Source organism: Mauremys mutica, chromosome 11 (genome assembly GCF_020497125.1).
Source record: "Mauremys mutica isolate MM-2020 ecotype Southern chromosome 11, ASM2049712v1, whole genome shotgun sequence".
NCBI lineage: Eukaryota > Metazoa > Chordata > Testudines > Geoemydidae > Mauremys > Mauremys mutica.
Genome location: NC_059082.1, coordinates 14,623,558 through 14,766,407, shown reverse-complemented (window position 1 = coordinate 14,766,407; position 142,850 = coordinate 14,623,558). Strand labels below are relative to the sequence as shown.

The following is a 142,850-nucleotide window of genomic DNA, read 5'->3' as shown; positions in this document are numbered from 1 at the left end:
TTGGTCTACTGCAGGATAACATCGTACTACTGCTACCTGGCAATGGAGTGGTAGAGATCTCTGTTATGGAGCTGAAGGTCCCAGTTTCAAACACTGATGACAACCAGTGCAGGCTTGTACCAGATTCACACACACTGCAGGAGCACTAACCAAGAGCCAAATGCAGTTATGTCCGATCCATGCAGGACTTGGGGTTGTTAGGCTTATAAGATGCAAACGGAATCTTTTAAAAGGGGATAAGGCAATACGCTGCGTTTATTGAGAGTACAGTTTGAGCATTGAAATCAGCATGTGCTTCCATTCATTCACTTACTCTCACACCCACCCTCCAAAAAAGTTCTGCAGCTGGATCTTATAGTTACCAGTCCTTAGTGTTGCTCGGTCAGTTCCAGTGGCCAGCTGAAACTGCACATGAGGGAGGGGGAGTTGGGCTCTGTCGAACACGTTCGAAGCTCCGATGCTGATTCAGAACGAACCCAAAGTCCCATGGCAATACACCCTTCTTTCATGGTGATAAGTTCCCATACAAGTCTGTGGACCTTCCTGTGTCACACTGGAGCTGTCAATCATGAGGTATTCAAGGTTGCTGTTCAGCATTATTTTGATTTGTTCCCGGGAGGATCCGCAGCTGTTTCTTATCTGTCCCTTTGGCTCAGCTCCTTATCTTGTCCTTGGGGTGTATGCCTTTGCTTTAGGGTTGTCAATCTGCTATCCCCTAATAAAGTTGGTGCCTCTTGACTCCTCCACTCCCTTCTTGACCATCCGGCCCAGCTGTCCTGTCTCAGTCAATCACCAGACATTCTTCATTCACACCAAACCGTAAATAAGGCAATTACAGCCATAAAACTTCTATCCTTCTAAGAGCGAATGTTAACACAATCAACAAAGAATAAACTCAGAACAATTTATGAATTCAAGGCTACAATTTCTTCTTACTAATTCAAAACCAGCAAAATGGAGTATAAGGCAAAATAAGCAAAATGGAGAACAGTTTTACTTGAGAGGAGTGCAATTTTACTTCAGACAATTTCTTCCCATTAGGCTTTTAGCCTACAGGGTCACCAAGTCACAGTAACAGACATGCTTGTGCCAGAGCCCTGCAGCCCTGGAACCGTGTGGATTCTTCCTTTCCCTGGTCCCATTTGACAACTGTTTGCTTCCTCTGTTTCTTTCCCCAGGCCCCTGCCACCCTAATCCCTGCCATAACAATGGCGAGTGCCAGCTAGTGCCCAACCGGGGCGATGTCTTTTTGGAATATGTCTGCAAGTGCCCTGCGGGGTATGCAGGCACCCACTGCCAAAAGAGTGAGTAAGGGCTGCTTCTGCGAGGGTGGCACCAAGCACTGGCTCTGGGGGAGATGGGGACATGACAAAAGACCTCCCTGCAGGAGGAGCTGCCAAGGTGGGAGGGGAGCATGGAGACCAGGTGTCCATGGGGTGGATTGTGTTTGTGTATGTAACCCAGTTACCTTTCACATATTGTTGGACTGTGTGTAAGTGACTAATCCAGCAAAATACCCCACTGGGTTTGTTTCCACCAACTCAGATGTTTCTCACCCTGAGCTGCTGGGAATGCACTGGGCAGCCTCGCATGATGACTCTCCCCTCACGTGCCTCTGAAACGACATGCTGGCTCTGGTGCCCGCTGGCAGGGGTTATGTGATTCCATCCGTTCTGCAGCAGCCCAGCTGTCAAGATCTGCTCTGGATCGCTGGTCCTGAAGCAGCCCCTGGAAATCTAGGAGCTGGAGTGGAAGGGGAGCCCTAGGGACCAGCATGAGGTGGGGTGTGGGAGCTGGTGCCACTTGGGATAAGCAGGCCAGCACCAAGTGAGATGCAGGGACTGGTCTTGGGTGGGATGTGGGGAGGTGCCAGAAGAGATGGAGGTACTAGGTAGGATGCGATTGCCAACTCTTGGTAGGATGTGGGGCCAGGTGATGAGTACAATGTCGGACCAGAGCCAGGTGGCATGCAGGGGCTGGCACCAGGTGGGATGCAGGGTTCAGCACTGAGTGCACTGAGAGAACTATAGAAATGAGAAAGATACTGAGGGAGAAGGCTGTGCAATGGGTGTGTCTGGCCTCTGCATCTTAACCATAGCCTGGTCAATGGCAGTTCTGCTTTTAGGACACCTGGGGCTCTGCCTGCTCCAGAGGGGAATTTGTGCATCATCTGCAGTGTAGAGTGGGACCCTCCCCAGAGCTTCACACAGATTCATAGAAGAACCAGTGCCCCTAAGCCCAGTCCACTCCGGTAGGAGAGGCTCCCTCCCACAGTGGCATAGCTGGGCATCTCAGCTGAACTCCACTTCTACAAGCCTCCTGGCATGCACCTGAGGGCTGGTATGAATGCAGTTTGGATTAAAATGCTCACTTAGCTTGCCAGAGCAGCTGCCTGCTGATAACTCTCTGCATGGGTGACAGGACTCCCTGTCCCACCATGTGGTGCTGGGTTTGAGACTCGGGGGCAGAGTCTCTCTCTCATCTTCTTCACTCCTGTCTCCCCTAGACGTGAATGAGTGCTCCTCACAGCCATGCAAAAATGGAGGCACCTGCCTAGACCTGAATGGTGACTATGCCTGCAAATGCCCCTCTCCATTCTTGGGGAAGACCTGCCATGTCCGTAAGTCCCTGACCGTGACAAGCAGCTACAGATCCTGCCCCCGCCCCCCCGAAAACGTCCCATTGCCCCGCTCTGCTCTCAGCAGTACCCGCAAGCACAAAGGAGGCCTTGTTGGTTGGCATTAGGAAAAACGGAGGTTGATGGCTTTTGAAGTCAGCTCCGTTGTTGTCCATGAGCCCTATGACACTGGAGAGCCCAGTGCTAATGAAATTAGTGCTGGAGGAGGCAACCCGGAGAGAGCATTGAATCTCCTATGGAGGATCTCCTGCTCTTCTCACATCTCATGACTCTGGGATAGTCCCAGAGACTGGATCATAACCCATCACAGAGGGGGCTTTCCCTTTTCAGATCTCTTTACATCTTGTTGCTGTGATGGGACAGCTGTGGTGCCTGGATTGTGGAGAAGGGAGGTTCATACAAGGAGCGTTCCCTCTTCAGGCTGTCCAGGCCTGTGATGGTGGTGAAAATCTGCATGGAGAGCTCTGCACACACCTGGACATCTTCTCTGAGAGTGTTCAAGACAGTTGCTGACCAACTGGGCCTGAACAATCTTGGTCCGGGAAGTGCTGAGGGCATGGCTGTGTTGAGGGGTTAGGGTAAAGCCAGATGTGGCTGGGGAGCAGGAAATACCAGCCACCTTCTCATTTTAATGAGACACCAAACCAGTGCCCCAAGTGGGCAGTGAAGGTCCCTGCTCTGGTCTAGTTTCCATTTCATGCCCATGAGACAAGAGGTCTCTCCAGAGAACCAGGAATGTGATGGTCAGAGTGTCACCTTCTCTTTCTCTCTTGTTCTCCTCTTACTCTCTGTTCTTGTCCTTCCTTTACCGGTGACCTGCCCCTCTTCCTTTTCATTCCCAATCTCCCTCCCCTTTCTTTCCCCGTTTCCCCTTCTCCCCTCCAGGCTGTGCTGTTTTGCTGGGCATGGAGGGAAGGGCCATTGCAGATGCCCAACTCTCGGCTTCATCTGTGTACTATGGGTTCCTAGGCCTGCAGCGCTGGGGTCCTGAGCTGGCCCGACTCAACAACAAAGGAATTGTCAATGCCTGGACCTCCAGCAACTATGACAAGAACCCCTGGATTCAGGTACCAGCTGGCTGGAACACACAAACTTTCCCTTGGGTGGGTCATGAGCTCATTGCAGAACAGGCTTCCTCTGAAGCACCAAGCACTGGCCAGTGTTGGACACAGTATGCTGGGCTTGTTAGAACACTGGTTTGTTCTCATGTGGCAGTTCCTACCAGCACTTCCCCATGCTCCAGGGCTGGGACTGGAGGACTGCTCTGAATTCTGTTGGCCAATGGGAATGTGAACCCATTGTCCTATTCCTTGCTGAAATCTCCACCTTGGAGAAGTAGCGGTTTCAGATGGGAAGCCTCCTAATGTTAACATGACTATAAGAAGGGGGTGTCCCAGGGCACCATCTCTTTGGGGGCAGCTGGCACTTCTTGATGCAGGATGCTCAATCTCCTGGGAGGAGGCAGTCAGGAAACACCTTGCGTTGCTCTGGAGCAATGCTCTCTCTGGTGGTACAGATGGGCATCCTTTCCTTCTTGATCAGAGGGCTGGGATCATGGTGTGAGGCTGTGGGGATGGGGAGTTCTAGCACAGGAACAATGGGGCAACCTGCAGATGGACAGAGCACCCACCACAGGACAGCCCCTTTCAAGGGTGCTGAGGCTGAGTTGATTCCCAGGAGTCCCTGTGAGCTGGACTAATACTCTATGGGAGATCTGGGAGGCCAGGGGCATAGCGCAGACCATACTCTGTGTTAGGCTCGGTAGCATGTTCCCCGTCCCATCCAAGTAATGCCAAGTAATACCCTATGTCATGCCACAGGTAAACCTGCTGAGGAAGATGCGGCTGATAGGGATCATCACGCAGGGTGCCAGCCGTGCGGGCTGGGCCGAGTATGTTCACACCTTCAAAGTAGCGCACAGCCTGGATGGACGCGTGTTTGTGTTCTACAGGGACGAGAACCAGGATCGAGACAAGGTGGGTTCTGCAGTAATGGACCTGCTGCCTCCAAACGCGGGAGGGAAACAGGTGTGGGGGGGGGGCGTGTCAGTGTGGGGCAAGGAGATCGATGCACTGGGGGTGTTGGCACATGGGCATGTTACCACTGTGAAATTATGGCCCTGGCGGGGCCTTGTGTCACTTCGTGGGGGTGGCGTCTGCTCAGAGGAGATGCTGTGTCATTGCAGAGGCTGCAAACAGGATCGGGGGGTTCTCAGAAAGGTATTGAGAGCAATAAATACCAGCGGTTTCATAATAATATAAATGACACACACTATACCTGCCTACACAGAGCACAGCAACTAGTCAACAACATTCAGAGAATCCCTGATTTGTGACTAACACCCCAAGTTTGCTTTGCTCTGATTCTCAAGCTTCTGGGCAGCCTCCGGGTAGTATGTCTCCTGTTCAAAATGTTTGTCAACCTATCAGGGAGCAGGCCCAGGCCCCGTTTCTTGGGTGACCAGCCACACAAGAAGAAGAGCAGACAGTGACCAGGCAAAGCGAAGAGTACATCAACTCCCTAAAGCCGTCGATGATTTGTTCAGCCCCAACAGACCTAGTCTTGACAGCAGATACGTTTGTGGGAAACAGGACTGGTCTTCAAACAATTTGCTAGAGAGGCTGAACTGGTAACAAATAAATCAAGCGTCTCTACTATATACTACAGTGTACAATACTGAATATGGGTATATTTACAGAACCAATAGCACATCTATACTGTATCTACTTCTCTATCAGTCACCTGATGTATAAGGTGACCTACTAATTGACAGCAGTTACTAACTCTCAGGATTTTATCACACATCTTGTGATAATTGGAGTACTTCTTAAAACCCCAGCTGCTGTGATCCTGTGACTATATGAGAATCTCAGCCTTCATAAAAAAAAAAAAAATTATAACCCTCATGGTTGCAGAGAAAAGCATGTAAATGTGACCCCAGTGTACTCTAAGGGTAAAAACAAAACAAAAAACAACAACAACAAAACAAACACAAGACAAGTGGATAAAAAAAATCCAACATTTCTTGTTTTAAAACAATCTCATGATTTTTAAGCCAATCTCATGTTTTTTGGGGCTTGACTCATGATCTTGTAACATTTTGGTTTGGCAACACTGAGTCCAAAGCATTCTTCAGTGTTGGTGGTGAGTTGTTCTGTCGCATGGCTTTTGTTATTGAGTCTACAAGGTAAAAAATGGACTGGTGGGTCAGGGATTACTATGGACAATAGTATGGGGTAGAGGATTTGATACTGGCCCCCATTCCTGGCCACTAAACACACTCATCTTGGCCTGTGCCTTTGCAGGTTTTCCCGGGAAACACGAATAATGACGGCATGAAGTCCAACATGTTCAATCCGCCGATCACAGCCCAGTACATCCGCATCTACCCTGTGATGTGTCACAGGGCCTGCACGCTGCGCTTTGAGCTGGTTGGCTGCGAATTGAATGGTAAATGTCTACTGGGCCAAGGATATAGCCTTCTGCTCTGGGGCACTCACGCCTGTCTGTTGGATCTCTTGAGGCGGGTGGATGTGCATGTCCACAGCACGGACTGGGATCTCATCAGATCACAGATGCTGGGCTGGGTCAGTGCTTGGATGGGTGACCTCTAAAGATATCCCAGATGTAGGAACTGGCTATTGAGACTCAGGAGGGGGTGTTCTCTCTGTCAGTGCTAACCTTAGTGTCCCAATGTGGCACTAGAAGGCGCTGTGCTGCAGGGAGTGATGCAGGCGACTTGGTAGGGGATGTGCTGTCACCTCGGAGTCATTACTATGGGATTGTGCTATGGGATTTTGTGCTACTGGAGGTGTTGCCTTTCTGACGACACCTGACGACCCCGAGTTGTGAAAGATCCGTTGGCTCTTTTTGTGAGAACAGGGGTATTAACTCCAGGGTCTCAGCCAAATCACATCCTAGATAACGACCTTCTACTCCCTAAATCCTTCCCAGGCAGTCTCAGTTAGGATCTTTCTGCACTCAGTCCCAAATCCCTGAGTAGCGCTGCTGTGCGGCTGTTGAACAGCTGCTGAGATCATTTCCCTGCTGGCTGAAACAGCTTCTGTAGAGTTTTCAAAATTCTTTAGGATCAAATGTAACTTAGCGGTAGGCTCAGCCAATCAGATTTCTCTCTCGCTAGCTCAGCATTCCTAACAAGACACATGTGCTAGGCAGTGCTTGGCATAATGGGCCCAGTTCCGAGTCTCTGCATTGCTCCAGGATTGCTATTCTGGGTGAAATGTTGTACGTTGTGTGTTTGTCCAGTCAGTGCTGTTGGGGAGGCTGGGAACAAGCCTCTGTTGCCTGGCGGCCCCGGTGTATTGCTGCGTCCGTGTCACAGCTAGGGACTTCAGCAGAGGGCAAGGATCAAATGGGGCATGGACACCAGCCTCCTCTTAGGGGCGAAGGGCCAAGAGCAGGGTGGAGGGGGTGTTAAGTTTGTCCTGCCATGGCCCATGCTGGAACTGGTCCCGGGGATAGAGGCCTCCGTCTCTAGCGCTATGAATTTTCTAAATTCACCTTATGTTTCACGCTCTCGGAGCCCTGCCATGACCCTGGTAGTGCCTGGACTCTGCTAGGGCCCTGTCCCTCACAGGGAGGGGTGAGGAACCTGGGAGAGAGAGCCCCCCACAGGAATACCGGAACAGGGGTCCAATCCCTGGGAACACCAAGGGCAAGCAATTGGAATTAGCCTATATGGACACAGGGTCTGGAGTGCAGCTGGAGCCTTTCAGGGAAAGTGGCCAATGCTCGTGGTGGGGGTTGGACGTGGCCCTGGCTGGCAAGTCTGGGCCCAGCTACTTTGGCATTGGGAGCTCAAGTCTAATTCCAGTAGTGTCTGTGCTTTGATTTTCCATCCCCTCTGCACCAATCTTCTCTTTGTCTGCATCAGTGACCACAGTGACACCCACTGGTAACGATGAGAATTGCAGGGCTGGTCACACCTTCCTGGCTGCAAGGTTACAGTGTGAACTGGCCCGTGGAACAATCCAGCTAGGTGCTGCTGCTCCACCTTCCCTGCTTGGGGGGCTCGCAAGAATCATAGAAGATTAGAGTTGGAAGGGACCTCAGGAGGTCATCTAGTCCAACCCCCTGCTCAAAGCAGGACCAATCCCCAGACAGATTTTTACCCCAGTTTCCTAAATGGCCCCCTCAAGGATTGAACTCACAATGCTGGGTTTAGCAGGCCAATGCTCAAAACCTCTGAGCTATCCCTCCCCTGCCTCAGGTAGCCTCCACACTCCAGCCTGGGGCTTGCTTCCCTAGGGCAGTGGTTTTCAAGAGGCTTCTCTAGGCTGGGGATTTCTACTGGGCCCAGAAGGAAAAGGGGCCTTGCCCCTGGAGTGGACTCTGCACATATAGCCTGGGAGCTGTGCTTAGAGAGGAGTGGCCCTCGGAAAGGACTGGACATGGGGGCTCAGGCTTCAACCACATTTCTGGAGGGGCAGTACTGACAATGTTGTCCCTATAGCCCTCCTGCAGCAGAGGGCGCTGCCACACAGTGAATGGTCTTCTCAGGGGAAATTAGGCAGAGGATAAAATGCAGAACTGGGAAAAACGTAAACCCACCCAATCCAACGACCTCTATTGCCTTCTCGAGAGGGCCAGGGAGTTTTGAGGTCCCAGCTCTGTGTATATTTGGGGTTCCTGCTCTGTGCTCATGGCTCAGTGCTTTTTATGCCTCTACCTTTGTGGTCTCTGCTCTTTGTGTCTTTGGTGTCCCTGCTCTGTGTTTATCTGGGATTCCTGGGACCCTGCTCAGTGTCTGTCTGGGAATCCTGGGTCCTGCTCTTTGTTTGTTTGGGATGACTGTGCCGCTGGACTCCTCCCTTTCACTGTTTCTATAAACCATTGTGTTACAGTGTATTTCAACATGGCAGGTTGTTCGGAGCCGCTGGGCATGAAATCCCGCTTGATCTCTGACCAGCAGATCACAGCCTCCAGCGTTTACAAGACATGGGGCATCAATGGCTTCACCTGGTACCCACATTACGCCCGCCTGGATAAGACAGGCAAGACCAATGCCTGGACTGCACTCAGCAACGACCAGTCTGAGTGGCTGCAGGTGTGTCTCCATCACGCCACAGTGGCTCTCCCAGCAGGGAGGTAGGGAAGTCTGGTGATGTGAGCATAGGCCCTTGGGCCAGGAGTACATGAGCTCCAATAGCAAAACTCATTCTGATTCACTCTGTGGCCTTGGGCAAGGCACCTGAGTTCTCAGCCTCAGTTTCTCCATCTGTAAAATGGGGCTAATAGTCCATTACAGTTGCCTGAGTGGCCACATATTCCTATTGTGAAGGGCTGGATGCTTTTGGGGTTACCAGGTTCCAGGGAGGGGAGCTTGGATACTGGGCAGAATACAAGCAGTGGCTGGAGCCTTATTGTTTAAAAAAAGCCATGTGTTTGCTGTGTTCTGTGCATCTGGGATGGCAAAGGAATCTCAGCCAGGGATTCATAGACCCTTTGGACTCCCCTCCCCCCAACTTTCCCTCTTCCCATTCTCACCCTCTTTCTTTCCCTCCCTGTTTTCCAGGGGTCCCTGCTGCACCCCTAGATCTAACCATTTGTATGAGTGGCTGGAAGCTGCTTGGAGTGGGCAGCAGAAACCCTTGTCAGCCCCACCACCTATCTCCTGTGGCATCCCCCCACAGCACCCTTCCTCCCTCAAGATCGGCATCCCCATTCTGCGTGGATCAGCCTATGGGAGCTTGGCTTAGCTCCTCTGCCACATGCCTGACCCTCCAGCTCAGAATTGGCTGCCACTTGGCCTGTTTCCTGCTCTGTGCTGGTTTTCCAGCCAGCAGAGTGAACCACAGGGGAAGCTCTCTCATCCCCTCCTGAAGCCAGTGTGGTTACTCCAAAGCCTGCCTACAGTTTGGTTGCTGGCCCAGGGGTGGGCTACAGGAGGGGCCAGAGACTCCTGCAGAGCAGGAATCTGTCAGGTTTCCTGTCATTAGCCCAGCCCCCAGCTCCTTCCTCAGGTGATTTCAGAATCCTCTGTGGGTGCAGCTCGGGCAGGGACAGCGAGGTGCCATCCCTCCATGCCAGAGAGTCTAGGGAGCTCAGCAGTCAGTCCTGCCCTTGGGACCCAGGCTGGGCCCTCCAGAACAAACCTTTCCCCAGCATTTGCCTTTATCTGATCTTCCTTGTAATGCTGTAGCATCCCAGACAGGTCCCTTTACCAGCTCCTCCCTTTGCTGGGGTGTCTCTGGCCCTATATGAGATCTTTTGGCTCAGACTCTTATGTAACCTGGCTCCTGCCTGGCTCCAGGCCAGCCTTGTTCTCTCCCTCCTTGTTCCCTGCCCACCTATGAGGAGGCTCAGCACCAGCCATGGCACCCAGGCTGGGGGAAGGCAAAGGAAGCTTTGCATGCCGAATTGGGGGCTGCTTTGGGGCCTGGTGCACATTGCATGACTTGTGTGACTGCTCTGCAGCCCAGAATAGCTGGAGCACAAAGAGGCCTAGCCACTCCCTCTCCTAACCCTGAGCTGCCCACTCCTGCCTCTGGCCACGCCCCAGCACACCTGTATACCAGGCAGGAGTGTAGGGTTGCCTCTGTCGGTTCTATGCCATCCCTGCATGGGGTATTCCTCAGGGGACTTTTCCACCCCCTCAAGGCACTGGGCTGGAGTGGGGGCAGAATCTGCCCATGTTCCCAGTCTGCCAGGTCGGCTATGTGATGCGTGCAGTGGGCTGTCCTCGGCAGTGGTGGAGCTTCACTTAGCAAAGATGCACAGAGCTGGAGTGGATACATGCAGAGCCCAGAACTGGAATAGCACAGGAGCTGCTGTCAGGCTTGAGGGCCATCAGCAGAGCTGCATGGGCGAGGCTTGCATAGCTCCTGACTCTCAGCTTGCTTGGGACCCGCCTTGCTTTTGGGGCAAAGCGAGCGGACGTCCTTTGAAAAAGCCCATATCTCTGGCAGATCGACTTGCGGACTCAGAAGAAGGTGACCGGCGTCGTCACCCAAGGGGCTCGGGATTTTGGGCACATTCAGTATGTGGCGGCCTACAAAGTGGCTTACAGTGATGATGGGACGTCCTGGACCGTTTACAAGGACAACAGGACAAACAGCAGCAAGGTGGGTGCAGGATAGGGGCTTCGGTAGCACAGGGGGAAACTACAAATCCCAGCATTCCCAAGGGGCTGGAATGAGAAGGCGCCCAGACAGTGATGACAAAGGGTCAGAAGAGTGGTTTAACTAACCAGGGAGCTGCTGGTGATACCACAGTACTTGGAAGGGCAGGAGAGAAGAGCAGCTGTACCTGGGGTTTAATGAGGTAGATGTGGCAGGACCCTGATACTGACCATCCTTGCTGTGTATGGGGGCGGGGGGGAACTGCTCAGCAGGGCACTTGGGCAGCTCCCCATCAGCCTGTGATCCTGTAGTGTGTCCTCTCCCGCAGTGCCTGCAACCCGGCATTGCTCCCTCTCCCCTGGCAGGGCCAGTTCCTCGTTCTAATGGCTCCTCCCCTCCCTCTGCAGATCTTCCAAGGAAACTATGACAACACCTCTCACAAGAAGAACGTGTTCGACGTGCCCTTCTACGCCCGCTTTGTGCGCATCCTGCCCGTGGCGTGGCACAACCGCATCACGCTGCGCATGGAGCTGCTGGGCTGTGATGAGTAGTCTGCTGGGGACGGCGGCGTGGAAGGCAAGGACTGGGCTGCCGCCCCCACACCCCCAGCCTCCCACTCCTGGCCTTTCCCCTGCACGCCTGCTGCTGTAACATCCCCCTCTCTGTGTCTCACCCACGCTGTCCCACTACGACGTCTGTGTCTGGTTCCTGGTCTGGCAGTGGGGAGGGTTGGAGAGGGGCAGTGAGTGCATGACTGTAGCTGAAGCTGATAGAAATCTCATGGGAGGGCTCTGGGTCCCCCTTGCCTTTGCTTTAGAAGAGCATGTGATGGCCCCGCATTGGTGGGGCTACCATACTTGCACTAACACGCAGAGGCCCCTGGAGCTCTGTGGGCCCACAGCTCTGCACTTTAGGGGGCTGTCCCAGATGAGGGGCTCTTCCCCTCTGAGCCCCTCATGTTGGTCCAGGTGTTTCCCATCCAGGCCCTTACGGGGCTCCCTGCAGACAGAGGCCCTAGCAACCTCCATCAGATCCTGAAAACTACTCCCCCTTTTAGCGCCGCTTCCACTGAAGGGCCCTTAGCAATCGAGAGCTCTTCTGTCTCCATCACTTTCAGCGTTCAGGGGAGCCTTTGAGTGAGATGCCCTGGAGACGGGGCAGGCCCCTCCACTCATGGCCTCTGTCTCTCAAGCATAGGCAGGTAGCTGGCTTCCCCGTGACGTGCGTGTCGAGGGGAGAGGGAGCTTCCAGTTCTTTGGCTCCTAAAGTAATTCAGAAGGGCCCTCGGAAAGAATCTGTTGCCCCTGAGTGCACTGATCACCGCCTCCTTGCAGGCCGCTGCTCGCAGCAATGTTGCTGTGGGTCCTCTCAGTTCAGCATAGTGCCAAGGGAGTGATGAGAAGAGGCGGGGGCAAAGATCAAGTCAGAAGTCACAGGGCTCCAGGCGGGGAGAAGCTGGCAGCTGGGAATCTGTACCCACAGGGCCTCTGGCTTTGCACTGCAGAAACTGCCCTTCTCCTGCAGGGCGCATGGGCACAAAGGGGGGAACATGTGTAATTTCTGTTGTAAAATCTTGGTGGGGCTGGGAATGTGGCCAACAGTGACTGACCCAATGTCCAGCACCTGCCAATAATGCTCCAGGGCGGACACCGGTACACATGCCGCTCACAAACACTGCGTGCACGAGGACAGGGCAAGTGCTATCTGCCTTCCCACTTACTTGTAGTCCCATGAGCATCACTTCTGATCAGGCAACCTGCCAGTCACCACAAGGTTCTCATCCCCCACTGCCACCCAGAAGTGAAGCCTCGTGCCCCTGCCCAGGCAGCCATTGTTCCTGGGCTCCAGCCATTGTAGTGCATTATGGTGAAGTCCACAGCCCAAACCCTCCTGTAGGCCAAAAGGCCAGCCCCAACAAACACAGTTTGTCCATGGTGTTTCGCAGTACTGAGTCCCATCATGGTGCCCAGCTAAAGGAGAACCTAGAGATTCTCCAGCCATGTTTTCTGATGTTTCCTCAATTCCATCATCTAAGGACAGGGCAGAGCAGTGCAAGGCAGGAGTGGCACACAGAGCAAACTGGGTTTCTGGTATGGAGCTTTGAAACCCTCCTCCAACCTTGCTCAGGTGCAGGGAACTCCCTAGCAGACAGCAAACCCCATAGTACGATCCTTGGCACAGAGGCAACTGGCAAGTTGCATGACACATGAAAGAGCCTGGGATGGGGATTCAGGGTGTTCTGTGCTGGTTCTGAACCAAGCTTCTGCTGGAGCGCTCCAGGGTCCTTGGAGCATCTGGTCTGTCCTGAGTGTGTGTGTGGGAGGACACTTAGTTTACTCTACCCTGCTGATCTGACAAGGCCCCTAGCCACCTCCCATTGAGGCTGCTCAGCTTGCATAGTAACTCCCCTTGCTTTCCCAGGGACAGTCCCGGGATGTTAATTCTGGGAAAGAGGGCCCAAGCTCAGCGGGGTCTTTATAACTCTTCCCCCATCATTGGGCAGAGGTTGCCCTCAACGGGATTGGTGCCCATTGCAGCCTGTCAACACGCAGTCCTGGGTGCCTGCCCCTGACCTTCTGGTTCAGTTACCAGTTCCCCTGATTTTATTGTGAGTCTCATGCTATTTGGTGTTTTCTCAAAGCCCCAGCTCCTGGGGTCAGGTGATTTACAGGAGAATCTCATCTCTCATTTAAAGAAAAACAAAAAGTAGATTCTGGTCCTATTGGCTGCAGAGAAAAGCTTGAAAACATGACCATTAAATGCTCCAAACCCAGAAGAACCCAACATTGATTCTTTTTTACATCTCAAAAATTTTAAGCCAAAATTTGAGTCTTTTTTAAATCTCAGGATTTTTAAGCCAATCTTGTATTTTAGGGGGCCTGTCTCATGATACTTGAGTGCTTCGGGATGGCAACGTGGGCCCATCCATGCACGCTACCCACAAGAGAGAGTGGGGACAGATGGGCACAGCAACTTCCTCGGAGGGCGGGCCCCTCACTGACCTCACAGCATGGCAACGGCTTGGCACCTGGCTGAGCAGAGGCTCTAGATTTGGGATAAGTCCCGTTGGCAGGGACTTGAAGCGCAATACAGAGCTGGACCTTCTTCACGTGTGTTTTGGAGGGAGATGGGTCCTTTGGTGTAAGTGATGGCATGAGTGAGTCTTGGATGGGAAGGCAGCGCACCCTGTAGGAGTGTCTGACAGTATTAAAACCAGCTGAAACTCATGAGTGTCCACCTGCTTATTTGGGTCTGTGACTCGGGTCTCACCTGGTGCAGTGCTGAACATGGAACAGGATTCTGCCCTGCTCCTCTGCCTGCGGCTGCAGCCCACATCACTCCCTTTGGCACTTCCCAAGCCTGTGTCTCCTTGGAAAGAGCCAAGGGAAGTTCATGGAGGATAGGGGATGCCCTGGGATTCATGTCCCCACTGCTTCAAACCCACTGCCCCCACACAGCCTGCCAGTGTAGCACGGCCTCAGCCGCTTCCCTCCATGGCGCATCTCCTGGGCTCTGCTTACGCAGCCAGCAGCAGCGCTGAGCTGGAGGCCGGGTTGCTGTCTGGAGCTGGGTACTGGCCTGGAACTCTGTCAGTTCCCTGAGTGCCCCCTTCAATCTATCACCATAATCACCCAATTCACTCAGCTCAGAGCCCTTGTGCTCCGAGAGCACTCGCTGCAGCCTGGGAACTCCCTCTGCTTGCCCAGCTCCCTTTTATCTCTGTGAATGCTCTGGGGCCTGGGATTAGAGTCGGATTCACTCCAGCTGCAGCCTCCTTGCCCAGAGAGGAGCAGCGGTGACGGCTGCTCCTGGGACGAAAGGTCTGCGGCAAAGCAGCCGCTTAAGAGGAAAATTCCTCTGCTCTGGGGCGGCATCAGGAGCCAGGAAAAGCCATAAACTCAGAGGCCCAGGAGGAGGGTCTGGTTCTGCCTGCAGAGCTGGGAGCTGGCAGGAGGGTAACAGGACCTGGCAGGACTGGGATAGGGCAGCATGGGGTGGGTGAGGGGAGTAACATGGCAAGAGCTGATGGAGCAGCAGGAGCCTAAATAAAACCTGGGCTAAGAGCCCCACCCCCCCAAGCTTTCCAGTCACAGTGTGCTGCAAATCCTCTGGAGGGGGATGAGAAGGGGCCATTTCTTGGTGGGGGTGGGGTGGGATCATGCCCTGCCCCAAATCTAGTGATGGGAGAATTCTGACCAGTCCGGCTCAGGGATGCACTTGAAACGTTTCCCTGGCTCAGGCTCTAGGGCTGCTGACTCTGCCCACAAGAGCATGGCTCCCAAGACTCGGGGTGGGGGGAGAACCTAGCCTCCCGAGCCGCCTCAGCGGTGGTTCAGGAAAGGGGATTTGATTCCGGATAAAGGTTCAGGCCCGTGTCTCATCTATCCAAGCCCATCTGCCCCTCCCTCCCTACACATGACCAGATTTCTAGGGTGCTGCGGGACAGGAAATGGGTTTCTCCATCTTGGTAACTAATTCCAGGGCTGGCAGAGCTTTGGCAGCCTGGACGGGGTCACTCACTGACCCAAGGCAGCTTCCCGCCAGCCCCAAAGCATTTTTCCCCCTCCCTGAAGATACCGTAGCCACCCCATCTCAGCTCAGGACCTACACAGCACGGGCTGGGCCACATGGCTGGGAGATTCCATAGGGACCGACACTCCCCCTGCTGAGTCAGTGCTGACCCTGGTACTCCCAGTACATTGCTAGTGGATGCCAATCTGCAGGAGGTGGTGGGATGTCTCAGCTGGGGTTGCTCCCCCCTCCAAATCAGTGCTGACACTCAGCATAGTGCCCAGGGGTGCTTTGGGAGGTGTCATTTCCCAGCGCCGATATTAAAAGCCTGGCTGCTTTGGGCTGTTAAGGTTCCGTTGCACATTTGAGGAAGCTGCTCCCCAAGAGGCAGGCTGTTTATAACATGGGTGTGACACACAGGGGCACTGTCTGGAGACTGAATTTTCCTGGCTCTGGTCCCATACCAAGGGTCAGGCTCTCACAGGGTTATCCCCACCAGTAGCTACTGTTATAGCATGAAGCCTGGTGTCTTGCTACAGCCCTGTTGGGTAGTTACCTTGGCCCAGATCCACACAGATATTTAGGTGCCTACCTTCCACCGAGACCAATGCGAGCTTGGAATATCTTTGAGGACCAGGGTCCTCCTGCCTCCATTCGTGCCCCCCCCCCCAGTTCTTCACTGCCTCTCCCTTAAAAAAGAAAAGGTGGGTGATATAGCTGGTGTCTCCCCAGAAGTGGCTGCATTTCAGAGGTGGGCAGGCAAGTGATCTCTGCCCTTCTGGCCTTCACAGCACTTGGGGATGGAAAGGACTCCAGCAATGGAGAGCTATGATTAGTAATCAAGCAGCCCATGTGGACCATTGGGTAATTTAGCCCTGGACATCCTCATTTGGCTTCGGCTCATCTTTGAGCTGGGAGGCAGCAGCTCCCACCCCACTGTGTGCTCTTGGTGTGGGTGAGAGTTGCTAAGCTGACCCCCAGGGGCCTTGCTTGACCACTCGTCGCAGCTGATACTCATCAAACCCTCTCCTGTCCCAGCCAGGCAGTGCGGATGCTGTTGGGCACCCCCTGGTGCACTGCAGGTGAAACCTTCCTGGGCAATGCAGATGAGTGGCTAACCCTGTAGGGAAGCAGGAGGATGAAGCCAGGAATCTGGCACCAGCTGCTTTCAGGAACATGATGCAGATCCCTGGGCAGAACAAAGAATGTGAGAGGCATGAAAGCCCTGCAGAGGGACCCGTTCCTCATCTCCTCGGGTTCCTGCAGGAGGCAGAGTGTCCAAGAGGAGGCCAGGGAAACCCATCTTCAGTGAATCACAATGTGGAGCAGAAACTATCCCTGCCCCTCCACCCAGCTGCTGAGCCCTGGAGAACCAACCCTGGTCCGCAGCCCTAAGCTCTCCCATGAGCCCCCTACAAAGCACTCCATCTCCAGGGACAATTGCCTCCCACCCCCCTGACTCCTGGGGAGGTGCACTCCTAGCCAAACTGGCTAAGAACATCATAAGAACAGCCGTACTGGGTCAGACCAAAGGTCCATCCAGCCCAGTATCCTGTCTACTGACAGTGGCCAATGCCAGGTGCCCCAGAGGGAGTGAACCTAACAGGTAATGATCAAGTGATCTCTCTCCTGCCATCCATCTCCATCCTCTGACGAACAGAGGCTAGGGACACCATTCTTACCCATCCTGGCTAATAGCCATTGATGGACTTAACCTCCATGAATGTATCTAACCGACTAACCCTCCAAATGGTTTCCAGCCAAGTGGACCTGAACCAGCAGCAGTGGGGAAGGAGGCTGCTTGGGGAGCTCAAGGCTGGGGGTGTGGGGGTTTCCAGCAGCAGGGGGGTTGTGTAGGGCGCACAGAAGAGGGATCAGGGAAGGCAGGAGGTAGCAGGGAAATGGGTTGTATGGTAAGCACAGGGAGAGTTTCTAGCAGAGGGGAGTGCAGTGGGTGGGGAGGCACTCAGGGTTCCCGGTGGCCTGGCTTTATCTGAAGCATTCCCATAGGCTAGAGAGCAAGGCTTTTCCTGCCTGGGGGGAAGTCCCAGCTGCAGAGGCCCCGGCAGTGATGGCTTCGGGCTCTCAAAGCCTTACCAAGCAGTTAGTTTGGAAGCGGTTTCTTTTTTCCTTTCCAGCCCCAGTACAGTCAGCCTGGAGCAGCCCACGCCCTGGAGGTCAGGACTAAGCCCCGCAGTAGAATGGCTGAGAGTGCTGCAAGGCAGGGCAGGGCTTAGTTGCATCTGCAGTGCTGTGCGCACAGGTGGGAGACTTGCCCAACTACTGTTCATTTTGCCTGGCTCAGTAGGCACCAGCCTACTCCCACCTTCATGCCTGTCCACACCCCAAATTAATACACACACTGGACACCTCAATCCCCCTGGCAGGGCTACGGGACAGCAGCTGAGGCCACCTTCCTCAGGCTCAGCCCCTGCTGCAAGCGTCCCCAGGGCAGCCCTTTGATGCGGCCCCTCTTTGATCCCAAGGGCAGCGACAGGGCTCGGGCTCTCCCTTCACGGCCCAGGCCCCCTCTCTTGTTTTGGCAGCATCCTTCGGAAGTTGTTCCTGGAGGAGGCCAGAGAGCAGTTTGCAGGGTTCGGGCTGCAGAGGCAGGAAGCTGGTTGCAGGCTCCTCGGGCTGCAGGTCATGCAGCAGAGTGGAGACAGGCCCTTACTGCCTCATGCTTCAGCCCCATCAGTCTGTCAGCTCTGCCAAGGGCCCAGGAGACTGCTGCTCCGGAAACATGGGGCGGGGGGGGGAAAGGATCCTCTTTCCCCCACCAACCCAAAGAAATGCCAGGCCAAGATTACAGCCCCCCTCTGGGCTCTCCCCTCCCCAGGGCACCCATTGCAGCTTCACACACAGGCTCATTCACTGGAAAACCTAAGTTTCAACAGGACTCACCCTGCAGGGCCTGCCCTAGCCTGCAGCTGCAGCACAAATCAATCAGGATCTGCCACAAGAGACCCCTCCTCTGATCAATTAACCCCCACCCCACAGGCCCAGAGAAACAGGAATTCTTAGAGGGCCCTTGTCAGTCTGGGCCCCAAGGTATGTTATCCATGTAAACCTTGCAGAGACAAAGCCCCATCCTGCCTAATGCCTCTTATCTGATCAGGAACCTGCATCAACACACAGGTGCTGGTCACCGTGACCCTGCCTGGTGCTCAGGCACAGGGCTTCTCTGAAGCTGCAGCTGGGCCAGGGGCTCAGGCACTGCAGAGAGCAGCCAGCCCCACTGCAGAGGTTCCCACCTTCTTTACAAGGCTTTAGTTTAACCAAAGGGTCTAAAGCAGCAAGTGTCTGGACACGTTTCCTTCCTGCAGCTGAGCTCCTCCCCCACCACCCTTCGCTTCCCCCGCAGAGAAACCCCATGACGGCAGCCTGCCCCCTTTTCTGAACCTAACCAGGCTCAGCTGCACCTTGTTGTCCCAGCTCAGGGACATTCCCAGCTGAACCTTGCCCTAGGTTTAACCCCCAAGGCTCCACGATGCAGTTGGGCCCAGCCTCCCCCTAGCAGTGCCTCTGGGAGGGGCGTGGCAGAGCTGGGCACTGAATGGCGTGGGCCCTGCGTCTCTTGGACTCCTCCAGGTGGCCCAGCCGGCTGGTACAAAAGGGAGGGTGGCCCAGAGGGGAATGCCCCAGCATCCTTCTGTCTGCGCAGCACAGAATGGTGCATACCCTGCCTCTGCTTCCCGCACCCTCCGCTCAGGTCCTGCCCCCTTTTTTCATTGATGCTGCTCAGCCCATTCAGGGAAGGACTCACAGGCACTGGGCAGCCAAGTCAGTAGGGGAAGGAGCTGCCACCAAAAACAGACGCATGAAAAGTCACCTCCTCCCCTCACCCTGGCGGGTTTCCTGCTCGGCACAGGCCAGCCTGGCTCGGTGGCTGGCACCGCACGTGGCCTCCTGTGGCCAAGCATCCAGGAAAGGAGCGAGAACTCATCTCCCCCCAGCACATTCCAGGGCCTCGGCGGAGCCAGGGCTGCCGGCGCACAGGGCACTGTGCAGCTTTTTCCTCCCCACTGAAACAATGGAGCGGGGGACTCAGCGTCTGGCCAAAGAGCATTGTGCCCTGCTTGAAGGGTTGCCAGGGACGGCGCTTCCTAGAGACACGGAGCCGGGGGGGAGACAAAGCGATAAGAAAACAACTCATGGAAACAAAAGGTGGCCAAGAAAACTGCCACAGGTGGGGCAGAGAGCTTGAGCCGATGGGCAGGGAGCACCCGGGTGGCAGCTTCTGCTCTGCCTGGCACTGCTGGGAGGACTGTGGATCCTTTCTCACCCGCTCCATGGAGCCTCATCCCCAGACTTAGTTGAGGAGTCAGTGTCTTATGCAGAGAGGGAGGGAGGAAGCAGCTTCCTGCGCTGCTTGAATCAAGATGGGCAGTATACAGGGACCAGCGCAGCATGGAAGGCGAGGGCAGGTCCTGAGCGGCACTGGGCCACCTACAGCGTTTCAGGAGAAGGTGTCAGACTCCAAAACCCCTTGCAGGGTAGGTCCTCAGGAACCAGCTACGGTAGCAACCTCCTGCCGGGCGCCAGGGAGATCTAATCAGGCCCTCATTGTTGGCTCGCTAGCAAACTATTCGGCAGATAAAACCAAGCAGATTGTTGGAGGATTAACAAGCAGCGACCAGGCATCTCTCCAGAGCCCTTCACACAGGGCCCACTAACAAGGAATAGATTCGGTGACGTAGAAATGAGGGTTTCCCCAAACCCATGCAGGCACCAGCCACGTTAAAAGGCTGCCAGGTAGATGCTGCCAGGGCAGGACGAAGCAGCAGCCATCCTGCTCCCTGTGAGCACTCGGCAGCTGCATCAAACATGGGTGCCAGGCACCTGGTCCAGCCAAGCCCGGTGCTCAGGCTAAGTCTGCTCTGAAGCTGTGGCAGGGCCCTGTATTACAGCACTAACGTTAGAGGCTTTAGCTCTGACAGCACAGGTCCTCCCAAAGCCTTCTGGGACCCTTAACTTCCAGCCGGGCCTCGGAGCAGATAGGTAGAAGTGACTCCGGTCTAACATCCCCTAGAAAGGCAGCCCCTGTTTTAATGCTCTGGGCTATCAGAGTTGAGCCTGCCTCTGGCTGTTGGAATTAAACCTGCAAGCCTAGAAGTTGGAGTGAGCACTGCCCAGCCACCCCCACAGACATTGCTACTAGCCTTACGCACCCCATCTTCGTAGGCTGTCTCCCCTGAACTGTCCTTCCCCCTTCCCTGTGGGCTTTCCTTCTGCCCCCTGGTTAGATGCCATTTCACCAAAGTCAGCACAGCTAGATAGCAGCTCCAATCTCCGTTTCCCACTGCCATCCGGTATCCAGCTTGCCCAGGGAATGTTTTCCCTATTTCTGTCTTGTCAAGTCATCTTCCCCACACCTCATTGGAGGGACCAGGAACTGGTGTGCATGCGAAAGGCATGTGCATGCATGGAGTGTCTGCCTGACCGGCCGTGCACCCACCTGCTCGTTTATAGCGTTCCGGCAGGAAACATAAACTCATCAAGAAATCAGATAAATTCTGCCACTGCGTGAATAACCCCAGCAGCTAGCGGTGGAGCAGCAAGGTCCCCATGCCGTGCACTACAGCTGGCTCCACCCTGAGCTGGTCTAAGCAGACAGTGGGAAGAACAGGCAGCAAAGGGACTTGCCATTTCGTTCAGCCGTGTACGTATCCAGGGGGAGGTTATCCCTGACTAGTGACAAACCAAACCAGAGCACTCTGCTTCCCATCATGGACTGTCCCTCTCATGCCTTTCTTACCAGGCCCGGATCCCCCATGTCTCTTGAGCCACTGGAAAGGAGTAGCTGGGCTGAGAGGTCACAGCACCTATTCAGTGCTTTCTATCAGAGACAGGAGCGGTTGGGCTCATAGAATCCTAGGGCTGGAAGGGACCTCAAGAGATCATCTAGTCCAACCCCCTGCTCAAAGCAGGACCAATCCCCAAATCCCTAAATAGCCCCCTCAAGGATTGAACTCACAACTCTGGGTTTAGCAGGCCAATGCTCAAACCACCGAGCTATCCCTCCCCCTGGGCTAGTGAGGGGGCTGGCCCATAAAACCACTTCCAGGCACTGGGGAGCAGTTGGCCTCTCACAGATGATGTCTCCACCACAGAGATCAAAGGAGATGTTGCAACTTTCAGGGAAACGGGATCACACTGAACACACTCATTGTGGTTGCAAAGGGTGAGTAGTGTAGCCAGCAACCCGTTCCTCCCTGCCCATAGACACACCTTGTCTGGTACCATGGTGAAACGCAGGCTGTACTTCTGCGTCCCAGAGCCAGGCAGTGTCTGTGTGAGCACTGAGGGTTGTGTATTCAGTTCCTAAGGGCCTTGATTCTTTTGCACGTATGGAACCACCCCGTCCAGCTCTGAGTTCCAGTTCAGCCGAGGAGAGGCTGCCCCCAGCTCCGAGGCCTGACCTGTCATGGGAAAGGCTGCCTGGCTGGGAAGAGCTGGTGGTTTATTTTTGAAAGAGTTGTTTTCTTTCCGGTTTGAACGATTCCTGGTTGGAGGGCTGAGCTGGATCCGGGCCCCAGCGCCTCGCTCAGGGGCAGCTCATTTCCTCATCATAAAATAACAAACCTGAGCTGTGTGGCTGGAGAGCTCTGGCCCAGAGAGGGTCAAGGGTCAGAGGGGTCACTGCGCACACAGCTCTCCAATTCCTCTTCTCATTCACACCCTGCAGATCTGTCAGCAGCACAGAGCTAGGAACAGGGCCTGTGGAATCCCTGGCCTAGGGGAGTCTGAGTGGGGAAACAGTCCATCCATTCTCTGTCCCCCCAGGGCCGGAGCCCGAGGACTTTCACCACTGATGCTAATGGGTATGTGGATGCTGACTTGTAAACCCAAAGAATGGCAGCAATCTAATACCCCAAAGGGCCAAATTGTTGCCATTAGCAGTGAGCCAATGGATCCCCCCTGCATAGAGCTGGAAGGGACCCTGAAAGGTCATTGAGTCCAGCCCCTGCCTTCACTAGCAGGACCAAGTACTGATTTTGCCCCAGATCCCTAAGTGGCCCCCTTAAAGATTGAACTCATAACTTTGGGTTTAGTGGGCCAATGCTCAAACCACTGAGCTATTCCTCCCACCACCTTTGCCCCTGCATTGCACTGAGAAGAATGACCAACCCCCTCCTCCCTGTCAGACCTTCTCTGGTGCCTTTTCCCAGGCCACCAAGTATGGGCAGCAACCTAGTGACTAGGCCAGGGCCCCGTGTGAAACCCAAGAATGGGCTTGTGTGGGCTGTTTATTTACCGATGCTAACGACCACGTGGTGCCCATCATCACGCTGCCCTGGCACCTTGCAGCTCATTGACATCAAGCAAAGAAATATTCATTCGTGCTGCCTGACCCCCCCAGCGAAACTCATAGCTCTGATCAGAGCATCCTCTGCTGGGGAGAGCAGAGTGCACACTGGGGGAGCTCTCCCACCCAGCTGCTGCTCTGGTCCCTGCCAAGTTCTCCTCTCATGGCCACTTGTTTCTTCTTTGGCTCCACGGCGCCTCCTCTGCCCACGAAGCTAAACCACAAAAACTTTTGTCTGAGCTGGGCACATGCCGTCAACTAGCAGAATTCAAAGTCTCCATCCAGACTGTGATCTCAGGAGATGCTCAAGGGGGAGGCTGCCAACAGGCCCCGCTAACCCATGCCCGGCAGTGCCAGGCTCTGTGATGGTTTCCTTGGCATGGTGCCTTCTCGCAGTGCATGGGCCATTCCCTCCTGGAGTCTCAAAGAGCCTCACCCACAGGCTGCTGCCCACTTGACTTGACGACAAGCTATATATGCTATGGCTGAAGTTTAGAAGACAGCACAGGTCAGACTGACAGGAGGTGATGTGCCCCACCAAATACCTGCCTGGGGCAGGACATCGTCACGGGCTTGGATCCCCAGTTCAGCCCTTTAGCCCCCTTCTGATGTGGGGCAGGTTGTCACAGATGTGCCCTTCCTCCTTTGGGCAATGGCTTCCATCTGACGCCTTCTGGGGGCCACTCTAGAGAGACGAGATCCTCACCTGGGCCAGTTCCCTCCCCAGGCCCCAGTGCAGGGGCGGCAGTGTGCAGAAGGGCTCTGTGGGGCGCCGGTCAGAGTCTGAGATCCACTGGCCTAGGGCGATGCCGAGATGTTAATGGAAATTCTTCGACCGCTTGCGGAAGCACTGTCCTAACTCCCCCTTCGATTCTGGACAAAGGGCTGAAAACTCAGTGGCCTTCATTCTCCATCCCTCCTCTGCCCCCACTCTCCGCTCTCTGAGGCATAGATGGGAAATGGAGTGTGTTTCCCTTTAAGAGGCTGGCTCTGGAGCAGTGAGGATTGTCCTGCTGCTGTTTCCTTTTAGCCCATGCAAGAGCCCTAAACACATTTCACTCCAGCCCTCCAGCTTGACTCAGGCTGGGAAACCCAGGAGCCTCCTCAACTTTCCCAAGGACACTGACTGGCTCCCACGCGTAAGTAGGGGATGATTGAAGACCCCAAAGCTTTTCTGCACAGGGTCTAGTGTGGGAGAGCAGGAATCCTGCTTTCTGTGCCCTTTCCAGTGGGACTGAGTGTGGATCTGCTGGTGGGGACAAGGAGCATTGGAAAGAGTAGGGAGCTGCCAAGGAATAGTCCCCTGGAAGTTAGTGGGGGGCTGCAGGGACCCTGTTAACTGCCTGCTAACCATGCCCAGAGTTGGCAGACCCCTTGGGAGTGAGGCTGGTGCTGGAGGTTCTGCTGGGACAGGACAGATAGCACAGGCGTGATCGCCTGGGGCTTAAAACCAATCTGTGATCTGTCTCGAAGGGTGACTCTCGGGGTAAGGTGAATCCCTGGATATAGGGCAAGGGGCTAGCGAAGGCTTTGCTGCCCCACTGGTGAGGCTCTGATAGTACCAGCCCTTGGCACTCTGAACAGTGTCCTTCAGGGTAACTGGATCCCAGGCACATTACACAGCAAAGTAATGGTTACAAATGGAAAGACAAATAACTGGGGGCGAGAGGAAGGAAGTGGCAGAGGGGGGCGAGGGCTGGTGTGAGTCGAGATGAAGCACAAGAGCTGGATAAAGGGAGCCCAAGCTTCAAGGGAGGCGCAGATCGGCACGTGGGAGCGTATGCACCTGGGTGTAGCTGGCAGCAGCGGCGCGTTGTGCTGGGACATCCCAGGCTGGAAGGATTGTTCTGGTGGATCGCTGGTTGACCTGGTTTCAGAGGCGTGTAAATGACAATAGGAGCTAGTGGACTATAGAGCAGTGGGGCTCTGCCTGTGGCCTGCTCCCTCCTTTGAAGATCTCAGGCCAGTAGCTCCCTCCAGATAGGGAAACTGAGGCAGAGTGGGGGAAAGTGTCACCCAGGGACACAGTGTCAGAGGTGCAAATAGAACCCAGGAGTCCTCACTCACTGCCCTGAACTTTGGCCACAAGCCGCCTCACTCCCAGAAATGCGGCTGGGTGTGCGGCTCCTACACTAGGACTAGAACCCCCCTCCCTGTACCCTGGGGCAGCGGCTGAGCAGTTGCCTGGGCTGCTGCAGTGGGGAGCTGGCTGTGTGGCTCTGGCATGCATCACTCTGAAGGGAAAGGGCCGCATGCCTTCGGGCTGCCCTGTCTCTGCACGCCCCCTGCTCTCACCTCCCACATCCCCCGGATGGATGGTGGCGGTTTCAAAGGAGCTTGTAAACCCTGTCTAAACAGGGGGCACCGATGTCAAATTCCTTCCAGGGACCCAGTCTAGTGGCAGACTGGAGAGCTGATGAGTACAGGGCGCCCTCTGCTGGCTCTAAAGGAGCTTGCAGCCAGCTAAACATTTCTGGAAGATACGCTCCAGTTCAAACCAGGAATTATTTGGGGAAAGTGCTATGGCCTGTGGTATGCGGGCAGGCAGACTACATGATTGCAGTGGTCCCTGCTGGTCTGAGAATCTATACATCTCTGGGAGCTGCACCTGGCTCCACTTGATTTGGTTCTCTATGGCCTATGAAACCCTAAGAAGTGTCTGCCGATAATGCTGGAGGGTCTGAGGAGCTTCCCCTAAAGAGATCTGGGATTTGCAAAACAATTGTTCTCTTCCCTAGTTCAGCCCTAACGTCTCCCACGACTGCCGTATGTTAAAGAGCCACCTGCTAATCATGACAAACCCAGTCAGCTCTTGTCCTAGCGATAACATGGCTTAGTCCCAGATGTCAGAGCGGGAGAGTCCCCTGCCAAGCGCAGCTCCGGGGCAGGTTTGCTCCTGAGAGGTTGCTCTGCAGGGTTCTGTCCAGCGGCGTTAAAGGACCGAGAGAGCGAAGGAAGCTCCCAGGAGAGGAGGGCAAGGAATGGATTTTGGGAGGGTCCTTGGCAATTCCAAAAACCAGAATGAAAACAATGGTTCCGGGACAGCCGACATGGGAGGTCCAGTTCCGACCATATTAAAGGGGCCGTGACTGGGTTTAAACGACACCGAAGGAAGTTTCAAAACAAAAAATCATTTTGATCTGAAAAATCGAAACGTTTCCGCTTTTTCAGAACGTTTGCGTGTTTCTGACACAGGTTTGACACAAATTTGCTAAATGTTTCAGTGTCGCTGAATCTGCTGTTTTCAATGGAAAATCCTTTCAGCCAAAGAGATTTGCCCAGCACTAACTCCAGGTTCTTCCCTCAGATTTTCAACTCGGGGGTCGCAGACACCAGGGCTCTTTGGATTCCTCCATTCCCCCCACAAGTCCCCTATTTGCCACCCTTTCTATTCCCCTTCTATTCCAGAGACTCCGGGCGACCCTCCTCACCCTCATGCTAGGAATGCTGTTTGCCCCTTTTCACCATCCCAGCATCCTCCTTCTCCCCACTATGCCAGGGCTCTGTGAGCCCCCCCATTATTGTGTGTATTACTATAGCATTTAGGATTCCCCGTCGTGGACCCATTGTGCAAGGTGCTGTACAAACACAGACCAAGAAGAAGACAGTCCCGGCCCCTTCCCTCTGCGCCCCTTCCCTCCTACATGCCAGGGATTCCGTGTGCTCCCAATCCTCCCCTCCCCCATGCCAGGGTTCTCAATTCTCCCCCCATGTTCCCCCTCCCCCATACCAGTGTCTCCTATCCCTCCCACCCCATGCCAGGGGCTTTGTGTGCCCCCCATATTAGGGTCCCCCATTCTCTCCCACAAGCCCTGGGGTCCGTATGCAGCACTCAAAAGTTATCACATTCTGCACAGAGAAATGCCACCAAGAGTAGCTTAAGGCCTTGCAAACTTGGTCACTGACAAGAGAAGCTGTCCAGAGGGCGAGAACGTCCATGGACTCTCGGAAACACCTGTTGTCTCATCCCGCCCTCACGTGCTTTCCCTGGAAAGCTCAGTGAGTGGTGAGCAGGGGACTGTTGGCATCGAGACAGGAGAGGAAATAAGGGGCTTGCAATGCTGCTTCAGTGGCTATTCTCAGACAGGTCCTAGAGTCCTCCTCCTGCACCCTGAACCCATCATTTGTGGCCCCACCCGCCCACACCCCAACCCCCTGCCCCAGCCCTGTGAAAGTGAGTGAGGGTGGGGAAGAGTGAGCCACTGAGGGAGTGGGAATGTAGTGAGCGGGGGCGGGGCCTCGGGGAAGGGGCAGACCTAGGGCGTTTGGTTTTGTGCAGGCACTGTGGGAGATGGCACTCGGAGCTCTGGCTGTGAAATAGCTCCCTGCTATTCGAGGCCTACCCTCTCTCAGCAGGATATACTTTAAATGGTAAAGGAGTATTTTCTAACAGTGCATGCGCAGGCAGCTGCCTGTACGGTGTGTGTGTACTAGCGACAAAACATACATGTGCCAGGCCCAGCGGTGAGTGCAAACTGGCTTGTGCACATGTCAATTCTAACCCGTGCGTATGCACAGGCGATCACACGAGAACTGCACCCAGAGCAACTCGCTTATGCAAAACCACAGTGCAGGAGCTGGGCTGGTGGGGAGACACCCCCTGTGCATTGACACAGCCTCCTCGTTCTCTTGGACAGGCAGGTGTTCGTCCACCTCCCGGGAGCAATGCTGCTGCTATCCCTGGTCGTGATGCTGCTGCAGCTGGGCAGAGGCTGCTGTGGGCTCCCCTTCTACAACGGCTTCTACTACGACCATGTCATGAATGACAAGGGCAACGGCAACGGCGAAGGTGTGTGCGGGGGAGGGGCTGGCCCTTAGTACCAGCCGCTAGGAGTGCATGATGCAGGGAGGCTACTGCTCGTGTTTATGGGTGGGGAATCCTGTGGCAGGCTGGGCAGGTATCGCGCACCTACTGCCCTTCCCCAGTTCCTGAGGCAGCAGGCACATGGGAATGTTGCCAGTAGGCGTAGATCGGGGTGAGGTGGGGGTGGGAGCTGTTGAGAAGGAGGCCGGGGCAGTTGCGGGGCAGAGGATGTGGGTGCAAGTGGGGGGGTCTTTGCCTCCTAACTTCGGGTGGGTAACTCAGAGGGAGAGGATGACTGTTGCCAGGCTCACACCAGGCATGTTGGGGCTGTTGCTCCCCACAGCCAGCTGGTATCATCCCCCTCCCATAAAGCTCCCCTTCTCCGGGTAGAATGTAGGGGAGTTTCCCCCGCCACCTTACCTGGAAATCTCCTCTTGCCCTCCTCTGCCCTGCCAGGATGCCAGGACTGCATCCCCTTGGCTCTCGCTCCAGTTGGAAGATCCCTGCGGGAGTAGAATGGAACTGATTTGAACCTGGTCTGATGGGGACCTCTGCCCCATTCCTCCGTCTCACTCCCGCCGGGTCCCCTCGTCTTGTGCAGTCACAGAATTAGAGACAGCGGAGGTGGAGCAGCTGAGGAGCTCCCATCCAGTCGGGTCCACCCTCTTGCCCATAGGGCTGGGGCCGGATTGGGCCCTGTAGCCTATTCCCTGGAGATTCGTCTCCTCCAGTTGCGAGCGGCCCCAGCGACTTGCACCCCTTCCCTGGTGAGATGACAGCTCAGCCTAACGGGGGTTTGATGTCTGAAAGGGCTTCCTGAGATGCAGGCCAAATATCCCATTCAGGGCTCTCAGTTCTACCCCCTTGTTCCACCCTGAACAACTCTTCTCCCTCCCAGGGGATCCTGGCTGGCAGTTCTCAGGTTCGCATGCTTGTGCAGCTGGTGGGTACTGGGCTCAGATAGCTGCTGCTCCACAGGGAAGTTGCCCTCTGCTGGGCACTGGATTCCCTCTAACCCCAGTAGCATCTGATGCCACCTGCCTCCCTTTCTCTCCACCCCTCTCCTACACGCGCTGGGAGGGTGCGCGCCGAGGGAGGAAGTGATGATGAATGGGGTGGTGGTGGTGAGCGAGTGCAGGAGGAGGGGGTAGATAGTGTGAGGGAAGGGGCAGAGTACAAGGGGGGTGGGAACAAGGGTGCAGGAGGTGGGGCTGACGGGGCCAGATTGGTGTCAATCAATGGTGTGGTCAGTTGCAGGAATTACTGTGCTCAGAGCAGGGCAGATTGCTCCCTCCTCCTCTCCCTATACACGTCTAGCTCTTCCCAGGTGCCCTGCAGCCGCTGGTGGGTGCTTGGTTGCCCTGCTGGACTGTAACTGCCTTAGAACCCCTTAGTGGGGATGCTTGTGGGGTAGGCTGCCCCCTCCTTGTAGCATACGTGGGGAATCCACTCCCCCGTGGGCTGCAGAAGAGTCCTGAGCTGGAGGGATGGGGTCCCCTGGCAGTGCTCATTCCCCCTTTCATCCCTCTCCCCCACCAGTTCACTTCAACGGTGTGAAGCTGGTGGTGGAGACCCCAGAAGACGCCATCTTCACCTACCGCGGCGCCAACATCACGCTGCCCTGCCGCTACCACTACGAGCCCAAGCTGGAGACGCCACGCAAGATCCGCATCAAGTGGTCCAAGCTGCGGGAGGACAACACCAAGGAGCGGGACGTGCTGGTGGCCATCGGGCTCAAGCACCGCAGCTTCGGCGAGTTCCGGGGCCGCGTGCACCTGTGCCAGCAGGGTGAGCAGGAGGCGTCCCTGGTGATCAGCGACCTGCGCCTGCAGGACTACGGCAAGTACCGCTGCGAGGTGATCGACGGGCTGGAGGACGAGAGTGGCATTGTGGAGCTGGAGCTGCGAGGTGAGTGGGCCGATGTCCAGTGGGGGAGAGGGGGCAGGGGAACAGATGGGGCAACGCCCCCTCACACAGAGGTTACACATGGGGTTACAGCCCCTGGGGACAATAACAGGCACCCAAGAAGCTGTCCCCTTTGAGGCTCCTGAGTGGGATCAGCATAGGTTCTGGGTCCTTCTGCGGCTGCCCCTTGCTGGGGCACTCCCATGCCCAGCTGACACTGGGGTTATGCATGTGCCATGGCACAGCAGTTCAGGAAGAAGCTCCCCCACAGATGCTCTCCCACTAGATGAGAGAGTGAAGGAAGGAACCCCTCCCTCATAAAAATTGCCACTAAATCCTATGGCCCTGCCCACCCAGATCGGCATCCCTGCAGTGTTATTGCCATGTGCCATCACCTTGCACTTGTGTTCTGGCAGGTTAAACTCGCAGGAGCTCTTGGGGCAGGGAGAAAGAAGGGATGTCTTCTTATTCCTCGTTTGTACAGCACCGAGCACAGTGGGGCTCTGAGCTTTGACAGGGGCCCTTAGGTACAGTACTACTGCAGCATGCAAATAACACTGCACTAGACATCTGTGGCTCATCCGCCATCCAGTGCAGCCGACACTGAAGTGCACCTGTAACCTACAGCCACTCAGTGTGGCTCCCCCTAGTGGAGGCTGAGTATCGGAATCTGCTGCTGGCTTTGTGCTAGCAGAGCTGGGTGTTTGACCCCAAGTAGAAGAGACGGCTGTTTAAAGACCCAAAGGCTCCACGGTCAAGTCCTGCTAACAGTGACCTCCAACCCTGGGGGCGCGGCATGACATCCAGTTGTGTTGCTGCAGGACTGGGGGCCTGTCGCTATGCCATACTGTAGTACAGTGTTTCTCAAACTGGGGTTGCCGCTAGTGTAAGGAAAGCCCCTGGCGGGCCGGGCTGTTTACCTGCCCCATCCACAGGTCCGGCCAATCGCAGCTCCCACTGGCCGCGGTTCGCTGTTCTCGGCCAATGGGAGCTGCTGGAAGTGGCGCAGGCCAAGGGACGTACTGGCCACCGCTTCCAGCAGCCCCCATTGGCCCTGAGCAGCGAACTGTGGCCAGTGGGAGCCACCATCGGCCGAACCTGCGGACGGGGTGGTAAACTAACCGGCCCGGCCCTCTAGCGGCTTTCCCTACACAAGCGGCGACCCCAGTTTGAGAAACACTGCTGTAGTGGTTTTATTTAAGGTGGTAGCTCTCACAGGAGGGAGGAGGGGGCATCAGACCACAGAACATGTGTGTATCTCTCCTCCCCTCCCTGGCCTAATTTCTCACTGCTCAATCTGTGCAGCGCAGGGCACAATGCACAGGGAATTGGTGCTGGAGAAAGAGACTAAGAAGGGGGTGAAACGTCCCACCTGTGGCTCTGTGATCCATACGGAGAGTCACCCCCTATGATGTTCTCCTTCTCCATAGGCTCAGACCCCAGCTCCGCATCATGGTCCCAGACTCACACCCACCCAGAACGGTGGGAAATGTCACATTTCCTGCCACCTTGTTGTGTTCCTGATCAGGACCAGCTCCAGGGTTTTTGCCGCCCCAAGCAGCAGAAAAAAAAAAGCCACAATTGCAATCTGCGGCACTACCACCGCCGCTTCAGTCTTCGGCAGCAATTCGGCATCTGGTCCTTCGCTCCGAGACGGACTGAGGGACCTGCCGCCGAATTGCCGCCGAAGAGCCAGACGTGCCACCCCTCTCCATTGGCTGCCCCAAGCAGCTGCTTGCTGGGCTGGTGCCTGGAGCCAGCCCTGTTCCTGATTCAGGGCCACCCACTCACTCTGCAGCAGAGGGACTTGTACCAAGCTGCCTTCCAGCCATTTGGAGGACGGAGGCTTTGAGCGAGGGGCAAGTTCGCTGGCTACTCACAGCAGCCTTCAAAGCTCTCCCAATTAACTCTGAGCACGCAGTGATCATGCCTCATTCTGGCCACCAGGTGTCACCATTGACATGTGTCATTGTCCCTTTGGTCTTTGGCCTGGCCCCCTGATTCCAATAAGACAGGGGCTGCGCTGGACTCAGATGAGATCCTGGGCCTGAAGTTTGAGGCACTCCGGGGCCTTTCTTTCCTGGACAAGCCCATGAGTGAAACCCCAGAGAGAGGCTGTTCTCACAAGGGGCTTTGGAGACCCCAGCACAGTTTGGGGTTCGTCTGTGCCTAGGCCTGGCTCCAGTGAGTTTGGAGGCATAAGCCTGGGAGAGGGCAGGGTGCTGCTGTGACACCCTCTGCTTGCTGGGAGCCTCATCCTGGGTATGTCGGTGGAGATCTGTACCGTCCACCTCAGGGGCGTGGGTCAGGTTGCGGGCATAGCCCGAGGGGGCCACCCTTCACAGTGGCTCTGTGACTCAGCCAATCCCGCTCTCTTTCCCTCCAGGGGTGGTTTTCCCATACCAGCCTCACCACGGCCGCTATCGACTCAACTTCCATGAAGCCAAGAAAGCTTGTGAGGAGCAGGACGCTGTGATCGCGTCCTTCGAGCAGCTCTTCAAGTCCTGGGAGGAGGGGCTGGACTGGTGCAACGCCGGCTGGCTGCTGGATGGGACAGTGCAGTACCCCATCTCCCTGCCCCGGGAGCCCTGTGGCGGCAAGAGGCTGGCCCCTGGCATTCGGAGCTACGGCGAGCGCCACAAGAACCTGCACTACTTTGACGTTTTCTGCTTCTCCTCTGCTCTGAAAGGTGAGTCTGGCATCTGCAGGGCTCATAGTCAGGCAGAAGCCTGGCTTGATGCTGCAGAGAAGGGGGGTGACCAGTAAAGAGGCGCTCTGTTCTCAGGGCACAGTGTGGTGGTGGGGGGTGCTGCCTGTTGGAAGAGACACCTCTCCGCTGAAATGTAAAACTGAGGGCCTGCAAAGACCCAGTAGAACTTCTCTAAGAGTTGAGATGTTTGACCCAGCCAAATTCTAACCTGGGTAATTCCATCCACCTCCCTAAATTCTCAGAGCACCTTCAGTTAGATCTGGGATTCTCCTCCATTGCCCAGACTGAAATGGTAGGTAGCATTGCTGCACACTGCATATGTGCCCCACGGTAGAGGTCGCTGGGTCAAGCGATTGCTCCATTTAGGTTACAAATCGGTTTGGGATGCAAGGCGAGAGAGACTGGCAAAACTGTGTCATTCAAATGGATAACATGGCACCCTCCACATGGGGGGATCGGGGCTGGGGCAGGGGGTTGGGGCACAGGAGGGGGTCAGGGGTGTAGGCTCCGGGTGGCGCTTACCTCAAGCAGCTCCCAGAAGCAGTGGCATGTCCCCCCTCTGTCTCCTACATGGAGGGACAGCCAGGCGGCTCTGCGTGCTGCCCCGTCCACAGGTGCCACCCCTGTAGCTCCCATTGGCTGTGGTTCCTGGCCAATGGGAACTATAGGGGCGGTGCTTGGGGCAGGGGCAGCATGCAGAGCCCCCTGGTTACCCCTACGCATAGGAGCCAGAGTGGGGCCATGATGCTGCTTCCGGGAGCCGCACGGAGCCCAAGCTCCCAACCCCACTCCCTGGCTGGAGCACCAGAGTGGGGCAAGCCCCAGACCCTGCTCCCTGGCAGAAGCTAGAGGGCCAGATTAAAATGTCTGAAGGGCCGGATGCAGCCCCCAGGCCGTAGTTTGCCCACCCCTGGTTTAGATGGTACAAAATCCCTTTGGCCTCTTCCTCAGTCTTATGGCAGGGGAGGCAGGGAGATCGTGGCCTGTTGTTTCTGAACTCCCTAACCTACGTTGAATCCAGGCAGAGATGGGGTGAACCCCCATTCCTAGCACCTCCTGCAAGTGAGGGGTTTTTGTGCAGGGCTGGCCATGCTCAGTGTCCCTCTGCCTCCCAGTGACCATCCCCTCTGCCTCTCCCCTCCAGGGAAAGTTTACTACCTGGCTCACCCGGAGAAGCTGACGTTGGAAGAGGCCAAGCAGGCCTGCCAGGATGACGGGGCTGAAATTGCCAAGGTGGGGCAGCTGTATGCGGCGTGGAAGTTCTTCAGCCTGGATCGCTGCGATGCTGGCTGGCTGGCAGATGGTAGCATCCGCTACCCCATTGCCTTCCCCCGGCCGAACTGCGGCCCACCGGAGCCAGGGGTCCGGAGTTTCGGCTTTCCCGACAAGGGCAAGTTTGGGGTTTATTGCTACAAGCTGAACTAAGGAAGGGGGAGGGGCTCCCTCTTTGCCAGTGGACACTTCCCAGCCTGGTGCTGCCTGGATTTAAAGGATCAGGTTTCCAGGGTGTTGGGATATTTTTTAATTTCAATTTTTTTTTAAATTTTACATTTTTTTCACTGAAGGGAAACTTCTGCAGGTGGCTGGGCCCTGGCGTCTCACTAATCAGCTGATTGCCACCTCTGCATCTCTCTCCTGGCTGGGAATGGGGCACCAGATCTCCTTCCACCCAGAGAGTGGAGAGAGACTGAGATGGTATCTCGGGTTGGGGAGCTTGGTGTCTGATACCAGGTGGCTCCATCCCTTGGTCACAGGGTCATCTAGATAAGAAGTGACAGGCTCACGCTCGTCCACTTGGGCTAGACAGTCATTTCCTAGCAGTGATGCATCCAGGCATCGGAGAAGCACAGAGTGCGCGACTGGTTGATGGCAAAGGCAGATGCCCCCTGGACGTGCTCCAGTTTCACCGGCTCCAAAGGGGAACAGCTGTTTCTAACGCACAGACTGCTCTGCCATCCCATCCCAGCCAGTCCCATCCCAGCCAGCACGGAAGGCATCAAATCAACTGCAAGCCGGAATTTAGAGTAAGGCGGGTCACTCTCCCCCATCCCCCAGTTAATGTGAGCGAATGATCAACCACACACAAGTGACTCACAGCTCATCAAAGTCCTTCCCCTGCCCCTCCCAATGAAGCACAGATGAAGTCAGAGATATTAGGCATCATTCTAAGCATAGAGGCCCAGAGCTCGTGTGTCCCGGGAGACTCCCTCTCTCCCCCGCGCACCCCTCTCCAGTCCCTTCTTTCTCTCCCTTCCCCTCCTTGCTGGATCTGCAGGACCGGCTCTAGGCACCAGCAAGCCAAGCATGTGCTTGGGGTGGCACAATTCCGGGTGGGTTTTTTTTGCTTTGGCAGTTGCGCTCTCGGAGGGATTTTTTTTTTTTTTGCTTGGGGCGGCAAAAAACCTGGAGCCGTCCCTGAGGATCTGGATGTGTTTCGACTCTCTGAGACTCCAGTCTGAGGTTGGCAGTTTCCAAGGGCACTGAAAGGTGCTACTATGCATGTACTGGGTGGAACTCTCCGGTTTGCCTGCCTTGTTCTCCATGGGCCCCTCTCCCAGGCACCACTTGAATCCCAGGGGCTCGGTCTTTGTGCGTTTTGTTGTGAAAAGATGTATTCTCCTGGACCTCTTCAAATAAAGCACTGGAGAAAGCCCCAGAGGTGTGCAACTGTGTCCTGGGTGGTAGGACAAATTCTGCTGTGTTCTTCCCGGCAGCAGCTCTGGGGGCAGCACTCTGTGAAGGATTTTAGAAAGGGAATGTACTCGGGGTACTAGGCTCAAAGTGGGGCACCCAGGACTTGGAAGAGCAGGAGGTGTTGGAGATAAGAACCGAAGGGCATCAGCAGAGCTATGTATGAACAAAGCCATATGGCATAGCAGGCCTGGGAGGTAGGCTGGGGGTTAGGGCAGAACCGAGGAGCCTCAGCAGAACTGTGGCAGGACTGGAGCTAGGGGAAGGCAGAATTAAGGTGCCTTGGCAGGTTGTGGGGAAGGGAAGGCAGGAAGAGAAGAGCAGGGTGGAAGGCTGCAGGTCCAGGTGGAGGCACATTGGCAGTTGTATGTGGGGGATGGGGGGAGCCCTGGACTGAAGTAGCTGTGAGGGCAGGACTGAAGGGTGTTCCCAGGGGATGAAGTGGGGCGAAGTTGGAAGCCTGCTCATCTCCTAACTGCAGTGGCCCATAACTCTCCTGGCAGCAGATCAGTGTCCCCTTTCCCCTGATGGTTTGGAATTTTTAAACAACCAGGAGATTTTCCAAACAAATTACCCAACACGGTGCTGGTGCCTCCCTTTATTGGTAAATTAGGTGCTTTCCCATGCCCTTAAAATACCATTTCTATTATGGGAAGCAGCTCCCTGGACTTACCCAAGCAATCCTCTCAGTCTCCTCTGTCTCCTGCTGAAATGTGTCAGAGTTTGTCTCAGCTGTGAGCTCCCAAAGGTCCTGGCACTCTGGATATGAGATCAGCAGCACAGGCCTAGGAACTGGGCTTCTCAGTAGCTGCAGTCTCGTCAGTTGTTTCTCTAATTAGGGCTAATGAATTGGCCAGACCAGGTAGGAAATGCTGAATGTTGTTGAGCTGGACAGGCTGCTGAATCTTCTTTAAAGGTTAATGGGAGAACTTCTTCATGTCAGGACAGTGTTTCTCAAACTGGGGTTGCTGCTTGTGTAGGGAAAACCCCGGGCTGCAGTTCGCTGCTCCAGGCCAATGGGAGCTGCTGGAAGCAGCGCGGGCCGAGGGACTTACTGGCCGCCGCTTCCAGCAGCCCCCATTGGCCTGCAGTGGTGAACCGCGATCTGCTGGACCTGTGGACGGGGCAGGTAAACAAACTGGTCTGGCCCGCCAGGGGTTTTCACTACACAAGCGGCGACCCCAGTTTGAGAAACACCGTGATAGGAAATTGGTCTGGCTGGGCAGGTGTCAGACACTGCAGTCAGGGGGCTCCCAAACAATGGCCTACTGATGATGTGCTGGTGGCTGGCAGAGAGCTGGCTGGGCATGTGTCTCCTCCTTGTAGTAAAAGAAGCTAAAAGTTCATTGAATACTCTGCTGCTGTTAATTTTCTATGGTAGCAGGGGTATTAGGTATGTACCCCAGGGGTAACCCGAGGGGAGGGGCCTGCAGGATCATGAATGGGAGGAGAGGGAAGGAGAGAGGCCGGCTGATTGTATATGGGAGGAAAAGTGGGGTCTATGCAATGGCACATGAGAAGGGGTGGCCTCCACTAGAGACAGGCTGTGTTGTGTTGGGGAGAGGGAAGCGATAGCTGTGACTGGCTGTGCCATGGAGCTGGGGTGGTGCCTCTTTAACTCATCTGCTGCAGCTGCTGTGCTCTGAGGATGTAGGTTTTTCCCCCCAGATTCCTACCTGCTGTGGTGATTCTGGATGAAGACAGGGGATACCGAGACCTCTGCTGCTGCCCCTAACAAGAAAGCTGATCCCCACACAGTTCTCTAATAGAGAGAGGAGTTAGTATCTCCAAGAGCTCCCCCAGTGCAAGGAGCAGCACGTGTGTGGAGGATTAGTGTGATTTGCCATTGCCTGTTGGCTGGATAACAAGAGGCCTCACTCTCCACACCTGTCCATGGAGCACCTTTCCCCAGCACTGAACTCCCTTTCCAAGCAAGAGACCCCACGGCTATAATGAGCTACAGCAGCAGCTGCGACTCCAAAGCTGGGATGGGACATTCAGGGGAGGGCTTCTGAAAGGGAGAAACCCTCTTCCTGCTGTGCTGCATCCTAGACCTCGCTGTCCTAAGCATTATAAACTCTCCTGCCCCATGGGAGACCACAGACTTCCAGAGAGGTTTGGAGAAGCAGCAACAGCAGGAAACCACGTCACAGTCAGTTTGGGCTCAAAGGCTTATGGGAGGCCCATTTGCATTCCCCCTAAGAAGCACACTGCCTGGCCTGTTCAGGAAGGCACCTTTCGCTCGGGTTTTTAAGGCATATTTGTTGCTTCCACTCGTATACACATTCACCTGGGGAGGAGACCCCCACCCACCCACCCAACTGTGTGTGCACACTGCTCCCCACGGATAACACGCATCCACATGCACACAGAGTGTTCACACAGACAGACACCCGGGTGCCCGTGTGATGGATGCCATCGTGGTCAACATCAGGGTACTGAACCGGGGGGACTTTAGAGCTAAAAGCACCAGCCTCTACAGCGTGAGGTAAAGAGCCAGGCTCTGAAGCTTGGGGCTGCAGCTGACTCCCAGCCTGTGTGGGTAGGGCACAGAGGGGCTGCTCGACTCACACCACAGACATTTCACAAGCACACGCACAAACATGCAGTGGCACACAGCTGCCTACATGCAGTCCACCAGGTAACAGGAAGAATAAAATACAACCAGTTTTATTGTCCAGGTTTCACAATAGCGCTGACAGCAGCAGGCACTGCCGTGTGTCAGGTTCTCATTTTAGGCACAAGACTTATAATAAAAAGGTTTTTTTTTTGGTTTTTTTTTTTTTTTGCTTTTTACAAGAACAAAACCCCAAAGCTCCCCTCCCAGACTGGGTCTCCCTGCCCCTCGTCATGAGCAAAAGCGCAATTCAGGACATGCACACACAGGCTCCTACCAGCATCCTGGAGACTTTGGCTAAGCCATTTAAATTACCCCTCCCACCCCAAAAAAAGACTATTCCAATTTTTCTCTCTTTATTATCATTTCTCATCATTAGCATCATCATCATCATGTTTCAAAAATATAAATAGGTGCAGGGAACCCTGGTGCCCTGCACGGTCCCCTGGAAAGAGCGCGCCATCACAGGATGGGAGCTGCTTCGCCATGCGGCCTGGGGATGGGGAGACTCGGCGTCCAGGAACCAGCGGTGGGAGAGAGGGGAGGGGCCGAAATCCAAGAGGCATCTGGGCCCAGATTTTTAGCTTCCATCTCTCCCTCCCCGCTCGTCCCGCCATCTCACTCTCTCCCTTCCATTCCCCCATCTTACATGCCCCTCTCATACATTCAGCGACACTTCCCATCTATTGACTGTCCCCCCACCCCCGCCGTACTGCAGCAGCGGAAGGATTCTTTAAAATAAAACAAGGGTGGCGTCCGCCCCAGCCATTAAATAACAAATAATTACATTGTTCGTGGATAAAATCAGGAAAAAATAATCTTCTTTATTATTTAACTTAACCCCCCCTGCCCTCTGCGACCCTCCCACCCCTTCCCCAAAGGCACAAAGGTTTTTGGAACCGGACGGCTTGTCAAAATGCTGGAATCTAATTCCCTTTGCTTTGGTGCGCTGAGGTTGGTTTGTTTTTTTATATATATACACAAAGGTGGGGTTTTTTTCTTTAATATATTTTTTTTCCTTATATGACAAAAAGCAACAACAACATCAAGAAGAAGAAACTGCCTCTGCTAATATAATTTCCGTAAAATCTCTCGCTCCCCTCTCTAATGGGTGTGTGTCTGTGCGGCTCTGCCATTGGTTCTCGACCGATTCCTTGGGCTCCTCTTGTGTAGTCTGCGTTTGTAGATGGAGGCTGCGGGAGGAGGAGGAGAAGAAAAGGCACCTTGTTACTGGGAGAAAGTTACAGAGCCTCTGCTTGTCCTTAGCTGGCTCACCCCAGGCCTGGCGTTCCCTGGAAAAACACGGCAGGGGCTGCTGTGCAAGCTCTGCCTCTGGCCATCCGGGCAGCGCGGGCCACGGCGCCAGCCCGCTCGCCACCAGACAATCAGGCCTTCTCTCGCCTCTGGCGCTCTGGGACCTGGTGAATCAGTGGGGCGTTTTCAGTGCACTTTGTGACGGCCCCTGTCCCCCCGCAAACACTGAATTTAAAGAGAGTCAGGTGCCTCCTGGGAGCCTGTTCAAACGCATCCTGTTCAGAGACAACGCCGCTGCTGTCCGTCCGATACGTTCTGTATTTCTTCCCTCTCCTTGTGGGCAGACACGCATAGAGGCAGCCAGAGCAGCTCAGACCAATGGCCCAGCAAGGAAGGAGCCCGCCCCTCCCAAGCACCCATAATGCACCCAAACATTTTGCTTAGGGAGGCAGGAGCCCTGGGGTCTGTGCACAGCTATAGCACTGCTGCACTGTGTGGCATTGGGCAACTCCCTTCCCCTGTCTGTGCCTCAGTCTTCCCATCTGTAAAAGGGGGATAATTCCAATTTAACCCATGGTTGCGTGGCTCTTGGGCTAACCCTTCCTTGATATTTTATGTGTCCTGCTTCTGTTCAGAGCCTCACTGGAGGAGAGGGATGCACAGAACAAGAGCTGGGTAGACAGGCCTAAGCTTAGTCTCAGGGAGCTCTCAGGGTGCCCTTTAAGGGGAGCCCCCATCATGCACCCATTCCTCACTCCTTCCCTCAGTGCCTCTAGCTCAGTTGCACATATTGCTGAAATAAACCATTTAAGCTTCTTCCCCTGCAGGCCGGAAGTGCAAATTTCTCCCTCCCTGGGAGCCCAGGTAGATCCATTTTAGCTGCTTCTCCTGCCCTCCCCGTGAGCTGTCCCCCATTTTCCTCAACAACCATGAGGCGCTCTGGGCTCAGAGGAGCCAGCGCATCAGGGATTGGGGTATTTTGACTGGGCAGAAGCTTTCCAGCTATTGGCAGCTGCACTGACTCAGAAGAGTCAAGGTTGTGTCTCCAGCTGGTCCCCGTGGTCCAGACCCACTTGGGAGTTGTCAGATCCAATAATCCTGGTAACCTGAGACAAAGAACAACCTGACTCTCTGGCACAGGAGGGAAAGCGTCCCTTCCTACTGGCCTGAATGGCAGCAAACCAGTTTCTTCTGTGGATGAGGTAGTGGATGGAGGACACCCCTGTCTGGGAGCCATAAGTATCTCCCTTCCTCCTGCACTTTGGCTCTCACCCATCTCACCCACCTGCTCCATGTCCCTCAAGTTGCTCCAGATAAAAAGAAATGGTGGCAGCTCCCTCCAGAAGCCATCAGTCCTACACCTGGAACAGCCAGGGAGGCTGGGGGGTGTGTTAGGCAAAGTCACTGCTCTCCCTGGTTGGGTTACCTCTACCACTCGCTAGTCCCGTCTGGGGGCTGAACTCTTGAATTCAAGTCCCGTTCCCCCCCACACTGAATCATGTGGATTGTTTCCAGGAATCAGCCCATGGACTCCTAGAGCTTGGCCCTGAGCTGAGTGCCAGGCTGGAGTCTCAGAGGCCTGCAGGGGCCATGGTGCATAGAGTAGGAATGAGGAACAATACGTACGATCTATGCAGGCTATCCGTGGTTCCTCCCAGTGGCCATTGGGCTGGCACCGAATTGTGGGCACATGGCGTTGTATGTAGCCCTGGTTGCACTGGTACCGCACCATGGAGTTTATTTCATATCGGTCCTTCTTCCTTCCAAAGGTCCTGGCGTTCTCTACCACAGGAGGGTCCCCGCAGGCAACTGACAAAGACAAGCCAGACAATGAGGAACTGGCAGCTCAATGTGTGCCACTAACCAAGCAGCTTGGGTCTAACCGTGCTGCTCAAGGGGAGCTGGCCACATTCACATACATTCCCTAGAATAATAACCAATAGACTATGTTTCCCTTGTGCCGTTTGTCCCAAAGGATCCCAAAGTGCTTTACAGGCTGTACAGCCAAGGACTGCGTCACCTACCGCTGAAATGCAGCTGCTTCTGGGGTGGAAAGGGGCAGCTGCATATACAGGGATCATTTCCCACCCCACCAGGAATTGGCTGAATGGCTAGTGTGCTGCTCACTGCTCCTGCGCTGCGCGGGGTGAAGTATGAGCTGCTCTGTGCTGAGCCTGAGTGGCTGGGACCCTGAATGTACGTTACCTCTGAAACACAGATAAAGCATCAGCCTGTCTGAGTCACTGTAGTGAGGGCCGAGCACACTTGTCTACAGTGCAGACAGCATGGCCATCTCCCTGCGGACGCCTTGGATCCAGACAGGGAAGGGGATTCTGCACTGGAGCTTTGTTTGGCATCTATGACATGCCAGCACTTGATGCCAGTGTTGCTAAGTGCCTGCCCTCACCCGGGCCTGACTTGCTGTAGTGCCACGTCCGTCAGCCGGACTTGGGGGCTACGGAAGCAGCTAACAAAGGAGGGATCGTTTCCTTTATTTGGGGGGCTATAGATGGAGGCACTAAATAAAAGGCAGTTAATTACAACCCAAACTGCTTTTGAGATTCTGCTGCGGTTACCACTGGCTTGGAAATTTAGTCACGGGGGATATTGAAATTCTGTGGCTGGCTGGGAAACTTAGCAACAACGTTCCAAAGGGTTCCGTCCCTCCCCTCTAGAGAGGCAGGACCACAATGAGTGTCAGGCACAAGAAAGCTGCTGTCAGGAAGGCTTTTGTTGTTTCTGTGCCATTAGGGGTCCTGGTGGATGGGAGCGGATGGCTTGGGGGAAATTGGACTTGACTGGCTGGCTTGGAAGAGGGGCACAAATTGGGTCCAAATGGGGGATGTGGGGGCTGATAGGGGAAATGGGAGTGGTACATCCCCCTGGAGCCTGGAAGGGGGAATATTTGAGGGTTATTTCATAGGAAGATTGTGAGTTATGGAAGGGCACTTCCCATTCTCCATAAGCTTCCTGTTAATCCACTCCCTCTGCAGTCACACCGCGTCTTCAACTTGATCCAGGGCTGGATGGGATCAATGCTTGGATAGGAGACCTCCAAGGAGGACCCAGGTGTGGCAAAGAGCAGTGAGAGTGACCCAGCGGTGGGTGCTCTGAGTCAGCACTGACCCCCCGCCCCCGCCAATGCAGCGCTAGGGAGTACTATGCTGCAGGCAGTTCTAGACAGCGCTGTGCTGAAGAGATGGGTGGGTGTCTCAGTAGGAGGGATGGTCTCTAGGGCCCAGCGCAAAGCCAGGGGGTGTGGTGCTGCTGGAAGTACCATCCTTGGGATGACGCATAAAGCCAAGGTCCTGAGCATGAGTCTTTATTAAAGATTTTAGGGCACTTTTTCCCAAGATTCGAGGTGTGTTCGTACTGGGGTCCTGGCCAAATTCTAATTCTGCCTCCATAAATCCCCTTTGCCGTTTCAAATCCACATAGGATTTGTCTTCATTTCCTGTACTAATCTCTTACACAGGGTCACCGTGCAAAAGTTAAGGTTCACAAGGAATGAGTGAAGTTTCCCGGGTTTACAGCCAGTGTTTATTCCTGTTATAGAGTCAAGGAGTGATTAAAATGTGGACCACTGAGTCCTGCAGTTGCCTTGGTGAACTCCGTGGAGGGTACGTATCTCAGCCTGCAACGCTCCATCTTTATCGAAGCAGAAGCCACATTGCCTTCTGGGACTAGTCATCCTGTAGGCTGCCATTGCATATTAAGGAGGAAGGGATCTGCAAAATGCCCTATTTGACCCACATAATGTACAACCCTTAGCACCCTAGCATGTTGCCAGTGGGACCCTTGGTAGGGCAAAGTTTGGCTTCTCTTGTGCTATAGGTTTAAGAGCCGTAGCCTAACCTTGGACATACACCCCAAGCCAGAAACGAGTAGCACCAGGACTCACCTGTTCCTTTCTTGCACGTGAAAGGGAGGTGATAGTTGCATGGGACATCATTCCACTCGCCTTGCTCATGCCAGATCATCACCACACAATCCTCTCCTGCGGCAAAGAAGCTGTCGGGCTGGTTGGGCCGCCAGTTCTCGTATTGCTGTGAAGAGACAAGAAGCCCTTCCTCTAAGTTACGGAGACACTTCCCTTGTTCTCTTCAGCTTTCCCTTTCCCTTTGCTTCTTCTCTCTCCCTTTTGGCTCTTTTCCTTCTGCTTTTTGTTCATTCACTCTCCCTTGCTTCTGTTTTTCTGACTGGTTCTCTCTCTTCCTCCTGGGTCTGTCTCACTCATCAATGGAAATCATGTATTGTTATTATTTGTATTGTGGTAGCGCCTAGGAGCCCATTGTATTAGACACTATACAAACACAGAACAAAAGGATGGCTCCCTCCTGACCCCAAAATAGCTTATGGCTGACTCCATTCAGCACTTGTCCCAGCTGCTCACTCCAATGGCTCTAAGGTTCTGTCCCCAGACAGCAGCTTCATGTCCTGACACAACACAAAAAGTCAAAGCTTGCATGGAAGCGAGTGTTTCTTTCCTGAAATGACTCTCAATGAAGAAATATCATCCCCACCCCTCCACACAACTCACGAGGGAGTTTCCATCGGACCAGCGGAAGTCGTGTTCGATAGCCCTGTCACTGAGTCCGATCCACTGGTAATCCTGGGCGTAGTCTGAAAAAGAAAGACAGGGAGAGAAGGGTAAGAAATGGGAAAGGGAGTCCCTCCACCACTCACCTGTCCCACGCTAGTCCTAGGCAACACAAAAGGGCTCTGCCAAGGATCTGAACACCACGGCTACATGGTCTATATCTGGATCACATCAAGGGTTGCTTGACAAGGGGCAGTTCTGATTGATGAAGCCAGACTGGTTAAAGGTGAGGTGGATAAATCTTCAGTTAGGAACTGAGAGCGTCTGAGCTGGCAATGCTCTGGAGTGTCACTGTAAAGGTGGCTCCAGTTTGCCATATTTGTCCCATGATGGTCTGCTGTTCCTGTGCCAGGGGCAGCCATGCGGCTACTATTGTTGGAGGTGTTAGTCCTAGTGTGGGCAGAGGGCCATTCTTACTTTGCGGTCCATCACCCCTTCAGAGCGAGGCCACAGAGAGGGAGGCCACAACATGAAGGGAACTGTTTAATCTTGATGCCCCAAAGCAAGACCCCAGTTGGGCCCAAATTGGGCCACTTTTTCCACATGCCTGCAGGCCCCCAGGTCTCCTGACTCACTAATGGGGGGTGAGGGAATTGCACACTAGCATTCAGATTCATTTAAAGGGACAAATGGGTGGTGTCGGCAGAAGGCGTGTTCCCAGGAGTCCCAGACAAGGCTGTGCACCACAGCACAAGCTTCATCAGTGCTAATTCCGTTAGACCCTTGGTCGAACAGGGTCCTGCTCCCCACCCCAGCTGCCTGAGGATCCCACTCTAACCAGATCCATGGTGTGTGCTCTCGTCTCTGTGCGCAGGGGACAGGGAACACAGCTCCCCCTCCCCTGGAAAAACGCGAGAGGTACTCCCTCCTCTCCTGAAGTGACCAGACCAGACTCCTCCAGCGTCTTCTCCTCCTAGCTGCTGCGGTGAGACCAGCTCCTGCTCTGGGTTGGAGCTATTTGGAGCTGCTGCCCAACCTGGGAGGCGTCTCACTGGCTCCAGTGTAAGGAAGATGCTGCTCCCACCCCAGCTCACTCCCAGGCCTTGCTATTTCTACCTGGACTGGAGAGGTGTGGGGCAGAGCAGTTAGGGCTGCTGCGCATCCTGCTCTGGGCAGCCCCATGGACCAGCCCTGCAGAGTCTCCCACAGCCAGCAGGGCTTTTCCCTGCCTTTCCTCCTCTTGGCCACCAGGGGCACAGTGCTGAGGGCAGGGCGAGACTGGCTCCCTTTGGCTCCTTCTGCTGGCTGGTGTGGGCTGCTCCCCACACATCTCCCCCACCTCAGACCCCCACACACCCTACCCCCACCAAGTCCCCCTCCCCTTTCCTCCACTCTCCCCCACCTCAGACCCCCACACTCCCCACCCCCACCAAGCCCCCTCCCCTTTCTCCCACTCTCCCCCATCCCACATCAGGCTCCCACACTCTCCACCCGCACCAAGTCCTCCTCCCCTGCCTTCCACTCTCCCCCGCCTCACCTCAGGCCGCCCCCACTCCACCTCAGGCCCCCAAACGGCCCCCTCCACTGCCTCAGGCCCCCAACCCCCAAACGCACCATCAAGCCCCACTCAGGCTCCCACTTCCCACATGCCTTGTTCCTGCCATGAATCCCCTCCCCTGCCTCAGGCCCCCCACTTCTGCTGCCTCGCCCTCCTGCCAGCTGCCCTCTCCCACCTCAGACTCCTACTCCTCAACAACCTCCCTTTCCTCTCTCACCTACTTCACGCCTTCCCACTCCCCAAACAGCTCCCTCCCAGCTAGGTCCTGCTCTCTCATCCTATCCCCTCCTCCTACACAAGCCACCAGGCACCCGCCCCACAGCAACACCCACATCCTCCAATATCCTGCTCCCCACAAACCTCTGTGTTGGCACGAACCAACAAGCCAACATGTGCACACGTCTTGGGAAGCACCTAATGTGGCAGTGGGATAGCAAGGCAAATCTGTATGAGCCACGGATCTATGGAATGAGCTGGGTTTGCGTTTCCCTATATGAAAATGAAAATTCCTCCGCCTCTGCAGGACAAGAGGGTCTTGATTGACAGGATCTGTGAGAGTCAGTGGAATTCACCCTGCAGGGAAGGTGGATTTTTTTAAGGCCAAAATGGACAGCTTGATCTGTGCCCAACCACCCTCAGATCCTGGCCATTACCCTCCGCACTCACTGTTCACAAACTCTTGTTCTTCTGGAGTGATGACACTGCTCAGGTGGGACTGATGTTCCCGGCATCGGGTCTCAGCTTCCACCCACGTCTCTCTCTGTTCAAAGTGTTTGTAACAATGGCCCTGGAACTTGGTCCAGCCCTCGTCACAGTCCTCCAGGTCTGAAACACACAAGAAAGGAATGAAAGGGAACTGCATGCCTCAGGGCAGAGTGCCATTCAACTCACCTCTCGGCTGCCCAAGCTTTCACGGAACAAAAATACAACACATTGTCACACCCACTAAAGAATAAACCCTGATATTTTTGTATGTCACATCCACAGGAAAATGAGCAGAAGCTAAACAAGGAATAGTTTATGGAGGGGGAGTAGGTTAAAGGCCCTGCAACTGACGTTGTGATAGGCACTTTTGAAAAATCTAACAGACAGATTCCTGAACATTTCAAACTCCCAGTCAGGTTCTGGGACTCTTGCTTTGAGTAATAGCCCCAAACAACACCACTTTCCCCCCAGAGCTGTCCTGCTGATTTTTCTCACCTTGGAGAGGTGCTTTCACCTTTGAAACCTGCATTTTATCCCCCCAAATCAGTACTCATGCATCAGAGATGGGAGAGAAGGGCAGGAGAGGTCAGAGTTTAGATTCATTTGGCTACATCACTATTCTGAGCCTCCACAAATGGAAGAAGCAACCCGGCGAGATCACACAAAAGGGAGGCAGGGCAGGACTTACCATATGGGAGCATTGGGAGACAGAAAAAAAAACCCTAAAGAAAATATTTTTAAAAAGAAGTTAAAAAAAAAGCAAAAATCTGTCACCTCCTTTAAGTGGTTATTGCTGGTGATTATTAAGAAATGCCATCAAAGCAAATTAAAGGCACAAACTATTTGACTGTCTCTATATTATGGTTGGGGCCAGGGCTTGAAAGGTAAAGGCTTTAAAAGGGAAGTTAGCGCCTATCCTCTTCCCTGCAGAGAAATTAACCAGCTTAATTTATTTGAACAAGGGGGATTGTTTCTTTTGAATTGAAGCTCTAGTTCCAGTGTGGCGAGGATGCATGTGGGAGATTCTCTTTGGGTCATACATGGAATAGACACTCAGGGAAGAGCATCTGCTGGTATATGAGTCCTGCATCAGGAAGTGTGGGCACTGGAAATGAATACTTGGGGCCAAAGAAACTGTGGCAACTGACTCACAGGCCACAGGGACTATGAGACTAGCTGTGCGGGGACATAGGAGAAAAGGTAGGTGAGGGATGTAAGACAGGAAATACAGAGACATAGAACCCAGTCTTTTTAAAAAATGAAAAAGGGTAGAGCAGATGCAAAGGAATAAACAAAAGATGGAACTTTGGGGAATCCTTTGTTCTCTGCCATCAACAAAGTCATACAAATACCTTCTGTAAACCAAGAAGAAACAGGAACAGATGCGGAAATGACAACAGCTGGGGCAGATGCTATTATGATGATAAAACCATCTCCTCCAAATAGTCACTTGGATTGCAAGCAGTTGCACTCAAACCATGGAATTGCTATGTCTTTTGGGCCTTGAATTTACTATGTCCCATCATCTCTTATCACCTCCTCCACTGACTAGCACCCAGAATCAGAACAGCCAATAGATGAGGAAGAGGAGCACTGGTGTGGAAGGAAGATCTAGTGGTGACAAGATGGAGATTTATTTAGTAACAGCCTTTCAGTGGCAGAGAGAGTTCATCCATCGATCATCCTTTCTCAGCTCCTTGTTGCCCTAGGGTGGTGGGATTTCATTATTCCTTTTGGCCACTAAGCAAATGTCCCTCTAACTTCATGCAGGACAGATGTTCTATATTCCACTTTCATGAAAAAAACTCTCACCTTGGCTAATGTCCACCTTTGCATTCCAGAGTACCCCATTTCCCTTCAACTCATCAATTCCTCTTACTCCATTCCTGTGAAGCTCTTCAACACAGACCCCATGCAGACTTCAATGGCTGACCCTCCAAAGACTGTCTGGTTGGTGGGGCCTTTGAATTCTCTTTTTCTACCTTCTTCCTCTACAGACCAAGCAGACTATCTCCGCTGGGCCAACCTTGGGGAGCAGGAGCTGTGAGAGCACTCACAAACCTAGATCTTCTCCACCACATCTCTGAGAGCAGGGGAGGGAGTACGTAATGTGCCTTTCTAAGTCTCTTTTTCTGGTGGGTTATGTCATACCCCCTTTATAAAGTATCACAACCACTGACTTGGGATGGAACACAATGGACAACCTCAATAGGACATTCTAACAGAAAACGCGAGGCTTTCCTATATAGCAGTTACCTATGCAAAAACCTATGCAGTTGCAGGTAAAATCTAATCCCATGAAGTGGCACTTTCTCCAGGCTTTAGAGGCATTTAAGAATGACTGACTTGTGTGTATGGCACAGAAGAGCTCATCTAAAATGCTAGCGCTCATAGATGTTCTTAGGGAATCAAAAAAGTTAGAGAAGGGAAAGTAGATCCTATATTCTACCTTGGGGGCAATGTTGGGTATTAAAGGGGGATTTTTCACTGATATTTAGGGCAGTAGGCTGCTTTCATATGTCCCAGGGTAATCCAGGGTAAAGATACCCCTTGATGGCAAGATCCCATTAATAGATTAACTGTTATGAAGAGAAGAGATTAGACTAGGTTTGGGTCAAACATTGGAGTGGTGTTTCAATACAGCTGCTAGGAGGAATACTCCATATTATAGGAGGTCTTTTTCCTCATCTCAGGAGAGGTTCCTATGGCAGAGTAGCAGGAGGTGCTAAAGGTCAGGATTGAGGTACACTGGAAGAGGTAAGTGAAGGAAGTGCCTGCTCACAAGCTCTAGCCATTCCTATCAGTTCCTCTCCTTTCATGAGTTCTACCACACACTCATATTAAAAGGAGAAAGAGAGATGCAGCGAAAGAGAGGGGGAAGATCAAATGTGCTTTCCTATTATCCATTCGAAGGTGAACGGATAGTACTTTTCAACCTGCTTCTCCCTGCCCTTGTTGAGCAATGCAAGAACATTTTTCCTCCTTGAGAAACTGACAGAAAATCAGGCTTTCATGGACTTGCAGTAAAGCAAAATATTCTTTTGTTTTCTCCCCCAAAACAAAAGGCATTTGTGCACACAAGAAAGTGTCATTCGGATGAAAAAACAAGATATTTCATTTTTCTCCTCTGTGATTCACACTGCTCACCATTGTCGCCATGAAAATTGCATTCACTTGAGGAAACGATACAAAGGTCAGGTGGAAGCGGAGAAGATTCACAGGAGTGAATGAAAGCCCTTCACGGGTGAATCCTCACAAAGTGAAACATGGTCATTTCACATGGCTCAGTTCATGCATCTTTCACTGAAATCTCAGATGAGCAGAGAAGGTTCACATGCCATGAAGATGTGCCTGGGACATTGCCCGATTATTACAGGTGGATTATTACAGGTGGATTGGAAGGGTTTTCTTTGACCCAAAAGCATGTTTGTGCTTATGGCAAACAGTATCACACTATCATGTCCTTTATGCAATTTTACAAGAGAAAACTACAACAAAGAGAATAATTTCCCTTTCTAAGAAGCCAAGGAGACACCAGGTTCCCTAGGAGCCCTAACGCTGTCACTGTCTCCTAGAAGTTAAGAGAAATTTCCCAGAGAAACAAGAAGCTGTGATGGAAAAATAATAATCACTTGTAAGCAAACAGCTTAATCTTTTCCCCAGTAAGATGCATTTTATCTGCTGTTAGGAGTTAGCTTATTGAGATGAGGGCAGGATTGGTGGGGGTCAGGTTTTGGGGGGGTGCAGCTGTTAGTAAAATTAGCTGAAGCCAGATAGGCCGTACCGATCTCACACAGGTCCCCTCCGTAGCTGGGAAGGCATAAGCATTTGAAAGAGTCGATGCCATCAGCGCAGGTAGCTCCATTCAGACAGGGGCTTGAGTGGCACTCATCAATGTCTGCAAGAAATCAAGGGCTGCCATTAGGACTCCGGGCAGGGAACTCCACCAACAGGAGAACTTGTTTCTTTGCTTGTTCAAGAGGGACCGTCAAAGGTTTTGGGAGAGCTCGACAGTGGGTTACGGGTTTATTTTAAAAACTACTGCTGCTGCTACTGCTGAAGAAATGAAAGCAAAAAGCCCAACCCACCCTAGGAGGCTGGCATCATTTTCCACTCAAATTTCTGTCACTTGATGCCTGGACAACACTATGATGATATCAGGGCAACATCAGCAGAGGTCGGAGGGATGACTTTCAGTGTATCCTGCTCAGTATCTTTTGACATCTGTTGTGTCTCTTCCTTGTCCATCTATTCTGCCTAACGTGACCAAATGCGCAAACTTGTGGCTGTGTCTCAGCCTCCATCTGCTAAAGTCTAAAAGACAGATGTTGGGCTTCTCTTAAGTAACACAGTGTAATCTCATCCCTCTCCCTCCTTGACTGCTCATTTTTGACTCTTTCTAACCAGAGTCCAGATGTCATCCTTGATCCTGAACTCCCAGGGCTAAATCCTCACCTGTTCCAGAGCACAGCTGCTAGTGATGGGGCTAGCATAAAGCCAGCTGTGCCAGCTTTACACCAATCAAGGATTTCCCCACACTGTGGGAACTGCTGGCTGCCCATTTAGGACAGTTTTATGGACTCTTTCTACTGCTCCATTGGTACAAAGAGCCCTTTGGGTGGGTCCGGATTAGTCCCAAGTCTCTGTCTCACAGTCTGTCAGTTATCCCAACATGGACAATACATGTCAGTACTGTAATGGCATGCCTAGCCCCGCCAGTTCAGGAAGGGAAGGGAAGCAGCTTGGATTAATTGGGTATCATGCTCAGAATGAGACCAAAATGGACAGTTTGCATTTAATATGCCCCAAAATCCATCCTTCTACATTTTTTTCTTAACATCTCTCCAGTCTGAAACTTAATCCTACTCCTCAGTGAGTCTTGAAATCAGAAGGAAGAAATAAGTTAATTAGAATGAAAAGATGGCAGAGATGAAGTCAGCTCAAGAAACCATAGACAAGCTCCAAAGAGTAAGAATGTACTTGTGTCCAAATACATACAGAAAGGATTGTAGCTGCTGGTTAGCTCCTTTAAGTGAGACTATTCTTCTTTCGTTCAAAGTCTTGCTTCTCAGACTCTGAAGTACTGGGAAGTCTTAAAGATGCTGATTTTAACAGAAGTCATCTGGCTGACACCTGACACTACACTTCAGTGCTAGCGGGGTTAGTGGGAAAGCAGACTCAGAGAAGATGAATCAGAGAAGGATGTGGACATGGCCATAATGGAGCAGAACAACAATCCATCAAGTTCAATATTCTGTCTTCTGCCACATTGGATCAGACTAACGGTCTGTCTAGTCCGGTATCCTCTCTCCTGCTATACCAGAGCAAAACAGTGATCCGCCATAAGAAAACAAACAAGTGTTTTACCTTCTCTATGTGTCTAGTCACCCACAGTGGCCAATGCCAGATGCTTCAGTGAAAAGTGTAAACTCCTATAGCACATCAAATTGTAAAGTATTAAATGATGGGGGAAAGTCTTCCTGGCCTCAGCTGGTAGTCAGCTGGCACTTTGAAGCATGAGGATTGAGAGCCCTTGTTATTTATATCCTAATTTGTGTCCCTGAAGATATTGCAAATATTCCCCAAATGGCTTATGAACCACTTACACCAGTTTTGCACTTGGCTCTTCAGGGTCTGCTTCTACATTCAAATACTAATTAATGTTTTCTGAGCTATTATTTTTAGTGTAATGGGAGGGAAGTGAAATGCCCAGATTTCATCAACGCTAATAAGCATTTTGGGACTTTCCAGAACAAAAAGGGAATTATTGACCTAGTAGAAAAGAATGGATGAGTCAGGTTGATTACTACTTATCTGCTCACGTCTTTGGATCTTAGAAGATTTAAAACACAAAAGGGAAACTGAAATGTGTTGAGAGAAGATTAAAATCCCGGTACACACCAGGTTCCCCAGCAACAGTAGCAGCAGAAGTTGATGCCAATCACAGTGGTCTCCACCTGAACAAGTAAGGAAGGGTTCTCCTTTGTCCATTAGCTTCTATTAAGTGGAAAGCACGCTGTAGAAATGGAAATAAAGCATGTACAGGAGCTAAAGCAGAATGTTTAGCGGGGAATAATGGGCTCTTCATTTGTCTTCAGTGACAAGGACTAACATTTTATGTGCCCAAGGTCTCTCTCAGATGCAGATGATCTGCAGTGGTCCCACCTACGCAAGTCCTGGAAGAAGAAGGGCAGCAGATACACACGCAGGCTAGTGCACTGCATCAAATCTCAAATCAGGAAATAACATTAGAATGGAACTTGCTTTTGTGCTTGTATATAATACGCACTGTACATATTATATATACTCTATGGATACTCCCCCCCCCTCTCTCTCTCTCTCTCGACACACAGAGTACATTTAAACAGTGTTGTAAAAATAATGCAAGGAAATACAGAAATACGTTTTGAAAGGCATGCTGCAAATATTTTGAAAGATGACATTTAAAACACATGAGGATAATAAATATCAAATTAGCCATTTGGCATGTTAACTCTTTGGGGGCAGGGACTGTGCCTTCCTCTGTCTTTAGAAAGCACCTGGTCTTGGCAGTTTCTGGTACATTTAGAGTCTTGCACATGTCAAGACGTATGGAGTTGGTGTGGCTGATTTGCCATTCACTCTGTTGTACTTAGTCTTAGAGATTTTTCAGAACAATAAATAATATCACCTGCTAGCATCAGTCACGATATAGTTAGTCTATAAGGTGCCACAGGAGTCTTTGCTGCAGCCACGATATAGTCCCTAGATACACTAGAGAATGGAACTATGATATTGCATGCAAGCTGCGGACTCCAGGTTTGATATGAGAAGGAAACTTTGGTAAAAGAAATGTTAAATCACCCAATTACTCAATGTTTGGCATTTTTTGTTATCCCTTTAGTTGCCACAAGCATATATTACACATCCATAGTCTTGCTCACCATTCAACTCTGCACAAAGGAGACTCTCAGAGGTGAGATGAGGGTGCAGGGACCCTTCAGCGGCTGGCAGCTGTCATGTATCTTAACACTGAAGGAATTTACAAAGCCACTGTTATTAGATATTTGTTATTTTATGGTAAATTTTCCTAAAAATGCATGTTTGTCTTCTCACGACTCCCTTGCTGGTCCCCCTCAAATAGCTTCTCTACCAGGACAGGAAGAAAAGATTATTACTATTATTTAAGTGCTAACAATGTACGTGGGGCAGTACAAGACAGAATGAGACAGTCCCTGCTTTGAAGAGCTTCCAGTGTAAGAGAAAGACACGGAAGACAGAATGCAATGGGGAGCCGAGAACAGGGAGTGCATTTAAAACATTAACTCACTTCTGGAGGGCATCACGAAAATAAGGGGTCTTTAGAAGATGATTTACACTTACCGTGCTATCATCAGAACATTCAAAAAGACCATTCAAATGTCTTGTCACAACATGGGTTTTCTAGCTGATGTATTCTTAAAGGGACTAACGTTTTAGGCCTCATTTAAAAAAAAACGTTTTCATGATTTAAAAAAAAATGAAAACAGGGTTCGTATTTAATAGATGTCAACTGTTGATTGACAAAAGCAGGGAGGTAGCAGGATTACTCTGGATGCTTCATTTAGGCAAACACAAAATAGCGTCATCAGCTAATTATTCCCTTCCTAAGCTTTAATGTTCCCAGGTATGTATTGCATTTACTCACTCCTACTCCATTCAAGTAGTATACGACTAGATCTTCCCATGCAAACTTAAACACAAGAACACTATACTAGAACACAAGAAACAGCAAGAGGAAACATTTATAAACAAAAGTGAAACTGACCATTTTACTATAATGGCAAACATGAACAAGCAGCGTCAGCGATGGAAAATCCATTAGCATTTCAGAACTGTTTCCCTTTTAATTATCTAAGATGTTATTGGCAGTAACAGTGGCGCGGACTTTTTAAAGATACAATCCATGTGTTTTATTAAAAAGGCAGCCTAGGTCACTGTTTGATTTTAATACTGATTAAACAAGTTTAGTTTTGTGTTTAAAACAGTCACTAAGGAGGAACAGCTTGCAAGCAGGAAGGATATGAAACACTACTTTAACACTGAAAAATTCCAACAGTTTTCTTGGGAGTGAGAGTAATCTGTTTGGAAATACAATCTGGCATCCAAAATCCTGACTCCATTCTGCAGCTTGAAAAGCAAGACATTTTCAAGTGTACAACCCCCACACTGACCTGTTTTATAGGGTTTACTGATGTGTATGAACCACTAAACAGGGACATGAAAGACTGACTAAACAATACTTTTTTAGAGAGCCAAGAAAATCTTGCCAGAAATCATAGCTTCTGCTTTCCAGGAATTCCTGGGACCATTATGAACATTGATCTGGTGGGTTATATAATATAAATATATATATAATATAATTGGAGATATACCAATCTCCTAGAACTGGAAGGGACCTTGAAAGGTCATCAAGTCCAGCCCCCTGCCTTCACTAGCAGGACCAATTTTTGCCCCAGATCCCTAAGTAACACCCTCAAGGATTGAACTCACAACCCTGGGTTTAGCAGGCCAATGCTCCAGTCTAAGAGAAAGACATGGAAGACAGCTGGGTTAAGCAGGGAAGAATATCCCAAAGCCAGTGGTGGCATGTAAACGATAACTCCATTCACACTTTCCCTCTGTTGCCAGATCCTGATCAAAGCAGAAAAGAAGCAGCTGGAGAAAACAATTCTCTTAGATGTAAGAGATAAGTAATGGCTCTTGGCAATAGTACAGCCAAGGAGTGGCTTGACAGCAGATGGAAAGAGTCTAATTTCTCTGACTTAAGCCATAGAAAAATAAATAAAAAAATGAAATTTAAGCCTCAGGATACAGAGGAGGAGAAAATAATCTGCCACAAAATAGAAAATATTCTATTAAAGTCAGACACTTATCAGGAAACATGTTTATCTTGTGGTACTCCCTCTCAGTGTTATGTTTACAAGTGATGACTTGATTACAAACAGTGAGACCTCAGAAATCTCAGAAACCTTGGCTCCACAGTATTATGTGTAAAAGAAAACTCACTCTATCTATACAACAGGCCATTATGTTAGGTTGTATCCTCAGAGCTGGTTTTCCATAAGCAAATACTGTAATCCTTTGACTTAGTGTTATGAAACAGCCAAGAGACACCAAATAACTGGATTGGCCAGTAAAGACACCTGCCAGTGCCTAGATCTCAGCTGGAACTGGTTAGAGCTACCTTACCCTCCTTCATAGCCCGACTCTCACATTAAATAGAATTGTATGAATCACCTGTGTGATTTAAAAAAAACGGTTTTTCTTCTACTGCTTTCTTTTAATCAACAAAAAATATCCTTCAGGCCATAGAAAAGCATTGCACCCATCAAGACGCCTCCAAAATCACCTAATACACTTCAGCTGTTTTGGCTGGATGGGCAGCAGATCCAGAGAGATGCAAACCTTTTGGTAAACTGCTGACGATTCAGCAAATATCATTTTTTCCCTTGATCTGACTGAAGTCTTTAAAACCATCAGCTAGTGCAAACCACAGCTTTTTCACTGAAATGCCGGCACAGTATTTTTGCTAATACTTGTGTGCCCTCAAATCTTGCCAATTGTAACAGGCTTCTGCACACAGTTCGCAAAAGTCTGGATGAAGAGACCAGTTATGTGAACAACACTTCAAATTTGAGGCTCTTGTGGGACCCTAATTCTGAGGGCAATAATAGAATGCTGACAACTGATCACATGGACCTTAGCATTCCTTGGCTAGAAGCCTGGAAAATGCCAGCATCCAAGGGTTAACCTTCAATCCACTTTGGCTTCTGGCGTTGGTATCTTGGGGGAATCATAGGGTATGGTAGAGTAGAGAAATTTTCATTAAAAAAAAAAACGGTGATCACTGAATCCACTTGAAAACCTTACCAAAGTAGGCTTAGTAGGAATGTATATGAAAAACTAGCACTAAATTCCCACTTCAGCTGGGTCTTTGCTTTGGGGTCCTTCTTGCAAGATGAACTAGATTCCGTTCTGCTTTATTATTATCTTTTTTGATCATTCTTCTGGTCCCACCAATGTTCAGCACAGCACCAGACACAGTTATCAAGACAGTGCCTGTCCCAAAGAGCTCACTTTTAGGAAGACAAGACACACCAGAAGAACCAGAAGAAGGAGGCAGCATAGGTCTATACTATTATTATATACTATTGTCTCAATATGCAGATTCCCCCTTTCATTTCTCTAGCATCTCTCATCTCAAAGCACTTTGAAGACTATCTTTATAGTAGAATTGGGCTAACATTGCAAAACAATCTTTGTGAATATTTGTTCCATCTTAAAAAAACCACCACTTTGTTTACACATTTAGGTCTTACTTCTAGATGAAATTCACCCTTTTGTGGAAGGCTGGTACAAGGACTAGGCCTCCCTTAAGTTCTACTGTGAAATAGGCCTTGTGTGGGCTCTTTACCCATGGGTGAATTTCACTCTTCATGAATATGTTTGCAAATGAGCTTTACTAGCCTAAAAGGCACATTTTCAGCTTGAATGCTGGAATAGTCACTGAACACAGATTCTAAACCCCATAACTAAACTGTCATATATACTCATTTGAACTTTATACTGTTGGTTACTTACATAAATTGTCCAATTAACAAACAGAAACAATACATTGTAATTTTTGTAACTTGCCACTACAAAGCACATTTGAGATTTTGAACATGTGCAATGAGTTCTAGATTCAGATCACTGAAGAGAGTTGCCAAGAATTTTGAACAAGTTAACATAAGAATTTTGCAATTTTTGTTGGCAATTTACAGATAGAAAAAGAAGCAAAACTATCAGGCAAATTATTTCTTACAACTTATTTGCTGAGTTCTAATGTACAGCCATATAATCACTTCCTCCTTCACTGCTACGTCACCACCTCTGGGGTGGAACGTGGCAACAGTGGTAGGCCAATGACACTACCTATTAGTCTTGCAAAAAGTGCTGCGGAATATTTAATGACCAGGACAACAACTCCATTAGCACAGTGCCAAGCCCCACGCCTGGCGTCATGTAAACGCAGTGGTTCAGTAATGTCCCTGTTGAGTCGCCCACACCAAGATAGGAACATACTAGGGCAAGTATTGACTCAGAAAGGAAAGTGCCTTCTACCGAGTCACCCACACCATTCCCTGCAGCACAGTGCACCTAGAACTGTGCTGGGGTATCACGGTCAATACTTACTCATAGGGAGGAGTGCCCCCTACAGAGTCACCCACACTGCTCCTTGCAGCACGGGTCCCCTACTACCATGTTGGGGTATTCAGGTCAGTTCTGAATAGTCCCTGCAGTGACAGTGTAGAGAACAAGTGCAAGTGGGATATTAGAATCCTTTGATTTCACTGATTCATGAGCAAAGGGGAGAGACTACAACTCAAATGAGATGGAGACTCCAGTGAATCATGTAGCCTCCACAATACTGAAGCTTCATGAAGATAGAGGCTGGCTCCTGTCACCTGTTCTCCATCTTTGTGTATTAAGAAGTGACAAGGCTCTGATTTCAGGGCTTGGTCCTTCATATCTGAACTATATCTTGAGTGGCGCTGGTAACCTTGCAAACACGGAAAGACTGCCGTTTGATTGGCTACCGAAGGTATGGGCAGGGTTTGAAGTAATGATCACATGCACGGGATACACCATCAAAGAAAGTACCAGACAAAGTAAAACTTTTATTAGTAAGACAAAAGAGGAGGAGGTGGGGAGAGAGCAAGAGAAATATAACAAGCTTGATGACCAATTGAGACCTCATAGACATAATAATACTTTGTTTCACTATAGCATCATCCACCTGAGGGTATCAAATGCATTATGAATGGAAATGAATTAAACCTCACAACCTACCTCTGAGGTAGGTAATTATTAATTTCTCTATTTTTAGATGAGAAAAGTGAAGCACAGAGACGTAAAGTGATTTGCCCAAGGGCACTCTGTGATTCAGTGGCAGGTATGGAATTAGAATCCAGCCCTCCACTCCAACCACTAGAAGCGCTGCTTCCAAAAAAGCCCCTGCCTAAACCAAAGCAGTATGCATTGGTGGTTAAAGTGAGAAAATAGTTCTGGGGGCTATGATGATGGATTTTTTTTTCACTAGAAATGACTGAGCAAGTCCGATTGCATTCATAGATTGTACCAATGTATAAGCAAATATATATGAAGGCAAAATTTCAAAAACTCTAGAGGCACAATTATGCACATAAAACATACACACATGTGCAGAGCTAAGGTTTCTTAAAAAGAGGCCTATATTTTATACAGAGTGCATGTCCATCCTTGCATATTGCAACCTTGACTTGGGCTAGCACAGGCTACATTCTGTCTCGGTATCAAAGTGAAACTGAGCCAGGAATGGGAAGTGCCAAGGAATTCCGTGTTATCCTTGACTTAGTTCTCCTCACCCTGACAGGCAGCAATAGCCAGGGAAGCGATTGCTGTGGAAGAAAATTCCTGGTTCATTGCTAAGGGATGACTTTTTCCCAGTAACATCAGGTTAGGCAGCTTACACACTCACTGTATGAATAATATTGAGCTGGTTGTCTACCATGAAAGACACATGATGTTTTCACAGTCTTAAGTACCGTAGCAATTTATATGTACACCAGTGAATGAGCCCACCAATCCACAGGTTGAAAGAGTGTAGTGAAACAGACATGTGCCAAAAGAGCCAATAAAAAATACGAGTTAATTTGCTTTAGACTTCATTTCATGTGCATCATCCTTTGTAGCCAGTTCCAGCAAACCAAAGCACAAGACCCAATTCTATGAAGCAGAACCTCAGTTCACTTCTCTTCCTTTAAACCTTTGAAGAAATATATTTTCTTTCATTCCCAATGCATAGTTGGGCCTGACAAACTGATGCAAAGTGTCTTGCACCTTGGATGGGGATGAAAGTCCACCATAAGGTCCTAGCTGCCACAGATAGTGAAGTGACAGTGGGATTCTGGTGGCAGAAGGGCACCCAGGCTAAGTTAAGGGTGGTGAGGTGTTGTCTGCCAACAGTTGCCAAGGGACAATGTGAAGGGCTAGGAAGATGGTTTGGATGTGCACATACTGCCTGCAGCAGGTGCAGCCCAGAGAGCAAAAACTTCTGATTTTCTTGCTGGCTTGTTTTTGACCCTTGAATGCTGCAGAAGAAGCCAGGAGGTCCACAACAGCAGACCTAGTGCACCATAACAAACATCATGAAACACAAGGCATCCATCCATAAGTACATATAGATCCTAATGTTCTGGATATAGGTGTGTGTGTGTGTGTGTATATATATATATATATATTTATAGGTCAGGATAGGCGATAAGGAAATAGGACAGTGGTGACTATCCCATTCTACAGTGCTTCTCTGCCTCTTCCTCTCACCCCCTCAATTGCCAGGATGAAATTCTCCTATTGATCCAGAGTGGAAGGAGCAGCTGCCTTCTCTAGGGCTTCAGGAGAACACAGCTTCCCTGATTTCTCTAGGCTGGAGCAACATTCAGCAATGACGGTGAAAGGAAAGTGAACTCCTCCTGGTTTCCCCCAGATATGCTGTGCTCATGGACATGTCCACAGCAGCACTCATTTTAGGTAATAAAAATATTCTCCCCTTGCTGCACATCCCCCACCAAAGCAGAGGACAGAGCTTACCTATATCACAGTGGTCACCCATGTACCCAGGCGGGCACACGCAGGTGATGTTTCCGTCTCTTTCCTGGCAGGTTCCAGCTCCACAGGGCTTCTCATCACATGTCTTGGGTATGACTGTAACTCCCAAGAGAGAAGGATATCAGCCAAATTATACAGATGCCTTTTGCTGTTATACAGTGTGCCTACAGCTGCTGCACAAGGGGGGAGGTGCCTGCCATCCATGTCTCAGTGCTGCTTCACTCTCTACTTGCCATGTTACTCTGCACTTATCTTTGGTTTAAGGCTACTTTAGTTTGTCTCCACTGCCATAGAAGATCAGAGTCAAATAATGGGGACGGAGGAGGGCGGGATAATTGTATGGCCAATAATAGCACTGATAGTTGCGCTTGTTAAGATAAAAGCAGTTGGATATTTTGTGTTTCAGGGCATAACCTGATTGCTGCAGGTGTGAGAAAAGAGCAACCCCCCCCCGTCACATTCCCGCCATGTGCAGAGCTGCACAATTGGCCAGGTGCATTATGATTGTTCCATCATTTATCAGCCACCGTGAGAGGCAGGATATTAGACTTGAGGGATTAATGGTCTGATCTGGTGTGGCAAATCCTACATCCCTATAGCTTTTCATTCAGATAAAATATTTCTTAAATACCCTTTTTCATTATGTTCCCTTTGCTGTATACAGAAGGGAAGCCCCACCCCCTTTCTATAAAAGAAGGTGGTCTGGAAAAGCAATACATATTTTTAACAATACCTTCTGCAGTGGGTTCTGGCACATTGGTGGCTTCTGGTGAAACTTGAGGCAAGATAGCAGTGGCAGTGGGTGATATCTCTAAAGTTTCTAGAACAATAGCTATTTCGGTCTCTTGTTCTGATACCATGGGAGTAGAGGACTGTATTTCAAGTCGAGCCTCTTCAGGACCCATGGGCTCTTGTGTTAATTCAGTGTCTGGCATACTGGTACTAATTACAACGTCTGGTGCAGAGGTTTCCCCTGAAACAAATGGGAGTGGGGTTACGGGTGTTTCTGAAGAATCTTCCCTCCTCTCTTCCGGTGCTCCAGAAGTTTCATCACTGACCACAGCTATGCCAGATGTTTCTATGTTAACTTCAGGCAATACAGATGTTTCACTGCTGGTTTTGTAAACTGTAGAAGTTTCTATGCTAATTTCAGGCAATGCAGATATTTTGTCACCGGTTTCATGTACTGTAGAAGTCTCTATGCTAATTTCAGATATTGCAGATGTTTCACCACTGGTTTCATGAACTGTAGAAATTTCTATGGTAATTTCAGGCAATGCAGATGTTTCACCATTAGTTTCAGGAGCTGTAGATGTTTCTATGCTAATTTCATGAAATCCAGATGTTTCTACAGTAATTTCAGGAAATGCAGAGGCCTCTCTACCAATTTCCCCAGATGAAGAGCCATCTCCACTTGACTCAAAAATATGGGGGAGTGTCACAGCTGTTTCTCCACCTAGCTCCTGTGAAACTGTTGGTTTTGTCACAACTTCCACCAAATCAGATGTGACCAAGGTGACTTCTGGAAGTCCGGAGGCCTCTCCACTAACTCCAGTCACTGCTAAGGACTCTCCACTTAAGTCTGTGAGTCCAGAAATTTCTCCACTAAAATATGAAATGCCTGATGGCTCTCCACTAATGTCTATTGTCCCTGATGATAACCCATTAATATCCATAACTCCAGACACTTCTCCAGAAGTTTCTCTTTCCCCTGAAGGAAGTCCACTAATTTCTAATATCCCAGATGGCCCTTCTCCTACCTCTTGGGCAACAGATGTCTGTGTTACAACTTCCACTAAAGTTGTATCCACAAGAGAGATAGTGGGAAAGCCAGACGGGAGTCCACTATAATCATAAACTCCAGATGGCAGGCCACTAACAACCTCAACATCAGAAGTATCTCCGCTGATGTCAATTACTCCACTTGGAAATCCACTCATTTCAGGAGCTCCAGAAACCCCACCACTGAAGTCTATTTGCCCAGAAGGCTGACCACTAACATCTAAAATTCCAGACACTGTGCCTGATATATCTTCGTCCCCAGAGGGCAATCCACTGATTTCCAAAAACTTTTTTGCTTCGGCTTCTGTAACTGATGGGGTTGTCACTTCAACCAAACTGATATTTAAAAAGGTAACGCCTGAGGGCTCTCCACTTCTATCAACACCAGAAACAAGGCCACTTAGGTCTACAAGGCCACTTATGTCAGGTATCCCAGATGGTTCTCCACTGAAATCAATTCCTGAGGGAAAGCCGCTGATATCAGGTATCCCAGACGGTGCTCCACTGATATCAGGTATCCCGGATGGTGCTCCACTGAAATCGATTCCTGAGGGTAACCCACTGATATCAGGTATCCCAGACGGTGCTCCACTGATATCGGGTATCCCAGATGGTGCTCCACTGATATCGGGTATCCCAGATGGTGCTCCACTGATATCAACTCCTGAGGGAAACCCACTGACTTTTCCACTAATGTCCCAGTCAGCAGAGGGTAACCCCGATAGGTCTCCTTCTCCACTGACCCCAATTGTTCCTTTTCCTTCCAGTTGACTTTCTGCTACTGTTGTTACAACTTCCACCAAAGTAGTATCCACAAGAGAGACAGTTGGAAAACCAGATGGGAGTCCACTTTCATCATACTCTCCAGATGGCAGGCCACTAGTAAGCTCAACCCCAGAGACTTCTCCAGAAGGAAACCCACTGATTTCTGGAATTCCACTGATTTCTTGCAGTCCTGATGGTACCCCACTAAGGTCTGGGATTCCAGAAGCAGATACTAATAGGTCTTCCTCGCCAGAAGGTAACCCACTGCCTTCAATAATGCCTGAGGGCAGCCCACTTTCATCCCCTGATGGCAGTCCAGAAGGAAATCCACTGAAATCCAGGTCTACGGATGGCACTCCGCTTTCTTCAATCCCTGAGGGCTCTCCACTAGGTTCAAATGTTCCAGAAGCTGATTCTCCAGGTATCCACCCAGAAGCTGATGGTTCACCACTGGTTTCAAGTACTCCAGACGCAGATATCTCCCCTGAAGGCACTCCACTGAGAGAAGTCTCTACACTGGGCTTATCTGGTATTGCAGCAACAGGGGGAAAAGCTGATGGACTCACTGGAAAAGAAGCAGGGGAAGTGGGGGAGAGAGAGAGAGTGAGGAAGAAGGATTTAACAAATCAGTTTCAAGGAGATATTGAAAATATCCTCTTTGACTGTGCATAAAAATGGACATCAAATAAAATAGTGACAGACTCTGAGGATGAGGGCAGAAAATCCTATACATTTTCCAGATTGCTCTCCCTCCCCTAAACTCTGTTAAAGAGGATTATCTCAAATAACTCTGGAAAAGTGGTTCAATTTATCACCTCCTGTGACAGTACAATTGCAACACAAATTCCCAAAGGATAATCATCAGAACAAAGCCAGCATTCCAGCAACCATTAGTGGATGGAAACTGCTGCTGTTTCTACTGATAATATATAGAAGAAGAAAAAATCCAAACCTATCCTGCAGTTTTTGTCTCAGTGTTGCTTCCAGTAAAGCGGCACCGCCCCCTTGAAAGCCAGAAATTGAAATCTGTTTCCTGACTGATTTTCCCTCTTTACATGCACATCGATGCATTTTTGGAGGACAGCTCAGGAATGCGGGGCTGTTGGCACTAGTTTGTTAGTGTAGGGTTGGCTGATGAGTCCAATATGCTGGCTTTGACTATTTTTATTTTAAAAAGAAGCACTGAATCATCTGTTTTAAAAAACAAAAAAATGTCTGAGCTCAGTTTTCCAGACCTGTGTGAGTAAAAAGGCATGTACAAAATTGACACCTGCATTTGTGGTAACTGTTTGCACATATTCTGTACGTGCAGTTTCGAAAATCTGGGCCATAATGAACTACCTGGATTTTGCTAACAGCTTAAAAAAACCCAAAGATGCCTCAAATGTTGGGTCAGCTGACCTCTCCGGGCCCCCTTACCCAAAAGCTTGTCACAAGCAGAGCTGGAACAGCTGGGAGTCCCAGGTTTTATTTGCTCTAAGTAACTAAGAGCCCACACTTTCTTGTCACAAAATAGCCTTTCTCCATTCACATTAATCCTCATTTGCCCTGGGTTGCCTGTGAATAATGTAGTGTCCATGAGGAATACCATGTTTCACTCAGTGTGATCCAGGGGGTGTGATGGCTTGAGCTCTAGGCCTCAGAGCGCCGCTTGGCTAAAAGGGGCATGTGAGGTGAATCTGCGTTAATGAGCCAGAGAACCAACTCTCTCTGAAGAGAGAGCTGCAGTTCAAAGCTTCCTCCCTCATCAGGCTACTCCCCAGCTGGATTCAGACAGGGATTCTCCTTGGTAAGGGCACAGAATTTTTGTTTCTGGATTGCCCTTGCCCCTAAACATTTCCTCTGCCAGTCTAGTGCCCTTCTGGGTGCAGGGAACAGCCCGACTCACCTGATAGCAAGGAAATGTCAGTTGGAAAGACTTCTGTTCCCCACGCCGTCTGATTTTCAGGTTCAGTGGCAAACTCCGTTTCCACAGTTGGCTCCTCCCCAGAGGGTACTTCCTCCAAGCCAGGGATCACCTGGGTTACTATCTGCTCCTCAACAAATTCATCCTTGTCCAGAGATGGCAGGGCTAGAACAGAAAGATATTGAAGAGAATTTTCTAAGGCAGAATTGGCTCTCTCAGAAACCTGATGATGCTCCATAAACTATCCCGATACCAGGGTGAAAAGCAACATAGAACGGTCTATAATTAAATACATGGCATTTCTCTTAATAGGAGATAAACAGACTAAATTAGACTGGAGAAAGTAGGAGCAGAGGAGACTTCATACCTTGTTTCCATCTCAGATTTTCTGATTCTGTGAGAGTAAAATGAATGCAAAAGAATGAGCCATGTGATGTCCCTGTGTGTCCTTGGAAGGAACAGCTCCTTTTGGTAAACATACAGTGGAACCCTTGTGTAATCATCTCCCTCTTGAAATCCTTCCCCCACAGAATGCAGAATTTTCCCTGTGCTATCAGCATTATGTGCTATGGTAGATGGCTCTGAAGAGTGGGTCAGTACCTCTGAAACAGAAGGCATGGTGCCTTGACAGTGGGTCAGGGAATCCCGTCTGGTTGGGGTGCAAGTAGATGGTTCTCACACCAGGTTTGTCTCCCCCACAAGCAGGACGTGGGGTCACAATGGGATATCGGATGCTGCCATCAGCAAGCCAGCCAGCACGGCATCTATCCAGGCCCAGCTTCCAGGCGGCATGAAGTTGCCCAACAGAGGCTAGGGTGGCATTCTGGCTCTCACAGTATTCCTGGGCTTCTAGGAGGGTGAACTGATCTGCTTGGGTTGCAAAGAACACCTCACCTGGAGATAAAAATCAAGTGTGAGTCACTGGCACATAGAACTATGGATATTTCTGCCCCTCCGCTGTACATTGCACACACACATGCACACACCCCATAACAGCCGTGCTCACAGGCATGTGGAGAACATACCCTTCAGTCGGTCAACGAAGCAGTACACGTCATACATCTCAGAAGCTGGGCGCATGCCATACGTCCGCACGCCTGGGGAGTTGTCCTTGTCTCCTACACATTGAGTCCGTGGGGTCACAATGGGGTATCTGCCAAAACAGAAAGAAAGGGGCCTCCCCAGTGAGGGTCCTGCATACCCTGCGATTGAAGACTCTCGGTGGGTGTTCCTGTGGAAGGGACATAAGCTTTCCATTGAATAATGACAATACTTAGCATTTAGAGGTGCCCAACATCCTTAATCTTAATAATAATGGTGGTAATACCTAACTCTTGTATTGGCCTTTTCATCAGTATGATTTAGAAACATGTCATGGACACACAACATGGGAAAATGTGGCACATGTGGGGAACATGTTCACAATTCAGTAGCACATTACGCTACAGTCCGACCTGTGTTTTATCCGTGTCAGGTGCTACTGTGCTGTCACTGGGTCCTGCGTCCATGTGGGGCTGTGCAGCAAATTGGCTGTAATCCAAGTGACTCCATTTGATGGCTGAATGTTTCTTTCAGGTAATCTTGACCTGACCTGGCCTCCCCTTACCTGACAGTCTGATCCCGCAGCCAGCCGGCGTCACACTGATGAAAGCCAGTCTGGTAAGCGGCCTGCAGTTGTTCGGGTGTGGCAATGACAGCGTTGTTATCCAGGCAGGCCTGCTGGGCTTTGGTAAAGGTGAGGGAATACCTGCTGGTGGCTGGTCGGTAATGAAACACGACGCCTGGTGGGGAAAGGGAGAGAGCAGTGACGTATGGACATGGAGACCCCCAGGCACCCTGGATGGATATTCAGGAAGGGCCTTCAAAACCAACCTGGTAGGAGCAGTACCTTCTGGAGCCACATTGAGCCAAGTCCCTTGTTTACCGGTCTCTGCTGTTATTAAAGAGGCTATAAAAGGAGGGCTTATCTTGGGGGTCTCCCATTCCTCCCCTCAATGATCACAATGCAGTGACCTCCCCTTCAGCTGCAGAGGGGTGCACACAGAACATTGGAATCTGGTGTTGGCCAATGCAGCTTTCATCCTCAGACAGAGGAGGTCATTCTACAACCTCATGAGATGCCCTCCAGGCTCCCCTGCCCATTCCTGTGCCAAGCACAGAAGGAGAGCTGCTGGCAGTAAGTAGATAGCTATTCCTGCCATGAATTTCTAGGGACAGGGGAAAGGCGGGGGTTGCCCAAACCACACTTTCCCCAGTAGAGCCAAATCCGTTGGTAGATGGACATTGTTCCAATTTTATCAGCTGAAGCAGCGGTGTGGCTGGCCCTGGAGGAAATGGATTGCGAGGTTTCTTGTTGTCCCTATGACTTACCAGTGGGAGAAATGGGCTGCTCGGGAATGAGACCGCTTTCAGGAGCAGCTGTCACCTGCACAATCGTCTCTTCCACTGAGGCAGACTCTAGTTCTGGCGTGGCAGTCACCCCCAAGTCCTCCTTCGCTGAGCTCACCTCCGGTGCCAAACTGGTGAAAAGTGTGTCCAGCACTGAGGTGGTGACCTCTTCAGGAGTCATCCATACAGCTGTGACTCCCTCTTCAGTCACATTCTCTGCCTCTGTGAAAGCTGTCTCGGCAGTGATACCAGTGGCAAAGAGATCTGGAGTCACTGTGAAGCCTTCATCTAGCTCTGAGGCAGTGGGTGTGAAGTCGATTGGCTCTAGAGTTGCAATGCTGCCTCGGGCTTCCTCCTCTGTGACATTGTGTGGAAGAGGTATCTCCACTTCGGTGTGGGTGACGGTCTGGATGGTGAAGTTCTCAGGGACTAAAAAGTCCTCGTCTACAACAAGAGGCACATGTTTCCTTTACTGGTGTCTCCAAGGGACACAGGCCCAAGCTTTGGAAACAAATCAATGAATGGACACTCAAGAAAGGGGCTGGGTGTGCGGATGCTCTGAAGGGAGACGGGGAGGGCGATCGGATGGTTGTGAGAGCTGTGATGGGAACCTGGGTAGTCGATAGGGTGGGTGTGATGGGAGATGGGGTGGGTGATGTGATCTGAACTAGGGTAGATAATGGGGTAGTTGTACAGGTGTTCTGAGGGGAGATGCTATTGCACAAGACATGTGTGTGTTGGGAGATATAGACCATGTGAGTAGGTGCCACGATGGGTGACAGCATGTGGATACTCTAGGAGCTATTCCATCTTGCAAATGGACTCAGCGAGCCTGTGGGGCACTGGCCTGCTGGGTACTGGGGGCCCCTGTTTGGAGGGTGAAACTAACCTTTTAAGAAGTAAAATATTGACCATTTCCCCTCCCGCTGCGCCTCGTCTCTCTAAAACACTCGACAGTGGAATTTAATTGAATTAAAAGGGGAGTCTCTTGTTTTTCTTCCCATATGTTCTATAGCTTTCATATGAGTTAGGGAGTCAGAGCTCCCTTCTCCCCCATCCCTCACCTTATATTCCTGACTCTAATCCGCTAGCGCACCACACACTAATCTAGTTTTGTGTGATCTCTAGTGCCAGCAGCAGGGAACTTAAAATACAAAGCTCAAAATGGGGAGAAGAAAGGGGGTGCTGTGCCTGTCCTATTTCGAGGCAGGACTGAGCTGGGGAGCAGTGCACGTGGGAAGCTGGGAAAACAGGACTGAACACTGCAGAACAAATACGATCAGACCTCCACCCTAATGCTGCTTTGCTTTCTCAGTTGGTTTATTTCAAATTCCATTTTCTTTACCCGGCTAGTTCATTGTTGCCAGTAACTCACAGATCCGAGAGGCTTCCAAGAATCAGGCATCAAAGCTCAAACACTTATCTGTCATATTAAGTGGTTTAATAAGTAGCACCTGAAAGAGACTGCGGGACACTGACATGTTGGGCCTGATTTGCTGGTGTGGTCAGGCCACTTTGTGCCGTATGGCTGGCATAATCTGATCCTAAAGTGGGCTTCACTGGCCCTGGGAAGATAACCTCCAACATCTGGTGTAGACACACACAACCCTCCTTGCCTGCTGCTGGCAATTCGCATAGCAGGACAGGGGCATGGCGAGCAGATCCTTGGCTGCAATTTGGGCCCCTTATGAAAATTTGCAGCCTAGGCAACCCTCCAATATTAGTGCAGGTCAGCCAGCCTTGCACAATGGCTACCCCAGGACCAAGGAAATGCAAAATGGAGTCTTTGCACACGGACCCCTACCATAGGCACTATCAAAGGACTGCTGCTCAGGAGCTGACCTATTGTCTTCTTTCTGTTCTCCTATCTATAATATTAAATTACTTAATATGCAAGCACTTGATCTCTGCTGCCTGGTTCCTGGAGGGCCATCAAACTTGGAAGGTGTTTGACAATCTGGAGCGGACAGAGGCATATCATACTCACCTCCCATTGAGAACACTCAGTTGTACTGCAATGCTAACATACCCTCCGAACTCTTCTTTCTCTGCTTGGACAAGAAAGGAGGGGCACTGGCCTGCTGGGTACTGGGTGCCTGTAAATTTACATCTGCTTTTCTTGTTTAAGTGAAACAGTAAGAAGCTGTTCTGTGTTAATTCTGAGGTGGGGCTAGCACCAGAGTCAAAGGCATTCAGAGACAGACAACAGAAATGATCAGTGGGGAAAGATGACAAGTGATGTATCTGATTCTTATGTTGGTGGCCATCGCCATAATATTTGAGTTAATCCTGCACTGCCATGACTAAGAGGGGATCTCATAGCCATCCGCAAGTATTTGAAGGAAGTACCAAAAGTGGAGGGAAGTTTAGTGTGATCCCTGTGGTTCTAACTGTTTTTATTATTCATTACTATTATTATTATTTATTATTAATTTAATTATTTTTTTATAGAGTAGACTGGAATGGTCTCCCAAGGGAAATTATGGAAGTTCTGTCTCTTGACTCACTAAAACCAGGAGTAGACACAGCACTGGGAAACAGAGCATGACAAACAATCAGGCATTGGACAAGATGGGACTTAACAGGAGTTTTTCATGTTTAATGTCCATGGTTGTGCAATAATTCAGCTCTGACTGGGAAGCACCATACCCAGCTCCTGGAATCTGCTGCTTATGAGTACTGACAGAGGCACTGTACTTAATTCAAGAAAACCAGTGCAACTCACCTGTGTAGCAGATTGCATCGTAGCGTGAATGGGGGTGAGGGTACCCTGTCTGATTGACATGGAGGTACACTGTCCGCACCCCCACCAGGTTCCCGCCGCAATTGGGACGTGCCTTGGAGATGGGATACCGAACGCTGCCGTCTGCCAGCCATCCTGCACTGCACACATCCATGCCACCCTTCCATGCCAGGTACAGCTCTCCTGTGGTGGCCAAACGGGTCCCGAGACTCAGGCATTTCTCTGTGGCTTCCTGGAAGGTGAACTTCTCTGGAGAGGTGGCATAGAAGACTTCACCTGCAATCACACAACCATTGACTCAAGGACTGACTGTAGTGTTTAATTCTTCTTCCATCTATCTCTCTCTTCCCTTCTCTTTCCTTCCCTAGGGGCTGGTGGGATGAAAGAAAGGTTAAAAACACTAGATAAGTACAGCTTGGATGAGTGACAACTCAGGGTGGGGACACACATATGATCACTGTCTACAAATGTTAGGAAGGTGCAAACCTCAAAGAGGGAGAGGAATTTTCTAGGGTGGAACAAGGGGGTGTATGTTCTACTTGGAGTCATGCAATGACATTAAGATAAGGAATATTTTGAGGCCTGGTTTTCAATGGCCCCACTGCTCCCATTGACTTCAGTTGTAGCCATGGGTGGTCAGCACCTGTGAAAATCATTTCCTAATGAGAGATACCAGAATGTGGAATCGTCCCTTGATGTAAATAATGGGAGCTCCATTGCTTTAATCAATGAGTGGACAAAGCCCAGAAAAATAGGCTTTAGGGAATAATCCAGCCTTGGCAGGATGGGATCTCACATGGCTTTTGAATCTCAAATGTCTCTGACTTCTAGCTCCTTTGCCTCTTGTTTTATCCTTGTCTGCAGTGAGGATGCTCATGATACTGCCAGCTCATTCCCTTGAGAATTACATAGGAGAAACCCAAGATCACCTTGCATTTCCTCTGCATAACAATAAACATCGTATGTTTCGTCTGTCTCCCGAATGCCATAGGTCCTCACTCCAGGAAACTCGTCCTTGTCACCATAGCAACCCTCCCGGGGATGGTGCATTGGGTACCTGAGAGCGAGAGAGAGAGCATGCACAGGAAATGTCTAGTGAGCAGACAGAAGCTTCATTAGAAAGATGACTGTCACATGGCTTTGTGGTGCAGGAGGCATCAGGACAAACTGAACAGGTGGTGGAGAATCCGAATTGAGATCTGACATTCTGGAGGGAGGGAGGAAGTGGAGGGAGGCCAAACCCCCAGAACTTTTCCTGGACAGGAGACGAGGGAGAAGTGGACTTACTCCCTTCTATTCCTGACACTGGAGGTGAGGGGAGAAGATCCTTCAGGTGTCCCCCAAAGATACTGATAAACGGGGAGTTGCTGGTTTTCAGACTCCTCTGAGCTATGCTAGATGACATGTGCAAAATACAGTCACATCTGTTGAGCTTGGCATAGCATCTCTGCAGTTCTCATGGGAAAAAGTAGAGAGCCTGGGGACCGGGATTAAACCACCACTCTCAAGTCTCTAGGCCATTCAGTCCTTAGCTTCTCAGCTGTGACTGCCAAACAAGGGGGCCAGTTGTGAGAGTGGTTTTGTGATGTGAACACCTATCTACTGGGAATTGGACTGAGATCCACCAGCTCATTCCACACCAAATGACTATCAGATGGTAACTGCTAGTCATTATTTACCTGGGATGGGATTTAAACCAATTACCTAGATGTGAAAGGCCCTGTATCCCATTTCCAGCCCCTTACTGCCTGGATAGCCCTCTTTTCTTCCCTCTTGGCAACCTTGCTTCCCCTCTTTCAGCTGATTACCTGACAGTCTGATCAGCCAGCCAGCCGGCATCACACTGATCAAACCCATCATCATAGGCAGCCTGCAGCTGTTCAGGGGTAGCAATGACAGCACTGTTCTGGATACACGCCTGCTTTGCCTTTTCAAAGTCCAAAGTGTACCTGGTGGAGATGGCTCTGTAATGGAACACGATTCCTGGAAAACACATCCACCAGCACACACACACACATCAGTCAGTGAAGAACCAGCCCCTCACCAGTTTCCCTTTCAAAGGGGTTAGCAAGTCAGAGAAAAGGCATTCTATCTCATGTAGAAAATCATGTGTTTGCCACATATCATTCGTATTGTGTGGGTAGTCTACTGTGCCCTGAAGAGACTCTGTTCTTCCCCATGCTATATTCCACCATCCCAAGGCCACCAGGCTTCAATTTAAGGGGAATTAGATGTACTCCCTTTGGTGAACAGAAAAATCTACAGGAACAGACCTGCTGTCCAGTCCAGGTTCTTTTCTCCTGTGACGCTGGAGTACACTAATGCTACATCTAAATCCGGTGTTTTAATGTTGACAGCTTCAGCGTAAACCAACATCCCAGAATGCAACAAATACATCACTGTCAGAAGGATCCAAAACTTTCAAGACATTTAAAGTGGCTGGCATGGCACTGCACAGTATTGTAAAAACACTCTATGGAAATTGGCTAATTGTGTGTTATCAGTACGATGTTGTACTATTTTATTATAGACTTGAATGGCCAATGGCCCCAATCAGGATTGAGGCTCCAGTGCACCAGGCATTGTCCAAACACACAGGAAGGCATGGTCTTAGCCCTGATGGTACATACATTTTATACTATAGCAAATGTGTTTTGAAGAGTTATATGTATTGCAAATGTAGTTAAGCTATACTATTCCATAACGTCTGTTAGTCTATAAGGTGCCACAGGATTCTTTGCTGCTTCTACAGAACCAGACTAACACGGCTACCCCTCTGATATATTCCATATAGAGTGACCTTTAAAAGGAGTGGGTGGCTGTATGCATACTCAGGCATGGCATAAGAAGGGTTAAACCGCTTGCATACTTTCTTTCTTGGCCGCTCTTCTTCTCACTCACAATTTTATTGATGAAAGTAACAATGTTAACTGGGGGAAAGTTAATTGTGTGTTATATTGTCTACATATTAGCTAACTAAACCACTTTTACATTTCTTGAAAGAACATAAGAATGGCTCTCCCAAAACAGGCCAATGGGCCATCTGGAAAATATCCCATCTCCTAACATACTAGGTGAGACCAAACATCTCATAGGTCCAATAGCCTGTTTCCTGCTACACCACATCACACCACCCGTCCATCTCATCCAGTGTTCCATCTCCTGCCCATATCAGAACAGACTGGTGCCATCTTCTACTACACTGGGTGACACTGTTGGTCTGTTTAATATGGCATTCCAGATCCTGCCCACATTAGAATAAATCAATGGTCTATCTTGTTTGGCTCCTGCTCACATACAAGATCAGACCAATGATCCATCAAGTCTGGCATCCTGTCTATGACAGCGAGTGATACCATATGCTCATGGAAAGGGTAAAATGCCTCCACTTCTTTTCATAATGCACCTGGTCAGATTTCTTCCTCCCTCTTTCTCCCCAGTCAAACCAATGTAAGCATCAACACTATCACCAAGAGGAAACATTGACACAATGGCCTCACCTTTCACTATGACCTCTATCGTATCCTGGCTGTCCTCAATACCATGCATCACCTCGCAACGATAGATCCCAGTGTCGTTGGACCTCAGCGCTTTGATTTCCAAGGTGGCATCAGTGGGGATGGCAGGATAGTTGGGCAGAGAGATCACCTCCTTGTACTCAGTGTTGATTCGAACTTGCCCCTCTGTGGCCACTAGCAAGATGACTTCCTTCCCATTGGAGAGTCTGCTCCATTTGATTCTTGGGGTCAGAGGAGGCGTATAGGGGGCTGTGGTGACATGATCCAATGAGTCGATGAAGTAGCAGGGGATGGTCAGAGAGTTTCCCAGGATGACACGCAGGGGAGACCGTTCAGGTATGCTGACACTCAGCGTGTTACCATGATCTGCCCAGTCCCAATATGGAGAGAGACAAAGTAAGGATTAATCAATAACACACATCAGTCATAACTACCAACATTTTCAAAGTAGCCTCAATCTAGCTTGTAAATCTGCACCCACAATATTAGGAAATATATATATTTAGGTATATTCTAGTAAATATAATTTGAAGTAATTGATGTTCCTAAAGCAGCCCCTGAGGATTGGTAACAGCCCTGGTGGAATATAATGCTATTACACTGAAGGCAGGTTGGGGGAACTTGGAGCTAGGTTACAAGCTGTGACTATATCCCACCCTCCCAAGCACAGCAATGGCACCATGTAGTCATGGTGTTGCAGCAGCCCAGAGAGGAGGCCCCTGGCAATGATGGGTGAAATTAGTGAGCTCATAGGTAGACCTGTTAAGTTGCCCGTGTCTGCTGTGTGAGGGGCATGTTGACCTGTTACATGTATGGTCCACTGCACTGAACAGTGGTCCCGCCGACTGTACATACCTGAAACTTCCACAGAAATGGCTGCAGTGATGACTCGCAAACACACAAACACTAATAGTAAAGTGGTCATAGTTTACCTGCAACAAACAACACAGGGAGGCAGGGGTTAATTACTGCTGGATGGTCATAAGGGAATGAGACCCTTCAAGGACTCTTAAGAGGGAACAAGCCCATTAACCTACAGTACCTAAACACACCCCAACAGGGTTTTTTTACATATGACCAGCAACAAAAGAGAGTTTTCAGGGCAACACCTTGTCTAATAGAGGGAGGCCCAAGGCATCTTGCTCCAAACAAGGGTACCCATTATGTCAGTAGCATTATTATTCTATTCTCACACTCTCTCTTGTGATCCTCACTTCTGGGCAGAAAGACAATTTTGCAGTGGAGTTTCTCATTTGTTTTACATCTATTCCAGCAACAATCACTGGGTCAGATGCCCTCTCCCCCTAATCCTACACCGTTGCCTGGAACACCCGAAATAGAAGCTTCTTCACATTACCAGTATCCTTCCTCTACTAAGCCAACATGGAATCCTTGGCCAGCTGTTTGGATGTAATTTGTACAACTATTCTAGCAGAAGTCTGGCCCCTTCAGGGTGAAAAGGCTAAAGGTCACAACACAACCAATAATCCTGCCTTTACAGTCTATACCTCTTTAAATACAAATGGATTCCACACCTCTTTAGCACTTCACTGTAAGGACTATATGACATATACATTGTGTAGGGATCCCGTTCATCAGGGGAACTCACCACTTCAGAACAGTTTCAGACAGACAGTGGAGGACTGTCCTGTATCCAGAAATAGCAGAAGGAATGAAGGGAGGCAGAATGGAATCACCCAAACTGGAATTTGGCCAGGAGAGCAAGGTTAATGCCCTTAGTCCTGTGTATAATGCCATGGGATTTTAAATAACCACTAGTGTTTGATGTTTCATTCACAAGATGGCACAGCACCCACTAACTCTGCACTGCAGCACTGATTCAGAACCGAGCCAAAAGGAAGAACCCCATCTACTGAATCATTTAGGTTTTCCCTGGTGGTCACCTATCCAAATACTGGCTGTTTGACTTCTGAGAACTAGAGGGATCCCAGCTAGTGTTCCTGTGGCTGCAGTCAGGGAACATTATGAGGGACAGCGAACATGTCTATTGGCTCAGTAGTAAAGCTCATTAACTAGCATACCTGAAAGCATGGCACAGGACAAGGGAAAATGTAAATTACATCTTATAAAGTCAGGCCATTAGGCTTTCACTTCTGAAGAACTGAGTTCAAATCCTACTTAAGCCAAAAGATAAAATGTGTTGATAAGTCACAACCTGGTACTTTATCTACGTGACCAAATATTAAACCCTTTGGAAATCTTTACTCAAGAGAGGCTAAACATTGAACTAGCAGGGGCTGCTACAGGTCAGGGCTGAGGTGCATTGGCAGAGATGTGTGTGGGCCCACATTTGGAATACTTGGGTTGTTGGAGGTCAGGACTGATGTGCAGGGGGAGTGGGGTGGGGAAGGGGCTACCACACAACACTGAGGAGAAGTAGCAGAGTCATGTGGGTGTCTAGGACTGGAACAGCAGTGGGTGCTGCAGGGTAGGACTGAAATATGTATGAGACGTCTCAATCTTTCCTCTTGTATTATTTCTTATGCGCTCTAGGCAGTACAAAAAGTCATTTTTGCGAATAACTACTTCAGACACATTTTTTAACTATCTTGTAGCATTCATGACCAAAAGCTCCCCATAAAATAAATACATTAAAAAAAACCCCAGAATCAGACGTCCATTACTCAGTCTGCACAGTACCCCATGGCTTTTTGTCAAACAGCAATGCAGAGGCTGAGTAGAAAGTTAACCAGCAAGAGACAGGGAGTAAGATTATTAATTTGTATCATGGGGAAACACTCCAGTTTCTCTCTGTCTGCTGAAGTTACGTACCCATCACTGTTACATTTTAAGATCAGTGCTGGCTGCTATTTATTTATTTGTACGCCAAGAAGCTTGGAGTCCCACTTTAGACCCAAAGCCATAAAAGCAGACAGACTCAGTTCTAGTCTCTAGGTAAGGACTTTAGCACTGGGAAAAAACTCAAGCCAAATGTCGGCAATGTATTCCCGGTTTGTTAGAAAGAACAAATCCTTGGAGACAGCATGACTCAGGAGATTGTTTATGTAATAGGGAGCCTTTCACCAATAGGTCACTAGTGTTAATAAGGCCCAGGTCATCGGTGACTTAGGCTATGTCACACTGAAAGCTGGAGGTGTAAATTCTAGCTCCAGGAAACATACCTGCACTAGCTCCGATCAAGTTAGTGCACTCGATATGGAGACTAGCTGAGGTAGAGCGAATGATGGGAGGGGCTAGCCATCCAAGTGTCTCAGACGGTCTTGTACTCAGGTGTCTAGCCCCTCGCTATGGCTATACTTCTATTTTTAGTGTGCTAACTTGATCAGAGCGAGTGTGGGTGATGTTTCCTCAGGCTGGAAATGACACCTTCCAACTCAAAGTGAACCCTATACAGCTGTTACCCTCTGGTGATCTACTGTACATTAAATGAATTGGGAGTGGGGAGAAGGGGGCTCAATCCAGTTTCTAACGTGGTAGGTGAGCACATTGTGTGAAATATGAAATTACAGTAAGCAGCCTTGGGGACTAATTGGATCTCTTGATGACAGACTCAATAGAGAGGCCAAGGATTGGATGGGCCATGGAGATGGAATTCCCCTATCATCCCCAGGTGTTGTGGTGGGGGAGGCCTCCAAGGCAGAAGGCACATTGGTGGGGTCAGCCTTTTGGAAACTTGTACTGTCGCAGCTTGCGTTGTACCTGTTCTAGCTTTAAAGACAAGCTGTCACTTCTCCAGAGTCAGCAAATCTGGTACCTTTCAGCACCGCCAGCATTATGCTAAAAACGATTTAAAATAAATAGCCTTAAATTAGCAAAGAGACAGGCATCCTTTTGTCTGGGTTTTTCTGCAGAAGAAACCTGGAATTGAAGCATCTTAGAGCACTGAAACAGAGAAATCAAATATGATGGGCCCTGGCTGTCTGAAAACACCTCCAGGGCTTTTATCTATTATAGGCTGGTATTGTCACCAAGCACTCAAAAGTTGTAGCAAAAAAGTTGTTTCTGTCAGTATTCATTGCCAGTGAGACATGAAGCAGGAGAGCAGGTTCATGCTAGCGCTGGTTGGAATTTGCAGAGTCTGATTATTCTGAATGGGTGAAATTCATTCCTGTATGGAAAGCCAGCACAAGCCCCATGAACCCCTGGAGTCCCGCTTTGCTAGGGTGACCATATTTCCTAAAATATGGATGGGGATCGCCTGAGCCTGAGCCACCCCACTGCCCCACCTGCAGGACTTACCAGAGCCACCCCCACCATCAGGGGCTGGGGCTGACCCCCTGCCCCCAGGCTGCAAACTGCCTGTGACTGACCCCTTCCAGCTCTGAGCTCTGTGCGGCCCGCAGCTGAGGCTGAGCACTCGAGCCCTGTTCCGCCCATGGCTGACCCCCCATACCCCAAGCTCCATGCTGCCTGTGGCAGACCCTCCCCCCGAGCTCTACGCCACCTGTAGCTGGGGCTGACACCACCCCCACCCCCACGAGCTCCAAGGTGTGCCACCCATGGCTGACCCCCCCAGCTCAGCACTGCCTAGTACTGGGGATGACCCTCCATCCCCTCAGCTCTGCACCCCGTGCCACCCACAGCTGGGGATGACCCCCCAGCCATGCTCCAAGGGGCTGAGTGCCTGAGCTGTGTGCCACCCATGGCTGACCTCCCCACCCAAGCCCAGCACTGCCTGGGTCTGGGTCTGACCCCCCATCCCCCCAGCTCTGTGCTACCCCGCAGCTGGAGCTGAGTACCGGAGCCCTGTGCTGCCATGGCTGGGGCTGACGCCCCCCACTCCCCGCAACCTCCACACCGGCTGGTGCTGGGTCTGACTTCCTCCCAAGATCCATTCCGCATGCAGCTGCGGCTTGGACGTATCCCAGTGCCAGCTGGGGCTGGAGCTGACTCCTGAGCCCTCAGCCCAGCACCTCATGTTGCTGACCCTCCTCCCAATGTTTCTCCACTTTTTTGGTAAATTGGGCATTTGTTCGTTTGCTCTTTCCAACTGATCAGTTGGGGAAGGACAAATGCCCACTTTTGTCAAAAAAGTCAGGACGCCTGGGGCAGAGCTTAAAAATGGGACTGTCCCAGCCAAAATGGGGCATATGGTCCAGGGGTGGTTCCAGACCCCAGCACGCCAAGCATGTGCTTGGGGCGGGGGGCGGTCTGCCAGTCGCTGGGAGGGCGGCAGGTGGCTCCGGTGGACCTTCCGCAGGTGTCCCTGCGGAGGTTCCGCTGGAGCCGCGGGACCAGCGGACCCTCCACAGACACGCCTGTGGAAGGTCCACCGGAGCCGCGGGACCAGCGACCGGCAGAGCGCCTCCCGCGGCATGCCGCCCTGCTTGGGGCGGCGAAATGTCTAGAGCCGCCCCTGGTATGGTCACCCTACACTTTGCTTTGTGCTGGTCCTTCACACAGGGGGCTATTTCATCATACCGTAAGGGCAGGGAAGACAGGAACATTTCCAAGTTTGGTTTATTCATGAAAAAGAAATGCCTTCCCTCATACTCCCCTGCAGTATCCCACAGACAGTGAATTCTTTCTCTCAGTGGCAGTTCAAACAAATTAGAATAATAGTGTGTGGAGTGCATTCTTTCAGCTTCATAGCCCTGACTCCCTGCCAGTGCGAAATTCAATCAGGTGCCTATTCCTCACAGTCATGTTTGCAACATGTTCTCCATTTCGCACTATTCTAACTACTGCAGGGAAATCTTATCCTGCAGCTCATACAAAGCCCTGCTCTGTGCTGCCTGGATAATTTGCCATCATTAGCAGTGATGATTTTATATTCGACTATTCTATGATTCTGTTTTGTTTCTGTAGGGATGTCAGCGCGCCTGGCACTCGACAGTGGGTGAACATCTCTGTTTTAGAGAGCGCTCCTGTAACCGACAGGCCCTTGTCTAAAGACCTCAGCGTGTGAAGGTACAGTCCAGGACAAGGCTGAGCAAACCTGCAGTGGTGTGTGGTTGCTATGGCCGGGATACATCATGGGCTTTCAAGGAAAGGAAGGCACTTAGTGGCCATTAATTGTGTGACTGTTCCAAGTGCAAAAGGCCTGGAGTCTGGAGGGGGTTAAGGAGAGAAGGGAATGGCCCCTCCCCAGGACCTCAATGAGGCTCCACTAGGTGGTCCACAGCAGCTCAGTTGTAGCAGGAAAGTGACTGTGGCCTCTGGTTGTGTGGTGACTGGTCATATGGGGAGTGAGTCTAGCCATAGGTTGTGTGGACAGTTAGGAAATGGATTCCCATTGGCTGGGATATGAGGGGGGGGCAGTTCTCCCCTGCATCAGTTGCATTTTCAAGACTTTTCACAAAGAAAAGGGATAGAGACTGAAAACAAAAATGAAATGCTTTAAATGAAAACTGGAAGCGTCTTTACAGGGCTGTTACAAAGCTCCCCCCTGCCCCAGTCTGCCAGGGCTCTTACCCTCTCTGAGTACACAAAACATCATTTGAGGGTTAGGGCTAATGTGGGGGTTACAGTTAAAGTTGTGGTTCGGGTCAGTTACTCTTATGGTCATAGACAGGGTTAATGTTAGTAGTTAGGATTATGGTTAAAGTTAGTGTTACAAAGATGAATTTTAGCATAGGGTTAGGGATATAATTAAGCCGCCTACCACAGAATGCATAAGAAGTAAAATATGCAACACAGAAGTTCTATAAATGCCTCAGTTTGAATGCTCCTGAGTATCTGTACTGATAGAAAATTAGTTTGTTAACTCACACTCGTCACTAGATGCAAACCCAAATTACCTGTGGGTGTCATTATCCTCCAGTAGAAAACCTCACCTGTAGGCAGAGAAATTCTGAGAATGGGTACTTTGGGGGATGGGTGTCTGAATAGGTTATACTGAGAAGACAGGATCTCCAAGCACCAGCAAAGGGTGAGAATTGTTTCTGATGGCAGCCAGTGCCACAAATGGAGAGTCAGGATTGTACTGAGCATCTCAGAAGAGTTTGTGTTATGGGGAAACATCTTCCAGCCCCCAAGGTGTGTTTAAAGTGCTTTAAAGGCTGTGTTTGTGCTTAGCAAGACTGCAGATCCATTGAAACTGGGGAGATGGAGTTTGCAAGACAATTTCTTCTGGCTTTTGTGGAAAAGAGGGCGAGGAGGAGGTAGGAGGTGTTATACAGGATCACTGCTACCCACATGGAGTCTCGGAGCACATGCTAGGTCAACCAGTCTGGATGAACAACATTCAGACTTAACAGTCACCCAAAATTCCAGCCATTCTTCCTCTTCTAAGCATTAACTGAGAATGGAATGAGGCTTGGTTAGCATTTTACACTGGATTTATTTATGTATCCACACTTCCTAATTCAGCCAGGTCTGGAGGTAATTGAGAAAAAGACCCGGAGTTTCCAAACCATCCAGAACTGAGAAGGATTGGATAGCACAGGATATTTCTGCCCTGGAGAACAATTGTCACTTTAACTTGGGTTTATTGCCATTTTATATTAAGCCCATTTTTTTCAAAGAAGGACTTATACATATGTGCAACCTCTGGTTTCTGCTCATGCACCAGGGATTGTATGCAAACAGTCACAAGGGGACTGCAAGTAAAAGTGCGTATTTGAAAAATCTGAGCATTTCGGATTTTTTAAACCTCTCTCTCTTTCTACCCCTTTCCCCAGATTTTCACAGACCTAGAAAACCTTGTGAGAGTAAAAATTGCATTTTAGAGGCAAGGAAAGTTCTAGATCCAACGAAGTGCTTACACAGTAACATCCCAGGAAGGCAGGGAGATGTGGCTCATTTAGAACACAGTCTGTCTATCCAATGTATTTGCTTTTTGGCATGCATTTTCCAGTCTTTTTCTAGCTTACTTTTGAATCTATACCCAGCTGCAGTTTCTCCTTCTGCTTTTGGTTGTCCATTCCACATTAATCACCCTTGCAGTAAGTAAGTTTACTTTAATCACCCTTAATGCCCTCTTTTCTTGGATTCATTTCACACCTTGTTTCTGAGCCTGTTACCCACTCAGACATCTGCAGCTTTTGAAATCTGGGACAAAATGGACACAATTACACATCTTGATGTTACAGCATTGCAACATACCATCTTCATGACAATACAAATGTCATCTCATTGCAAAACATCGGAGCAAAACTCACCTGACACTACTATATTCCACACAGCTCCCATACTTTGATTTTACCCAGGCACATTAAAAGATATGGAAAACTTCTGAGAAATCTTAGTAGGGTTTCAGACTGGTGATAAAACAGCATTCATGGGCAGGAGCTTGTGCCTTTGGCATAACGGCATTTTCCAGGAGAACATAGTTCTTAAAATTTGGATATAAAGAGGCATCTAATAAGAGACCAAACCAGCCATACTTTAGCCTTGCACTCTCTTCCCTCAAAGATTTAGTCTCCCTTTTTTCCCCTCCAGGGAATGTACCTCAGTTTCTCCAGGGAACACCAACTGCCTCCATCCAATCTTGTTTATTTCAACTAACTCTCACAGTTCAGCTGCTTTCAAGACTTAATGATGATGGCAAAACTTTAGATGAAGGCTTAAGGAGAATTAAGAAAATGTACCTCCTCTTGACAGAGGAGGATGTCAGATCTTTGATCCCTCATGTACATATCTATGGGGTGTCCCAGGTTCCTTCAGTCTTCAGAACTGTCAGTGGCTTTTTGTTTCAGTGAGAATATGGAGTGCTCCCTCATCACCTCCACAAACAAATTCCCCATTGTCTCCCCATGCTATAAGCTCTTGTCCAGGACTGAGAGCTTTTCTGTTCAAACCCCACCCTGCTCCAGGAAATGGGAGGGGAGGAAGAAAAAAAGGAGGGGAGGGGAGAAACAATTTTATTTCTTTTTTTTTTTTAAATAAAGCAAGTTGTCAAGAAAATAGGAAAACTATTCCATTCTGTCTGGCTTCCAAACCATTCTGAGACTAAGCCCTTTATGCAATGGGCTGCTCCGATGTTGCTCACGCCAAGGCCGTTTTTGACATGATTCCTGGGACAAGAAAGTCTTTTTTGAACCAAGAATGAAATGTGGCAGCGGTTACTGTGATATTGTGTCACTGCGGTGTGTTGCCCACAGCTTGACGGAGGCTCACGTTCCCCACATCAGCTTCCTGGGTCAGACAGCAAATTGGAGGCACAGAAAGAGACTTTATTAGAGTGAGGGTAGCAAGAAAAGGAGGGGTTGCTTAGGACTCAGGAAAGCAGCAGATTTCATCATACACCTCAACCAACTTATCTCACTCCTGTTCTGGAGTACCCCTTGCTGTTGTGGTCATGGGCTCTCTTATACACAGCTCGGTGGACTGGCAGGACTTGGCCCCTCTCTCCTGACTGGCAGGAATGTTGTGCACCTCAAGAACACATGGTTTAGCCCTTCTCTTTTCATCTGTCTATACAGTAAATGGAACTCAAATAACTAATCAGCTCTAATTCACACCCTGGGTTATTTCAGTTTAAGTTCCTGTATGCACACTCTTAGTGCAATATAAGAGCCTTGTTTCTATATGACATAACTATAATTACCAGCTTAATTAAATCAACCCAAAGGCAATCTTATACCAAAATAAGCGTATCCACACACAGACTGACACCAAACTAACGAAGGGTGTCAAGGGCAACTGATACGGTGATTTCACATTCCATTCACCAGGTGGACAAGCTCCCACTTTCTGAGGAGTAAGATGCCAGGATGAGCTTCCAGTCACAATCCTGAACAACTAATACTGCTAAGTTTCAGGGAGTGGAGATTCACACCCCGACAATTTGCATGGAGCAGATTTCCTTTTGAATGCATATTAACCCATATAAACTACCATGGGCCGTACCCACCACACAATGGGCCACCTTCTTCTCCATTTACTCCAGTCTCACACCAATGTAACTCCATTGACATTAAAACAGTTACTCCAGAGTCACAGTGGCATGAGTGAGAGCAGAATTAGGTTAGACATACTGTCCTTCTGGCTCCCAACAGCACCGTCACATCTCCCACTCAGCCACTAACATTAATTTTCCAACAAATCACTAGTGAAACTAGTACCAGAGAGCAGAATGCCTTGCTACCTGCAACGGACACCATCAACGTTTCCACCATTCAAGCATTCAAGAACAAGATGTAATATATCTGGGAATGAGTGGGAAACAAGTTGCATTCTTCACACTTGATACAACATCAGCACTGAATTACTCTTGAGGTGCCGCGGTTCCCAGTGCAGGTCATCTATGGAGACCAAGTCATTATCTCAAAATCTTGCTCAGGGATTCAGGAAAGAAGGATCACCCATGTCTGTTTCTACTTGTGTCGTATATGCACATTTATTAGAAATATATATATTTCCTATATGCTTAGGAAATCCTATCTCCCTGGCTTCCCTGCTGAGTCCCACAACACATCTACAACATTTAGGGGGTAAATAAAGGAAATCTCTCATTCACTATTCATTTTACCCAGGAGTTGCTCAATTCTTGGCATGGGTTCCAGGTCTCAAATTCCTTGTGCTGCCTGTGTGCCTATGATGGGAGTATCTGTTATCTGTTCCACCAGCTATTACAAAGGATTAGGATATCATCCTCCCTGTAAACTGAAGAGAGAGCGTGTTCTTCATATATCTAATTCTTATTGGCAAATGGTTGGGCTGGGGCAAATGCCTCCAGTTATCTGGCTCCTGGCCCTCTCTACGTGTTAGTTTATCCATCAAAGCCTAGGACATCCATGGGTGCCAAATACAAGCAACCGTAATTGTCCTTTGCTCTTCTCTAGCATGTGCCATCTGAGGATTACAAAACTCTTCCCAAAAGTTAGTTAACTGAGGGCTTGTCTACACTACCGGCCAGATTGTTGGGCAGTGATCGATCCAGTGGGGGTCGATTTATCATTTCTAGTATAGATGCAATAAATCAACCACCGATTGCTCTAGCATCGATTCCGGTACTCCACCTCAACGAGAAGCACAACAGGAATCGACAGGAGAGGGTCTCCCGTCGACACACCACAGTGAAGACACCGCAGTAAGTAGATCTGAGTACGCTGAGTTTAGCTACATTATTCATGTAGCTCAGGGTTTCTCAAACAGGGGTCACCGCTTGTGTAGGGAAAGCCCCTGGCGGGCCGGGCCGGTGTGTTTACCTGCCCCGTCCGCAGGTCCGGTCAATCGCGGCTCCCACTGGCCGCGGATTGCTGCTCTGGGCCAATGGAGGCTGTGACAAGGATCACCATCTCCATTGTATTCTTGGGGAGACTAAGACATGGAGCAGAGAACTGACTTGTATAGCAAGGCAGTGACAGAAATGGGAATAGCACTGAGGAGTCCATATTCCCAGTCCACTCAACTAACCATGAGCCACCCTGTCTCTCTCTAGAGCCAGGATGGATAGCAGTCACTTATACCACAAAATTCTCCTTTCTCTGAAATAAAACCAACATACTTTGGCTCTCACATCCATGACTTCAGACTAGAACTGGTTGGAGATTTTCGGTTGAAAAGTTTTTTCAATAGAAAATGTCATTTCTTGATGTTGTCTAAAATTTTTGATTTTCTGTTGGGAAAATCAAAATGAATGTTTTTGTTTTGGGTCTGGTCTACTCCATCTGAGTTGCTGGAACTCTTCATGCCTCCATTATCCTCTATGGGCCAGATTTCCTGATGGACTATACCTCCTCTGATGCATGACAATCTCTTCTTTTGTTGAACTACCACAGCGCATCATAGGAGATACACTCCAGAACAGGGACATAAGATATCCAAACTATAATTCCGATGAGGCACTGTGATAATGCAGAGGGACACAGATTAATGCTGAACTGACCCAAAATGAAGCATTTTGATATTTCTGCATTGAAATTTTCTAGTCCATGAAAAGTTTTAATGTTTCAGCTTTCTATCTTAATTCAGGACTTCTGAAGGTATAAGGGGACACCGTTGCTCTTGGGTCAGAGGCCTGCAGCTGGCTGGCTGGCTGATTAGCTCCTCCCGCTGCTCCTAGGAAAAAGACCTGCAACTTAATTGGCTGATCCTCATAAAAGAAGGCAGCAGGACATGGAGGGGAGGGACTGCAATACTTGCCAGAAAGCTGAGGGGCTAGTGGCTGTGTGCCAGATGGACTGTGGCCGGAGCAACTGCAGAGAGGAACTGCTCCAAGAACCAAATATGCAATGGGTGACTGTATGAAGTCCTGTTGTCACTGAGGTTCTGAAGTGAGAGCCAGGAAGCTTGGACTGATGAACTTATGGGTGTGAGGGACAACTTTGGGGAAGGGACCACTTGGCCTGCACAAACTTTTGAGGGAAGAGTCTGTGAAGCTTTGATCTTGTTTTGTTAAGAAGGCTTGAAATAAAAAACAAAACAACTAACTGCTGGAAACTGGTTCCCTGGATTCTGTGAGAGGGCTCCAGACATACTTCCCCAGACAGGAAACTGGCTTAGCAAGTGTAAACTCGAACCCAAACAGGAGGAGAGGGCTATAAGATAGGCCCTGATCCTGTACAAGGACAAAAACAAAATTTGAAATACTGGCATTTCCCACAGGGTGAAAATTCTGATTTTCAACTGCTTTATGTGACCTGTACAGTGGAACAAGCAGTTGACAAACCACCTACACAGCCTTTGAACTCCTTTGGGAATTTAGCTCAGCCCTGTGAAGTAGAAAGACGATTGCAGCTGAATGGAAGTTTTGTTCATGGGAGATACAATCCAGAACAGGGCATAAGATGTCCAAACTATGACTCTGATGAGGCACCATGATACGGACTGAGGATAAACAGCGTGTTAAAAAAACTGCTGAGAAATTTGATTTCTCACCTAGAAGTTTGGATGCTTTTTTGAACCTTTCTGGTCTGTAAACCAAGCTAGAAATGCCACCACAATAGGTTCTGCCATGAGATTTCCAACACTTTCGAGAAGTATCGGGAGAACAATCTTTGCTGTGGTATTTTGGCGAGGGAAATTGTTTCTGATATAACTGGCTTTTTTGAAACCCTAAAAAAAAGTCTGGTTTTGTTAGAACTCTCAAGGAAGGTTTTGGTGGTTTCTTTCTTATGTAAACTCCTTTGCTTATTACTAGACACAGTCTGCTAAAGAATCTCATCACATACTTCTAACATTTCAGAAAAATCTTCATATAGAGAAATCAATGTATTCCCCTCCAAAGGACCAATCTCCTAGGAACAATGCCAGAGTCTACACCAGGGAAACATATTCCCTGGAGAAGCATGGCTCAATAAAGAAATGAACAGTGGGAAATAGTGCTTTAAACACTAATTAACTGACCCATGTATCTGCTGAACTCTAGCTCTAAAGGTGATGCATTAGTTGTAGTGTGGATAGCGAGAGAGATAAAGGGATGGCTGGATACAGTGTGATAAACTACCACTGAAGAAACCAACAAAGAGTGGCTGTTTAACAGTGCTGGCTCCACTAATAGAGGTGTTATAGGACTGCACTCTGTGCACATGGGGATACTTTGGGGGCAGACTCTGAAAACAGGAGGTTGCTTAATAGGACTGATCTCTTGTACTGGTTTCACTGTGTACCTAACATAAGTGAACTAATGTTAAGCGAGAATCTTGCAAACAGTCTCCAAATATCCTAGTCTCCTGCCTGGTACATAACACCTGCTTCCGCCATAGTGCTCACATGTGCAGTGCACTCCCCATGGAACTACAGAGACACGGAGCAGATCATGTGCCCTTCATTCTGTGTGAAGTTGGCCCTATCTCATTACTGGCATCTAGTGTCATTAGCAGGCATGGCCAGGAACTTGGCACCTGCTCATTTGCTCTTGAATTTTGTTCTTAGTGTATCTTCCATTAAAACATCATACGGCAGCATGAAATCTACCAGCTCAGCATGACTTCTATGGCTTGCTCAGGGGAATGATTCCTATCTGAGAACAGCTCAGCACACCTCCTGCCCTCTCCCAGTGACTGCTTACGTTCAGCTTGCCTGCAGCATCCGTCCATTAAACTCTAACATTCCCACACTAGCATCAGCTTCCTGGACCCACAATCAGCTTCAACAATGGAACCCTCTGGACAACCATATACCAGAAACCCACGGATCACCATTCCTGCTTTTGTAGACCCAGTAGCCACATCAAACACACCAAGAAATCTGTTATCTACAGCCAGACACTCAGATACCACGGCGAATATGCTCCAAGGAGAACGTCTGGGATACACACCTCAACACACTCAGAATAGCCTTCACCAAACAAGGATACTCCACCAGAGAAGTACATCGCATCATGGAATGGGCCACCCAAATACCCCAAGAGAACCTGCTTCAATACAGAAATAAAAACCCCTCTGACCGCATACCCTAGTTGTCACCTACCACCCCACACTAGAATCCACATGGGGAATCATCAAACAACTACACTCCAAACTCAATGGGGACCCCATCCTGAAAGAATTGTTTCCTGACCCCCTTCTTTTGGCCTTAAAATAATCCCCAACCTCTCCAAGCTCATCATCAGAAGCAAGCTTCACAGACCATGTCACACCAACTCAAAGCAGCACCAGACTCTGCCAGAACAACAGATGCAAAACCTGCAGACATAGCTCCACTGCTACATTGATCAATACCACCCACAACACACCTTATATGATCCATGGATCCTACACATGTCTATCACAACATGTGATGTATCTCATCCAGTGCACTAAATATCCCAATAACAACTATGCGGGTGAAACCAGACAATCACTACGCTCTCCAATGAACTCTCACAGGAAAATGATAAAAGCTGAAAACACCACATCAGCTGTAGGTGAACACTTTTCACAAAGCAATCACTCTACATCTGACCTATCAATCCTCATCCGCAAAGGAAACCTGCACAACACTTTGAAAAGATGCATAACTTTGCTAGACATTAAAAATCATGGACTGGACAGAGACATTGGATTTATCGTTTATTACAACAATCTGTGATCCACTAACTCCCTCTTTTTGTCCTATGACTTCAGAGGCATTAATGGGTGACTCTACCTTGAAAGGTCCTTTACAATATGTGCTAACTACTTATGCTAAACTCTCTCTTCCACCTTGCACGTAGTTGTGACACTCAGGGTACCTTTCCCAGACTTGAAGAGCTCTGTATGACTCGAAAGCTTGTCTCTCTTGCCAACAGAAGTTGGTCCAATAAAAGATATTACCTCACCCACCTTGTCTAGCAGACTAGCTGCCTACAGATCTCGAAGGTCCTGGTTCAAGTCTTAACTGTGGTCACATGCACAATGATTCCACTCATTGCTCAGAACATTAATGAGGTGGATGTGACAGGCAACAACTCTCACCTATCATCATTATTTAGCACCCAAGGTGGGCACAGTGTCCTACAAACTTGTAGGAGAACGAGGTACCTGCCCCAAATTGCTTACAGACTGAATCAAATGGGTCTAACACACTGATTCATAATCAGACTACTGTAGATAGCATCCAAGTGGAGATTAGAGATGGGAGCTCACCGAGAGAAGGGAGCACTGAGGAGAAAGGAGGACAGTGTGCACGAGGGAGGGGTGAAGACTGGGCTTTGTGCCCAGGAAGACAACACTACATATGTGTAACATGCCTGAATTAGCATGTCAGGGAGAAACTGAACTCTGGGGCCTGGCTGGTATTTGAGCACCTGATTTCTCATTCTGCAAATTGTGTTAATCCCTTGTTTGTTTGTTTGTTTTCATTTCCTTGGATTTTTTTTAATTAAAAAAGGGGGAAGTGGGAAAAATCCATCACTATGTAGCTTGTTCTTTGTACAAACTCTGTAGGCTTTGCCAATGGAGCTTTTAAATTCCTTGAACTGTATCTATTTGGTCTCCACGGCTTACCTGCTCTTTGCCACCTGCATCCAAGCTTGCATCCTTCCAGTCTCACCTGTTTAACTAAATAGAGACAAACCTGAACACATCTGGTCTCTGGATCCCTCTCCCCAGCCTGCTTTCACCGTCACTGTTGACAATTCTGCTATTCTTCCTGTCACTCAAGCTTGCAGCCTTGGGGTTACGGAATCATAGAAATGTAGGGCTGGCAAGGACCTCAAGAGGTCATTTAGTCCAGGCTGGCACTAAGACAGAACTAAATACACACAGTCCAACTCGGACAGGTGTTTGTCTAACCTGTTCTCCAATGATGGGGAGTCCACAAACTCCCTTGGAAGCCTGTTCTAGGGCTTAACTATTCTTATAGTTAGAAAGTTTTTCCTATTATCTAACCTCAATCTCCCTTGCTGCAGATTAAGCCCATTACTTTTTGTCCTACCTTCAGTGCACATGGACAACAATTGATCACCTCCTCATTGTAGCAGCCCTCACCATACTTGAAAACTGTTATCAGGTCCCTCTACAGTCTTCCTTTCTCAGGACTAAACATGACCAGTATTTTTAACCTTTCCTCATAGATTTTTGACTCCTCCCTTTCCTCCTCTCCTCACATCCAGGCTGTCATCCATTCTCGTCTCTTCTCTTTCTGTATTTGTAAAATCCACCCATTCCTCTCTGTCACCTCTGCCTAATCCCAGTTCACATCACTGCTCTCTGTCTAGGATGATTAACTTTCCCCTCTCCAGCTTCCATGGCTCTCATCCTCCCTCTCTTCAACTTAATCTTCCTCTCCCACCACTTGTTATATATTTATACCTATATCTATGCCTATATAGATATAGATGCGAATGCTTTAAACACTGGGTACGAAGCCTCTCACAAAGAGAATTGCCTAATCAGAGGTGCATCAAACTGGGTCGCGCTACGACCAGGTCAGGTCAGAGTTGTGGGTAGAATCATCTTGGATTTTACCTGTTCCACCTCTGAATGCATTAATTCCAGCAGTGCCATTTCTGTGGGTACAACAGCTACAGCAAATTCAGCCTGTTACGTTTGCTCACCTGACAGCTGCCTTAAAGATCTATACATAGAGAGTGAAATTCATCCCAGTGCAGAGGATTGGCCAAGGGCCTATGCACCATTTAAGCCCTACTTAAATCCTGTTTTGAGGGCTTAAGAGGGACTTAAATGGTGCACAGGCCTTAGGGGAGTTTAACCCATAAAAAATAAGTGATATTCTGAAATCTCTGTTCTGCGGAATAGGCCACCTCCCAGAACAACAATCAAATTCCACCTAAACTGCGCTTTTCTGTTAGAAATTGCAGCCCATGCACTAAGCGTGGGCATTTTATTTTTTAAATCACTCCTCCTGTTACTAAAAAAGAACAGTTTCTAGTTTCCAATTTACTGGTAAATAGAAAGTGACATTTTCCCTGGGAAACAAAACTGGCCAGATTTGCTAATCAGCTCTGTCCCCTCTGCACTTGTCATGCAGCAAAAGGGCCTGGTACCTGGCCGCAAATGGTCAGGAGGGCGTTCCCCTGGCACAAGGTTCCTGTGACAGCCACCCTCATCCCCAGTGTAGGGGATATGTCGGGATGGACACAGGCCATGTCAGGGGCCGGGAGGGGAGGCAGCAAAGGAAAGACTGTGGCATCGATCCTCCACTGGCGTAGAATCCACCTAAGGACCCTATACCAGTCGTGTATCATAGAGCAGCCTGACAGCCGCTCTAAGTCTCTCAGAGTCGGGACTGGTACTTAGCATCAGGAAACCGTAACTGGCCCCTTGACACTCTCTTGTGCCAAGGCTGGCCCTATATATTTCTGTGGGTGTGGATAAATCACATCGAGACGCCCTCCTTCCCCTCCCTACACTCTTGAAAGGCAACCCGAAAAAACGAAGACCCAGATCTTCATTTGTCCCTGCCCAGTTTGCATGCACATACATGGTGCACGTCTGGTGGACACTGAAGTGCATGGGCCTAAATACAAAAGAGCTCTTAGAAAAATGGCCATTTTAGTCCATATTGCTGCTGTTTGCCCAGCACTTTATGATACAAAGTCTAACAACCCTAGGGAATAGAATCTCTCCCTTTTTTCCCATGTGGGAGCATCCCTGTCTGTAGGATGGGAGCCTGTGTAGAGATCTTGCACTCGTCTCTGTATCACTGAGGCCATATCTACTGTACAAAATTAAGTCAACCTAACTTACGTCTGCATACAGCCCCCGCACTAAATACATTGCTTGTGCATGTCTACACTTTGCTCTTTGTATCAGCAGTGCATGTCCTCACCAGGAGCGATTGTATCGATTGTATTGTCAGAGTGGGGCATTGTGGGACAGCTCCTGACATAAGCAACACAATGTCTACACTGATGCTGCATTGACCTAACTACATCGACCTTCACTCTACGCCGCTCGTGGAGGTGGTGCTATTAAGTCGGCGTAGCAGGGCAATTAACGCCAGCAGGAGTGAAATTTAAGTGGAGACATTTCCATAGTTAGGTTGACATAAGCTGCCTTGTGTCGACCTAACTCTGTAGTGAAGACCAGACCTGAGTTGCCTTCGCAAGCTCAGACCCAGACAGGTTCTCCTTCTTATGCCACAAACTAATGCAGGCAGTTCACTCAGTGTAAGACATAAGCAGTGTAAGAAAGCCAACCCAGCCTTCTCTCTCTGACTCCATTGTCCCCAGCACACATTTCTCAAACATGCACATGCAGAAGCTACAGCCACTAACCCATAGGCGTAAAAAGGACTCTGTGCTTGGAAAATGAACCACTAAAGGATGAAAGTCCTCAGCAGGCAGTGAATCAGCTACCTCATACACCTGAATGATATAGATTAATTATTTTATATTCTAATAAGAATGGTTAGTACTTTTCATTAGAGATGAACTATTAGCTTAATGAAAATGTTTGAAATTTGAAAGAATTGGAAACAGATCCAATTTTCCTTTTTAAAAAATGTTTTAAGCACATTTTATTTCCAATATGTTTTAAAAAAATTTGAAAACTGAATCAAAACCGTCAAAACAATTAAAATTTTTAATTTAAAGTAATAAAACAAATAGCTAATGGCTAAAGCAATGTTTTATTTACCAAAACCTGGGTTTTCTGTAACTGAAAAATTTATAACTACTTTATAGTGTTTTCAATATTTTTTTCAATAAAAATTTAGCAAAAATATATAAAGCACAACTTTTTTGTGGAAAACATTTTGGACAGTAATGACAGGGTTTTTTTGTGATATTTTTTGTTTAAAAAAAGAGGTCTTTTGACCAAAAAGCCTTTTGTGTTAATTTTTTTTTTTTTACTTTTAGTAAGCAATTCACTAACATTAATTAACTATCATTAATAGCCGCCGGTGGGAGTGGTGCATGCTTAGGCCCATCCCTCCTCCAGTGGGCGTGGTGTGTGCTTAGCCCCGCCCCTCCTCAGAGGTAAGCACCTAAGTCCAGGCTTTGGGGAAGTGCCTAGCTCTGCTAGTGATCTGCAAACAGGGAAGATAGGTGCACGGCTGCCTAGGTGGAATGTGGGACCTGAAGCAGGACAGCTGGCAGGGGAGAAAGGAAAGCTCCCTTATTACCTTTAGCCTAGTGTACTCACCCAGGATGTGAGAGACCCCTGGGTCAGCACCCTCCACCTTCTGAGTGGCAGAAGGGATTTGAACAGGGATTGAGCATCTCTCAGGTGCATGTCCAAACCACCGAGCTATGGAATATTCTGATGTGAGTTCCCTCAAACTCTGCTGTTGAAGCTGTTTCACTTTAATTAAACAATGGACTATTTAAATACTACTTGAACCAGAAACAGCATTTAGAATGATGGTATGGCCCAGTGGTTTGGGCACTCCCTTGAGAGGTGGCAGATCTCTAGTCACACCTCTTCTCCCCCTCAAGGGGGACCTCGAACTGGGGGTCTTCCACATACCAGGTGAGTACACTAGGGTAAAGGTTATAAGGGAGTGGCTCCTCTTGCCCCTGGCTGTTTTGTGTGAACTCACCTAAGGTGTCTGATCTAGTAGGCATGCTCAGAAGGCACCTGCCAGATGGTGCCCTTGCACATAACTTCGACAGCTGACGGCTCGTCTTTCTGCTTGTGAATAGGTCTGGGGCTCAGGCAGGACACAGGCACCTGGGGGCCAAGAGTGAGGCTGCGGTGTGCATACCTAAGTAAAAACTTAGGAGCCAAGTGAGTTTAGGCACCTACAGGGTTAGGTGGCAGCTGAGCAGGTGTTTTGTGGTTGCTGTGGAGCCTAAATGCAGGTCTTAAGGGACTGGGTATCTTCATGGATCCCAAAGTTTCTGACCCAAGTCCACTTGGTCATTATCAGAGACAGAATTTTTGTCAGTGGGAGCAGAATGGACATCGAACTGTAATATTATCCCTTAGCTGCCTCTTGCTACCATAGAGCTCTGCATACACCAAACAAGATTTTAGTAACAATTGGTTTCCAGCTTCACTGCCGGCCCTCCGCACCCTTCCGACCCTGGGTTGGAGGCAAAACGTCAAACAGAGCCAAAAAAAAGTCAGTTTAGAAAGTGATCTGTCTGTGGGTGCCAAGTGTGGAGACAGCAGTTTGGGCTGTGAGCCAGGGAAGTTCAAAATGGGCTTTTAAAGAGCTCTAATCAAACCATTCCTAATTAAACACCTTGGCTTTTTAGAAAGTGCTCTAGGGAAATATTAAAGTTGTTTGCTTAGATACATCACAGACCCCTATTGTCTAAGCTTAGATCAGCCAGAGGGCAATGCACTGAAATCCACCAAAATCTAAAACAGGGCAAGATGTCAGTAGCAAAGAGAACAAGGGTGACTGGTGAACCTGTCAGTGTAACACTATTACAGTGGAGGAGTTTGTTACCCATGGTATGCAAGTCACAGTCACAGTAGACAGTAACCAAAGGCAAATAGAGATTTCAGAGACCTGTGCCTGGGACCATTCATTGACTTTGTCAGTTACTACTAAGGTCTGCATCTCATGCAAGTTCACACCTAGCATTAGTGACTCACAGTGTCATGTTAGTGCATGTGTGGAGTTACACATACAGCCTACAAACTTGGCTTCTATTAAAGACACAACATATAACTGTACACCTATTGGCATTTATAACATAGCATGTGACTGCATGCACTGAAGTTGTTAATGACATACTCTATCATGTGATTGCATATACGGCTGTTATTAATCACATGCTTTCTCATGTGACCACACCCCAAGCTGACTCTAAGGACATAGCATGGGACTGCCCACCTGGCTGGTGCTCATGGCGTATGAGATGAAACAACAGGTCTCTCTGCTGCATACAGTGGGACATGCAACTTTCCAACCATCCCCTCCATTTGGGCAACGAGCCTTCAGCTTTGTTACAGGTCCAGTAGCTGCCCCTTTTTGCTCCCCGGTTTTCCTTTCCAGTGCTGGCACCTGAAAGTTTTCTCTGCATTAATTCCAGACATTATCTAAACACTGGGCTTGGATTCTCTTAAACGAGGCTGTTTCAGTCCAAACTTTCCTACCAAAATGTTTCCTGTCTTATAAATTCAGGGAATGAACAATTTAGCTTCATCTATAAGGTGAAACCTCCACCCCTTATAACCTTTTTGGCCGCTGGAAGACAATAGGGCAAATGAAAGCATCTTCGCATGGGAGGAGTCCTGTGCATTTCTGGTAAGCAGTTGGGAAAGGGAAAGATGTTCTCTTGTGATATTCACTAGGCAGCGCCAATGGGCCAGCCACATGCCACTGGCTTGCTGTAAATACTGTAGAAGATTTGAGGTTAGGGTGTGACACTCAGTCTCTTCCCAACTACTTTCTTCACAACTCTGGAATTTCCTCATACAGGATGAATGCTCTTTATTTTACTGAGATCATTGATACTGGTGGCAGATATTGGTGGCATTAACGCTGGTGCCACCAGATACTGTTGGCAATCATCCATTACTCGCTCCCTCTTTTCCCAGTGCTCAAACAAAGTAATCAGTTGCCTGTGGAAACCCCGCTGCACAAATGTGCAATAAGCACGGACACCAGCATGGTCCCTTCAAACTGGCAAGCGGCTCATTTCACAAGGCAGGGAGATCCGTATTGCAAAAGAGAGCCGTTTGCTCTTTCATTCATGTTCAACTAGGCACCAGCATTCACCAAGCAGTTCTGATGTCTTGCTAGAGCGGCACCTCGTATAAAAGCATATGCGAGCTTTGCTACTGATGACAAAGGATCCTGCCCCTCCCTGTGTCTGAAAAAGGACTTGTGTCAAAGCATTTGAGTACGTTTCTCTTTAGGGCTGCCTGTGTGTCTATGGTATTTGTAAAGGTACACCTTGGTATCTAAGGATCTCATGCGGAGCAGGTGTCTTCGTGTTACATTTGCAGTCTAGTTTCATGGGTCAGTGCACGGTGCCAACTGAGGCCACTGATGTGACCTTCCAAATATAATCTGAGAAGGAGACGCTGACATAGGAAGCACATGGCCCTTTACGCGTAAGGTGGAGCTTTCTCAGATGGGAACTCATGTGGCTCAGAAACGTCCTGCTTCTCCAGGAAAGGTGTGACTGCATGGCTCATGGATCAGAGATGGGAGACAGCCTTTCAGTGCTAAATCAGACGTGCCAATCTGGCTCTAGTCTGGGGAATTGTGTGCTGCGCAGATGATCAGGCCTGGGAAACAAAGTCTTTCACTTTTATGCTGCTGGGCCCAGTCAGGCCAGTTCAACGGTGACTGGATGTCGCTACCACACTTAAACTATTTTGTGGTCCACAGTGTGTGAAGGTAGTTGGCCATTTCAGTTCACATCCCAGAAAGCACCATGCTTAACCTTGCTGGTGGCAGTTTTAGCAGAGATGCCAAGGATTAAATAGGCCATGAAGAGTGCATTTCCCTCTTCCTCCAAGGCCAGGACAACGTGAGTGGTGTTACAACTGCCTGTGCTGTACCACTACCTGCTCTGTAGGTAAGCACAGGACTTCGGTCTCTGGAGCACATTTTCCCAGCACTCCAAATGATCTTTAAAGAGAAATGTGTTGAGAGTTGGGAAGAGTTTCCTGCCTCAGCTGGCCCCAGCATATGGAAATTCACGTTTGTTTGCAGAATTTAGCATCACCAAATTTCTAGCATATACATTTCATACAATCTGTCTCTGGTACAAAGGCAGCAGCAGTCTGAGGCCTCATTCTTTTGTCACATCACAGAATCATAGATCTGTGCAAAAGACCTACTAAGTCATCCACCTTAGGACTGTTCCTTTCAGTGTACCATCCAGTACGTTGTCCACTTTTGACCACCTCTATCAATGGGGCTTCCAGCTCTTCTCTTGAGAGGCTCTTCCAGAGTCCAGCAGACACCATTCTTGGGACATTTTTCTTTATATTCATACTGATTTATTCCTGTGACCAATGTTGTCTTATGATTCCTAATTACACCTCTGCACACTACCTTATACAATTCTTCTCCCTCTTCTATAGTTACATCCTTCACATACTAGTAGATAGCTCTCCCATACCGTACCCTCTTCACTCAGCTAAGACGTATGGCGCATATTTAGTTAATTTAGCCTTCCTCATAACTCATCCTTCCATTTGTTTTAATTCCCTTCGGTTGGCCCACATCTTCCAGGGAATGAGGTGCCCCAAGTGAATCTATCTGCCTTAGCAAGTTGCCATGTCACCAGTCACTTCAAGGATATTTTAGCTTTCAGGGCTACCATACATAGAAACGGACTTTAGGGATGAGATTCTCTATCTCCCTGAGACTGTTCTCCCTCTGAGGCATTCAGCAACCTGGTCAGACAGAGACACTGCTCAGCTGCACCCATTCCATCTTTTTCAATCACTTTATCCCAACACTAATTCTCCATCTCTGGTTCAGCCTGTTCCTTTCTTTTTTGGGAAGAGCAAGTGAAAGACACTTAACATTGAACATTAAGCAACCACAACAATTGGTCCAACGGAACTCACCCCTACATGACATAAATTAGAGACTGATTACTGATTCAGATAACAAAAGCAATAGCTAAAGTGCACACAGTACAGGATACATAGATCCACGGAGATTTATGGGGATGTTAAAGCATTTAACAAAATTCATTTCCAATCTGGTCAATAGTGGCCAAGTTTTCAAAGGCATTTAGGCACCTGAAGAGGCAGATAGGGACGTTGGGCACCCAGACACTTTTGAAAATCCCACTAGGCACCTATCTGCATCTATAGGTGCCTAAACACATCTGTAAATCTGGCCCCAATCCTTTAAAGTAGCTGCTGGAAAATGGCATAACCTTGCATTGATAAGTCAGATATAAGAGACATTTGATCAACTAAAATCACAACTCACCAATCCACCAGGTTTAAATGAGTAGTATTTAACTAAGCCTGTTGCACTGTCAGTAGAGGTATCTGCCAAAAGAAGAAGTGCATAGTTTATGCTGGAGGAGTAACCAATTGCGTTTGCCTGAAGGTTCCAGAATAGAAAGTGACAGCAATAAACTGTGTCTAAATTGAAGAGGAAATGATGACAATTGTATTTGGTTATCTTCAATTCTGGCAATATATACTGTATAGAGGCACCAATAGACCCTAAATATTCTGCTAAGTTTTGCATATGAGAAAGAAAAGAAACAAATCACAAAGTACTTGAAATTTTGTTTAAAAAATCCTTCATCTTTGGCACCAGTTAGAATTCAAAATGTGGCATTGAGGTGGCAAAGATCTGATTTCTCAGAAAGAATATAGATAAGATGAGGAACTACACATCGCAAATTCCCTTAGCAGGGAAGTAACCAGATCAAGGCCACCAATCAAAGAAACTGATGAATATGAAATTAATGCAGTGAAGCACATGCCCATAACTACTTCAAAATTAGATTTCAAATTGAAACTCAAAGAGGCCAGTTTTAAACTGAACCCGATGAAATTTTTAGCACAAATAGATTGTCAGCTGAAAAATGCAGTTGTGGGTTAAATTCAGCGAAATAATTTTGGCTGAAAAAAAAAATGAAAAAGCAAGAAGTTAAAAAAAAGTCAAAGTTTCATTTTGACATTTTCAAAATGAACCATTTCAACTTTTCATTTTGAAATGACATTTCATTTAAAAATTCAGCTAGATTTATTTAAAAGAACAAACAAACAAAAAAAGGGTAGAAAAACATCCAGAAGCTTATTTATTATTAAAAAAATATTTTGTTTGGCTTGAAACAATTTTTTTTCCAGTTTTTCATGTTGGCCACTGAACCAAAAAAATCAATTATTCACTCAACTCCAGTTTAAACAAACTGAAATTAACAATTTTACATAGGTGGCCTAAAAAAGAGCAAAATTGAGGTGGACCATGTCTTACTAAAAGGGGAAAGACGGGGGAAGGAAGATTAGAAACATTTTGAGGCAGGGATCTTATCTCCCTGTATGTTTGTACAGTAGTCAACACAATAACACCTGGCTCAGTGACATCCTGATCGAGGCCTATGGGAGTTACCACTATACCAAAAGGCTATATTTAAGTGAGAAATTATTATGGTTGAGATTTTAAAGGAGACGAAGGGAGTTAGGCACCCAAGCCCCAACAAAATTAATTTTAATAACTGCTCATTTAAATACATCTCTCTCATCTAGGTACTGGAGAATGTAAATAAAAGGCAAAAGGCATTGGGCTGGATTCTCAGTTACATTAAGACCCCTTTATACCCCTCTGGTGATTTACATTGCCAGATGGGGTGTACATGAGAAAGAGTTCTGTGCTGGGATGAGAGCTCAGATAGCTGATATGATTACTTCAACCAAAGCAAATACAAGTCTTACAGATACAGCCAGAAGAAAGGCAAAAGAAACATAACTGTTCCTATAACACTATGCACAACCACTGTTCATCCTGACAGCTGAGCAGCCATCCTACCTGAGAACAGATAGACAACAGCTGGAAGCATAAATCAGACCACAGCCACAGTCATATGCTGTGGAAAAAGAGGAAACCAGCAGGCTATCCCAGATATCTGATCATAGAATCATAGATTATCAGGGTTGGAAGGGACCTCAGGAGGTCATCTAGTCCAACCGCCTGCTCAAAGCAGGACTAATCCCCAACTAAATCATCCCAGCCAGGGCTTTGTCAAGCCTGACCTTAAAAACCTCTAAGGAAGGAGAGTCCACCACCTCCTAGGTAACCCATTCCAGTTACCTACATGATGATGTTAACTACGAATTAAAAAAATTACAGGTGCAGATGTGATTGTGCTAGGAATAGGCAAGGGAATAAGAAACTGTACCAAAGCCAGCAGAACCATAACAGGCAGCTGCATCCCCGAGGTCACCTCATGCAGAATCATTGCAGGCATTGCCATCACAAGCGCAAGTAGCGCTGGGTTGATGCCACAACATAATCCACCTGGAGTGAATCGTCTTAGTGGCAGTGTCCTGAGAAAACCATCGGACACATATGGGACAGAAATAAACAATCACTGATTCCAACAAGTATTTCAAATCCACCAAGCCTCTTTCCGCTATGTTCTTTCAAAGTTGTAGGTATTGCCTTAGAGTTTCAGACTGATGAATTAAAATAATTTTAAAGGGGGTGGGGGAATGAAAGGTAGGTATCAAATTACTAGTATGGGAATAACTGTGCAAATGAGATGGGGAGCATCTCTTCAGTGAGCTTCTGAGCATACCCAGTGTGAACCAGATATTTCCAGACAGGGGCGGCTCTAGGAATTTGGCTGCCCAAAGCACGGCGGCATCCCGCAGGGGGCGCGCTGCCAGTCGCCGGTCCCACGGCTCCGGGGGACCAGCGGACCTTCCGCAGTCATGCCTGTGGGAGGTCCAACGGAGCCGCGGGACCAGCGGACCCTCCGCAGTCATGGCTGCGGGAGGTCCGCTGGTCCGCGGCTCCGGTGGACCTCCCGCAGGCATGACTGCAGAAGGTCCGCCGGAACTGCCTACCGCCCTCCCAGCAAAATGCCGCCCCAAGCGCGCGTTTGGCGCGCTGGGGTCTGGAGCCGGCCCTGTTTCCAGAAGCCTGAGGAGACTGAAACTGAGCTGAGTGCTAGTTAAAGTGGAATGCCTTCTCTCCTGTAGCAAACCAGATGCTCAAGAGCCTTTTAAATGTTACAGGGATCACTTCACTCTCCCAGTGAAATGCAGCTATCTCTGGGGTGGAACACTGCTGTTGTTGAACAGCCACACAACTCATCCATTCAGGACAGGACGAAGAAGACTATGTTCAGTTGAAATGTAAAGAATCGCTTTAGGAAGGCAAAACGTAATTACCCAAGCTGGAATTTGCTGACACAACCGATAATATCCCGACTCTTTGGTAAAGTAGCAAGGGCTCTTTAATGACCCTGAATGGTAAGACCCCTGTTTTATGTCTCATCTGAGGGATGGAAGGTCCAGCAGCTCAGCCCCATGAGCACTGCGCTGAGGCATTGCATTTAGCCCTGGTTCAGAGAGAAGAGTGCCTCTCACCAAACCACTCACTGTAGCACTCTGGGGTTGCCGTGGAAGGGAGAACAGAGGTGTCTCCCATCCAAGTACTGATCAGGCCCAACGCTTTTTTGCCAGTGGCAATCTGATTCCAAAAGCAGCAATGGAAAAGGACCAGCTGGAATAGGTCCAAGGTGAAGAAATATCCTGTGACCTCATCTTGGGCCTGGAATATCCCACACAATCACACCATATCTGCAAACATACAGCAAGGGAAATGAAAAGCCTGATAGAAACCATCACTTCCATTGGGGACTCGGCAGCGTTGTTATAACTTGTCTGCCTCCCTACTACTCTGGCTCATCCAGGTCATCAGGGACAGCAATGACCCTTCCAGCTGAAGGCAGAGCCAGGCTGCTGCACTGACTTGGCTGTTGAGCTCAAGCCCAGACGATATCCTCCTCTATTGGTCATTTATATATGTTTTAGGCATTTCTATGGTGCTGTGACCATAGGTTCTGAGTGCCTTTCGTGACCCTCCAGGATGAGTTTAGAATAGATACAGAGTGCAAATAATACTCAGTGGCCTACGTTCTCAGTGCTTGGATGGGAGCCCTTCACTACATATTTGCATTCCAAATACTATACTCCCTCGAGTAAGGATGGTCGAGATAATACTTAGTGCTGCCATTAGTGTAGGGGACTGGATTAGATGACCTCCTGAAGTCCCTTCCAGTCCTACGATTCGGTGATTATTTGTAGCCCACAAACTATCTGATGACAGGTAGTATTCTTAACTGCAGATCAAGCACTACACAGCCACGGGGTATTAGGTACATATCAGTTATTATAAAGCAGCAGGGTATTATTTATACAGTAAATGCTACATGAAGCAGCAGGGTATTATGTATAGGGCAAGCAGTATAGAGTGGAATGGTATCATTTACTATACAGCAGTGGTATTATTTACTCACCAAGTATTATACAGGGACAGGGTGACATTGACATGCCAAGTTCTATACAGGGGCAGGGTAATATTTAAACACCAAATACTATACTAGGGAAGGGTATTATTTACGGGCCAGATTCTATGCAGCAGCAGCAGGGTATAATTTCCAATAGAGGGAAAGGATATTATTTCCAAGCCAGTTAGTATGGAACGGAAGGGTAATCACTACTATACAGCATCAAGTATTAGCTACAGGCGAAATCCTATAAAGCAGCAGGGCGTTATTGACACACCAAATACTATACAGACCTAGGTATTATTTACAAGCTAACTAACAACGGCAGGTTATCATTTACATGGAAACTATCCTATAATTTCTAATAATAAAACTACTTAGTTATTGCTGATCTTGAAACTATGTTTCAGATCGTGCAATGGTTATTAATTTTGGACCTACTGCCGCTCTGTTACAGTGCTGTAAATCCATTGAAATCAATGGCCCACCGTGTGTAATGACCTGCAGTGGTCAGTATTTCTTATGCTGTTACAGGGTATTTATTGAGTAAATAAATGCAAGTTCCACGCAGGGAAGAGTTACAGATTACTCCACCTTCCGAACAGAGGCTCCAGGAGCAGATGCTGATGAAGTATAAGGACTCCAGCTGGAGGGGACTCACAGTTCAATTCCACCTGTTTCATGAAGTGCTTGTTCCCACCAGGTATCTTCTGACTCTTCGCCCTTCTCAGTTTGCTGTCTAATCTCACATTGGATGTTTCCCTTTGTTGTCCCCAAGTGCCTTCTCTTGGAGGTTTCAGAGCAGCAGCCGTGTTAGTCTGTATCCGCAAAAAGAACAGGAGTACTTGTGGCACCTTAGAGACTAACAAATTTATCTCAGCATGCTGTCTCTAAGGTGCCACAAGTACTCCTGTTCTTCTCTTGGAGGCTGTTCCATTATCAAATTAAACTTCTTATGTAATCTAAAGTCCCTCTTAATTAATTTGAGGTTGTTACTCATTGGGCTGTCTCAGATAAATCCTCCCTTCCTTCTGTTTTTACCTACATTATTGAAGACAAAGTCTCGGAGACCTCTGACTGATGCTAACCAATGTCATTCCAGAAGCCATAGGCACATAGGAATTGCCATCTCAGATCAAACAAATGGCCCATCTAAGCCAATCTCCTGTCTCTGACAGTGGTCAGCATGAAAAGCTTTGGAGTGTAAAGCTCCCATCATGGAAAAATATGAAATAAACTGCTGAGGAGGAAGTTTCTTCCAACACTAGGCAGTTAGTGGTTGGCTTACGCCTTGGAGCATGACGGTTTTATGTTCCATATTTTTTCCTAATGTAAGCTAGTTTATTGGCCATGGTTCAACAGACAGTCTCAACCCTCTCCAGCCTAACTATAGCCCCTCCCTGCCCCACCAAATTGTTTCCTGTCACACACATTTTCTACCTAAAAGACAAGGAGGTTTTCTGTGTCGCCCTTCACTTCATAAATGCTCCTTCATTTGTCCCCCTGATACTGCCTCTGCTAACAAAAAGTGCCCTGCCACTGGGCTTTCTGTATAAGCACATGGAGCTCTAGTAGAAAGTTCTGTACCGCCTCATTTCTCCCAGACACATATTACGCCAAAGTCCTTGTGAACAACCTTCACTCCAGTATCATTGCCTGGTAACACTATGATAACCGGGACCATCTTTTTGTTCTATTTGTACAGCACCTAGCGCAACGGGGCTCTGATCTATAATAATAACAAACACACCTCCCAGGCGCTATAGCACAGACCTCCCTTCTCAAGACACCTCCTCACCAAAATCCCTTATAATAATAACCACACCTCCTCATGGTGCAAGCCTTCCTGCTAACCAGCTCCAGGGTTAGCAGTGTTGATTATATCTTTTACACACTGGTTACGTGACCAGCTTTGTTAATCTGGGGGTAGGGAAGGGAGAAAAGGAGGAGCCCACATATAACTTATCTCAGAATTTTGCTCCTCCCCTAAGGTTCCTCTTAGTGCAAGACACCTCGCTTTTATCTAGCTTACATCGGAGTCCAGAACGCCGGCCTTAGTGAACTTCCATGCAGCGGTGCCTTGGCTGGTGAAACTAATGATTGCAAAGTCTAGAGCACATGCCACTGCCTCCCATTCCTCTCCATTGTCACCTCTTCCTCTCAAAGTGACATTGCTCTGTCCTCTTCGCTTAGTCATCACCAACTGATTCCCAAACACACACTAGACCCTCCCCTCCCAAGGGTCTCTCCAGTGAGACACAGTGAAATGCAGCACCATGGAAAATATGCAAATTCCACTAACAAGTGGCTTCAGCTGAGGACAGCAGGCATGGGATTGAGAGCCAGCAATGCTGAAGGTTTGTTCCATGCCCCGACTCTGACCCTCCTCTCCCGTCTTGGGCAAGTTACTTCACCTCATTCTACCTCAGATTTACCCATCTGCTAAATGGGGACAATAACATATCCACCTGCCTCATGGAGACTCATGAAGATTAATCAGGTAATGGGCTAACTCCATCTCGAATGTAAGTTCATTAAAGCCAACAAGTTCAAGCAGGATGGGTTTGTAAAGCGGAGGAGGAAACTCTAGCAGCTGGAGAGAAGCTGCCTGCTCGCCTGCCAGTCAACAGCCTGGGGGTTTCCAAGCCAAGGCCCATGGAGGCTTTTGGGCATCATTTGGGATCGAAGCCAAATGTCCTACTCTTCTCACACCCACGTACACACCCTGTGCCCTCTCTAGTCTGGACCAGCTTTGAGCAATGAGTGCAAAGGGCAAGCTGATCCTGAAGGAGATGGGAGCATCTTGCAGGGAAGAAGTGGAAATTTTTATTTAAAAACAAACAAACAAATTAAAAACCCAGGCAAAGCCTCAACGTGAAGAGAATCTAAAAAGCTGGATGGTGACCGTTACAAACGCCTCCCCCTCATCTATTCATAAGCCCAACAAAAAGCTTCTTTAGGTTTACACTGTAAGTCCATTGAAAGCGAGGGAGAGGGAGCCACTCACACACACACTCTGCCCTTGTACATACAGCCGGAGCCCGCAGATCAGCTCCGCGCACACAGGCTGAGCTGTTCTGCTCTTTCACAAGGAGGCACTGAGTTTTTAAAAGTAAACTCTAAGGTTTCCGTTGTTGCACTGGGCTCAAGTATTTTTTTATATAACGGCTCCCTCTCTTTTCCTTCTTTCTCTCTCTGTCACTCTTTAAATGGCCCTGAATGTTCTGAGCGGCTCTGCAGCAGCTGAGCTCTGGCACTGTATGTGGTCCAGACCCTGCCATGAACACGGCTTTTGTTGTTGCTGCTGCTGGGAAGCTGGCTGTGAACTGCACACACAGGCCGGTTTGTTCAGCACATGGAAATTGGAGTGTGTGGAGGGAGACCAGGCAAGACTGGCATCATCTTGTGGTAGCAGAACACCCTGCTCTAACGCTGCAAAGGGAAGGGGGCAGGCGGGGCAGGAGGGCGTAAGGGGGAAAGATGCCTCATTATGTTTAGAAGGATCCTGTTGATTTTTAAAATGGGATGGTGCAATTGACCAGCTGGCCACAACCCCTGTAGCACACAACTGAATGCAGACATGCTTAGATCCTCCGTTGGTGTAAATTGGAGTAGCTCCAATGAAGTCAATTGAAGCCAATGGAGCTATGCCAATTTACACTGGCTGAGGAGCTGCACCAGAGACAGGAAAGGAAAGATCAATACTTGATCTTAGCTCATAGAGCCGAGAAGCGATCTATGAGCTAAGATCAAGTGTTGATCTCTCTCTCTCTTTCACTCTTTAAATACTATAATAAGTTCCCCCCAGACTTCAGGCTGCTGTGCGAATCCCTGGTTAGATATCAGAGCACTGAACAAGCCATGAATAACTTGGGTTCCCCCGTCACTTAAATATGTATTGATCTTTTCTTACATTGGTTTATTTGGTATTAGCCATTCTCCCCCGCCCCGACACTTTACCTTCCCATTCTAATTACATAAGAGTGTAGTAGTGATGAATCCTATTTGTTCTGAAGATGTAAAGCTCAGGTGCCTGCTAAATGTTTTTTAACGCTCTTTTCAGTTAGTCTCTCTCTCTCATGTTCCCTTTCCCCACTCCCTCACTTTCCTATCTTCTCAGCTGTCTTTCCCCACTGATTGTCCAAGACTTTGTGCTGCTGTCAAGTAACTGCTGCTGTAGGTGGAGTTGATTACAGGGAACATGAAATAGTCGTTCAAGTGGAACAGATGGAAGTTCCCCCCCAAAGGCCGTGCATGTTACTGAGAACAGACAGCCTGTGTATGCAAATCCTCAGACTTCTCCAGCTGCCTGAATCCAGCCTCCAAACCTAACCTGAGAGGCATGTGAGCAAGCAATACCTTTGCTTCTGGTCTCCCTCCCCCTCCAGCACTCTGACACCAGCTTGAAATGTCTCAGTGAGGGGGGAAGTAACCACTTTGATCTGTCATTCTAGAGACAGAATCAGTCGAGCTAGCTACTTATAACAAGCATGGGAATTTAATGTAAAAAAAAAATCAGATTCTGTGTGGCGTAACTCATCCACAGCAACCAGCAATGCCAAGGAGAGAGGATTAGTTCAGAGATACCCAAGCTTTCTACTGATCAAAGTTTGCTTCCCCAGATGTTAAAGTTGTAAATGAGAAACTCCTACTGGAATGAGGCCAGTAGCTTAACTTCCAAATGTGTGTGATGCCATTGGGTGGGTGAAGAGTCTGAAAAATCTACTAAGGTCAGTTGTCAAATGATTGTTTCCTCCCTCAGAACCAAAGTCCTTTACCTGATCTGTAGTTTGAAAAAAACCCAAACAAATAAAAAACCCAAAGCAGCAAGGAAGGCTCAGCAGCCCCCCTTGCTATTGTCCTTTGGGAATCCTTTTTCCTTTTTGCAGACTAAAACCAATGACATTTGGTGAACATTAAAGTTTACAAACTAAAGCTTTTAGTGCTTGGCCAGAAAGCTCAGAAGGAAAGGGTTAAACCAGGGCAGGCTTTCCGCAGCACGAAAGATTTTTATTTGGCATCTGATTTAAATGAAAACTTTTAAAAGCAATTAACTGATTTAAGGAGAAAAATTCTGATGCTGTTTGGGAGAAATGAATACACGAAGCCTGCACTTCCTGCAGACTATTGCTCAGAACATACTCTGTGCATTCATTCAGAAAGAGAGGCAGGTCCTTGGAGAGGCTCTTAGCATCTCTGCTGCCTCTTTCACTAGAGGTTGCTCAGTTCCAGCTGCCATGACTCTAACATGAGCAGTGTGCACTGTCACACCTTCAGGATCCAGTCCCTTTTTATTCCCATCACTGGGATGAACTGATGTACCAGCCATCCCCTATGCAGGGTTCAACAGTCCTTTAACTAAGTTATTCCCTTTGCCTTCTATGGAACATCATCATCATCATAAACCCAGGTTAGGACATTTCTAAAGAAAAGAAAAAGCAGCAGCTCCTTCCCACATTGCTCATCATCAGTGTGAGAACTGTCCTCGGTGCTCAGCTGCCAGCTGAAGTCTGTCTTAAAGAGACATTCAGGGTTTAGGGGGTCGCTTGGGGGGGGGAACTAACCCCCTCCTCCACTCCCACCTGTTGATTTTGGCAGGGCTTTCTTTAAAACCAGACACTAAGCTTTTTTTTTTTTTTTTTTGCTAAGGGAACCAACAAACTCAATACATAGTTGCAGCTTCTGGCTGTAGGTTTGAAATCCAGAAGGTGCTCCTGGCAACCTTGAACAACATTTACATTCTAGGCAAACTTTTCTCTTGCTGGAGCTGTGCGTGTGCGTGAGTGGAACTTATTAGAGAAGCTTGGAATCGATCTGTTAGCAAATGCCCTCACATCCTCCAACCCCTGCCCACCAGGGAAACAACCAATCCACATATCGGTACCCTGCTTCCTTAGGGCACCGAGGAAAGAAAAAGAAAGGTTAAAAAATACCAAAGCAGAGATGATGGATGAAAGTGCTATACGTTACCTTTAACAGTTCAGTGCAGTGTTTCAAGAATCTAAGTCCCATACACCTGGCAGAGAAGTTAGGTTTTCTCCTTTTTTGTGTTTAATAAGGAAAGGGCTTGCCACTTCTTGCTATTACTGTATGTCTTCTTCACAGCCTCCAGATGGGTTTTCCAGCCTTTTATTTTGGTCCCCCCAGAAGAAATCAAAATTCCCTGTGTGGTATGTCAGGTTCCTTTCAGACAGTGGCAGCAGGAGCAGCAGCACGGTTGAAGAGTACTATGTGTGAGTATGAAAAAAGAGAGACGGTTTGCAACATCAGACCATAGCTGCCACTGGCTGTAAGAGAGACCTTCAGACTCCTCCTGTCAGCCTCCTTAGATACCTCCTGGAGTAGCTGGCAGATTACTAAGTGTATCGGATCCTCCTCAAACTCTCAGAGTAAAGGTAGGCAGGCATCCAGGGGAAATAACACATGGGCAGGGGGAAATAGGAGGGCTCTAGGACAGAAAGGAAGCCCAGCCTCTTGGAAAGAGGAAAAAAAGCAGAAAAAGAAAAGAAAAGATGACTTAAAAAAACTGCAAAGGGAGAAAACTGAATGGGGAGGAGGGGATGGGGATTAAATGTAGTTCTCCAGTTTGGAACCAGCTAGACTGGGGACCACAAGTTGATAGAAAGGAATAGGTTAGGTAATGAGAAGAAAGAGAGAGATGCGGGGTTTATGCTAAATAAAATAAGAGACGGCTAATTAAAGAGTGTTGGAGTATGCCTGCAATGCAGTCGATATCACTGACGTCTGACTGGGAATTAACAGATTTATTTGGAGTAACGTAGACTGGGGAGAGCCCGAAAGTAGCAGAAAATTTTAAAAAGTTTAGAGCAGCGGTTCTCAATCTTTTCTCATTTGCGGACCCCTAAAAAATTTCAAATGGAGGCGCGGACTCCTTTGGAAATCTTAGACATAGTCTGCAGACCCCAGGTTGAAAACCACAGTTCTATGTTACAACAACCGTCCACAGACCCCTTAGACATAATCTGCAGACCCCCAGGGGTCCGCGGACCATAGGTTGAGAACCACTGGTTTAGAGGACTCTGGTGTGGCTTTGACTGTGTGACTTAGTGAGGGGAGTGGACGAGAGTAGGAAAAGAGGGGGACAGGCAGTGGAAGGAGGAATTTGGAGATGGAAAGCTGGTGAGGATTTCCAGCGCTAAGGAATGGAAAGAGCCCCAAAACCTCAGCAACCAATGAGCACTTAAAAGTGATGAGGTAACGAGATACTGTCAACGAAAAAAGCCTGTTTAAAGGCTGGGTGGAATAAAAGATGAGGTGGGAGAAAATGCCGAGCCAGGAAGAGCTTGGAAATGGTGGGGAATGAAGCAATGACCAAAAAACCTCAGCTAGGTTCCAATAAATAAATGCAGCCTTAGTCCTGAGTTAGTCTGATGACATGGGGAAGTGCTGAGGGCACAGCGATTTGAAACATTTCACCGAGTGTTCATTCTACTGGCCGTGGGCAAGTTCCAGTGGCAGCAAAGCTGGTCTCTGAACTGCTAGAATACATTTGCTTTTGCAGATGTAAACCTTGGCTGGTAGAAAGACTGGATGGCAGAGGGGATGGCTGGTGGGACACTGCAGAGGATTTCATCTCCAGGTTGCCGTATCCAATCCAGCGTAGCCCAATAGTGATCAAAAGCTGTTACTCTAGGATGGCTGTGGGGTGGCCTATATGCAAAGAGTAGCTGGATTCAATCTAGTTGATGGGTGTCCACCTGAAAACCTTCCAACCGACACACCTTAGTGGCAGCCTCAACAGAAAAACCAAGGATTGACTGTGCTATGGAGCCTGACCTTCTTTCTCACACCTACAGAGGGCCCTCCAGGTTGGGCGGAGTGTTTATCCATCATTTGTAAGGTTCCCATTGTCTAACCACCATAGTGTCCATTTGGAATAGCACCTTTAAAAACACATCTTTTCACCTCTACGCTGTCCACATTTGATCTGGAAACTCTGCGATGATAAACAAGGAGCCCCACAATGTCATCTGTACAGCACAGAGCTGCAGTTTAATGCCACTGCTTGTGCAGCACCTGCTGTGTGGAAAAAACACAGGACTTCAGCAAACAGATGCTGCCTTTCTTAAAAGGCAGCTATCTCCCCACTGCCATACCTCATAGGAGAGAAAGTCAGTCAGTCAAACCCAAGAGAAAGCTCCTTAGGACTGGCTGTGTGACTAGGAATTGCCAGGGTGATAAGAACAGGCACATGTGCAAGGCCAATGGAAATCATCTTGTCTGTCAAGGAGCTTCTGAGTCCCTTCATTCCAAAGTCCTTCCTTAACCACCGATCTTCCTTCTCTCTCGTGATTACAGCTGAGCAAATAATTGATTTTTTGGTTCAGAAGCTGACCCAGAAAACCAGAAAAAAATTCTCTTTGTTTCAAACCAAATCTGAATTTTTTATTATTTTTTATTTTTCCTGACAAAATGAATAACTGAAAAAATTTCATCCAGGTCCAGCGAAATGTGTTAAGTATTAACTCAAAACAACATTTTCAAAACAAACCATTTGGACTTCAAAATTTTTTGTTTTCAGGGTTTTTTTTTTCAGCTGAAACTATTTGGCAAATTCAACCCAAATTTATGAAAAGTTTTAGTGCCCCCGCCAAACCACAATTATTGGTAAATTTACCATTCCCTGAAAAAGAAATCACCTGGCTCTATTTGTGACAGCTGTTGGCACACACTTTCCCTCCTGGCTGTAAGGACAGGGCATACATCCTTCTCCAAGCTTACTACCAACAATGCTTCGTCGCTAGGTCTCGTGCACCCTCTTCTAGCCAAAGATGTTGCCTTTCCCTGGCCCTGGATGGGATCCTCGAAGTTGCTCTCAAACTGCTCCCCTACATGACGGTTTAGTGGATTGCACTTCCTCAGCACTTCATTACCAGCTGCCTTTGAATGACCCAGACCCTCAATGAGGAGGTGTCCAGAAAAAATGCCGACCTTCTACCACTATATCTGCTTGGAACTTCTTTCCCTGCTGGCTCCGAAGCCCCAAAGCTCCTCAGTGGCTTTTGGTAGCGTGGCCCTGCCTGTGACAGCTGGTGAAGTTTTATATCCTAGGCATGTTCCACGGACAACTTACTCCCTTTAATCTAAGCCACATACCTCCACACTCAGTCTTTCTCCCTCTATCGGTCTCTTTTGACATGATGTTTAATATTATCTATTTCCCTCTCTGTTCCCAACTCCCTCCCTTGCCTTCCTGTTTATGATTATAATCATTTTTCCTCTCTCCCTGAATTTTTTTTAATCCCATCCCTCATTTCATATCTGCCTCCTTGTCTGTCTCACTTTTAAACCTGATGCCTACAGTTACCTCACAAAAACAATGTGGAGTCCGGTGGCACCTTAAAGACTAACAGATTTATTTGGGCATAAGCTTTCATGGGTAAAAAACCCACTTCTTCAGATGCCTGGAGTGAAAATTACAGATACAGGCATAAATATACTGGCATATGAAGAGAAGGGAGTTATCTTATAAGTGGAGAACCAGTGTTGACAAGGCCAATTCAGTCACGGTGGATGTGGTTCACTCCCAATAACCGATGAGGAGGTCTCAATACCAAGAGAGGGAAAATTGCTTTTGTAGTGAGCCAGCCACGCCCAGTCCCTATTCAAGCCCAAATTAATGGTGTTAAGTTTGCAAATGAATTGTAACTCTGCAGTTTCTCTTTGAAGTCCGTTTCTGAAGTTTTTGTTGTTGAAGGATGGCTACTTTTAAATCTGTTATTGAATGTCCAGGGAGACTGAAGTGTTCTCAGATTTGTGTCCATTTATTCTTTTATGTAGAGACTGTCCAGTTTGGCCAATGTACATGGCAGAGGGGCATTGCTGGCACGTGATGGCATATATGACATTAGTAGATGTGCAGGTGACCTTACAGGTGACCTTACAGGTCACCTCACAGAATCCGCATCTTGTCTCGGTGGCTTTGCATCCATCATCCTGACAGCTAATGTTCGCCGACCCCACAGCAGGGAGGCACACTTGTGTAGGCAATCTGCCTACTCAGAAGAAACTTATCATATCTCAGAGGCAGATCTGGGTGTAGAGCTAAATCATTCCCCCATCTCCTTCATCAGGTCAGCGCGAGATTTTAATTTAAAGAGAAACCCTTTCCCAGCTTCCAATATGTTAGAAGTCAAAAGGGCAATGGGGGAGATCTCTCTGAAGTCAGTATAAATGGCATGGCTCTAGAGCAGTGTTTCCCAAACTTGGTACGCTGCTTGTGTAGGGAAAGCCCCTGGTGGGCCAAGCCGGTTTGTTTACCTGCCGCATCCGCAGGTCCGGCTGATCGTGGCTCACACTGGCCACGGTTCGCTGCTCCAGGCCAATGGGAGCTGCAGGAAGCGGCAGCCAGTAGGTCCCTCAGCCTGCGCTGCTTCCAGCAGCTCCCATTGGCCTGGGGCAGTTATGGTTAGCGTTCAATATTTCAAAAATGGAGTGAAAAAGCAGGAATCAGAATCCTATAAAGCTAGATCCCTCTAGTAATGATCATAAAATCTGCTTTGGATCTCCAGGACTTCATGTATTTCAAACATCTGAGCCTTGGCCTCCTCGCTACTCCACACATACCCCAGCACAAAGTTCAACCCTTTCTCACCATAAGAGAAATAATCTGGGAAATTAACCAGCATTTTTTGGTTTTACCATGAAAATGCTGTGAACCCTGGATTGTCCTCTAGCGCCACCTGTGGTTTGGAAGCCCATTTAATCCTTTTGTGGGCTGAAGCCAAAGGAGTTAAGAAAATTCCACTTTAGAACTGAGCAGCTAGGAAAGTGGAATTCTCGTCTTCTTCTCGTCTCTTCATTAGCAATTTCAGAAAAAGAACAGAAACTGTTCAGTATCTGCTAACTATCCCAATTTCTTGTCTATGGAGAGAACTAGTGGAAAAACAGCAACATATTTTCACAGAACCTGGAGGACTAATTACTCTGAGCAGTGGCTGACCAAGTTTGAGGGGGTGGAGTTTCAGAGTAAAAGGCTCCTCCCCAAAATGCCCTATCCCCAGTCCCCCTCTCCTCCCTTTTAATGAGGGAGCTGCTCCCTGGTGGATCACATCGGGTGGGGTGGGAGGATAGAACAAACAGTGTGAAACTGCAAGTTTCTGCCTGGAATTCAATGCAACAAAAATGGTGACATTGGTCCAGCTCTAGGGCCAACAGTTGTAATGTATACCCCAGTGCAGCCAAGACACAAACCCTCCCGTCCCGAAATGACTACCCTGCATTCTGTTATAGGGAATCCCTATCCTCCTCCTTACATCCACGCCCCCTTGTGCTGCTGCTGTCTTACCTCTCAGCTGGAAGTCAGTCACACAGACATCCCAGCTGGCCTATAAACTGTCACCCGCAGTCCTCCCAGGGTTAGTAAGGGGCAGCCCTTTTGAGAGCATCCTTAGTATCTCCTGTTGCTTGCATCTTTTATTGCTCCAATACACAGGAGGATCCCAGGGACTCCATCCCTTCTGGGCTTGTGCCAGTTGGCAGAGGTGGATTCTGTCCCTGTGCCATGGGGCGGCTTTGACCTTTCTCATTAAGAACATCACCTTTTTGTCAGAACAGACGAATTATTGGAAGAATCAGTTACCCCTTTGTTTAAAGTCTCCAGAGTGCACTTCATTTACCATTTGTAGGACAGTTATTGCATAGTAAACACTAATTAGTAATTTTAAAAGACTTACTGTAGAGTAGCTGAATAAGGAAGGTAACCAGAGGATGGAGTGTGTTGGTTACGCAGTACGAAGGGGACTGAATGGAGGACTCCCATATTTAAGATTCTATAGCAGGTCATAGTGAGAAACCATTGAAAGGCCCTGGGAAACCCAGGAGTTTGAGGCTTTAGCTATCCACTTAACTCCTACTAAGTACTTTTATAGTGTCTGTCATCTGAGGAGCCCATGATCCCAAAGTACTTTGCAAACAGTCATTAATTACATCTTATAGAATCTCATCAATAACCAACAACTACTACACAGTTATTGGGCACCTATTGCGAAGTGCTGAGAATGCTATATAAATAATATCCATTGTGCCGATGGCCAACCGTGGGCACACAGAGGTGAAGTGACTTGCCCAAAGTTACACAGGAAGTCTGTGGAAGAGCCAGGAAAGGAATCTAGGAATCATGATTCCCAGTCCCACCTTCTTCTCTAAGCAATTTAGGTATGTCTACACAGCACACTAAGCCCCGATCTGTGGGACCTGGGCTTGCGGACTCATGTTTCCAAGCCCATGCTTGAGCATCCACACTGCAAGGGGAACCCGGGCTTCACAACTGTGTTGGTGCGTCCATACTGCAGTGTGTAGATCTGAGTCAAAACTTCAGCTTCTTTGGGTGGGTACTATTGTATACAACAGTTCCTAGCGCCCTTGCCAGCTGAAGCTGCTCTAGCGGGTTGTGGGAGAACTTGTCTGTTTGTGACGGGGGAGCTGACCAGAAGTATTTTGGGTGGTTTTAGCCCTCAAACACATTCAGCTGAGCCATTTTGTGTTTGAATGCTCCCCAGCAGCCATAGCAATCAACATGGATCCTGACCCGGTCCGGCATCTCTACCTCATGCTGTCAGTCCTGTTTCGGGATGTAGGTGGAGCATCTGGGAGATGCTAGTGGACATTTCATTGGTAGCTTTTGTACTGCTGAAGGCCCCTCTCAGAGGAAGACACTGACATGCCATCTGCCACCCCGCTGATGCTGCTCAGGCCTGTTGTTGTCTTAGCTGCAGATTCTGCCTGCATAGACTGGTGCTTCTGGAGCAGGGCCACAAGCACAGACTGCTGGGGTCACATCATCATGCAGGCCTGGGGTATGACCAGCAGTGGGTCCAGAACTTTCTCATGAAGAAGCAGACAAAACCCCTTGACCTGCTAAAATGGCTCAGGAACCATTGCCACTTTACGAGAATGGCACATTAGCAGTGGAGAAGTGGTATATTTTTCCGAATCAGAGACAGGCACCGGTGCTTAGGGAGAATGTAGTAGTCACTCAAAAAGCTCTGCCATCTTTTTATACAGATAGGAAATAAAAGTCCAGTCTGACTGCCAATTCTGAACTCAGTTCACAGCAACATTACTTGAAAGCTGAGAATCTGAGCATCTAGCTGCAGTTCATGGGGAGATGATACTGCAGAGCATTTAGAAATGAAAGGCCAAAAGCTCCTTAGCTCCTATGGCAGCATGAAGAAGACAAGTGCCGCCAAAACAGAACATTCCATGATCCTTTGGCATGCTAAAGGCTGTCACCTCATTGACTGAATATAGAAATGAGCCACTAATTTGGGGTGTGTTGGGCATTTTGTGTATTTCCTGCTCGGTTTCTCAACATTTTGCAAACTTCTTGGTTTTTGTTTGTCGTTAAAAAATTGGTTCAAATTACACCAAGCTAAGAACTCTGAAAAAACCCAAATATGACTCCCAGCATGAAAACACTAGACCCCCGCATAAGTCCCAGACAGGTGTATGGGTGTTCCTGACAAATATGGCCATTGAGTAATTCACACTTCTCCACTGTTATCTGGGGGAGAGGGAGGGGCAGAGGCTGGAGGAGAAGAGGAAATGGGATGTACTCCCAGGGCTGGGCTAAGGTGTATTTTTGAATCAGTTCCATAGTTGGGAATATTTCACTAGTGGCATTGGCTTATTTATCAGCAGGTACACGGCTTAACATCTGTGTAGCTGCACAAGGTGGCGTGGATAAAGGCACATGGGTAAAGATGCTAACTATTGTGTGAAGTCACATCTACACACCACTCATGGGCAACATCCTGAGCGCAATTAACATTATGAATCATGTGCTGCCTAGTTGACAGAGTGCAGGACTGGGAATCAGGCCTCTTGAGTTCTGTTCATATTACTGGCTCACTGAAAGCCCATGTCCCCTCCCTGTGCCTCAGTTTCCCCCCTCTGTAAAATGGAAATAATCATTCCACCCCATCTCCCAGTGAATGTTTGTGAAGTGCTTTGAGATGTGTATGTGACAGGGGCTGCATAGCAAATACACACGCCACCTTAAAGTGCCTCTCTTTACAGGCAGTCTTCTGTTCCTTGTCTGCAGTTTGGGGGCCTCGGGACACAATGGGTTTTGGGGTCCTTCTAATTGCTGAGGCCCTTGTAATTCAGAGGCCAGTGTCTGCTGGATGCCAAGTCAAACTGGTAAATGGCATTTCACTCATTTAGTAAAACAATGGACTAAACCTCACTCCTTGCCAGTGCCCCGTTGGTGCATTCTCAAGTGGGCAGTTGTGGCACTCGCTCTCGCTGCACAGTGAACACATCCCGCACTACATGGGCAGCATGGGCACAGCATCCTCTAACTTACCACATGGACAGCACTGGCACTTCACGATGAGGGCAGCCATGGTACAGGCCTTGCCAGACAGAATCACTTTGGGGCAAACAGTGGCGAACCTGGGGCATTGTTCAACCTTTGCCTCAGCTGTTTCACAAAGCGCAGCTCACACGTCCCTCGCCCTGTTCCACATAGGGGCAGCCGAGCAAGACAGAAAGGGTTTATCTGGGGGCCGACCCAGTACTGCTGTGGCTCTTGCTGCTCATTGCCAGGTTTGACCCCTCATCTCGGAGTGCCTTGCTCGTCCAGGCGGAGGGCTCGGGGACCGGCGGGGGCTGGGCAGAGTAGCAGGCTATGTCCCTGGAGACAGGAACTGAGGGTATGTCTCATGGCTCTGCTCTGGATAGTAGAGGATTGCCCTGCAGGCCATGGCGAATTAGAGGGAGAAGCTGCAGAAATACCTTGAGTTAACATTTAAGAGGGGCCCTAACAGGTCCCAAGAGAGTCAAATCTAGCCCTCAGCAGCTACATCACCGTGACAGGGAGCCTGGAAATCATTGAAGACAAACAAAGAAAATGGGGGTGCCCTCAGGGCTTAAACAAGTAGATAGTGAAGCCCCAGTTCCCATGCCCCCAAACTGCCTTTGCTCCCCTGGTTGTATGAATGGGAAACACCCCCCCACCTTTGGGAAGTGATCTGCCCCCAAGCCCCGTTGGGTCCCCTGGTTGGAAACGGTGCCTTTCCAGAGCCTCCGGCTCCAGGACAATGCACCCATTCAACCTGCAGCAACTGGAACTCTCCCCTGGAGCCCTCTGAATGAGTCGCCTTCTCCCCGCTCACACTGGGCATCTCTTACACTTTCAGACATAAACAGCAGCGCTCGCTTCCCTGCCCCCTCCGCTCCCCCAGCCCCAATATGGTGGTTTATTCATCAGCCGATAAAAATAGAAGCCGAGGCCTCCGGGCGGGCCGACGCTCACAGAGTGGGGTTTGTTTAGCAGCTATTTTTTCATTTTCCATATCCTGTCAGTGTCCTTCCAATTGCTCAATAGGTCTGTCCAGAGGGATCTGGAACAGGACACCTCCAGTCCTGGATCTAGTGCTGGGCAGCACGGGCTGCTCGACTAGTGCCATTATTTGCATTCAGGGGACTCTTTCATCTTCTTCTTTCCATTGTCTCATTATCTGAGAACAAACCCAATGGCTCTGACTTTGGGCTCCCCTGAGGCCCCATTGGCCTCCTTTATAGGGTTAATATACTGTCCTGGGAAAAGGGATGGCAGTTTACATCTCCAGACATCTCAATGCCTCTGCGGTGCTGGGGTCTGCTATCTCCCCCATCATTTCATTTTCCAGACAGCCTCAAAGAGTCAAACTGAAAGAGGCTCGTTTTGCTTCTCACCAGCCTGGACCATGAACCATTTTCCATTACGGCAGATTAATGCAGGAGCCACGAGTCTCTGAGATCTGGGCCCTGTGGTCAGGGTGTCCCTGAATGAGCATTGAATCAGATACCCAGATGGTGTCTGTTGGCTGGACATCTGTTGCTGTGGCAGGGGCTAGATAGGAGGTGGACCAGGCCCATAATATCCTGATGATATTCTCCCTCCATCTTCCTGACCAGTCTTTGGGACAACCAGAGAATCTCCTGGAGAACCATTCCCCAGGGACTCTGTCCTAGGTTACATACTGAGGCCAGTGCATGCTCGGTCAGGACTTTGGGGGTTTAGCGAGTGCAGGGCAGATGCCTGTCTGGTGCAGGGACAGTGAAAACAGCTCATTGTCATATACACCCCTAGTGAGTCTCAGTGTCTCAATTTCAGGCATTCCTGGGAAGGAGTCAGGGTGGCAGTGACTGGATCTTTGGGCATCTGGATAAGGTGGGAGGTGGGTGTTGTTCTGATGGCTCCAGGCCCAATACAGTTTTAATTCATCCCTAATAAAAGCTGAAGCCATGTTACAAAGCAACAAGCAGAGAGTATTCGCCCACAGCATTAGCATGCCGCCACGGTACGACTCCCTTGGCATTACTATGCCGCTGTGGCATGGCTCACTCATGGCACCAGTATCTTTCAAACAGTCTGATAATTGTTCTCTGGAGAGTGTAGGGTGAAGTGACATTTCCTCTGGAAAGGCTGGCTGACTCATTCCCTATAGCCAGGCAAAGTCTCTCACTAGGCTGGTGTCAGCTCTACATCCCTCTGTTTGTATGCATTTCTCTCTCACGCCCCATTTCAGTTTGGCGCGACCTCCTTTTTTGCATGCTTGCCCTGGTCTCAACCTGTCAGCAGGCTGCTGCTGAGAACCCACCTCAGTCTTCCTTTCAGTCTCTCCTATGGAAACCTGAAAGCTCAGCAAGAAAGCAAAGGGGCCGGCACAAAGCACGGTATTGATACAATGAACAAATGAACACAGTGCTAATTTTATGTTCCTCCCAGCCCAAGGTGGAGTGTGTGGGGAATACAGCACCTTTTGTGTGGACACAGGACATCTCCTCTGTTTGCTTTTCTCCCAGAATTCCCTTCCTAGTTCAACACAGTACAAACAGCTTGCTATTGACCTTGGAAGCTGACGAGAGATTACGTCAGGGGAGGCAGGTTTGATATTTATGGCCTCGCACCTTTTCCCCCTGGCTGCAGAGGTTACCTACAACACACACACTCAGTGCTAAGTGCAGTGCTGATCTCTGAGACGGGGTCAGTCACCACGCCACACCCCCCCTGGCTGAAGAGGTACAGCAGAGAGAGGTGAAGGGAACTTGCTGACTCCAGGGAAATATGTTTGTCAAGGGGATTTTTTCAGAGAGATTTGCCTTCTGATTCATGTTGGTTTTGCTCCAGGGGTTTCTCTCCCTAGTGAACTCTGTCCTGAGGGAAAGGGCCAGCTTATCTGAGCCTGTGACGTGGGGGCAAGCCCCCTAGGAGGTCTCACCATAGAAACACCAATGGCCTGACCCTGGGGAAGGAGTCAGCTTGCCAGCTCCAAACTGACTATCTTAGAGTGAGCCTCTCTGGAGATAACGGGGGGCTCCTGCTCTGTAGCTCAGCCAATCTTTGGCCTTTCTGCTAATATTGCCGATGAGGGGGCCAGTTAATGCCACGGTGACAACGTTTCTGGGGCATCTTGCACTGAGACCTAACAACTCCTTTCACATGAAGATCACTGCACAGAACCCCCTAAGATGGGAACCGGGTTCAGTCACGTCCAAGGCTTTCTACAACTCCCGTGTAGTCATGGATTGTATGTGCCCTTTGTGACCAGGGAAGTGAGGGGAGGACTCTTAGCATTTCACCTCGGGAAGGCTGGGTTCAAAACCTGTATAGTCACAAAACCAAATATGTCTGATGGTCTTTCTCAGGTTCCTTTGTCCATTATGAGGAATCCTTGTAACCAGTGCTGATTACCAGTATGCGCAGCTAGTCCCCACACTTGTATAACTCTGGGGGCTACAGGTCAGCACTAGGGGATGCTGGTAGGGCTCGGAACTGGGATAGCAGGAGGCAGATCAGGAAGAAGCTTCATCAGCAGAACTGTGTGGGGGAACAAAGATTTGGAACAGCAGGGGTGGGGCGGCAGCAGCTCAGGATTGGGGTGCATTGGCAGAGCTGTGTGTGAGCCCAGGATTGGAATAGCAGAGGGGGATGTAAGTCAGGATCCAGGGGCATTGATATATCTGTGGGGGCAGACCAGATCTGGGATAGATCTAGGTAGGTGCTGTAGATCAGGATTAGGGTGCATTTGTAAGTCTGTGAAAGGGACATAGGTATTAATTTAGGGACAGAGCTAAGTAGCTCTTAGATACTTTATTAAATGGCCTTTGCTCTTGGGGAGAGTGCCGTGACCCTCAGTGCAATTTTGAAAGAAATACCAGCTGTATGTGATTATGGATTTTTTTTATTTTTTACAAATTAACAAAAAGGCAAACAAAGTTAAACAAACTTCTTGCTAATTATACCTTTTATTAAACTAAGACTGGAGCAACAGAATGATCAAAATCACAATTCGAATTGAGTCACTAAATCGACAAATCGACCATAATATGGAATGAAATCAGCAATTAACTTAGTTGTTGGATGAACACAATCAAGACTTCAGTCTTAAAGTTAACATAACACACGATCAAATCTTACACATACTATCCCTGGAAACCTAAGGAGGCGTAGTCTATTTCTCAGCCTTGTGAAACAATTCCCAGACTCCTTCACGGTTGCCGTTTACTAGGTGACTTCTAGGCCGACTCTTTTCCTGACTGATTTCTCTCTACTGTGCTGTAGCGTGATTAACAACAACCCATAATTTCCCCTTTGGGGCAGAGACGTTTGTGCAGGCACATTTTTACAGCCTGAGGTAACATGAAGTGATGTAAGATAGGATCTACTTAGAATTTGGAAATGCACATGCTATTTCTTTCTAGGGTGACCAGATAGAAAGTGTGAAAAATCGGGATGGGGGTGGGGGGTAATAGGCACCTATATAAGAAAAAGCCCCAAATATCGGGACTGTCCCTATAAAATCGGGACATAAGGTCACCCTATTTCTTTCATATACACACACATTTTAAAAAGTGTTAGAGAAAAAAATCATGAGTACAATAACTCCTCACTTAACGTTGTAGTTATGTTCCTGAAAAATGTGACTTTAAGTGCAATGATGTTAAGCGAATCCAATTTCCCCATAAATGGGGAGAGAAGGGGGTAGGTTCCAGGGAATTTTTTTTCACCTGTGTATATATACACAGTATAAGTTTTAAACAAACAATTTAATCCTGTACACAGCAATGATGATTGTGAAGCTTGGTTGAGGTGATGAAGGCAGAGGGTGGAAGAGGGAGGGATATTTCCCAGGGAATGCCTTATTGCTAAATGATGAACTAGAACAGCTGACCCCTCAAGAGTTAACATGTTGTTAATATAGCCTCACACTCTACAAGGCAGCACAAATGGAGAGAGGGGAGACAGCATGGCAGATAGAGACAGACTCCCACCCTGTGTGTGTGAGACAGATGCGCATTGCCCCTTTAAGTATGCTGACCCCACTCTAAGAACATTGCCTTTTTAAGTAGATCTGCAAGTTGAGACAGCCCCTGCTGCCAGCAAGCTCCCTCCGTCCTGAGCCCTGTCGTGTCTCCCCCCTACTCTATGGAGATGGGGTAAGTGGGGGCCAGGAGCAGGGGGGAGGGGGACACCCTGCCATTAGCCCCCCTCTTGACCCCCACTTGTACAGTAAGCAGGAGGCTCCTGGTCGAGCAGCTCCAAGGCAGAGGGCAGGAGCAGCACATGGCAGTGCGGGGAGGGACAGCCGAACTGCCCGCAATTGTTAGCCTGCTGGGAGGCTGCAGCACAGGGAACTTAGGGGAGCGGGGAGCTGATGGGGGCTGCCGGTCCACCCTGGTTCCAAGTCCCCACCAGCTAGCTGCAATGGGCTGCTCTTCCTGCAAGCAGTGGACAAAGCAGGCAGCTGCCAAACAACGTTATAAAGGAGCATTGCTCAACTTTAAACGAGCTTGTTCTCTAATTGATCAGCAACGTAACAACAAAACAACATTAACCGGGACGACTTTAAGTGAAGAGTGGTGGGTGTCCCTGCCACAGCACAAAATGGGAAAAAGTGAAAAAGTTATTTGAAAAGAAAAAGGTTAACTCTTCCACTCGCATGATCTTGCAGAGCAGCCGAGCCAGGACTGCAGTTCAGGGATCAAATGAAGTCATCTCCAGGCAGCAGGGCCGGCTCTAGACCCCAGCGCGCCAAGCAGGCGCGTGGGGCGGCCCTTTCCCTGGGGGGCGGCATTTGGCTCCGGTGGACCTGCCGCAGGCATGCCTGCGGGAGCTCAGCCGGAGCCACGCGAAGAGGGGACCGGCCGCGGGACCGGGGAAGGGGCGGCGCTGCGCACGGCTGCTTGGGGCAGCCTATTTTCTAGAGCCGCCCCTGCCAGGCAGTAACGAATACTGGCTGGCAGGCTTTCCCAGGCAGTTGCCTGGCATTCCCTACTGTAGGCTTGGTCTCCACCTTCCTAGGCAGGGCCGGCTCCAGGGTTTTTGCCACCCCAAGCGGCAGGAAAAAAAAAAAAAGAGCCGCGATCGTGATCAGTGGCAGCTCCACCGCGCCACTTTCTTCTTTGGTGGCATTTCGGTGGCAGGTCCTTCCCTCCAAGAGGGACCGAGGGACCCGCCGCCGAATTGCCGCCGAAGAGCCCAACTTGCCACCCCTTCCCCTTGGCCGCCCCATAGTTACTTGTAACATATTGATTGGTTCACCCATAGCCATCTCCCTTTGTGCAATATATCATAATTGGTGAAGGGACTACGTAAGCTATTGGAGGGGCTACGTGCACTATTGCCTAGTCTGTGCTTAATCAATAACCTGAGCATTGCTTTACCTTAAGCCAGGAGTAAATGTAATAAACATGTGTGTGGTTTGCCAGCACAGCATGTTTCACTACATCTCCCCCTTTTTGTTTTTAAGCAATTTGCAGGCATAATGAATGCTCTGTTTTGTATTAAGTCGTTGCCAAGGGCAGCCTTGGACAAATAGGCTAATAAGTGAAGGAATACACTGTAATATGCAGCAACAAAGTATTAATCCTGCAACTATAACAATAACATATGCAAACATTTGCTTTAGCCAGGATAGGTCTGGCAGCCATCCTTGTATGGTCGAACGTATCGTGCAGGTACCCAGAGCGGGCCGCTTGGTGTTGATACAGCTGCGTAACCGCGCCCCCAGGTGATTAGTGGCACAGGTTCGCTCCACTCCGGGCCAGGTAGCTGACGATAGGTTACCTTTGGAGCAGGAAGAACTTCGGTCGTCTGATAATGCCGTTGTGCCCTGGTGAAAAATTGAGAATTGAAAGGTAATAGATTTAAATGATTGAGTGTAAACAGTACTTGAGCCAGCCATTCTTCCTTTTCTGTCAGGCTGCCGGGGACAATTCCCCCTTTTTGTTTTTGCCGCAGGAGGGCAGTTTTTAATGTGCGATTAGCTCGTTCTACAATGGCTTGTCCCTGGGAATTGTATGGGATGCCAAAGGTATGCGTGATTCCCCATCGCGTGCAGAACGCTGCCATCGCTGAAGAGCAATAGGCTGGGCCGTTGTCAGTTTTTAAAGCTGATGGCTTTCCCATCACTGCAAAGGAACGAATGAGGTGATTACAGACGTGTTTCGCCTTTTCCCCTTTTTGTGGCGTTGCCCATATATATCCAGAATAAGTGTCTATGACTACATGCAAATAGGACCAGGGAGCTAATGGTGGGAACCGAGTGACGTCCATTTGCCACAATTGGTTTGCACCTAGCCCCCGAGGATTTACCCCGATAGCGGGTCCTGCGAGGTTTCCAGTACACTCAGGGCACTGCTGAATAATCGCTTGTGCATCAGATAGTGGTATGGAAAATTGCTTGGCCAATGCCCTAGCATTTTGGTGATGTAAGGAGTGACTTTCCATAGGAGAGCAGGGGAAAGCCTTTAAGGCGTTATCAGCATAGGCATTGCCTTGCGAGATTTCTCCGGGGAAAGGCTGATGACTTCTAACATGTGCGATAAAAAATAGATGTCGTCGGTGACGTAATATCAGTTGTAGGGAAAGAAATAAACCAAGCAAATTATTATCCAAAGATGCAGTAACACAACTAGAAGCAATATTACTAACAACATTGGCAGCATACAAACTGTCTGTTATGAGGTTAACTGGTTGATCAGAAAATGTGTTAAAGGCAAGAATTAACGCAGCTAGCTCCGCACGCTGAGGAGAGCGTTGCGGTAAGGTAAACTGGGATTTCCACTGGTCATTTTTCTTCCAAGCAACCACCCCTCTGGAGGGGCCACCATCGGTGAAAATGGTAAGAGCTTCTGTTATGGGAACGGGAGATACCAAGTAGAATACTTTCAGTGGAATATGCTGAGCAACTTGGAGACGAGGATCCTTGGGAGTATGGTAAGTTACGGACCCAACATAATTGGCTAGGGCTATTTGCACCTCCTCCGAGTGCATACATGCAACTTCCCAGGTGGCGATGGGGATGGGGATAATAATGTTTACTAAATCCATGGCAAACAAGTTTAGTGCTCGATTGCGTCCTTTAGTGATTAATTGAGCAAACATTCCAGACAATGGGACGAGTGTGTTTTTGTGTGTGTGTGGTAAATACATCCACTCGAGGATAAATTCTCTCTCACTTGTATGTTGAAGTAATGCCCCCATGAATTGCTTAGTGTCCCCAAGAATGATTAAGGACGGGGGCACGTCAGGTACTGCTCTATCTACCCACCTTTCTGCCATGGCTTCGTTGACCTTATGCACTACCTCCCGTTGTTCGTTTGTTAGTGATATTATGTCTCCCGGTTGCTTTCCTAATTTTAGGGCATTAAACAGTGGAGTTAGCATAGAAGTGGGAATCTTGTAATACGGTCTTATCCAATTTATGGATCCTAGAATTTGCTGTAGTACTACATATGTTAATTTTTTTGGCAAGGTAAGTTTTGGAAGTATGGGCATGGAGTATGCTGCAAGCATTTTATGACCTAAATATTGAAAAGGTTCGGCTTCCTGTATTTTTTCCGGGGCTACTACCAGACCCGATTGACTTAAGATATCCGTTAACTCACTTTTCCATGTGGTGGGTAGGGGCCTACCGGCTATTAAGATATCATCCATATAATGGTATACAAGTAGCTTTTTGAACTTATTTCTGAAAGGTTGAAGAGCAGTGTTTACAAAATACTGACACATGGTAGGGCTATTTAACATGCCCTGGGGTAACACTTTCCAATGATAACGTGTTGTGGGTTGGGCATTGTTCAGGACTGGCACTGTGAATGCAAAATACTTTCTATCCTTTTCCTGTAACGGTATTGTAAAGAAACAATCCTTTAAATCAATTATTGCCACCTGGTAGTCATAAGGGATTAAATTTGGATTGGGGAGGCCACACTGCAGGGGGCCCATTGGTTCTAGTATTTTATTAATTTCCCTCAAATCGTGAAGGAGCCTCCATTTTCCTGATTTTTTCTTAATTACAAAAACAGGAGTATTGTACGGGCTTGTAGTATGCTCAATGTGTCCATCTTTTAATTGTTGCTCAACTAATTGCTGCAAAGCTTCTAATTTTCCTTTAGGTAATGGCCATTGTTCTACCCAGACTGGTTTATCAGTTTTCCACTGTAACGGAAGAGCCTGAGGCTTACTCATCTTCCAAAACCAGTTTTGCCCCTATCTGTTCTAACAAATCTCTTCCCCAAATGTTAAACTGTAAAGGCAATATGCAGGGTTGAATATATGCTATTATGGGACCTTGTTCCTGGGATTTTACCGGTAACCATTGAGAGCTCTTTTTAGATGCTTGGCTTCCTCCTACCCCAAATACCGCAGGGGCTATCTCAGAGGGCCATTTAGGTTCCCAGTCCTTTTCAGCTATGACAGAAACATCCGCCCCTGTGTCCAACAAACCGGTCAGCCACTTACCTTGGAGGTTATACTTACGTTGAGGTTTGTGCAGGGATATTCGGTGTACCAACGCCGCCACCTGTGGGTGAAAGGAAGAGTCGCTGTCGCCTTCAGTACGGGTTGATCCAAAGCCTCCTGTACGTGTTACCTGTGATTTTCTCCAGGGAGCTCATATGGCAACAGTATCATTTGTGCCCAGGAGTCCCCTCGTCTTAAAGTAAAAGGCAGGTGACTCCAATACTGAACATATATTTTTCCCTGATAATCAGCATCAATCACTCCTGGAACTACCATAATTCCTTGTTTACTTGCTGATGACCGAGGGAGTATAATGCCCACCGTCCCTTCAGGAAGGGGCCCTTTTAGTTGAGTAGGCATTAAAAGAACTTCCCCCGGTAAGAATGAGGATTTTTCTTCTTGATTATACAAGTCTATCCCAGCACTGCCGGTCGTTGCCGGTTGCGCTCTAGTCAATTCTTCCGCCCCCATTGTTTTTCCGGGGCCCGGGGAGGGCCCGATCACTGGTTTCCCTGCCCCAGTCCTGATCGACATTGATTTGCCCAATGATACCCCTTGTTGCATTTAGGACATTTTTTGGAGGGCCTACCCCCTTCCTGGGGTCTTCCTTTATGTGCTCCCCCTCCGGGTGCCCTACACTGGCTTTTAAAGTGACCCGGTTTTTTGCAATTAAAACAATTTCCCGTGGGTTTATTACCTTGTCTTATAGCCCCCGCCAAAAGAGCCATAGCATGGGTTTGACTACCGACATCTGCGCAAGCCTGAATCATGTCCGCTAAAGTGTATGAGGGGCGATGTATTATAGATTGCAGTACCTTCTTGCAATCAGCATTAGCTTGCTCATAGGCCAGTCGCCGTAAAAGCTCTGTCTGTGCCTCCTCGTTATCGACCTGCCGCTGTACTGCTTCCTTGAGCCTATCTATGAACTGCGGATACGGCTCTGCAGGCTGCTGCCGGGTGGCTGTGAAAGACCTAGTCGGTTTCCCACTTACGGGAACCCTTCTGAAAGCTCTCATAACACTAAGTTTAGTACGAATATATGTATCTGGGTCTAACTCCAATTGTCCCTCTATAGTGCTAAATTGGCCTGCTCCATAAATCTGGTCAGGCGTGGCAGCTGGGGTTGAGTATCCCACAGCAGCTAACCTAAACTCACTGTCCCACACCATATACTGGGCGGGGGTCAGCACCATACGAAATAAGTCTTTCCAATCTTGTGGAGCCATAATGTAGCCATTTCCAATTCCTTCTAAGATGCCTGCCACGAAATTAGACCTGATGCCTGTCTCCGTGATAGCTTTTCTCACCTCCCTCAGTACTGTATACGGTAGCGCCGTCCACTCTCTGGCGGCATTGCCCTGTGCATCGACTCCTGCCGCTATAGGCATTAACATGGGCAACTCTCCCTCCCACTGATGTTCTTCCTCCAAATTCAATTCCCCCGTCTCACGCGCCAACGCAACCGCCGCCCGGACGCAGCCCCCACGATTCCCCCGGAAACAAGGCTGATCAGTTCCTTTATTAACGGAGGGATCCGAGGGCCGCTGCCCCGTATCCGACACCGCAGGCGCTGGTGGTAGCACCCGCGGGTACGGAGGCGGTGTTGTCAGCGCGAGAAGCGGGGCGGCAGTGAGAGACGCCTGTGGCTCCAGTTTTCCCACTGCCTCAGTACAGCGCTGCCACATGAGCAGGTGCTGTACTGCTGCTCTAGGTTTCTCAAAGAGCTGTGTTCCTATCTTTTGCCAATCTGCTTGCTGCAGGGACCCTTCTTCGGGATACCAGGGGCATTGGCATTCTATTTCCTTAACAAAATCCTCTACATGCCGCAGCGTAACCGCTGGGCAACCGCTCCCCTCAATGAGCTTAAATAATTCCTTAGCATGAGCCTTTTGTGGCACTGATAAATCGCTCCCCATACTCACGAGTGGCTGTTTCCAGCGGGTGCACCTAGACTATTCCAGTCGGATGAGCAGGGGTCCTCGGGATCCGGTGTATCACGTCGGGGTCACCAGATGTTGGGATCAAGGAGACGCGGAGTCAAGAGGTTTGTTAAGCAGGCGTCCCGAGCTCTCTTGAGCTGGGTTTTTATTAGTAATTAGAACAAAGAGCATGAGATCATAGTTACTTGTAACATATTGATTGGTTCACCCATAGCCATCTCCCTTTGTGCAATATATCATAATTGGTGAAGGGACTACGTAAGCTATTGGAGGGGCTACGTGCACTATTGCCTAGTCTGTGCTTAATCAATAACCTGAGCATTGCTTTACCTTAAGCCAGGAGTAAATGTAATAAACATGTGTGTGGTTTGCCAGCACAGCATGTTTCACTACACCACACCATCTTATCTTCTTCTGATTCCTTACAGCATAACGTCATGGCATGCTTCACAAGGGTTTCTCCATCCACCATTGCCCAGGGAGAAGGAACTCCAGTGGATGGTTTCTGTTTTTTGCGGATTGTTGTTGGCATTGGGACAGTGTGTGTCTCCCCTAGCTCCACCCTGCATCCTCTGCTGGGCCCAGGAAAGATAATGCCACGAAAGTGGCAGTCTCATTCGAGGTGGTTATGGGGAGAGCTGTGCATCTAGGGCTGGGCTGAGGCATATCAGTTAGGCAGGGTGAGGTAAGTTACCCTGTCCCTGGCTGGGCTGTACCTGTCTTGTCAAAAGCCCTTGGTCTTGCACCTCTGACTACCACTAGAGTCAGACACACAAATATCATTGGAAAAGCTTTTGAGGAGCTCAGTGGCTAATTTGCATGCTCCCAGCATGCAATATCCCCCTCAGCTTGAGCAAAGATGGCACATTGACTGGTGCTCCTCCATAAAAAAAAAAAAAATGATGGCAGCTGCATTTAAAACTCCCCAGAGCAGGCCACCCCTCCCAGCCTTGGTATTTCTTGTGAAATGCCCTCATACAGTCTGTACAGAATGGCCTTCGGGCAGCGTGCCGCTACGAAGACATTTCTGCAGGCCCTCTATGGATTCCCTGAGGCAGAGGTGGGGTTTCACAGAGATTCAGCAGGTCTATGTGAGCAACTTCCATAGCAGAGAGAGGAGGGGCTGAAATCCAAATTCTCTCCACTAAATTTAAAAAAAAAAAACCTCTGCAGATCCAAGGCTCCCTGAAAATGTTGTTTCTAGACTGAGACTCGGAGATCACAGTGTCAATATTTGTGAAGTAGGAAGGGCCCCAGGCAGCTGCAGCACTTCCAGAAACAAGCGCCTTTGTGCAGGGCCCGGGGCAGCTGCTTCAGGCCAGGGCTTGGCACTGGGAGCTGCATTTACAACCGGCACAGCCCACCCCAGACCCACCCTGTGTGGCTGCTGGTGCAGCCTCCCACTGTACCAAGGCGGGAAGTCACCACTCCTTGATCTTCCTCAGACAGGAATAAAAAAATCTCATGCATGCCGCAGAGGGGTGACTAAGCGACCTGGCCTTGGGACAGTGATGTTACAGCTAGGGTGAGGGTGAGGGTAAGAGGCTAGGCCTTTGGTACAGTGACATTACAGCCTCAGAGGGGTGGATAAGAGGCCTGGTTTGTTCTAGTGACATCACAGCCTCAGCCCTAACCAGGGCTTTAGCAGAGGCCAGATCTCCCTGTAGCACATAGAACACCTCTTTGTTAGCAGTAGCCCTCTCCTGCCTAAAGCAGACCGAGGCTAGAACAGATCTGGACTGCAGTACATTGCATCATACCCTAGTGAGCCGTGAATAGCATACAACTGGCTTGTTTTATGCTTTATGTAAATTTGCTGAATCATTTGCCATATGTTTAAAATATAATTAGAGGCCTGCTAGGTAGGTGATGTTAGCAAATTAACCAGTGGTGTTTAGTATTGGATCTAGGTGCCCATAAAAGATGGAAAATGCCCTCTCTGCATGGAGGGTGTGACAGCGTAGTTCTAAAGCTCCTTCTCTGACCAGCTTATCTTCTCTCAAGTTACCAGTGGAAAGGGACAGGAACATGGCACAGAGTAGGAGCAGCAGTGGCTGCGAGAGAGACCAGACTGAAGTTCAACTGACCGTTTTAAAGATGGGGAGTTGTAAACTTAAGCATGACTACCAATGTCAGGAGAATCCCAGAACTTAATTAGCAAGGGCTGTTGCAGGACAGAGGGGCACTGGCAGAGGAATGTATGAGGGACAGGATTGGGAGAGCTGGATGAGATAACGGGCTGCCGCAAGTCAGGACTAAGATACATCAGCGGAGCTTTGTGTCAGAGGGAGGGGACAACACTGGAAAAGGATTGGGACTGTGTGCTGGGAGGAACTGAGGTTACTGGCAGAGCTATGTGTGCCTGGGAGGAGGCGGGGGCAGCAGGACTGGAATAATGGGGAGCATGGGGCTGCATCTGAAGACCGTGTGTTTCACAGGATTGGAATGGGAGGGTGCTGAGGTGCACTAACAGAGAGGAACAGCCCTTTACTTGTGTGAGCAAAATATTCACAACTCCTCTCCCCCAGACAAGATATGCAAAGCAAATGTATCCTAGCCCTCCTGAGAACAGAGCAAAATCTCTGCATTCAGTCAGCCATGTTTTAAATCACATCTGATTAATGGTGCACTCCCACCCCCTGCCACCCAGAAATAAATTTCCCACTCCCTCAGCACAGCTCTGACTTGCAGCGTGTATATTCTGTTGCCCTGCAAACAGCATGTCCTGTAGCTGGCCAATATCCAGGTGGAAAAATAGAAATAAAATATCCTTTCAGGGCTTTGTGCTCTGTTTTGCTCCTTCCTTTGTTGGGTTCTTCTACAGGAGCCTGAAAGTACAATTATAAAGAGACAGCCCGGGTTGTGTGGACCTTGGGTAACTCCTTTTGAAGACTGTGAGGCCTGCCAAATAGCCCAAGAGAAAAGATCTTACTGTGTTGATTTGTTTTCTTTGGTTTACGGGGGTGGGGAAATATTTCACACGTAATTAGAGCAGCCACAGAGAGATTGTATTAAAGGCCCTTTACTGGAAATTTCAAGGGAAAGAACAGGGGAAACCTGTGTTAACACTAGTCACTGGGAGAAGGACCCTGCTTGCAAAACGATAGGTGAAGACAATGCAGAGTGTTCAAACTGCAGGAAAGAAACTGTTCAGGACAGCAACAGCCACATCAGGTGCCTGGATTAAGCTGAACTGGAGAGGATCATTTGGCTTCTTGCACCCAGACTCTCGGGAGTGCTGTGCAATTCCATGCAGGGCTGTCACATGTGGGGCACACGGTGAACAGAACATTCCCAGCGCGGGAAGAGATGGCAAGACTAGGGGTGTGACTCATCCCTCCCAGTGACGAGAGCCTCCATCACCCCTCTTGCCGAGCGCTCCCAGTTTCCACCCGGTGGCAAGTGGCTGAAGCTGACCAAAGGGGGTTGTGCATGGGTTCTGCCGAAAGCCAAGCACTAGCTGATTGTTATGGCTACTGAGAGATGTTTGTGTGGGAACCAGTTTAAGCAATGTGTAAAATGTAGAATATTAGGCAAACAGTTGAAGTGTCACCTGAGGCGAGGCAGGGTCTCGGGGCTAACGCAGTCAACCTTGAGGCTGGGAACAATGGACATCTGAGGAGACATCACTTTGTTTACTGTCTGGACCAGGTGGAGACTTTGCATTTCCAAAGACAAGCCAACCCCAGGAAAGGTCTCTGAACAGGGGGGGTCCCCTGAGCTAAGAGACTAAGATACCCTAATAGGCTAATAGCCTGTAACTGTGTAAGAGCAGCAGAAACGGCCCAAGTTGTTACCCGTTACAGAGGAGACTCTGCCAGTGGGGGTGTCTCATGAAAACTCTTTGACCTGGACAAGCACTGCAAGGACTGACCATTGGGTGAGGAATAACTTATTAGACAGGAACGTAACCTTTTAATACATTGATTGCGCTTTATGTTTTTCTTTTACCTGTAAATGTATGTTTCCAAACCCTTATAGTTGCTTTTATTTGAATCTCTATCTCAAGCTCCATTAAAAACACGTTGGTTTGGTTTTACTATAGACACGTCTCAGTGCTTTGTGATAAGGTCCGGGAAATGCCACTGCTATGATTATATCCAAACAATGGGGTGTCTATCTCACCCTGCCTGCAGCAATGGGGGTGAAGTGCCGAGAGGGACTGCGCGTGTCCCTGCGAGACCATCACATACTTAGGAAGGTGCCATCTCTCCATTCCCACTTCTCCTCCCTTAAAGCCACATTGTTTGCTTTCAAGTCTGGAGGAGAAGGTGCGGAGTTGGCAGCAGCAGCGCTCTGGCTTTCTGCTGCCCGAAGGTATGAAACAAAAGATGGGGAAGGGAAGAGGGAGACTGATACCACAGGCAGCCAGAACTGCAGAGATTTTCCTTTCCCGTGTCTGTCTCTGGGCAGTTCCGGTCTGCTGCTTCCACAGCTGCTGGAATTACACTGCTCTCTTCCCAGCCAATTTTCCACGTCTCTTAGCATTGTGGCTGGTCTGTGACATTAATCCTTTCCCTGCTGAGGTGAGTGAATAAGCTACTGGGATATCTCTGGTTTAAAAAGCCAAAGACCCAGCAAGCTTTTGCCTGCATCTATTAAGTATGCAGCTCACAGCAACATGAGAGAGCGCACAAGAGGAAATAGAAGGCACAAGCAAGTGGGGGAAAGGGAGATTTTAAAAGAAGGTGGCCCAAAACATACCCTACTCCCACCCTGAACACTCAGCTCCATGGGGATCCTTTCCAAATACATCATGCAGCTGGAATATTGATCTCAATTACCATCCATGTGTCTGTGAGCACTTGGAGCAAATGCTGGGTCATCTCACCCAGCAAAGGGCTGTATGTGCTGCGATCCCTAGCCACAATGAAACCAAATTCAGGATGTCTTGGGAGCAAGCCTTCTTACACAACTAGAGACTGGGAGCATCACCCCCGCCATTGACACCTGCAAGTACAAAAGCCCAACCTTAAACGTGATCTCAGCACATGCCATCTGAGTCACCCATTGTAACTGGGTCTCCCATGCATAATCCTAAATGAAAAAGGAAGCAAGGGAAAATGCCATAAGTGTGGCTAAATGGCAAGGTTCAAGAGTTACTCAAGGTATCCTTCAGAAAGAAATCCAGCACAAGTGAATGAACAGAAACTATAGCCAGCAACATGTGAGATGGAAATCAGTAGGGCTAAGAGGGAATTTGAAGAGCAAATAGCCAAAGGTACCAAATGAAACTCTTTCCAGTACATCAGATGCAGGAAGCCTGTGAGAGAATTGGTGGATCCACTGGACCACCACCAGGTGGTAAAGGGGGCAAATGAGAAGGAGAAGGACACTGCAGAGAAGCTAAATGGTTTCTTTGACATCTGTCTTCCCCACAGAGGATGTTGGGGAGACACTGACCACAGCCCTAATCTTTTCAAGTAATAAAGAGATGGAGCCGTGTAGAGCTAGTCTTGTCCGACAGTCACACATTGCATGAACATACAACCGTCCCAGTGACTTTTGACCAATGGGGCAATGAAGGGCCTGTTGCAAACGGATTATGACACTCTGGCCATGGAACCCTCCATCCCTTCCCTGGAAAGGTTTTCCAGCCAACTTTCATTCTCATCTCATCTCCTGCAAGCAAGAGGTGGTAAAGACACCAGGGGGAACCCCGCTGAAGTCACCAATAGTCATTTAAACACATCACAAAACCAAAAGAGGCCCAGTGCACAGGGCTGCAACAGCAGGGGGTGGTCCCAGATCAGGGCTAAGATGCATTACAGAGTTGCGTGGGGGAACCCAGGACTGGATTAACAGGGTATTGTAGGTCAGAACTGAGGTGTATTGGTGAGGTTGAGTGGAAAAGCATAGTGTTGGATGAGCGGGGATGCTGTGGACAAGCACTGAGGTGCATTTAGCCTCTGACTTCTTTCAATAAGGAGGAGGGGAGGTAATGTACGCCCCATGTTCAGTGGTGGTACTGATTATGCTGCAGGCTCCAAATGAAAAACATGCTTGTGTTTAAATTAAAGCAATTTGTTAAACTGGTGAGCAATCTGCTTAACTCTGTGATTCAGGAGAGGAAAGACAGCTCTGGACATCTTGTCTCGGCTGCCTGTGCCAAGAAGCTGATGACCACAGGAATCTGGCAGGGAGCAGTGACTCCGGGACACTGACTTTAGGGGAAGAACTGGAAGTCCTGCAGCTCTCTGCGCACAATCGGTTCTTGTTTAGAAACCCTCGGACACGTCCTCTGCACTTTGCTGCACACTCACCAACCTGGCAGGGCAGCCATTTTCTGCCGAGCACCTTCCCCAAACTAGCTAGGCTCCTTTGCTTGCTGCTTTTTAAAAAGCTTTGCAGATCTCTAGCAAAAGATCCTGGGCTGTAGTGGGTGGTGATTAAGCTGTAAAAATTGCCTGGCCTGAGCACAGTCCCGTGTTTGGCCAATGCACAGGGTTGGGCTATAAGCTTGTCCAACTGAAGGCTATAGGGATAACCACCCATAGAGTCAGAACGAGGCACAGGCAGAACAGCCCAAGTGGGCGAAGTCAATGGCTCTGGGATATGGCTGGGGGCGAAGGGCCAGTGCCTGCTGGTCCCCTTCCCGTTCCATCTCCTGAATATGTTATGCAAGCCATTACTAAGCTGAAGGATCTGCAGAGACAAAGTAGCCTTCTGGGAGCTGACTGAAGAGGTTTGGTGAGTGGAAAGTGTCTCCACACACAGACCTAAGAGCCAGAACTTCTTGAGTTCTAATCCCAGTTTGGCCACCAGCTCTGGCCAAGTGACCTCTCCCTAGTGTGTCCCAAGCCTAAAATAGGGATAACAACACTGACTCAAGAGTTGTTTATTGTCTGTCCAGGCTTTCAAATGGAAAGTCCTCTGTGAAACCTAAGGTGTTAATATGGGCTAAATAGCAACCTGCACTGTGCTTCTGGTGCAGGTAGGATGAGTCCCACCTACATGGGCTACCTGGACCTTGGCTCCAAATGTGAAGGAGGATTACTGCCTCCCAGAAGCAGTTGTGAAGGAGGGTGGCCCAGTCTTTAAGGGGCTGACATGGGACCCATCTTCAATTCCTGGCTCTGCCACAGACTCCCTGTGTGACCATGGCCAAATCATTTAATCTCTCTGTGCCCCAGGTTCCCATCTATTCCAGGTGTTGTGGAGATAAACCCATGAAAGTTTGTGAGACATGACGGTACCATGGTGTTGGGGCCCACACAAGTACCTAAGATAGAGGAATGGGTGAAGAGGTGACTCTACTCACGGGCTAGCATGGCTATAGTAATTTACCGGTAATATAGACCGGCAACAAACTACTCTTCCTCCTGCTCTGTCCCTAATGCAACCTGCCCACCACTCCTCATAACTTGTCACAGTCTAGCCCTACGTGAACATGATGCTCCTCTCCTAAGGTTGTGGCCTCATATATAAAGGATGTGACCCCCCCCAGAGCCCGCTGCATGTTTGTCAGGACAGCGGAGCAACTGGCCATGGCTTGACCTGGAGCTGGCGTAGGAATAGCCTGTCAGCATGGCCAGGGAGCATCCCAAACAAGGTTGCAACATTGAGCAGACTGGAGTGGCTGCTTTCATTATGAGCCTATATAGCTGCTTTGGGATCGCCCGGTTAGGCCCTTGCTTGTGGACCGGATGCCACCGGACCCTTAAGACTCACAGGGAATTACCTCAAATGACTCATCCACGCACTCAGAACACTCAGGCTCAGGAATGACTCACCAGGCTCAGAACACCCATCACGATATTATCTTCTCCTAGCACGTCTATTTTTTAAAGAAGTGTTGAGGTCTTATTGTAACACCCCCCCGGAGATGAAGTTTGGCCCTGTGGCTTCTAGTGGATGTGAAGTGTGTGAGGGACTTGATGCAGGAAGAAGTTAGCAGCACCCACGATGTGCAAATCTGAAGATTAATAACATGAACATTTTGCTCTTGATCCCCATCCCTGAGCTGGGACCATTTCTATTGGAAAGTGACCTGGCTTGAAACGAAGCCTCAATTACAGAACTGCAGCAGATAACAACAATAGAAAAAGCCAGTCAATCCCCTCTCTTCCTCCCTCCCTCCAACTTCCCCATGTGTTAGCTATTACCTCTTTTAAGTAACCTCTCAGTATTAGGCTTGCTATTGAAGTGCAGGATCTATTGCTATCTCTGTAGAAAGGAACGGTGAGGTTGATTTAGAAAAGAGTGTCCTTCCAACCCTGATATTCTATGATAACAACACTGATAGAGAAAGAAGAAATAGTCCCCAATACCCTCCTGTCATCACAGAGCAGGGCCGTTAGAAGGGATACGGCATATCCCATATAAAGGAAGCTGTAGGGATATCCGTGATGTTGCTTCACAAGAGACTCACAAACCTAAATGTTCCAAAGCAGTGTTGTTTCATTAAAGGGGCACTTCTGGAAACTCCATTGGAACTGGATAACCTCCCAACGCCTTTATCAAGGGGCCCGCAGACCCCATTTCAAGGCAGGTGAACTGGTCATAATTACTGAGCGGAGAAAGTTGATCTAGATCCAGAGCATTTTTTTAAATGGAGTAAAAAGGCAAAGAGCTAGTGCAGACGCACTGGCTATTCTGATGATCTGAAAACGGGAGCTGCAGCTCTGACTCCTGTGTTTATGGGGGAGAATTATAAAGAGACCTGTGTTCGCAGTTAGTCATTGGGCTGGACAGCAGGAGCTGGGAGAGATTGTTCAAAGGATAGGAAGGTTACGGAGTCTGAGCAAGGCGACTTCTCTGCCTCTGTGTATTTGTATTGAGCTCACAGCCAGATGACCTGGACTGTCCTATCTTTACACCGCAATGGCTTGAGAAAATACATGCATGTGTGTGGCTCTGGGGCGTGTGTGCTGTGTTGGTCATCTTGTTTGTCTGACACCAGGAGGTGTCTCAGCAAGTGCAATGACCCACTGCCCAACTGTTCCAGGCAATCTCACAGAACTGTTTGAAGTCTCATGCCGCTGCTTCAGCCAATCAGAATCAACTCACTCTTGGAGCGATGCAACATTTCTATAAATCATCCGTGTATGGGCCTGCAGTTGCATGTGGAGGGCTTGCAGGATCAGGCCTAGAGTGTATTATAACTAATTCCAGTGGGAACTAGGCAGGTCTGGTTGCTTAGGCTTGTACCAGTGGTAATAGTAGCAGTAGTTTTCAGGTAAGAAGTCCTCTAGGCCCTCCCCTCCACAGTCTAGTGAAAAAGTTGAGTTCTCTTGCAAGGGCTATGCGGAGGGATAGGTAGAATTCAACAGGCTCTGGGAGATGTCTGTTCCATGGAACGTTATTCTCCAGCCTGTTTGAAAGGCCCAGAGTCAGGAGTTTGCATTAGTTCTGGAGACCACTGCTAACTCTCCATAGTAAAAATCCTTCCTGCCTAGGAAGGAGCACTGTGGAATGGGATCTGGGGGTCACAGTGGCTCACAAGGTATATATGAGTCAACACTGTTACAAAAAGAGCAAACATCAGGCAGACAAATTGGAGAAAGTCCAGAGAAGAGCAACAAAAATGATTAAAGGTCTAGAAAACATGACCTGTGATGGAAGATTGAAAAAACCTGGGTTTGTTTAGTCTGGAGAAGAGAAGACTGAGAGGGGACATGCTAACAGTTTTCAAGTACATAAAAGGTTGTTACAAGGAGGAGGGAGAAAAATTGTTCTTAGCTTGTGAGGCTAGAACAAGAGGCAATGGGCTTAAATTGCAGCACGGGAGGTTTAGGTTGGACATTAGGAAAAACTTCCTAATTGTCTGGGTGGTTAAGCACTGGAATCAATTGCCTAGGGAGGTTCTGGAATCTCTGTCATTGGAGATTTTTAAGAGTAGGTTGCCCAGATACCTGTCAGGGATGGTCTAGATCAGCAGTTCTCAGACTTTTTTTTACTGGTGACCCCTTTCACACAGCAAGCCTCTGAGTGTGACTTCCCTTATAAATTAAAAACACATTTTTAAATATTTAACACTATTATAAATGCTGGAGGTGAAGTGGGGCTTGGGGGTGGAGGCTGATAGCTCACAACCCCCACATAATAACCTCACAACCCCCTCAGGGGTCACAACCTCCAGTTTGAGACCCCCTGGTCTAGATAATGCTTGGTCCTGCTTTGAGTGCAGGGGATTGGACTAGGAGACCTCTCCAGGTCCCTTCCAGTCCTATGATTCTGTAACAAACTCTAATGAAATGTTCAAACTCAGCTGTTTGATACCCACATTTTTTCACAAAGGAAAATACTCTGAAAGGCCAAGACCGCTCCTTTCCTCATCCCTGAGCTGCTCTGAGCTGCTGATCCAGGGACACCTTTTATCAATCAACAAAAATAACATTTGGGTTTTATATCATTGCCTGGATTCACTCCTTTGCCTATTGACAGAGAGGAAGTGCTTCAGTAAGTCAGCTGGAGACAGCCATAAATTATTCGTCCAGGGTCCCTGTGAGGCAGGGACTCATCCCTTCCAATTGATAAATCACAGCAGGAATACGGACTGGCAGCTTTCAGCTCACTCGGCCAGCTGTCCCTTTAATACAGCTCTGCCATTAGGTGGAAGTGTGAGGCATATATCACTACAGGGGCAGGCTGGACAACAAGGTTGGGGAAGTCTGTGGGCCAGCTGGGCTTTAGAGTTGATAGGGTCTGAAGCTGCCTGGGGTATGGGACTGCAGAGGGGCGGGGACTGCCTAGGTTTACAGATTGGGAAAGCTGGGAGCACGGTCTAGGCTGACGCCTTTTAGGTGCCCTGTGATTCCCAGTTTGAGCAGCTCTGGGAGGCAGGGCCAGTCAGTGGCCCATTTCAGTTACAGTCGTTGATAGGCCTAGATCAGTTTCATTTCCACTCTAGCTCCTGCCTATGGCACAGGGAGGGTTACAACGAGGCTGTTATTTCTGCTCATTCAGAAGGTCACAGGCCTGTTCTTCTGAGACACTTGGCTCCTCTGCGCAGCTCTTGGGCAATTCCAGAGTCCTGCTATACCCACAATATGAACAGAAAGCTACAGCCGCATGCCAAGTGCTCCGGGGCTCACACGTAAGCCGTAATGGTTCATACTGTGCCTATTGTAATCCCCTTTGTGGCAGGCACCTGGCTTTCCTAAATGTCTGTAAACACCATTCACATCCCATGGCCTCACTAAATAACGAAGTGCAAATTCGGGGTGGGGCCCTATGCAAAACCCCCCGGCTGGCAGCGGATAGGCACAATGGAGAACCCATGTACAGCACTAGCCTTCTCTGAGGTGCCTGGAATGGACAGCTAACCCTAGGGTGACCAGACAGCAAACGTGAAAAATTGGGACGGGGGGTCGGGGGAAATAGGAGCCTATATAAGAAAAAATTGGGACAGTCCCTATAAAATCGGGACATTTGGTCACCCTAGCTAAGCTAACCCTAGTACTTTTCCCTTCCCCTTGGAGCATCTACAGGCTGTAGTCCTGATGAGGTGGGCGCTGTTAGTTAACCTAAAGCCAAGAATGTCCCGGGATATGTCCACACTGCAATTAGACACCCACGGCTGGCCCATGCCAGCTGACTTGGGCTCCTGCTAAGGGGCAGTTTAATTGTGGTGTAGACGTTTGGGATCAGGCTGCAGCCCGAGCTCTGGGACCCTCCTACCTCGCAGGGCCCAGCCCAAACCCAAGTCTACACCACAATTAAACAGCCCCTTAGCCTGATCCCTGTGAGCCCGAGTCAGCTGGCACAGGCCAGCCGTAGCTTTTTAATTGCAGTGTAGACATACCCACATGTCCTGTAACCTAACGGACCCCCAGCTGCCAGGATCTCTCATGTTTATTTCATGTTTATTTTTCTCTTCTGGCGGGGCAGTGTGGAATGAGCCCAACATGCTCACAAAAAAAAAAAAAAAAGGATGTCAATGGCTGACAGCCCCATAGACAAGGGAAGGAATTTAGCAGCTCCAGGACAAACCCAGTGCTTCAGAGGGACCGAAGAAGTTTGTGGATTCCACTGAGGCCTTTCAAACCTCTTGCTGCAGCTTAACCTCTTAAGAGCTGGACCCTGCCACAGCCTCTCTGCAGTCACAAAACATGGCAGAATTCTTTAAATTGTCAAAGGCAACTCTGACACTGTCCCATGTCAGCGACATAACATACATCTATCTTTTAAATGAGAGCGAGCAAAGCACCAGCAAGTAGGGTATAGAGAATAATCTCATGCAGTTCCCCAGCAGCATGGAGTAGATGGGACATCAGAGAGTCTTCTCATCTCTGATGGCTCTGGTTCCATTTCCAGGAGGCCTTTCAGTAATAAATAATGAATCATCATAATAAAAATACCTAGCTCTTCTATAGCGCTTAGGGACTTACTATGTGCATGGGGCATTTGTGAGGCAGCATCAAAGTGTCACTATCTGGAAAATGTAATAATCTAGGATGACTGTCCATAATGGGAACTGGGCATGCTCCCAGATTGTGGGGCTCATTGCCCTGATGTTTCAGTGTCTGAGGGGCTAGAGATGTTTCCAGAGAAGCTGGAACTCACTTGGTCTGACAGGCTTGTGCCGAAGGGGTGATGGAGACAGGTCCCAGGGCCTTTGTGGAAGAAGAGGCAGGGTCCTATTTAGTCCTTTAACTAGAACTGACCCAATTGGTTAGTTGAGAAAGGCTGAGCCAAAAACTAAATGAAAGATTCTCCAGCGTGAGATCCTGGGCAAAGTGAAACAGCCGAAGCACCAAACCAGCCTTGGAGAGTTAGAACCAGACTGTGACTGTCTGCCACAACAAGGGGGTCCATATTCTCTTTCAAGCAGCGAAGAGCCAACATGCCCCGGATTGATTTCGCCAGAGCATGCTGACACCATTTCACCTGCACATCACTGGTAGAAATAAACTGGGGTGGACAAAGCCCAGGCAACGGGATATTTTGCCGAAGGCAAGACACAAGGAAAAAGCACTCACAGATAAAAAAAACAACCACTCTCCTCCCCCTCGCTCCCCAAAGCATGTAGTTGTGCATCCCAGCCCGCTACTGCAATCATTTTGTTAATGGGATGCTCTTTTGATTGGAAAACTTTCTGTTGTCTGTTTAAAAGAAATCCAGCCCAACTCCAAGTGCCTCTAAGGTCTGTGTTCCCATCACTCAGACCCTTCACTAGCCATATCTTCTTCTCTACCTAGGTCTATAAGCCACCTTTTCTTCTATTTCCCCGCCCCCTCCTCTTTGCAGGTTCCAAACGCTATATGTTCTGTAACTACAGCTGGGGAAACAAGCGAGGAGCTGTGTGCACTCCTAGCCAGGGCTGATCAGTGTGTGTAAAGCAACTGAATACAAAAATTAGAAATGGAAAGCGGGTCAGAGCCAGGCAGCCAAAGCAAATACACATAGCAAATGCAGGGGAGAAGCAAGTTGTAAGAGCCCCAAACTGGGCAGCTCTTGGAGCTGTTATGGAGAGGAGAGTTATCCGTCTCTGTTCCTGGGGGAGTGTGTGCAAGGGATGGAGTGCTGACAGCTGCAATCTGCCAACATATGCAGGACAAGTTTTTGGGGGGACATGGCAGAATGGTTTGCAAATACTTGGTGGCTCTTTGCTCGAAAGATGTATTTGAGAACTAAACAGAGATCAGAGTGGAAGTTGCCAAGAAAGCAGGCCCCACCTCTGGGCTCAGTTTAGCTCTGAAATGGACCTTTGGCACAAAGATCATCATTCACTTGCAATGTCAAGCTAGGAAATAACACTCACTCCTCCTCTCTATTCAGCTTTCCCACCTCCACGTCATTTGTCCCCATTGGTCACTTTTTCTTATTTCAATAAACAAATTGGCATTGTATCAGGCAGGGGTGGAAGGAATCTCATGTTTCTTTTTCTTATGAATCACTGAGAACTCATGGAAAGGGCCCCCTTAAAAAGAGTGGAGAATACAAATACTCAGGGACATTGCTGAACGGTAGGGCTGGGCCAGCTATTCATTACAAGTAATAATCGTTATGAACTGAGCTTCTGTTTTTGGGGGTTTTTTTGGTTGGTGCACTGCCCATGAATTGATCATGATTTTCCAACTTGTTGGTAAGGATCCCATGAGTAACATGCTTTTGGTTACAGATTTCCTTCCAAATAAATCTTTGGGATAGAATGTACAAAACTGTTGGAATTCACAGATATTTCCATAAGTTCCCAGTTGGAGTGTTGTGAACACAAAATAATATGGCCCTGACTCACAGTGAACAGGACTCAGTGCTTTTAGAACCAGTTTTTACTTATTTGACCAACACTAGTAATAGGATAGGGGGACTTTCCCTTCTTAGGAGGATATGGGACCAGGTTGGAAGCATCCACAAGTCCTTACCATTTTGGTGGTCATATGGTGGTGGCCATATAATGGCATTCATTTAAAATAAGTTGGGGGGGAGGGGTTCTCAGTCCCGTTCCTAGTGAAGAAGTGTTTACAGAGCTGGAACCACCAAAGCAACCGACACTGATTAGCCCCCTTGTTGGCTTACTCAGAAGAAAGTCCCAGGGCTGACTGGATCAAGGACATTGACCACTCTTCTTTGCACTAGTCGTAGTCTCTTCAGGTCAGGTTTGAGGCAGATGTCAATGTGTGGGAAACCATCCCTGCTGCTGCCCAAGCTGTACCAGCCTGTGGATCAATGAAGGCCTATCTCCAGGCCTGTCAATCCAGTACCTTCCACCAACATGAAATTAACTTAAAGAAATACAGACTTATTCATTTACAATTCAGGTAATGAGGCAGGAACTTCTGACTCCTCTGTGTTTTAAGGAGAAATGCAAACCTTAGCATCATGAGGAAGCTGGGAAGATGCTTCCAATTCCTAAATGTGTTTAATTACATTCAGAAGGCAATTTTTCCATCATGAGGCCAAGGCAATGCTCACTCTCCTGCTCCAATATCCATCAGGTAAAAAGCTGCAATCTCCACCAGCCGTTCACTCAAAAGGAAATAAGGTAATTGGGATAAAACATCAGCGCAAGGTTCAGCTCTCTTGCACTGAAATTAAATACCTTGGCTTCCCCGTGGCATTTCTGTAGCAGCAGGAGACCATTATCCTGTGATAAATCACTGACTTTGTTGCGTCAACAGACGCTGTCACAGCTTTGTTAAAGAGTTTTAATTTTCATTTCACTTTCCAGAATCTGTGCTCCTCTTACAGAAGCTTGGTGCTAACGTTTTGTTCCCTGGAGCTTCTCTCTCCTCTTTTCCTAACTCAGCCTGTCATGGTCTGTCTGTATAAACACATCTAATGAAAAGCGAGGGAGAGAAATTCAATGCAAATGATGTATGGGGCTGTGGCTGAGATTTGATATGCATAAAGGTAAGAAAATCCAAGATTACAATAACCCTCCTTATTATTTCTCATTAAAATCTCAACAACGGCACATTTTCATATGGTCTCAATTGGGAGCCCTGGTGTGTGACCATTTAGGAGCTCCCTGACCCCCCTGCAGAGGCTCTCCGCATCACTGGAGCCTGTGTGGTGGACAGATCAACCACCACTGAGCTGCTACTGTTCTCCTGGAGAGTGGGCGGAGCCAAGACTCTGCCTCTACAATGCCCCTGCAATGCACTGGCCAGTGCAAAGGAGCTGGCTCAGAGACAGAAATAGAGGGAAATAGCTAAAGGACTACTTCCCTCGGAGCAAGGAACTCAGCTGTGACCCTCGAAGGTTACAAGCCAGCCAACAATTATTTGCAATTAATTTCCATGCCTTAAAACAGTGTTTCCCAAACTTGGGACGCTGCTTGTGTAGGGAAAGCCCCTGGCGAGTCAGGCCGGTTTGTTTACCTGCTGCGTCCGCACGTCCGGCTGATCGCGGCTCCCACTGGCTGCGGTTTGCTGCTCCAGGCCAATGGGAGCTGCTGGAAGCGGTGCGGGCCGAGGGACAAACTGACCGCTGCTTCCTGCAGCTCCTATTGGCCTGGAGCAGCGAACTGTGGCCAGTGGGAGCCGCAATCGGCCAGACCTGCGGACGGGGCAGGTAAACAAGCCGGCCCGGCCTGCCAGGGGCTTTCCCTACACAAGCGGCGTCCCAAGTTTGGGAACCACTGCCTTAAAAAATAATAGAAAAAACAAAGGACATTGTAACTGATGGCACATTCAAACAAACACACAACCTGCACCTGGGTTGCCGTGTGGTATGAGAATCGAATGATCACACGATCAGCTACCACCTGAGAGTTTCCAGTAACAGTTTATGCGTCTAATGGCATCAGCTCATGTTCAAATAAATGCACAAGCGCGTGTTTGTTTTCCTATCTAATCACTGAAGGAAGTGAAGTTGGGTTTATCTCAGCGTATGGATAGCTGCATAAACACACGTTCTCGTGTGTGCCCATCTAGATAATGAGAGCTGGCATGCCCGGAGTTCAGGAAGAGAAACCCAGGGCTCTGTATGTTAGTTTCACATTTGTCTGTAAGTAGGATTGTAGGAACCACATGCTCTCCCCGCAACTATCATGTATACAGATTTCACAGGAGCTATGCCAATTTACACCTGCTGAGGATCTAGTCAGTAGTTACTACTGTGACTATTTTATTACAACCGTTAGTATAAAAAAAATAAGAGAGAAAGAAAGAAAGCTCAGTGGAACTTATTTTTCCTAAGTGTAAGAAGTGAAGATGTTAACAGGAGCCAAGAACGACTTTCTTCTACTGAAAATTTCTGTTCTGTTTGCCCTTAAGTGTGGTGCTGGCACAGGACTCTCCAGCTGGACCTGCTATTCACATTGGTAAATGTTCCCTTGAATGGCCTTTTGAAAGAGCAGTCTGTGAAGAGAAAAAAAAAACCCACAGGGCCTAGGAATATATAAATACTACCTGTAAGTGATGATGTTCTCTCTTTGGGATCCAGCCCATTTAGTTGAGATTCACCTTGGATAACTCGAATCCAGATTGGGATGACCCAGCCCACCAACAAATGATGTGTGCTGTGTTATTTGGTTATCTTGCAGGCATG

The 142,850-nt window shown here is 48.8% G+C and overlaps 3 protein-coding genes and 1 long non-coding RNA gene across 8 annotated transcripts in view; 2 read left to right on the top strand and 2 right to left on the bottom strand.

Annotated features, from left to right (window-relative positions):
- MFGE8 (milk fat globule EGF and factor V/VIII domain containing) overlaps positions 1-13,946 on the top strand; it is an 18,907-nt gene extending 4,961 nt beyond the window's left edge. The window contains exons 3-11 of one of the 4 annotated variants that reach the window (XM_044979681.1): positions 1,179-1,304; positions 2,507-2,620; positions 3,524-3,705; positions 4,459-4,614; positions 5,944-6,088; positions 8,503-8,705; positions 10,567-10,722; positions 11,127-11,295; positions 13,594-13,946. In XM_044979681.1, the coding sequence (XP_044835616.1) occupies positions 1,179-1,304; positions 2,507-2,620; positions 3,524-3,705; positions 4,459-4,614; positions 5,944-6,088; positions 8,503-8,705; positions 10,567-10,722; positions 11,127-11,270 (1,226 nt within the window). In that variant the 3' untranslated portion in view covers positions 11,271-11,295; positions 13,594-13,946. Of the gene's footprint in view, positions 1-1,178; positions 1,305-2,506; positions 2,621-3,523; positions 3,706-4,458; positions 4,615-5,943; positions 6,089-8,502; positions 8,706-10,566; positions 10,723-11,126 lie in introns of all 4 variants that reach the window. The other 3 variants (XM_044979680.1, XM_044979683.1, XM_044979684.1) reach the window with 3 other exon arrangements.
- Positions 13,947-23,546: 9,600 nt separating this feature from the next.
- On the top strand, positions 23,547-34,551 carry HAPLN3 (hyaluronan and proteoglycan link protein 3). Of its 2 annotated transcripts, none has more exons than XM_044981237.1 (5): positions 23,547-23,679; positions 27,178-27,329; positions 28,884-29,252; positions 31,636-31,938; positions 33,104-34,551. In XM_044981237.1, the coding sequence occupies exons 2-5, from the start codon at positions 27,206-27,208 to the stop codon at positions 33,382-33,384; spliced, it is 1,077 nt and encodes a 358-aa protein (XP_044837172.1). In that variant the 5' UTR covers positions 23,547-23,679; positions 27,178-27,205; the 3' UTR covers positions 33,385-34,551. The 2 variants fall into 2 exon arrangements, with proteins under 2 accessions (XP_044837172.1, XP_044837173.1); XM_044981238.1 differs by having other exon boundaries at positions 23,583-23,679; positions 27,182-27,329.
- Positions 34,552-38,276: 3,725 nt separating this feature from the next.
- On the bottom strand, positions 38,277-73,001 carry ACAN (aggrecan). The gene is made up of 18 exons (XM_044981236.1): positions 72,932-73,001; positions 72,059-72,442; positions 70,367-70,541; positions 69,488-69,615; positions 68,541-68,834; positions 65,798-66,259; positions 65,034-65,208; positions 64,453-64,580; positions 64,028-64,321; positions 63,410-63,592; positions 59,708-62,086; positions 58,957-59,070; positions 49,109-49,222; positions 45,286-45,444; positions 43,062-43,144; positions 42,423-42,567; positions 40,148-40,330; positions 38,277-38,460 (listed from the first exon to the last, which is right to left on the bottom strand). Exons 1-18 carry the CDS (start codon positions 72,999-73,001, stop codon positions 38,372-38,374), a joined length of 5,559 nt encoding a protein of 1,852 aa, XP_044837171.1. The 3' UTR covers positions 38,277-38,371.
- Positions 73,002-120,862: 47,861 nt separating this feature from the next.
- On the bottom strand, positions 120,863-125,911 carry LOC123344473. Its single transcript, XR_006572563.1, has 3 exons — positions 125,895-125,911; positions 123,991-124,033; positions 120,863-121,339 (listed from the first exon to the last, which is right to left on the bottom strand). It is a non-coding gene; the product is annotated as an uncharacterized LOC123344473 (long non-coding RNA).
- Positions 125,912-142,850: the final 16,939 nt, after the last annotated feature.

Coding starts and splice junctions, on each gene's coding strand:
- ACAN (XM_044981236.1), bottom strand. CDS start 73,001: ATGACCACTTTACTATTAGTGTTTGTGTGTTTGCGAGTCATCACTGCA. Junction 72,443..72,931: donor CATTTCTGTGGAAGTTTCAG/GTATGTACAGTC, acceptor GGGACTGGGCAG/ATCATGGTAACACGCTGAGT. Junction 49,223..58,956: donor GGGTGACCACTGTGATATAG/GTAAGCTCTGTC, acceptor GATTTCTTGCAG/ACATTGATGAGTGCCACTCA.
- HAPLN3 (XM_044981237.1), top strand. CDS start 27,206: ATGCTGCTGCTATCCCTGGTCGTGATGCTGCTGCAGCTGGGCAGAGGC. Junction 29,253..31,635: donor TGTGGAGCTGGAGCTGCGAG/GTGAGTGGGCCG, acceptor CTTTCCCTCCAG/GGGTGGTTTTCCCATACCAG. Junction 31,939..33,103: donor CTTCTCCTCTGCTCTGAAAG/GTGAGTCTGGCA, acceptor TCTCCCCTCCAG/GGAAAGTTTACTACCTGGCT.